The sequence below is a fragment of the Globicephala melas genome, chromosome 5 (assembly GCF_963455315.2).
Source record: "Globicephala melas chromosome 5, mGloMel1.2, whole genome shotgun sequence".
Classification (NCBI taxonomy): domain Eukaryota; kingdom Metazoa; phylum Chordata; class Mammalia; order Artiodactyla; family Delphinidae; genus Globicephala; species Globicephala melas.
Genome location: NC_083318.1, coordinates 79,613,013 through 79,757,191, shown reverse-complemented (window position 1 = coordinate 79,757,191; position 144,179 = coordinate 79,613,013). Strand labels below are relative to the sequence as shown.

Here is a 144,179-nt window from a genome sequence, read left to right as displayed (position 1 = left end):
TGATTTTTTCCTTATCTAGGAATCTCATGAATTGGAAGAGAATAGGTAAATAAGTCAGAAAGGAAGTGGGTCCTTACCAAGTAAGCAATTCCTTTGCAACTTTAATAGAAAGTGAATGTTTGAGAGGAAAATGAGTTTTCAAAACTGTTTTAAGTTTTAATAAGCTTTGCCTGACTGCTTTTGTGAGAATAAAATATAAGACGTTTTGGTAACCTTAGGCTGACCATTAGACTGAAAACATTGTTTTAGTTCAAGAATGAAATATTAATGAACAGAAATTGTTTGATGATAATGATAATAAGATAAACTGTACAGTGCTAAAAGGATAGCTAATATGCAGGATGAAAGAACAGAGTTCAGAAGACTTTAGATAGGTTAAATTGAATGGGATAAAATTTACTATGTATGAATGTATAGCTTTTATATGGGTCTAATAATATAACTATAAAGTAAAGATTTAGGGAGAGCTGATCGACAGAAGTTCGTGTGAATGTATTTTGGGGTTTTGCATTCTTTGGCTCTGTTAGAGCAACAATATTACTAATATTGTCTACCCAAGTTTATTCCACCTTCAATTAAATTAATACTGGTGTGGTCCTTAGATGAAGTGGGAAAATCAATCCTCAAGGACGGGCCCCATTTACACCGCATCTAACCCATTGTATTCAATTCTGAAACGATGCAGTTTACACAAAGGAGACTAAAAAAGACAGTGAGGACACTCCAATTCTTGATATATGAAACGTAGCTGAATTAAATGCACTTGTTTGAGAAATAAAAATTTGAAAATAATGTGAGAGCTGTATTATTACAGCACAATAGTTAGTTTTAAGAGTTGTACAGCCAGGGTCCTTGGATTTGATCCAGTGCCACTGGGCAAGTTACTTAACCTTTGGTAAATTACTTCCATATCCTTTCCCCATTTTTCCCATATCTGTAAAACACCATTAGTAACTGTGTCTACTCTGAAGGATTGTTGTTAGCATTAAAAGATATGTGCAAATCATATAGAACTGTTCCTGGAACATAAATACTCAATAAATATTAGTTATTATTATTATTATTGTTAGTACAGTTACTACTAAATATTTGGAGAGAAGTTCATGTGGAAGGGGAATCAAGAACTCTGGTTTCATAAGGCAGAACTATCAGTGGTGGCTTAAACTTAAAGTGAGGAAGATTAACTCAGTATAAGACTTTGAAAACAAAGCATCATGGTCTTCCTAATGAAATAATGAACTCCTATTCCCAGCTGAACTTAGAAGTAGACATTAGGGACATATAGAAAGTAATACTAGAATGAATGGGAGATTCAAGGAGATAATCTCTATAGTTCATTTCAAAGTCGAAAATCTTGTGTTTCCAAAATGTTTTAGAGAAATATTTTTTGCTTGAGAAAATAAATATTTAAATTATAGGTGAATTATACCTCAATGAAACTGAGAAAAAAGAAATAAAATAAGCTAGAGACTATCATAACTTATAGAAACTAAAATAGTACATATTGTGCCTTAAATATACTTTTCTTTGTTACTAAGCTGATAGTTTTTTTATGTTAAGTAACGTTGCTGTGAAGTCATTCTGGGCCTTGGCCAAAAGTAAAACATAGATGGCATTGATAAAGCAACCTTTCAGATTGTAATTTCAGTGAGGCTGAGTGAAGAGTTTAGTTGACAAAGAAAGGAAATTTCGATTCTCTATTTGTGCGTGCTTTGAGAAATCACATTTCTGAGTATAAAAAACCTCATATGTAAAAGAGATTATCGACTGTCTACTCTTCCAAGTTCTTTGAAAAATTAACAATCATATATACGGTTGCACGTGGTTGACTTTCTTATGTGGGTATTGTCAGATAGTTTCATTCAATGATAAAACTATTCTTCTTCACTTATGTAAATGCACCAACTTGCCCAATGGGGTTATCAAGTCAAAAGATATTAATTTGCATCTATATTTTAAATGAAATATAGCTTAAATTAGAAGGAAGGGTTCCATTTTTATTAAGGAAGTCTTGAGTCTGTAACCATAGCAGAAGAACAAAGTAATGAGTGTATACTGTATATACACTAATTTGTATGTGCAGGTAGTACCATATGTGCTTGCCCTAGCATGCACGAGCACGCTCGTACAACGCATACATGTTATTGCCTATGTGAACCCAGAGAGGACTTCTGAATGCTTTTAATAGACTGCATACATAGTATCTCTTGAAAGTTACTATAAATGGTCTTGTTACTCCTAATTCGAGTTGAATTCAAAGGGATTCATTCATGGAGAATTTTCAGATTCTTTCTAATTTCAAATTGTGTTTTCCTTCCATCTCTAAGGCATAGGAGGCAGCTGTGAGGCACCATTACAATAAAATGAAACAAATAGAAGATTATTTTACCACAAAAACTAAATTTTTATTGTATATAAAAAGCAAAGAATTTAGTAGATGTAGTTGCATTTTGATTTATCTTTTTTGACTTACATGAGATTTTCTCTTTAAAACAATGAAGATGAAACCAGTGGCTTGGAATTACACACATTACAACCAATAAAAAGAAAAAGAGCTAATTCCCTCAAGGGAGCATTACTTTTTTTCTGATTGCTCTCTGTATAGTGCTGTTCTCTGTGGAAATTTTAATAGTGTCACACAGTGAAGCAAGCTAGGGACCATAAAACCCTGCACCTTTCTGTGCTTGAACAGGAACCTAGCATTGGTCTTTCTGTGCTGCTATGCTAACTACAGGTGCAATTATGAGACTGAACCTAATTTAACATGTGGACCTACCAAAGTAGAATGCCAGCCAAAATCAAGTTCATATTCTCCATGCATTCTAAATTAATGCCTTTCACATTTGCATTTGAACAAGTATTTACCATCACACTTTTGAGCTCTATACTGTCATATACAGAAAAATTGCCAAGGCTCATATTAAAATTACTTTCATATTGAATTATCTTTGCATTGTCTCTGTCCTCACAGATACGTGCCTTTTCTTTGAGATGTGTTGCATGTGGGAAGATGTTTAATTTGGAATGATTTCCAGTTGTTTTTTTAAGTCTCATTATCAGAGTGCTCTTCATTTTATAAAAATACACCAGCAGAAATGAAGATGCAATTTGGATAAAAAAGGCTTACTCAAATAATTCTTATTTTGAGGTAGAGGGAAGAATAGATGTTGAAAATACAGTGAAAGCTTACTTAAAGGAAGGTTTTTTTAATATAAGACTTCTTACACTTGATAGCAATTAGTCTTTATTTATATATATAAAAATGGTTTTAATTCCCTAGTAAATTTTAAGTGTTTAGTTTCATACAATTAGACAGGGGGGAAAACACTATTTAAAGGCCAGAAGTAATTTAATTAGGTCAATTACCATAAAACAAAAGAATGTGAAAATTTTATTCAGAAAGAAATTTGGACAACAATATTCTTTAGTAATAATTGAATTATTATAACAATTCAGAAAGCAAAGACTTTGAAAATGGCATTTAAATCGAAAAGATTAGAAAAAGGAAGCACTCAATTTAGTCAAAACAGCCTATCTGTATAAATAAAGAGTGACTACAAAATATTATCAACATGTATGACCTAGATCATGTCCAGTTAATGAAGATGTTACCTTACTGAGGAGAACTGTATTACTTCTCTTCATCATTCAGTTATTCACTTAGTCATTCATTTATTCACTCATCCATTCAACAAGTCTTTATGGGATGGTTAATATATGTAATCTATCACTGTAGTTTGTAGTTTTCAAAAAAATATTGTCACAAAATTTTCCATAGTTTTATCCACACCACTTGCAATATGACTTTGTAACTCTTCCCATTATGTGTTGGAGTCTGTTTCCCCACTTCTTGAATCTGAGCTGGCTTTGTAACTTGCCTTGGACAAGAGAATTGGTAGAAGCAATATTGTACCAGTTCCAAGCACAGGCCTCAAGAGGCCTTACGCACAAGAGCCTCTCTGGGAAACCTGTCCAGCTACCTGCTGCATGATGAATTGCCATGGCCCAGTCTATTCTGTTTCCCCACATTATAGCGAGCCAACCCTCACAAGCATAGCTACCTCATAGGCTACAGAAATGGGCCCAAATGAAATCAAAAGAACTGCCTAGCTGAGCCCAGCCTTAGCTGACCCACAGAACTGTGAACTAAAGATTGTTGTTTTAAGCCACTGAGTTACCAAAAGCTAATTGATAGAGTTAATCTACTGATTTAGATTATGTATATGTGTGTGTATATATATATATATATATAATATATATATATATATAATTAGATAATTTTACTTTTTTGTGGCTAGGTTTTTTTTTTTTTTCGGTACACGGGCCTCTCACTGTTGTGGCCTCTCCAGTCGCGGAGCACAGGCTCCGGACGCGCAGGCCCAGCGGCCATGGCTCACGGGCCCAGCAGCTCCACGGCATGTGGGATCCTCCCGGACCGGGGCACGAACCCACGTCCCCTGCAACGGCAGGCGGACTCTCAACCACTGCGCCACCAGGGAAGCCCATGTGGCTAGGTTTTATACATTGTCCTTACTGAAGTGTTTTCACTTTGTGCAGCTAGGAGTATGGATTTAGAATTTGGCAAATAGGTATTTTAGCTCATTTTCTTCTTTGGATTAAGTTTAATACAGCCAAAGCATTGCTTCCTTCCAAAATTTGTCACTGTTTTCTCACCTCAGGAAGGAGTTTTCCTTATATAGCACGGAGAAAATGCACTATTGTAAACTGTAACTGAGAGCACAGCATGTGCTATTCAACAATTCTGGAATAAAAAACACAGCCATTGTTTTATATTTTGTGAGATCAAGGAATACTTATCATTTTTACATAGTCTCCTACTTTTCTACATTAATTAAAAAGCAGAGTTAAAAATTCTATGCCAACTATTTCTTTCTCAACAATACAAGCATATGTCAAGTTACTACTGTGGCTTATTTACCTTATTCAATGAGATATTGAAAATTCTCTACTGTAGTTCATTTTAAAAACTATTTAATTCAATTTTAAAACTCTGTATATTGGAAAACATCTTTAGTTTATAAGAAAATGAAATTTTAAATAACAAGGCAAAATACTGAGAGATAGATGATCTGTAACGTGTTAAAGTAAATTCACATAATAAATTCTCACAATCAGCCAGTAATTTTAATGGGGATTAAATTCATCAGTATTATTACAAGATTCGTTTATAGGAGAAGATATAAAATTGGCAACTGTGAAGTATGTGAACTTCCTAAATATCTGAAGGGTATAGTTTTCATAAAAAGACTTAGTCTGGACTAGCAATCTAAAATTATGTGTAGTTTATTTCCTTTTATTGTATTTCTTATGATGCATATACTTATTCAATGATATTTATAATATTACCAAAAATATTCAGTTGGTAAAGTTAATTTCTTTGTGAGATGTGCTGGGGTTAATGTAATTTATACCCTATTTTGTTGTTAATGAATTCCTTGAATGTGGATATTTTCAACTGTTGGTATTCTCTGTTGAAATTCTATTAAGGTTATGCTCTCTTAAAAATATCTTTAAAATGATGGTTGTGGAGGGGAATTGGGGATGGTGAAGGTGGTGGTAGTTTCGTGCACAAATGTGGATATGCACATGTATTTATATAACGAAGAAACAGAGCAAATCTAAGTGGAAGTCATGGCCTTTCTCTTTATAGAAGATATAGATGAGATTTATTTCATTTATTGATAGATAAACTAATTATAGTTTTCTAAAGTTTTCTAAATTATAGTTTTCTATAGTTTTTAAAAAAACTTTAAAAAATATCTGAAATAGTCTAAGATTTTAGCTTTTAGCTTTCTATGCAACGTCTTAGTCATCAGATTCATTTGGGATAATTTATAATGTCACATATGTTACATGTATTTAAATAAAAGTAGCAACACAGAAAACAAAAGTTTCTTAATTAGCCTAGTTTAGGAAGACATCTTACCTTCTGATTTGGGTTCAATTTTTATGGATGTTGTGAGTCATATATTTCATATTTATATTTTAAAATCATCAGAAAGATTTGCAAACACATATTACCATCTTGAGTTATTCAGCAGATTTTCAAAGTTTTGAATGGTTTTGAGTTTTAAAAGTTTTCTTCTCGGGGCTTCCCTGGTGGCGCAGTGGTTGAGAGTCCGCCTGCCGATGCAGGGGACACAGGTTCGTGCCCTGGTCCGGGAGGATCCTGCATGCCTCGAAGCGGCTGGGCCCTTGAGCCATGGCCACTGAGCCTGAGTGTCCGGATCCTGTGCTCCACAATGGGAGAGGCCACAACAGTGAGAGGCCCGAAAAAAGTTTTCTTCTCTTGCCAGTTGGAGAAATAGCAAGAATTTAAAGGATATTTTCATGAAAAAAAGGAGACTGTAGAAATAGTGAAAAAATGAACAGCCCTTTCTAGTACATTTTAAAATTAAACAATATATCCAGAGAAAACCATACTTTGAAAAGGTATATGCACCCCAGTGTTCATTGCAGCACTATTTACAATAGTCAAGGCATGGAAGCAACCTAAATGTCTACTGACAGATGAGTGGATAAAGAAGCTGTGGTACATATATAATGGAATATTACTCAGCCATAAAAAAGAATGAAATAATGCCATTTGCAGCAACATGGATGTCTCTAGAGATTATCATACTAAGCGAAGTAAGTCAGAGAGAGAAAGAAAAATATCATATGATATCACTTACATGTGGAATCTAAAAAAATGATACAGATGAACTTATTTACCAAACAGAAACAGATTCACAGATGTAGAAAGGGGAAAGGTGGGGGTAAGGATAAATTAGGAGGTTGGGATTAACATATACACATTACTATATATAAAATAGATAATCAACAAGGACCTACCATATATAGCACAGGGGACTCTGCTCAATACTCTGTAATAACATATATGGGAAAAGAATCTGAAAATGAATAGATATATTTATATGTGTAACTAAATCACTTTGCTCTACCCCTGAAACTAACACAACATTGTAAATCAACTATACTCCAACATAAAATAAAAATTAAAAAAATCAATACTGTCAGTCTTTAAAAAAATTTATTTATTTAGGATGTAAAACCCAAACAAAGTCGTTACTTGGTTTAACAAGGCTTGGAAATTTATGTTTGAGTCTTACTACAAAGCACTAAGCATTATTCTTATTTAATATTTTATAAACAGCAGTTCTGGGGTATTGATTTTTTTTGTTTGAAGAAAATGTAATTTTTTGAAAAGTTTCTCAAAGGCAACTTTTTTTTTTTTAAGGTAAGGAATCTTGAAAAGAAAGGTTGCATGGTGGTCTTGGAATAATGAGGTATCTTCAAAAACAGTTCTCTTAGCTAGAGGTTAAACATAAATTGAAACAAAGTTTTTAACTCCAGGACTAACTTACATTGTCATTTATTTTATAAATAGCTCTATAAACTATTAGACATGACAATCTTTAGTAATATAATCTGCTGATTTAGACACTCAAGAATAACATGTTTTAACACATGTTTACTCCAAAACTATTTTTGTTAGTAACTATAACTTCAAAAAAAACAACAACCACCATTTTATAAAATGCACTATGGAGATTTAAGAAAATTTATAGGTCAAAGTTGGACAATATACATTTAACTCTAGTTAATTGTCTTTCAAGGAAAGATATATCCTTTGTCTTCTTTTTCTTAGTCACCTTTCTTAATTTTTTCAAAGAAGGAAATTTCATTGGATTTTTAAGAAAAAACTGAAGTTGGATATATGTGAAAAATAACCGCTTGGGGCAAAATGACATGAATTCAAAAAACTAATATCTATAGTGCAACGAATATTTACCAGGGACGGTGCCAGCTATTTTGTTATATGTGACATTTATGATGTGCTTCAATGAATGAAAAATAAGAGGTAAAAAGAGATACATAGGGATTTGGGTCACTGATTGATCTCCATTTTAAAATCATATTTCTGATATTTATTTCTTCTTTTGTGTTGATATCCCCAAATCATTTCTGTGGAAGCAAAGCTCTGTTCACAATTAATGACCTTGAAAAAAGGCTAATCATTCAAGTCTGCTTAAATTTCAGATTTGATTATGTTGCAACCCTTTTTTTTAACTGTGTGAATGTAGTGAAAACAACTGGTGGCTTTGGTGAGCACTTTTGTAATGGTAAGATAAATAATAATGTTGACAATAAAGATAATGGTTTAAGGAAGAAAATGTGGTCTTTGGATGCCAAAAAATTGTCAGTAAATCAGTTTTGAAGCAAATCTCTTTGACAGCCTGCTGTTTTTCTGCTTTCTAATATCTATTCCAAAGCCTATTTTGTAATGCCACCTGTACTCGTTTGTAAACATTCAGGCGAAGACCACAGGTTTTGTTGTCACAGACAGGGTAATAGCTTGCACCTGAACCAAAAAAAAAATTCCCTAAGAAGAACTTGCTGGAAAGGAATTCATCCTATGAGGGGGTGGCTTATGTACTTTTCCCCTCATCAGACCTGTTGTTACTTATGCCTCTTTGGGGCAGGAGAGAGAAATTCTCCCTTCACAGTTATCAAGCCAAGACGTAAAGGGTAAAGAAGTTTCATTTTCTGCCTTTTACTGTACCTAGTGGAATTTATCATATTCAGCGCCTTGACAAAAATATACACAGCACACACACACATACGCACACACACACTACCAGTGACAATAAAGGAACAACACGCTTGCTCAATGTAGTTTGACTTAAGAACCAAAGCCTTCAGAAGTATGCGAGCTGAATACAAAACCAAATCAGAAATGTTTCTTTTAATGACTGTGAGTCACAGTTTGTTATTTTTAGTTGTTTTCTCCCTTGCATGTTTCAGAAGGAAAATGCAATTACCCAGGTGATTGGTCTGTGGGAGGAATGTTTTAGGCAGGAATGGGTGTTTGACCAAAAATCTCCAAGGGACTCAAAAGGAGGGGGAGAAAAACAATGTCCGTGATATTTTCACTTCCCAAGTGGTGGAATGTGCTTTTATTATTGCAACTTCTGGAGTCCAATAAGCTGACTAATAATTGTAGTCATCTCTGAATAGCTCAAGTGGGAGCAGTTGTTTCTCACAATTTCCCAAGTAAAATTCTGTAGTTGTGAACTGTTCCATTCTGGGTATACATGAGGAGTTACAAGTGCTGGGTTTTAACAGAGAATTAATTATTCTTATAAGAAACAACGGAGATATAGATGAGAGCTTTCCCAAAGAGGGGATTAAAAAGCAAACTTCCCAGACACCTTTTCTATTTTCTTTTGTTATATAGCTGATTTTGGTACCAGCAATTGGAAAAAAAAATAGTAAAATGAACAAACTTGATTGCATTGACTAACATCTATGCTGGTGGAAAACAGAGGAGTAGAGGGGAAGGAAACAATAAAGAAATATTACTTTATGAAAACATAAAATCAACACATCAGAAAAAATACTTCAATAACCTAGAGGTTAGACATTAACATGCTAGAAATTGCATGAATACTTCTAAAAGTATCACTGTTTATAATGTTGGCTTTGTATTTTATTTGAAAGAGTAATTTTAACACTGGCATTCCTCAATAACATTTGTAGCTGCAGTAAATTATGACAGAACATGGAATAGGATTGATTAATCCATGCTTAAGGGTCTCATTCCGCTTTCTGTGTTGTAGGACCACATGGAGTCTACAGATGGTACAGAATGAAGAAGGCTTCAATTACTGGTTAGAGCTATCAATAGGGAGATCACATCCTCCTAACCTTACATTGCCTATTCTGAACTGAATTCTTTACAAGGTACAGCACTTAGTAAAATAGCACCTAGTGGGATGAGACCAATTTATCATATTCTCCTCTTCCTCAGCATTCAACATTTTCTATTCACCATTTTCTTATATATCCTGCTCAATGCTATAATGAAGTCATTGACATCACTGAACAAATTATATCTTAGAGAGTATATGGTAACATCATCACCCTATTTTAGTAAATCATAGGGATCCGTGGAAGCTTAATATTCATTCTCAGCATAGCACCATAGTAGAAGATGAATTAAATATTTAAATGAATTATCAGACATACTGCGCAACTTAAGCTGTTCATAGCATTATACCAAATATGGGGTATATAGGGAAAGTGTATTATCTTAAATCCAAAATGATAATCAATGAAGTTCTCATAAAATATTCAGATACTTTAATTGTGGAAGCTTCATGTAAGGCATAATCATCTTTCTGAATGGGTTTTCAGGAACCATGGTATTCAAAATGTAAAACTTCAATATAAATTTGATGGATGAGTGGATTAATTCATGGTCAAGTTATCAATTACTGTATCTATAAAATGAGATCAGTACCTATAGAATGTGTAATATATGTTTGTATGTAAATTTATGTTTTATTATAATACTATCAGTGCTCCAAGTTAAGAATAATGGTTAAAAACACCTTGAATAGAGACCTTCAAAATGGTAGAGTGAGACATGCAGATCGCCTTCCTCCCCACAAATACATCAGAAATACATCTACACGGAACAACTCCTACAGAACACCTACTGAATGCTGGCAGAAGACCTCAGACTTCCTAAAAGGCAAGAAACTGCCCACGTACCTGGGTAGGGCAAAAGAAAAAAGAATAAACAGAGACAAAAGAATAGGGGCAGGACCTGCACCAGTGGGAGGGAGCCATGAAGGAGGAAAAGTTTCCACACACTAGGAAGCCCCTTCGTGGGCGGAGACTGCGGGAGGCGGAGCGGGAAGCTTCAGAGCCATGGAGGAGAGCGCAGCAACAGGGGTGCGGAGGGCAAAGTGGAGAGATTCCCGCACAGAGGATCGGTGCCGACCGGCACTCACCAGCCGGAGAGGCTTGTCTGCTCACCCGCCGGGGTGGGCGGGGCTGGGAGCTGAGGCTCGGGCTTCAGAGGTCGGATCCCAGGGAGAGGACTGGGGTTGAAGGCGTGAACACAGCCTGTGGGGGCTAGTGCACCACGGCTAGCCAGGAGGGAGTCCGGGAAAAAGGCTGGACCTACCTAAGAGGCAAGAGACCACTGTTTCAGGGTGCGCGAGGAGAGGGGATTCAGAGCACCACCTAAATGAGCTCCAGAGATGGGCGCAAGCCGCAGCTATCAGCGCGGACTCCAGAGACAGGCATGAAACGCTAAGGGTGCTGCTACAGCCACCAAGAACCCTGTGTGCAAGCACAGGTCACTGTCCACACCTCCCCTCCTGGGAGCCTGTGCAGCCCGCCACTGCCAGGGTCCCATGACCCATAGACAACTTCCTCGGGAGAATGCACGGCGCGCCTCAGGCTGGGGCACCGTCATGTTGGCCTCTGCTGCCGCAGGCTCGACCCGCATTCTGTACCCCTCCCTCCCCATGGCCTGAGTGAGCCAGAGCCCCTGAATCAGCTGCTACTTTAACCCCATCTTGTCTGGGCGGGAACAGACACCCTCAGGCGACCTACATGCAGAGACAGGGCCGAATCCAAAGCTGAACCCTAGTAACTGTGAACAAAGAAGAGAAAGGGAAATCTCTCCTAGCAGCCTCAAGAGCAGTGGATTAAAGCTCCACAATCAACTTGATGTACCCTGCATCTATGGAATACCTGAATAGACAAAGAATCATCCCAAAATTGAGGCAGTGGACTTTGGGAACAAAGATATATATATATTTTTTCCCTCTTTCTCTTTTTGTGAGTGTGTACATGTATGTTTCTTTATGTGATTTTGTCTGTATAACTTTGCTTTTACCATTTGTCCTGGGGTTCTGTCTGTCCATTTTTTCTTCTTTTCTTTTTTTTAGTATAGTTTTTAGCACTTGTTATCATTGATGGATTTGTTTTTTGGTTTGGGTGCTCTCTTCTTTCCTTTTTTTTTTCTGTTTTTTTTATTACTTTTTAATTTTTAATAATTAGTTTTTATTTTAATAACTTTCTTTTATTTATTTTTTCCTTTCTTTCTTTTTTTTTTTTTTCTCCCTTTTCTGCTGAGCCATGTGGCTGACAGGGTCTTTGTGCTCTGGCTGGGTGTCAGGCTTGTGCCTGTGAGGTGGGAGAGCCGAGTTCAGGACATTGGTCCACCAGAGACCTCCCGGCCCCACATAATATCAAACGGTGAAAGCTCTCCCAGAGATCTCCATCTCAATACTAAGACCCCGCTCCACTCAATGACCAGCAAGCTACAGTGCTGGACACCCTATGCCAAACAACTAGCAACACAGGAACACAGCCTCATTAGCAGAGAGGCTGCCCAAAATCTTACAAGGTCACAGACACCCCAAAACACACCACCAGACGTGGTCCTGCCCACAAAAAAGACAAGATCCAGACTCATCCTCCAGAACACAACACAGACACCAGTCCCCTCCACCAGGAAGCCTACACAAATCACTGAACCAACTTCACCCACTGGGGGCAGACAGCAAAAACAACGGGAACTATACACCTGCAGCCTGCAAAATGGAGACCCCAAACACAGTAATTTAAGCAAAATGAGAAGACAGAGAAACACACAGCAGATGAAGGAGCAAGGTAAAAACACACCAGACCAAACAAATGAAGAAGAAATAGGCAGTTTACCTGAAAAAGAATTCAGCATAATGATAGTAAAATTGATCCAAAATATTGGAAATAGAATGGAGAAAATATAAGAAATGTTTAACAAAGACCAAGAAGAAATAAAGAGCAAACAAACAATGATGAAGAACACAATAAATGAAATTAAAAATTCTCTAGAGGGAATCAATAGCAGAATACATGAGGCAGAAGAACGGATAAGTAACCTGGAAGAAAAAATAATGGAAATAACTACAGCAGAGCAGAATAAAGAATGAAAAGCATTGAGGACAGTCTCAGAGACCTCTGGGACAATATTAAATGCACCAACATTCGAATTATAGGGGTCCCAGAACAAGAGAAAAAGAAAGGGACTGAAAAAATATTTGAAGAGATTGTACTTGAAAACTTCCTTAATATGGGAAAGGAAATAGTTAATCAAGTCCAGGAAGCTCAGAGAGTCCCATACAGGATAAATCCAAGGAGAAACACGCCAAGATACATATTAATCAAACTATCAAAAATTAAATACAAAGAAAAATATTAAAAGCAGCAAGAGAAAAAAACAAATAACATACAAGGCAATCCCCATAAGGTTAACAGCTGATCTTTCAGCAGAAACTCTGCAAGCCAGAAGGGACTGGCAGGGCATACTTAAAGTGGTGAAAGGGAAAAACCTACAACCAAGATTACTCTACCAGCAAGGATCTCATTCAGATTCGATGGAGAAATTAAAACCTTTGCAGACAAGCAAAAGCTAAGAGAATTCAGCACCACCAAACCAGCTTTACAACAAATGCTGAAGGAACTTCTCTAGGCAGGAAACACAAGAGAAGGAAAAGACGTACAATAACAAACACAAAAAATATAAGAAAATGGTAATAGGAACATACATATCAATAATTACCTTAAATATAAATGGATTAAATGCTCCAGCCAAAAGTCACAGACTGGCTGAATGGTTACAAAAACAAGATCCATATATATGCTATCTACAAGAGACCCACTTCAGACCTAGGGACACATACAGACTGAGAGTGAGGAGATGGAAACAGATATTCCATGCAAATTGGAAATCAAAAGGAAGCTGGATTAGCAATACTCATATCAGAGAAAATAGACTTTAAAATAAAGACTATACAAGAGACAAAGAAGGACACTATATAATGACCAAGAGATCAATCTAAGAAGATATAACAAATGTAAATACTTATGCACCCAACATGGGAGCACGTCAATATATAAGGAAAATGCTAACTGCCATAAATGGGGAAATTGACAGTAGCACAATCATAGTAGGGGATTTAGCACCCCACTTTCACCAATGGGCAGATCATCCAAATTGAAAATATTAAGGAAACACAAGCTTTAAATGACACATTAAAGAAGATGGACTTAATAGATATTTGTAGGACATTCCATTCAAAAACAACAGAATACACTTTCTTTTCAAGTACTCATGGAATGTTCTCTAGGATAGATGATATGTTTGGTCACAAATCAAGCCTTGGTAAATTTAAGAAAATTGAAATCGTATCAAGTATCTTTTATGACCACATGCTATGAGACTAGACATCAATTACAGGAAAGAGTCTGTAAAAAATACAAATGCATGCAGTCAAAACAATATATTACTTAATAATCAAGAGATCACTGAATAAAACAAAGTGGAAATCAAGAAATACCTAGAAACAGATGACAATGAATACACAACGACCCAAAACCTATTACATGCAGCAAAAGCAGTTCTAAGAGGGAAGTTTATAGCAATACAATCCTATCTCAAGAAACAGAAACATCTAAAGTAAACAACCTAACCTTACACCTAAAGCAATTAGTGAAAGAAGAACAAAAATACCCCCAAAGTTAGCAGAAGGAAAGAAATCATAAAGATCAGATAAGAAATAAATCAAAAAGATGCAAAGGAAACAGTAGCAAAGATAAATAAAACTAAAAGCTGGTTCTTTGAGAAGATAAACAAAATTGATAAACCATTAGCCAGACTCCTCAAGAAAAAAAGGGAGAAGACTCAAATCAGTAGAATTAGAAATGAAAAAGGAGAAGTAACAACTGAAACTGCAGAAATACAAAGAATCATGAGAGATTACTACAAGCAACTATATGCCAATAAAATGGACAACCTGGAAGTAATGGACAAATTCTTAGAAAAGTACAGCCTTCCAAGACTGAACCAGGAAGAAATAGAAAATATAAACAGGCCAATCACGAGCACTGAAATTGAAACTGTGATTAAAAATCTTCCAACAAACAAAAGCCCAGGACCAGATGGCTTCACATGTGACTTCTATCAAACATTTAGAGAAGAGCTAACACCTATCCTTCTCAAATTATTAAAATGTAGCAGAGGGAGGAACACTCCTAAACTCATTCTATGAGGCCACCATCACCCTGATACCAAAACCATACAAAGATGTTATATAAAAAAGAAAACTACAGGCAAATATCACTGATGAACATAGATGCAAATATCCTCAACAGAATACTAGCAAACAGAATCCAACAGCACATTAAAAGGATCATACACCATGATCAAGTGGGGTTTATCCCAGGAATGCAAGGATTCTTCAATATATGCAAATCAATCCATGTGATACACCATATTAACAAATTCAAGGATAAAAAACATATGATCATCTCAATAGATGCAGAAAAAGCTTCTGACAAAATTCAAACCCATTTATGATAGAACTCTCCAGAAAGTAGGCATAGAGGGAACTTACCCTTACATAATAAAGGTCATATATGACAAACCCACAGCCAACATCATTCTCAATGGTGAAAAATTGAAACCATTTCCACTAAGATCAGGAACAAGACAAGGTTGCCCACTCTCACCACTGTTATTCAGCATAGTTTTGGAAGGTTTAGCCACATTAATCAGAGAAGACAAAGAAATAAAAGGAACACAAATCGGAAAAGAAGAAGTAAAGCTGTCACAGTTTGCAGATGACGTGATACTATACATAGAGAATCCTAAAGATGCTACCAGAAAACTACTAGAGCTAATCAATGATTTTGGTAAAGTAGCAGGATACAAAATTAGTGCACAGAAATCCCTTGCATTCCTATACACTAATGATGAAAAATCTGAAAGAGAAATTATGGAAACACTCCCATTTACCACTGTAACAAAAAGAATAAACTTACCTATGGAGACAAAAGACCTGTATGCAGAAAACTTTAAGACACTGATGAAAGAAATTAAAGATGATACAAACAGAAGGAGAGGAATATCATGTTCTTGGATTGGAAGAATTGACATTGTGACAATGACTATACTACCCAAAGCAATCTACAGTTTCAGTGCAATCCCTATCAAATTCCCAATGACATTTTTTACAGAACGAGAAAAAAAAACTTAAAATTTGTATGGAGACAAAAAAGACCCCAAACAGCCAAAGCAGTCTTGAGGGAAAAAAGCGGAGCTGGAGGAATCAGGCTCCCAGACTTCAGACTATACTACAAAGGTACAGCAATCAAGACAGTATGGTACTGGCACAAAAACAGAAATATAGATCAATGGAACAGGATAGAAAACCCAGAGGTAAACCCATGCACATGTGGTCACCTTATTTTTGATAAAGGAGGCAAGAATATACAATAGAGAAAAGACAGCCTCTTCAATAAGTGGTGCTGGGAAAACTGGACAGCTACATGTAAAAGAATGAAATTAGAACCCTCCCTAACACCAGGAACAAAAATAAACTCAAAATGGATTAAGGACCTAAATTTAAGGCCAGACACTATAAAACTCTTAGAGGAAAAGATAGGCAGAACACTCTATGACATAAATCACAGCAAGATCCTTTTAGACCCACCTCCTAGAGAAATGGAAATAAAACCAAAAATAAACAAATGGGACCTAATGAAGCTTAAAAGCTTTTGAACATGAAAGGAAACCATAAACAAAATGAAAAGACATCCCTCAGAATGGGAGGAAATATTTGCAAATGAAGCAACTGACAAAGAATTAATCTCCAAAATATGCAAGCATCACATGCAGCTCAGTATCAAAAAACCAAACAACCCAATCCAGAAATGGGCAGAAGATCTAAACAGACATTTCTCCAAAGAAGATATACAGATTGCCAACAAACACATGAAAGGATGCTTAACATCATTAATCATTAAAGAATGTATATCAAAACTACAATGAGATATCACCTCACACCGGTCAGAATGGCCATCATCAAGAATCTAGAAACAGTAAATTCTGGAAACGGTGTGGAGAAAAGGGAATCTTCTTGCACTGTTGGTGGGAATGTAAATTGATACAGCTACTATGGAGAACAGTATGGAGGTTCCTTAAAAGACTAAAAATAGAACTACCATATGACCCAGCAATCCCACTACTGGGCATATACCCTGAGAAAACCATAATTCAAAAAGAGTCATCTACCAAAATGTTCATTGCAGCTCTATTTACAATAGCCAGGACATGGAAGCAACCTAAGTGTCCATCAACAGATGAATGGATAAAGAAGATGTGGCACATATATACAATGGAATGTTACTCAGCTATAAAAAGAAATGAAATTGATTTATTTGTAGTGAGGTGGATGGACCTAAAGTCTTTCATACAGAGTGAAGTAAGTCAGAAAGAGAAAAACAAATACTGTATGCTACCACGTATATACGGAATCTTAAAAAGAAAAGATTATCAATAACCTAGTGGCAGGACAGGAATAAAGACACAGATGTAGAGAATGGACTTGAGGACATGGGGAAGAGGAAGGGAATTGTGGACGAAGTGAGGGAGTGGCATGGACTAATATATACTACCAAATGTAAAATAGATAGCTAGTGGGAAGCAGCCGCATAGCACAGGGAGATTAGCTCGGTGCTTCATGACCACCTAGAGGGGTGGTGTAGGGAGGGTGGGAGCGAGACGCAAGAGGGAGGAAATGTGAGGATGTATGTATATGTATAGCTGATTCACTTTGTTATAAAGCAGAAACTAACACACCATTGTAAAGCAATTATACTCCAATAAAGATGTTAAAAAAAAAACCCAACACCTTGAATAGTATTTACTCTGGATGTATATATCCACCACTCCCAATTGTAAGATATAAGCCCATTCACATATTATCTGCCTAGAAATATAAATCATTTTAATTTGCAAACTTGCAAAGCACTTGAGTTGTCAAAATATGAAATAGCGCTTCCCTGGTGGCGCAGTGGTTGAGAGTCCGCCTGCCGATGCAGGAGACACAGGTTCGTGCACCGGTCCGGGAGGATCCCACATGTCGCGGAGCGGCTGGGCCCATGAGCCATGGCCGCTGAGCCTGTGCGTCCGTAGCCTGTGCTCCGCAGCGGGAGAGGCCACAACAGTGAGAGGCCCGCGCACCGCAAAAAAAAAAAAAAAGAAACAGACATATTTAAAAAGCAAAATACTACAGCATCATATTCCTCCTTCCCCATTTGTTTATACCTATAGTATTCCTATAGTTTGTAATTTCTGGGGCATCACTATTAGTTTATTTTGCCTGAGAGATACTTTTGAAAATAAAAATATTGGTTGTTTTTCAGCTTAGATGTTCAGTCCATTTCAATCAACCATGTGGCCTAATTAAGTTTTCAAGGACAAAACTCAATTTCAAAACCATGTATATCCTAACAAATCATTGATATTGATACCTGGTAAAATACTTGGGGAGAATTTTAATAATCCCCACTGGATGTCTTAATGGATTTCCAACAGCATGCAGCTGCAGATAAAATGAACACAGCAGGTCTTATTCATTATTCCAGAGTTAGGTACACAGAGGTTTTCCTTAGATCAGTAAGGTATATGGATAATTTTAGATTTCTGTCTATTGACTTATTGGTTGTGTGACTTTGGTCAATTTATGTAACCTCAATAAGCATCAGTGTACTCTTCTAGAAAGAAATTGTTATGAGTATAGATAGTATGTGCAACGTGTGTGACATTTAGGAATCATTTCATGGATTGTGTTTCTTATTATTGGATAATTATATTGGAAAACAATGGCACATAGTCAAAGCAACAAATTAATCAAAGGCTTTGCTGTATTTTTTTCTGGTATGTGTTATGTGTTTGTCTAGTTCTATACATATATTTTTTATTCGTATTTTCCTCTGAGTAATATCACCATTAGTTTACCTTCTCTTAATACATGCCAACAGATGACTGGAAGGTAGTATCTTGAGTGCCAAAGTACTAGTGGACATTATTAAATGATTCCATGGACACTTTGTATCTGGATCATTAAGAATAAATTATATATTCTTGTCAATTCATATTACCAAATGACACCAAGATGGGGTTAAACTGGTCCACTGTAGTCTTACACCACCATCTGCGCCTGTGTTATGCCATTGCTCATCTGCAGTGAACAATAAGATAAACATAAATCTTGGTACTCAGCTCTGCATACAGTGGGTGCTAAATAAATCATGAAAATTATGAAGTAAAGAAGTAAAATGTTAAATCAAAAACTCCATCATTTATCCTATGAGTAGAGTAAATTCCGTACATTCTTCCTCTCATTGTGTTGCTTGTTACACTTAGATGGTTTTACGAGCAACATCAAACCCTATATATGTGTTGGTCATAGGCAAAGAAATGTGACCCACTGTAAATAATTTTGCTCAGTTAAAATGTATGATCCAGTTTAAAACAAAGATTCATTTCTCAGTGTTTTACTGTTTTGAAAAGGACTGCAGAATAGTCTAGATTTGACATGACAACAATATACTCTTACCACAAATGAGAGTGTTTATTGCCTCCTTTCCTCTCCAACCTTGGCACAATGTGTAAAATATAATTATTTCTACATTTATTGCCATCTGTTGTATGGCATTAAGATCAACTGCCCTTTATTTCTGTTTGTGGTGCTTTTTAAGGTTTTTCTTTGGCAGTCAGGTCATACCATCTGATTTTGCGGCTTTGTGCCCGTGGGTGGACATCTGGAATAGTTGGCTTAAATAAGTTTGTGCTTATTGCTAGTTATGGTAGAGACATAGTTCTCAACGGTTATTTCCTCAGATTATCTGCTGGAGTAAATTGGTTTCAGTCCAGTAGAATATCTTCCATTGTACATGTTTTCAAAGCCATCCAGTCCTTGGGTAAGATTTTGGTTTCTTTCCAATTCTTGCAGCTGTAGGCTAGTAGTATGATTACATTTGAGTTGAATATCCTGTTTTGTATCCATGCTTTTAGTTTTTGTAGACTCCTTATAAATAATTTAGGAAATAATTTCTCCTTTACTCTGAACATTATTTGTTCGATGAGTCTATAATATAAAGCGACTTAAGTTCTAGATTGATGTTAACTTGGGATCTGAAGAGTGTTTGGTTTGACATAATTATGAGATTTAGTAAGCTGGTTGGACTTTGTGAATCTTTAACTAAGTTTACTATCTTTGGATTTTCTCTGTAGGTTGCTTGCAAAGCAATAATATCTGATTGCACATGGTTTATTTGTACCTCCTTAAATGCTCTCCTTCTCATTGATGTCAACATAAAGGAAGGATATCCTCCATTTGAGGATTTGAAAATTCATGCCCTAAGAGAGAGTCAATGTAGAAAAAGAAAGGCAGCAGAGTGAGGACAGGCCCTTGTTACCACAGATCCCATAACAGGGAAGTGCTGTTTCAAAAAAGCCAAGAATAAGAAGGGTTTCAAGAAAAAGAGTCAGAGAAAAAATTTGAAATTATTATCGTTAGTTACGTTTCTTTATCTTGTATTTCAATATGTAGAGTAATGGTCATTCTAGAATCTAAATGATCAAAAACTATTATTTTCCGAGTACCCAGAGATGAGATTTTTCTTTTAAAATATACTAGCTACATTTGACCCCATCTGAAATAAAAATGTAAATACTTGGCTCGAAGCAGTGCCTGAATACATGCTGATTTATCAATTGCTCTGCCTTGAATTGCCTGAAACAAAGCTGATTCTGCATAAAAGGAACAGATGCTCTCCTGTTGACATGATAAGCTAACATTGTTGCACAGCTATCATGATTTGCACTCATTATCTTCTATGGAGCTCACATAATGCTAAGTTCTTGAATGTGACTTGTATTTGGTTGGCCAAAAAGTTCGTTTGGGTTTTTCCGTAACAACTTACGGCAAACCTGAATGAACTTTTGGCCAACCCAATAGTATACAATTTCTTCTGCTTCAGTTTACTCTCCACAGGTGAAAGTTCAGTATTCAGTGTTCTTCCTACATTATTATTCTTTTACAAATTAAATAGATGATTTCTATTGTTTACAAAGACTTTTATTTTTCTTCAGGATATACTTCAAAACACAGCAATTCAACCATCCATATAACCACCAGCAAATTCCAGTAACAAGTTAACAATGACCAATTTTATCATATTAAATAAATTATATGTAGATAGCATTAAGTCAGAGTTCTTATAATGATTTCAAGACTTTTTAGGTGTTTTTACTCACTCAACTCAATTATTCAGCAATTATGCATTGCATTGCTATCTTTGCAGATTTAAGTATAGATATAATAACAAAACATTATTTTAAATTTTATTTCATTTTCTACTAATTTATAAGCTAAATTTATGGCTAAATATATATTTGTAACATTCATTATCAAAAGTAAGCAATTTATAAATGGAGAATTCTCAAAGAAAAAATATGTATCTTTTGCCTAATCAGAGCACTGCTTTTCCCCAGATATTTTTTCTTGAAGATATGAAAAAATAAAAATCTCAGAATCTACTAGACAATTCTGATGATAACACCAGCAACCACGTAAGACAGGAAGAGACAGAAACTAATTAGAATTTTATTAGAACAGTAATTCTATGAATGGTTAATTGATTGCTGTTGCAACACCCCCAGGGAATGTTTGATTATTTCAAGAGATGGAATAAAATTCCCAACTTCACCAGGAAATATTAATTTAAATTTAATTAAAAATATATAGCATCAAACCCTACTTTTGAAATCAGACATCTTTAAATCTCAAACTTTGGAAAGATAAATTCAGAATTAAGGAAAAAAAGATAATCTGTAGGAGCCTAGGTACCAAATTGAAAGGAAAAACACTGTTTGCACACTGTTTACTTTCACCTATTGAATTAATTAATAGATGGTGCTTGAGATGAAAACTTTAATTATCAGGAAGATTCCATTACATTGAATCCCATTTTTGAGAGTGTTGGATAATAAATTAGTATTTGTGAATTTGTCATTAGAAAAATAAAGTGCCAAAATAATTTGGTAATTAGAAGGATTAAGTAAAAATTTTTTTAAAAATTTCTAGCTTGTCATATAGGTATAGATGACAAAGGGACAGTTTTCCCAGTCTGTACAAATGATCTAACATATTTGTGTAGGAGAAAAGTTGTGGATTAAAACATCCAGAATTGAAATATTAAGTATTGGAGGTAGTTGCAAGAGGAGTGTCTCATGAACAAAAATAATTTGCTTTAACTCAAATTTTGATAATATTCCAGATATCTGATTTTTAGAAATCTTATTGCTTTTGAGAGTGAATATCAGACATTTTACTTGGCTTATTTTGTAGAATTACCAGCATAGGAAGATTTAAAAAATGCACTTTAGTTCAGGTTTTTACTCAAATTGTGACCCATGTGGGTGATTTTATTTCTCAGAAATGTCTTCCTCATTCTTCTGACCCCACATGCTTTTCCAGAACTGCTGCTTCTACTAATTTATAAGCTAAACTAGTGGGCCCTGCCAAATTCAGTTTGGTGAGCCAAGTTAATATGTTATTTTAAGCTACTACTATTTGGTATAATTTGTTATGTAACTGTTTTTTAAATATGTTTTACTAGTATTTTGGTATGGCCAGTCCAAAAGATCAAAAGAGGACTGCCATTGAAAAAATTGTTATATGCACAGTTCCCAAGAGGAGGTGGCATGCCATGCCACAGAAGGCCACACGGGGAAGCACCAGGATCTGTTAGGGGGAAGTGTGGACAAGAGACTATTGTGCTTCCATAGGAGGGAATGGATGAAGTAAGTGGGCTTAAGGTTGGCTAGTTTGAATAAATGTGATGGGCTGTGGGGCAGAGTGCTGTTCTTAGTTGTGTGAGCTCCAGATTGTTGTATTTTCATTTGAAAGGCACACTCAGGGATGAGTTGTTTACTATCTCTAGGAATTGACTAGCTCTGGGAGGGACCGTCCTTCCAGGGACAGCAAGACCCCATATGTTAAAGCATAAAAATACAGAAAATAAATCATGGTTAATGGAGTAGCAGAATATATATCTATAGATATCTATCTTTATCTATCGTCTATCTATCTATCTATTTTTAACCAGAAGTATGTAAGGAAGCCTCAAACTTAGTCATGTGAATCTAGGACTGTGGTGTAGGCACAAGCTGGAAGAACAAAAGGCAAAAGACTGTTGGCATGTGAGTTGGCTGTTGATAATACCTTAAAGGAAAGGAAGATGTTATTTGAAGCTGGAGACTAGAGAAAACTTGTGTAGTGGTAGAAAGTTTCACAATTGCCTGTAGTAATGTGGAAAATACAAAATATAACTAATGAACTGATGACCTAGTTAAGGAGATTCAGGCAGAGTGATGAAGGTCATTCTTGGTTTTTCTTACGGACTATTATAAAATTCAAGAGGAAAACTATTAGCTAAGAAGGAACTAGTTAATACAAATGAGCAAGTATTTGTTGGGTTTGAAAATAAATTTGTTCCCCATTCCCAACCTCTCCAGTTGGGAACAATACTAAATTTAAGAAATGGCTTTCAGGCAAAGATTGTATCAGTGTATTGTCATAAAAACATGGTTGTAGAAGAGGACAAGGATGTAACTATATATCCCCTTGTTAAGAGCTCAGGAGGATTGGGGCTTCCCTGGTGGCACTGTGGTTGAGAGTCCGCCCGCTGATGCAGGGGACATGGGTTCGTGCTCCGGTCTGAGAAGATCCCACATGCCGCGGAGCGGCTGAGCCCATGAGTCGTGAGCCATGGCCGCTGAGCCTGCACGTCCAGAGCCTGTGCTCCGCAACGGGAGAGGCCACAACAGTGAGAGGCCTGCGTACCGCAAAAAAAAAAAAAAGAGTTCAGGAGGATTTAAGGTAGTACTTTGATTAGACAAAATTCCTTTTAGTATCTCATAGATCCTCTCTTAAAAAATAAGCCTCCTAAGACTATAAGGGATATTGCCCTAAAATACCTTGATCTAAAACCCACAATACACAAAGCCTTATTTCAAGATTTATGATATAATATCAGTGGAAACACTGCCAGCTTGGACTAAAAAACACAGGGGTAGTGTCAAATAAAAAGAGACCTTTGGATCCTCCAACTTCTGTAGGTAGAAAACAGGCTGAAAGAATCATTCATCTGCTAACACCAACAATTTTTTTTTTTTATGGCAAATGAAGAATACTTTAGAGGAAACTGTCAAAAGCCCAGAAAGCAAAGCCAAGAGATAGGGAGAATCATTCCTGTCAACCTGTGTCCAACTGGGATTTAGAATTTCTATGGACCTGTGATTTCTTAATGCCTTAGATTTTTCTCCCTTTAAAATGAAGGATCTATTGCTTGTCTAACCATGGTATGTTGGGATTGTGTGGGTCAGAGAGCTTGTCCTTTTAGTTTACAGCTCTTCAGGTCTACAGGATTGTTCTCTAAAAGTTATACTAGATAAATTGCTCCTGAGGAGCTTAATCTATAATTGGAACTGATTTAGAAGATCCTGGGCCTCAGTCCTGAAACAAAGGCCATGATGGGATAAGACTAGACTCATAAGAGGGATATGAATTATTATGACCAGAGAACAGACGGTGGTAAATTATAGTTTCCAAGAAATAATCTAAGCAGTATTTCCAATCCTACGTGGACTTTCAGAAGCTTGCCTATTGTTGTTGTTGTTTTTTTTTTTTTTTTTTTTTTGGTATGTGGGCCTCTCACTGCTGTGGCCTCTCCCGTTGCGGAGCACAGGCTCTGGACGCGCAGGCTCAGCGGCCATGGCTCACAGGCCCAGCCGCTCTGCGGCACGCGGGATCCTCCTGGACCGGGACACGAACCCGCGTCCCCTGCATCGGCAGGCGGACTCTCAACCACTGCGCCACCAGGGAAGCCCCTATTGTTGTTTTAAGCTACTAAATATGGGATCATTTTTATAGTTTGATGAATTAGAGCAGAATGATCCCTTTAGGGTAAATTAAATAAAAATTTTCGCTCTATCCTTACAACAGTGTGTTAAAATATGTAGATTTTGTAAATATCCTTTTGATTGATAGTTATAGGGTGATTAAGTAATATTTGTAAACTTTCATATCCTGGAGCCAGGATTCAAATCTAGTCAACCTTATTTCAGAGGCTCTTAGTAACAAAGCTATATTGTTTATTTATCATTTATGAAACACCTCTTTTAGATCATGTACTGTACCGTTTGCAACCAAACACAAAGAGCCCTCTTCTCATTTAACAGTTGGAGAAATATTACACAAAGAAGTAAAGTTTCTTGCTCAAAGTCACAGAGCATGAGAATGTCAAAACTAAGTCTTGAACCCAGGGAATCAAACTTTAGAATCCCTGCTTTTAAACAATGTCATATACAGCTGCTGTGGCTAGTAGTTTAGCATTCTTATCTTTTTTCTTTCCAGCAGATCTTAAATTCATTACTTTCTTTTCAGAAAACAGAATGGATAGAAAACTAACGCTGTAGCAGCACAATTTGGATGTCACCAGACCATTTCTCCTAATCATTGACCCTACCCTCAGGTAAGAGATGGTTTACTAAAATGGCCTTTCCCAGGAGGCTCAGTTTTTCTCAAATGTCTGCATTGTTTTAATAACCATTTAGATTGTGCTAAATATAAATAGTCAGATATTCTGGTGATTGTAATAACAGAAAGGTCCTAAATTCAGTGCTTGTCATTTAAAAAAAGATGCATCTTTTCTGAATTGCCATTCAGACTACTTCTTTTTCTTTGCTTCTTTCTCATTTTTCATAATATTAATTATTTTAAAAACACATACCCTGACTGCTCCACTGTTCTGTAAAATCCTTTCAGTAGCCATCCAGAATGTAAAGTTTCAATACAGATTTGATAATGAATGAGTATCAATAAAATGGGGTTAGTACCTCTCTCCCCGACCCTTTTTTAAAAATTAGACCCTGTTCTAATTGCTTTATAAATGTTAACTCATTTTATATCTAAAATAATTCTATGAAGTAAGGGCCATTAATATTCTCATTTTAAAACTGAAGAAACTGATACATAGAAAATCTGTTAAGTAATTTGCTCAAAGTCCCCAGGTAAGGGAACAGGACTTTAAAGCCAGGCAGTCTAGGTTCAGATTCTATGCTCTTAGCCATTACAGTATGATACATATGAAGTGACTCAGTATTGAATCAGCAGGCATTATATAAATATATTAAATTGAACTATATTTCTGATCCTTAAAAATGTCAATTTCACGTTTCAGCCAATAACATTTGAAGGTATACTTTGACCAAGAGAAAAGAGTAAATAGCTTTATTTTCTGTGAATGAGAAGTCACAATGTGAATAGAATAGACATGTTATAGAATAGTATATTCTCTACTGCTCCTATGATGGCTGTGTTTTCAAAAAATGATGGAAAGAGTAACTCTTTAGTGTCTCAACTTTCTAATCAATTTAACAATTGATTAGAAAGAGGAGGCAGCAAGGAGAACAGTGGATACGTAAATACAGCTGCAGTGATTCAATCTAGTGAAGAGTCAAAGACTGCCTTACAATTAGAGACAGATCCATGGTCAACAAGTCTGGGGGCTGACTGATCAATTAAAAGCAAATCCCTAAACAAATAGTTATTTACTTGGTGAGGTACTCTTATTTCAGCAGGAAATAACACAACAGCACAAAAAGCATTCTGCTTTGAACTTTGTAAGCTGATAACACAGTCTTTAGCATTGCTTGAATTTTGACATTAGAGATATGTATTTTTTCAGATGGTAGGCACTGAGCTCCAGCTCTCCATCTCCTTCCCCAGCACTCCCCTCCCCCACCCCACAGATAAATAACTTATCTTGGAAATATATTCTAGCTGAGAGAAAGGTTTGGTGTCGGCACTTCTAGAATCACCTTCACCACCTTTCTTGTGTGTGTGTGGTTTTTTTTTAGCAGTGCAACTTGGGACAAAACTAATTTCTCTATGTGTTAGTGTTCTCAATTAAATTTCTTTACTTGATTTTTCAATTACCATGTAATTGGTAACTGATCAAGTGATTAGGAGATATGTCTTTGGCTATGATATTGTCTCTGCACTCAAGGAAAATTAATAGAGGAAATCAAGACAATCTAAACAGATTATCTGCCTTGAAGTTTCAGAAAATTTTCAAAAACTATATGAAATAACAAATAAGGATTTTTTGGGAAACACACATCGTAATGTCACAGTATTTGAAAACATAAAATACAGGTGTAGTAATGAATAATAATAAACTTATTGAGCACCTACCCTGGGAAAGTCTCTAGGTCTCATCTTGGCTTTAAAGTGACAGTCATCACACATTTCTCTTTCATACTGCAGCATCCAGCCTTTTCCTGTGGACCCAACACTATTTGCCGACGTTCTCAGGGGTGGTACTGCTATAGAACAACAGGCATAGGTGGGATTTAGAATTAGTTACATAGCATACATAATTAATGCTTACTTTGACAATAAGAAAGTAAGAAAATGGATTTTGCATAAGAAATTTAAAGTAAACTTTGCCAGTGAGTGTGATGAGAAAGATGAGTTAGGCAAAATGTATTGATATATACTTACATTACATTAATAGGGTACGTATTTAGGCATTTATACTATGTAGTTGCCTAAAAATGTACCCTATTAATGTATTTCTAGATTAAAATATATTCATAAATTATCTTAGGTGTCTATTTATAACCAAGATATTTAAGACGTATTGTTACACAAGTTCAAATATATTGATTTTACATTTTTTTAATTAAAAAAAAATCAAAGGAAACCAAAGAAAAAATGAAGAATCCTAAAGACAAGCAAGGAAATTAAGCTTGTAAATAGCACGGAGGAAACTATCTGCCAAAGGCATATTGAGGAGTAAAGAAGATTGACTCAGGAAATGAGTCCAATGTTTAAGGAGCATGAAATGAAAAACAATATACAGTGTGCTGTTATAATGTTTTAAAGCACTGTGGGTTTTATGTTGGTGTTTATGGCAACATCCAATCTGCCTTAGAAACTTATTCTGACATTGTCTTGTACTAAGGGTGCATGTCAGAAAGCCTTTTCTCTCTCATGTCTACGGGAATCAGGCTCAGGAATAGATGTCCTATCTTAGTATCCTCAATAGTCATGCTTTATCAGATCTCAAGTATGGTGAAGTTTTTGGAGGATGTATAATAGGAGTTAAATAATAATAAATTTCACTCACCAGAAAGCATAACATAAACATGTTTGTGTGAAATATACCACATATTTGACTGGAATATCTCAGTAGACTTTCTGAGAATTTAGACTGCAGTAAAAGTAAATTAGCAATGACATCAAATACCTTCCTAAGTGAAACATAGTTCTCTATAAGTCTTTTTTAAGAGTAAAAATTATTCATTCATTCATTCATCAACATTTTTGGGGGTAAACTTAACAATAGTCAAGCACTGACTACCATACATCAGTTTCATTTTAAGGGGAAAATGAACAAGAAATCTTGAAAATTCATTCTGGCTATCTTTTGCTGCACTTTAAAAACTGGGGACCAACCAGCTCATTATATGTTGGGTGATGCCTTCACCCAACATCATTGAAACCTAAAAGCTTACTTTGCAGTGTCTGAAAACATAATTTATTTCAGCTTCAGTTTTATGAATTTATCTGTAATAAGAATCAACCAATTAATCATAATATGTGTGATTCAATTTAAAAGTTACTATCAAGCTTTTGCAGCATGATTCTATAGTGAAGCAAATTAATTAATTAATTAATTTAGGCCAAATTAATTACTCTTTGTTTATTCTAAAGATGATTTTGGCAATTATAATCCTAATTATAGAAATATTGAGGAAGAAAAAAGTTTTATCTTTTAAAAATTCATATTATGATCCTTAGTCATATTCAGTAGCTTCTTAGATATTTTATATATAAAAATAAATTATGTAAATATATATTATAATATTAAATTATAAATATTCCAAAATAATAATTTTCTTGTTTACTTGCTTTTGTTTTTATCTATCTTCCTCACTGTAATGTAAACTTGTTACGAATGGAGACCATGTTGATATAGTTCACTTGACTCATAGTTAACTATCAATAATTATTACTGAATGAATGAATTTGTGAATTCCTTCTGTCTTGTGATGTATTCTAAACAAAAACACACCAGAGAAGCTCCCATAGATTTAAAAAATAGCAAGCCATAATTAAAAAGGAATTTTGGACAGCCCAATTAAATTACAGCCCTAATGTCTAGATGACATACTAATAATAGTATAAGTCAAAAATTGCTTTAGTTACAAACAAAATCAACCCAATTCTAATTAGCAAAAAAAAAAAAAAAAGACGTTAATTGTTTATGTAATGAGATAAGCCAAGGGTTCATTTGAATCTGGTATGCTTGGATCCAGGGACTCAAACAACATCCATCAGTGTTCCATTTTCCTTTTCATCTATTGGACATGCTTAATTTCAATGATGGGATAGAGATTCTCTGATTTCCCAGGACTTACACCTGCCAGGTTGGTAATCCCATGAGAAATAAAATACTTTCTTGAATATCTCAGGTTGATTTGCCCAAGGAGAATTTTGATTAACCTGCACTAGTTATATGCCCATTTCGAATAGATAACCTTCCCAAGGGGTACTTCTGTTCCCTGGGTTTTAGGTCATGTTCTCATTTGCAAGGGCAAATTACACAAAATTGATTGACCCTAGAAAGGCAGGAATGCTATTGGATGAAAAATAAAAATGTGCTAGGAAAATTAGTAAATAATGTTTCTTCTACCCACTTCTTGCCAAAAACCAGTGCTAAGTTTCATTTTTAATTAAGGCTTTGCTAAATGAATACTTTAATTCCTTAATGGCTTTGATGAATGTCTTCTAATAGATAACTTTTTGTTATCCCCCTCATATACATTTTGCCTACAATGTTTAAGTCATATAGGCAATGGCTACTCTGTTGACTAGTAAGAATTAACCTTCTTTGTGTTTTATATATGAGACAAATATAAGAATGTTCACATAGAAATTTATCATTTAAAACAATGCATATGATTGGTCCGTAATACTCTTGGAATATCTTCCTATCCAAGGATACCAAGCAAAAATTAAAATTTAACCTTTTTATGTGATTTTGAAGATGAAAAATTTTGAATATAGACATCTGCCTGATTGGAGTGGAATCATTACATCTATTAGTAGCAATGATACAATGACCTTTGATAAACTAGATTTCCCAGAAGTTCATAGATATTAGTGTTTGGTTCTTTAAAAAGTAGCAATGATTAAGAGGCTGATAAAGTAAAAAAGTATGATTTTTTTTTCTATTGTGGTCTGTTGTGTTTTAAAAAAGCATCAAAGTGAGAAATGACAGTTATTAAGAATAGAAATATATATTTTCATTATTTTAGTCCTTCTTGTGAGAATGTGTTAAAGCAGATCTTGCCTAGGGCTCTAACATCCACTGTGTAACAGAGTAATACATTTGAAAACTTTGTATGTTTTTTGATATTTAAAAACGGCCTTTTTGAAATTTTGTTTCTAGGTAGATATTATTTACAGTTTGTGGGACACGATGAATTCAGTCTATAAATCAACCTCCAGGAACACAAATCTTGTTGGCTGCCATGTTAGTAAATCAACTCACCTAAATAATCCTGAGACTCTGATAATGATTCAGGCTGTGGGCTTGGAAATTTAGCTATTGCCTCACTGTGAACTTGATCTTCTGACGTTTTAATGGATTGAGGTCCTATTTCTGATGGTTCAGTTTATACATGCACATAAACTATTTTGAGCACATCAGAGCTGAGAGCTAAGAGCTAATGTTCAGGTTTGGAGTCAAACTGTCTGTCCTTTGAACTAAGTAGGTAGGGGTAAAGTGGACATCTAAGGAGTTTTCATTATAAGTGCAATTACTGCACTAGATAATATAATATATACATGTACAACAGAACAAAACAAAGTAACACTGAAACAATGGATACCCTGGAGGGGATGATATGTTTCCAGGAACTTCCCCATCTCTTCAAGTCAACTAATTTTATTATTTATTTATTGTATATGCTGTGCATGTGTGTATGTGTGTGTATTAAAACAAAATGAATGTTGTTACTCAAAGGCATAAAAGCAACTTCCAAGAACATGGAGTCTGATGTTTGAAGCACTTTAATTCCAATTTTTTCCTTGTGTCTGGAATTGTTCGGCAATAAATCGTGTTCTATACTACTTCAATTACTAGTGTTTTCAGATCTGACTGCACTTAATTGCTAAAGACATGATCTGCTAAAAGCTACATCTGGAAACAATGTCACTCTCTGTGTTTGGCATTTGAAAGTTGGACTTAGGTTAAATGAATACTTTTAACTACAAAGCTTTGGAAAAAAAAAAATTACTGCCGCCATACACTTTCTATGGATTTAACTTAAAACAAATTTTGTATGCTGTTTATTTATTCAGTATTTATTTTCTGAACTGCCTAGGTGTGTTCTACCTTTATCTTATCTTTATCTGTGTATCTAACCATAGTTTCCCAGATAATTGCCTCCCTGGTATTAAGAGCAGATCTGGTCTTTTCTATGCATCAATTTTATACATGAACGTGGTATGCAAAATGGCGAACTTAGCCTTTAGAATGTCAAAGGCAGTGAAGGGTGTTCCCATTCAAGAACAATTTTAATTTTACAAGTAGCACAGGAATTGTTTTGAATTTGTCTTATAGAATTAAAATTCATGCTTCTGTTCAATCCGTAATTATTTGGACTCTTCACAGAATAGCTGGTGAACATGGCTCATACCCCATGGAGCCCATCAGTTGGGCAGATTCTATATTTTGAACCATAGATTTGCTTCACACGGCAAAGATGCCTGGGCTTTAAAAAATTACTGTGGGTAACATTTTTGTCTTGCTTCCTTGAGGGTGAATCAATCCAAAGGTAGGAGTGATGTAAAATTGGCAGTATATTTAGTTTAAAATATATCTTTATAAAGTATGGGTAATCTAGATATTAGTGAAAGAGGACAAAATTTGATGTGAAAATAAAATAATTTCTATTGCCTTTTTCCCCTGATTAATGGCATTATTTCTGATGTGATTAATTTTCAGTGACATAATAAGAGACATGATTGTATTTTCCACTTCACTATGATATTAAATGTTTTGCTTATGGCAAAAAAATCTAGTTTTAGCAGAAATCCCTGGTTTTTTATTCCTTTCCCTAAGTGTTAAGTAATTTGACAAGGCCAGCCTTACGTTACATCTTCTTAAATTGATTGAGGCTAGAAAAACATTAGAATAAGATACCCTACAACCCAATTCATTTCTGACATGTGATTTATAAGCTAGAGTTAAACTTGTTGATTAAAAAACAAAGTAAAATCAGAGAAATCTGAATGACATCATTCACTGCAAGAGAAACAGCTTCCTCAACCATTTATATTCCTGATAGTAAGCTAATAGACAAATAAAGCTTACTAAAGAATCAGTGCTATGTGTCATTTTGGCGTAGTAATTAATGCTATATTTGACAGAAATCAGATGCTTATTGTTCACCACAGAGGATGAGCAGTTTATATCTTCAGAATCTACTAGCTGCATGGCAAGACATTATAGGGTAAATTGTTTATATTGTTAATTATATCAACAGAATATTGCATTATATCAGCCTACCCATTCTGGAATATTTGCTTTGATGGTAATGTATGCATTATACAGTTGAATCAATTTAAAATCAACACTGTGCTTCTGTGCGGATTGTTTAAATCGTATTAGTTTAGTAGAGCGCTTACTGATGGGAGATAAAGATTGAATGGTCAACAGAGGTCTTCTCTTTGAATGTAACACTTCTGAGTATTAATGAAATTATTCGTGGCCGAGAGATGAAAGAACTGATATCCTGATATCTGCATTTCTATTACAATGATGCTGCAATTGAGAAGCATTTTCCCTAAAGCCTGTAAAATTTACCATTAAAGAAAAGCCACTCCTTCAGATAATGTTTTATAGATATTTGAGGTGATTCTCTGAATACATTGAAGTTATTTTCCCAAGTTTTCTGTTAACTCTGATATGTATCTGCAGTACTCTCATGCTGTCATAAAGAAAAGGCTACTGACGTCACACATTTAAAATATCAGAATATCATGTAATAAATCTTTCCTGGACTTATGTGATAATGAGGTAATCAATTATTTTTGATCTGAAAAAGTGATGAGAACTTTAAAACTTCTAAACTTCTTTGTATTTTCTTGCTTCTGGTGAATTAAGAGTAATAGAGACAACCTTACATGTCTGGGTTCAATGACCTGAATCAAGTAAGAGTTGTGCAGAGCACTGGATTTAATACAGACAATTCCTCTAAAACGAGAAGGAAAATGTGATGCCATACAGAAAACTATGGGATATGGAGATATGGACTAGAGAGCGTGCATATAACCTACATATTCTGACTTGCAATTGCTATTCAGATTTAACTGCCTAAGTGCTTTCTGGTCATCTGCGTGCCTTTGACAGAAACAAAGCACAATGAATAAAAGTGAATATGTTTTTATATAACTTGCCATACTGACGTACAATATTGACTACCTTTACTTTTATTTGTAGTGGCTTTAAAGAGGAACAATAAAGAACAGAAAGCATTCAGGTATTTTAAAGAAATTTTCTGAATAATTTGGTATAATAGTAATAATGTTTAGCAAGCAGTTAAAGATATTTGGTAAGCATTTCTCTGTGATGTCTCTGAATGATTTACATTGATAATTTAATTTTTCCACATTGTTACAAGATTGTACCATTGCTAGGGGTGCAAGAAGTTAGAGCCATATTAAACTTGGAGTAAAATATCATGAAGAAACTTCAAAAAATGATGTATCTATACAACATGTTTTCATCAATTTTTTTCATTTCCATTTCTTGTAAATAGAAAGGAAATTTTATTCTGTTTGACTGACAAACCATCTCATACTGTACCTAAAATATTACTCTGTTTACCAGCAAGAAAAGAATCATTAGGCTATATAAACACAAACTTTAACTGTACATTTTATTTTCCTGTATTAGTCAGTACATGCAAATTTTATTTCTTTTTTCATTACTAGCAGTCTCTTCAGATTTCTAGTTTAACTGGCTTAAGAATTTTTTAACATATATTTGAGCTACTCTCAATTTTCATTTTTTTCAATGTCTCTTTACCTTTAGAAGAAATAAGTCTGTTTTCAACATGTTTTCTTCTGCTTTCTGATGGCGAAAAGGGGGATAAACACATCCCATCCTATCTCCTTGTTCCATTACCCAGTTGCCCTTTCGTTTCTCAAGAGGCAACAGTGTCTCTCATAAGGTTATTGCTGCTTTATTTATCTGTAAAACCTTTTATCATCTATCTCAATGCCCTTTGTATTCCCCATTTTATTTTGTGTCTTTACTTTCTGGATCGTTTTCGTGTGTTCCCTAAATCAAACAGGCTGTTTCTGCAAGGTTAATATCCTATGTACATTTTTTTTTTTCGGTCTTTGATCATTTTCACCATCTCCCTGGTCCTTCATATGGTTCATTTACAACTTCACATAAAAGTTCATTTCTTTGAATTCCCTGAAATCAACCCGTGAATACTTTATGTTTTCTCCTCAGCTCTATCTCGCTTACAACTTCGTTATTCAACGTATTTCCTTTAGCAGAACATACATTTATCCCACTGTGTCTTTTTCCTCCTGGGGTTTGTTTGGCCTCTCTTGAAGGACCTTGTGTAGGATTTTTGTTTTGGGACCAACAGATCCAGATACCATTCAGAATGAAAGCTGTTCTGATCTTTTATTTTATTTCAACCTGTTTCTTGTGAGGCAGCAGCAAACATTTCAAAATGGCTTTTACCTCTTCCTCACCACAAAGTAAATAGTCTCGGGCAAGGATGAGATCTCTCATTTTATATATTCTTTTCAGCTTCCTGCCTTGTAAAGGAATACTAGAGAAGCGATGAAAACTGTGTTTTCATCCAGCTGTGCACAGTATATGCAAATAATGCTGATGCTTTTACAAAGTATTGCTCAAATTTTAGGTGCATTACAGAAAACTGGAAAAAAATTCTCCAGGGAATATTGCAGACTGACACATGCTAATAATCTTCTTAGACTAAATGAACTGTGAGGTTGTGTTCAGTTCTCTTTCATTAACAGAAGATGAATTGACTGAATTATAGCTGAAATAGTTTGCAATTAGACTTCCAGAAAACCATATGATTTTAAACATAAGGATGTGAGGCTAAGGGCTGCGTTACACAAAGATATTGGAGAATTACCAACACTGGTGATTTTTAAAAGCAAGGAAGGTAAATTCTTTTGGAAGGTATGGAATGTCTCGATATAGGGGAGTAGACTCTATCTCTTTTGGGAATTCTGTTGTCCCTTCCAGCACTAATTTTTTTGATTTATTTGTATAAAAGTTTTCTTGATGGTGAGCCAGAAATTCTGCGTGTAAATTTTGCTCCTGGGACTATGTTCCAGCTGCAGGATGCTGAGTTTATGCTCCTGTCAAAACACTTAAATTTCTAGAGTAACTTTTGAACTAAGAGAATCTAACCAATGGAGTCATTAGCTTTTCCTCACTTCATTTAACCAGTATCTCTATTTAACTATTTTTCAACCCCAGTAAAAATAGTATGCCTCTTAAAAAATCCATATTGATACTTATTTCCACATTTACCAATATATAAACATATTTGGGGTGAGGAGTTAGATTTTTATATTTTCTTTGATATTTTCTGAGCTAAAAGTTCAAATTTCTTCATTTCCCTTCAACTTATTTACTAACTTAAAAACTTCATAAGCAGTCTGAAATATTGAAAAGACCTGTGTTTCAGTTACATCTGTGAGTTTCTAACATTGCTTTTTGATACAGCCCTAAATAAATGCAGCCTTTTATTTGGTAATTTAGTTTAATAGAAGTGTAGAAGCATTTATGTTTCTAAATGTTATTTTAAAAAAGCAAGTTTAAAATATTGTTTTAGGGCTTCCCTGGTGGCGCAGTGGTTGGGAGTCCGCCTGCCGATGCAGGGGACACGGGTTCGTGCCCCGGTCCGGGAGGATCCCACGTGCCGCGGAGCGGCTGGGCCCGTGAGCCATGGCCGCTGAGCCTGCGCGTCCGGAGCCTGTGCTCCGCGACGGGAGAGGCCACAGAGGTGAGAGGCCCGCGTACCGCAAAAAAAAAATTGTTTTAAATTTCATTCTTTAAATAAAAAGAATACCCCTATATATGATGTATATGCATAGCAAATTTTAACAAACACTTGGAAGTGTTATTAATGACTACTATTTGGGTTATGTGAATACAGTCTCGCGAAGGGAATAGGAAAGAAAGAATGTTTACTTAACATTAAATACACATTTATACTGTATTTTATCAGTACCATGAGTAAGTATTCAGTTTATAATTTTTATGAACTTTTTTTTTTGTTTTTGCTATAAAACACGACGAACTTTAGTCACCATTATGGAAGCAACTAATTTGCAGTAGTTTATAAGAGTCCTTTCCTACCAACTGCAACCAGAGAAAAAGAAAAATTGTTGGAGCATTTGTTTCTCCTTCCTTTACTTTAGGAATATGAATTTTCTAAAAGCAGAATCAAGTCACAGCCATATTTCAAAATCCTTTCTAAATAAGGCATATCAGTAAAACTATTCTATTCCAGCAACTTTTCCTCTCTCTTATAATTTTCTTTCAAAAGAGTTAGCATACAGTACTAACCATGGTGAATGAACAAACCCCTTAGTTATGTTTGTTTATTAAAATTCAGGGCAGAGACAAAGGCAGATGTCAGCTCTGAACTTGATGTACATGCCACATTGGAAAGCAGTTCTGTGTAGTTACTGCTGTCCACCTTTCCTCCAGATCTGCATGTAACTGTTGAACCTAAGAATGGGGAATATCTCTTCTCCCCATCTGTCAGTGAGGTGGGCTGGAGGGGAGGATTTGGGTTCTGAGTATTTGTCAGATAAAATAAGGTGATGATTGGCCTCAGAGAGGGCTGAATATGCTTCAATCTTGTTCAAATTTTAGCTGCAATGACTTCTTTGTTGCAGTAGTAGGGAAGAGGCCACGGAAATCTTGCGATATAACTTATTACCGCTCCTTAGAACTGACTTCCACCTAGACTCCTGGCCCTCATTATAGCTTTGTAACTAAATCCAGTCACATTTTCCTTCACTACAAAGGCCCTTCCTCTTAGTTTGGCCCTGGTTCCCAAATATACCACTCTACTCAGTTTCACTCCTCTAACAAGAATGTGAAACTTACTCTGCTTTAGTCATCACTATAAATGTTGGGGGGTTGTGTCTTGGCTTTAATGCATTATACCAAGGTTGCCTCCTTCCACCATCTTATCAGATGAGACTGGAAGATTTAAATGAAAGTTGAAAACTTCATACTAGTTTCAAGGTTGAATACTTGATTATCTAATCTGCCTTAAGAAAATAAATGTCCATCGACAGATGAATGGATAAAGAAGATATGGTACATACATACCATGGAATATTACTCAGCCATAAAAAGGAATGAAATTGGGTCATTTGCAGAGAAGTGGATGGACTTAGAGTCTATCATACAGAGTGAAGTAAGTCAGAAAGAGAAAAACAAATATATGTTAATGTATATATGTGGAATCTAGAAAAATGGTACAGATGGACCTATTTTCAGGGCAGGAATAGAGATGTAGACATAGAGAACAGACATGTGGACATTGGGAGAAGGGGGGGATGGGATGAATTGTGAGATTAGGATTGACATATATACACTACCATGTGTAAAATAGCTAGCTAGTGGGAACCGGCTGTATAGCACAGGGAGCTCAGCTTGGTGCTCTGTGATGGCCTAGAGTGGGATTGGGGGTGGTGGGAGGGAGGTCCAAGAGGGGGGGATATATGTATACGTATAGCTGATTCCCTTCATTGTACAGCAGAAACGAACACAACATTGTAAAGCAACTATACTCCAATTAAAAAAAAAAGAATAGAAATGAAAAGAAAAAACTAACCTCACAAGAAATTTAAGCTGTTAATTGAGAAAACATCTTAAAAAAATTTCTGGTTTATGCATGGCATCGTATATATGTTTGTATATGAACAAATCATTTTCCTTTTTCTCAAAACCATAAATTACTATTCCTGTGTTTTGAAGACAGAATGATGTCACTATGTTAAACCAATCTTCAGCTTGAGTACTGGATTAAAAAAGCCTTTTTTTCCCATCTTGCATCGAGACCCATTTCCTTCCAAGAACACAATATTTTTTTGCCCTGCAGCTTGCAGGATCTTAGTTCCCAGATGAGGGATTGAACCTGGACTCCCCAGCAGTGAAAGCTCAAAGTCCTAACCACTGGACCACCAGGAAATTCCTACAAGAACACAAATTTCTAACAAAGTAATTTCTATATAAAAGACCCTTTAAAATAATAACTACATTAGTTTAACAGGCATAGTCAGGATTCTGACAGTTTATTTATAAAATACACGAATGTATAAATAAAAATAGGCAGAATATAGTCTTGAACATAGCTTTAAAATATGGATAGATATGGTAACAGTTCCACCTTTGAAGGCTGAGACCAAGTAGGATATCTCTTTCCAGTTGCGATTCACCTATGATTTGCTATCATTTAACTGATTCAGTGTAGCTATATAGAAAGAAAAAATACATTCACCAAAGGAAAGTAGGGTATTGCAGGTTTAAAACGCATGCAAGGAATATAACAGAAATATTCTAGTCTTTGTTTTGTTGAAAAACACACAACAATAGATATATAAACCAACCAAAAAGTGTTCATTTGGGATTTGGCAGGATTAGTGGTATGTTAATCAATGAACTCTTCCAAGGTGGAGAGTAATATAGTCAAGTGCTAAGGATTTAAAGAGTTTGGAAAAGTGTTGCAGCGAAATAAATTTGCACTCCTCCATTTTTTTTCAATCTCTATTGTAACTGAACTTTTTTACTGTTATAATAACCTCCTCATTGACCTTATCGTTTCAGTCTTGCCAGGATATCTTTCATTCTCCAGATCTTTTTAAAAGATCACCTTGCTTTATTAAAGGCTTCTTATTGCATGTAGAATAAACCCAACACTTTTACCATAGGCTGCAACCCTAAAAGGAACTGTACCTACTTATCCCTCCAGTCTTATTGTTGTGCCTCCCTTCCCTTGCCTCCTATGCTGTAGAAATAGCTGCCTGGTAACTGTTTTAATTAACGAATCAATCAATTAATTAATTGAGATATAATTGATATCTAACTTTATATTAGTTTCAGATAATATATTAGTTTCAAGATAATGATTTGATATTTGTATAAATTGTAAAATGATCACCACAGTAAGTCTAGTTAACGCCTGTCATCATATATAGTAACAAATTTTTTTTCTTGTAATGAGCACTTCTAAAGAGCTATTCTCTTAGCAACTTTCAAATATGCAATATAGTATTATTAACTATAGTCACCATGCTGTAATTACATCCCCAGAACTTAATGGTCTTATAACTGGAAATGTGTACGGTTTGACCCCCTTCATCCATTTCTCCCACCCTCCACACCCTGCCTCTGACAACCACCAATCTGTTGTCTATATCTATGAGCTCAGTAAAAAAATATTCCACATATAAGTGAGATCATATAGTATTTGTCCTTCTCCTTCTGACTTATTTTACTTAGCATAATAGCCTCAAGATCCATTCATGTTGTGAAAAATGGCAAAATTTCCTTCTTTTTATGGTTGAATAATATTCCATGTTCATATATCTTTTCGAAGGAGTGTGTTCATTTTCTTCAGATAAATACCAAGAATGGAATTGCTAGATCATATGGTAGTTCTATTTTAATTTTTTGAGAACTGCCGAACTGTTTTCCATAGTGGCTGCACCAATTTACATTCCCATGAACAGTGCACAAGGGTTCCCTTTTCTTCACATTTTTGCCAACACTTTTTATTTTTTGTCTTTTTGATAATAGCTATCCTAACAGGTGGGAAGTGATATCTCATTGTGGTTTTGATTTGCATTTTCCTGATGACTAGTGATGTTGAGCACCTTTTCATGTGCATGTTAGCATATGTCTTCTTTAGAAAAATGTCTATTCGATCCTCTGCCCATTTTTTAATCGATTGTTTTGTTCTTGTTTTTTACTTTTGAGTAGAATAAGTTATTTATATATTTTGGATATTAACCCTTATCAGATATATGATTTGCAAATATTTTCTCCCATTCGGTAGGTTGTCTTTGCATTTTAGGGATGGTTTCCTTTGCTGTGGAGAATCTTTTTAGTTTGATGTAGTCCCACTTATTATTTTTGCTTTTGCTATCAATCCACGAACTATCACCAAGACTGGTATCAGGAAGCATACGGCTTATGTTTTATTCTAAGAGTTTTATGATTTCAGGTCTTACATTCAAGTCTTCAATCCATTTAGAGTTAATTTTTGTGTATAATATAAGACAGTGGTCCAGTTTCATACTTTTGCATGTGGCTGTCCAGTTCTCCCAACACTATTTATTGAAGAAATTGTCCTTTCCCCATTGCATATTCTTGGCTCCTTTGTCATAAATTAATTGACCACATATGTGTGGGTTTTTTATTGGGCTCTCTATTTTGTTCCATTGATCTATGTATCTGTTTTTATGCATATAACTTACTCTTTTGATTACTATAACTTTGTAATACACTATATTTTTAAATAAAGGAGAATGATGACTCTAGCTTTGTTCTTCTTTCTCAAGATTGCTTTGGTTATTTGAAGTCCTTTGTGGTTCCATACCAATTTTAGAATTGTTTTTTCTATTTCTGTGGAAAATCCTGTTGAAATTTTGATAGAAATTTCATTGAACACATATACTGCTTTGGATAGTATGTACATCTTAACAATATTAAGTCTTCCAATTCATAAGCATGGAATAGCTTTCCAGTTATTTGTGTCTTCTTCAATTTCTTTCATCAACATCTTACAATTTTCAGTTTACAGGTCTTTAAACTCCTTGGTTAAAGTTTTTCCTAGGTTCTTATTCTTTTGGTATAATTGTAAATGGGATTGTTTTCTTAATTTCTCTTTCTGATAGTTTGTTATTAGTGTCTAGAAACAAAACAGATTTCTTTATATTGATTTTGCATCTGATTATCGTTTTAAAACCGCTGCTAATTCTGCCTTAGGTTCTTTATGTTAGCTTTCCTGCTATCTGGATTCTAATCTGCAAAAACTCTGCATAGCTGGCATTTTATTTAAGTTTCAGCTTAGATGTCATCTTCTCAGGGAGGCCTACTTTCATCCTCAGACTAACATAGTCCCCCAGCCTCATTCCGTTTCTATCATAATACCTTGTTTTTGTTCTTCAAATTATTATCTGAACTGTTCTTTGCATCATGATTCTGTGTGATTCACTATTCATTGCCTGTCTTCTACAACTAGAACGTAAGAGTGAGTGTAAGCTCTGGGAGGGCAGGACATCTTCTCTGCCACATGTACCATGTCTCCAACATGCCTGACACATATCAAGTGCTCAGTAATTGCTGAATAAATGAAGCTCCACAATGACTCAATATTCCTGCCAAAGGCAGTTTTTCACCATATTTATACTCCATTAATTAAATATTTTCTAAAACATGGGATTCTGAGAAGAAAAGCAATGCATGGTTGTGCTCTCCGGCTGTTCATGATTTTAAGTGGATAAAACAAATACCTACAGATATGAAGAAATGATTTAAGAAAAGGAGATAGAATATTTCTTATAGAAAATAAAAAATATTTATCTCAAAGCATCAAGTTGTACACTTTAAATATACAATTTATTTGTTAATTATACCTCATGAAAGATGGAGGGAAAAAGGAGATTCAACTTTGTATTAGGGTCTAGTAAAAATCAACAAAAATTTATGTGTTAATTGATATGCACTAAAGAAGCAAAATTTGCAGCAAAGTACAAGAGAAGACGCTTAAGTAGAATAGAAAGACTGGGGAACTGTCATGATCCTCGGGTCAAGCAATCCTTAAGTGTGTGTCTGAGGATGAATTGTTAGGAATACCTAAAAATTTAAGCTAAAGTATCAGGTACATTTGAATTAAACAAAAAATTCCAGCATTTAGGGTAGAAAGAAAGAGTCCTCTTATGGATTAATATATAAATGCAAGTTACGGTATTAAAATATCTGTATATTTAAAAATTTCATTATTAGTGGGAAGTATTCTATATGAAAATGGTCACTAATTGTGTTTTTTGGTTGTCTATTTAAGTTTATTCTTGATATTTGCTTGTGCAGTAACTCTCAAGTGACTAGATGAACAGATTAATATTTTTCTTTGGCATGCAGTAATAATAAATAATGTTTTATTATTGAATAAATAATAATTCATTATTACTAAATGAGTAAGAAATGAATCAAAGAACAGCATAAGTGAGACAATACTGGTAGAAGACAAGACTGAGAGTAAGCTGGAATTCAAAAGTTCAGACAGAAGCCATCTGAGGATGTAGCAGTAGGTTTGTCTTGAATTATACTCATTGAGAAAACAGGGGACTACTACGTCATTCACATTGTCTGCACACAGTATTAGAACAAAGTGGAATAAAGTTAATGTCTTAAAGGAAGAGAAATCTTTCATTTTCCTGACTGCAAAACTGTATCCATAACTCTAACAGGACATCTTACAACTTGAAACATATGGCCAACAAGTGCTGGCATATTGCTGAAAGTAATCTGACTGAGCAGGCAACTTTCACCTTTCTAATGAAAGTAACCATAACTCCTGGAGTTGATGTAATTTTGGATTTAGGGGCCAATCTCAATCATACTTGGACATCTTGCTGCTTTTCCAAAAGCACTATGCAAATTGTGCAGTACTCTTTGTTCGGATGTTTTATTCTAATTGTCCTCAAATTGAACATAGCTTAATGTTACTTTTCTTTTTGCCTGCAAGTGATACATTCATATAGGCTTATGCAGGAAAAAAATTGTGGAAGTTTATTACCTTGAAATCCCAGTTCACTTTGAGAGGAAGTAGAGAGGGTGTTGATGATGTATGTAGTCTGTGAGTAATGCATATTAGGAAGATATTATAGAATTGTAAGTCATATCTGAGAAGTCTAATAGTCATTTGTAAGTAGAAAAATAAAATAATATTACTTTTTTGGTACACATTTTTTCATATGGTAGGTGAATGTTTCATTTTTAAGGATTTATGAAAAAGTTTAGAATTAAAATTTACTCAAAAATTGATAACTCTAAGGAATTTTTTTAGTATTACAAAGAAACAGGGCAAGCAAGCTGCCTTGAAAAATGTAGGACTTGGACAACTCATTGACATCTGCAGACTTATCGCCCTCTTATTTTTGTTGTTCTTAATTATTTTCTATTAAACTGTCTATTAAATTTCTATTTAATAGCTATCTATGAAAACATCAAGAAATATTTAGTGGCACATTTTCATCACGTTTTCTTAATTATCTGAGATCGAAGGTTGTGTTGCTCTAGACTTTCATTAACAGCATGTACAATATAAAAATATCTTTATACTTTTTAAAAATTGCATGTGTCATAGCTTTTAAGACCAATTGCCTTGATGGAGCACCCAGAATGAAAGGTGGAAATGATGTTCAGTGGACTGGAAGCCTGAAAGTGTCAAGACTGTTAAAAGGTGGCATTAAAGAAGAAGGAAATGGGATTGCTGTCTTATGAAAGCTCAGATCCAACTAGGAAAGGCAGTTTTGGGGAATTTCAAGCTAAAAACATAAGGTGAGAAACAGTAACAAGTTATAAAAATTCAACATTAGCATAAAAATCTGAGTTTGGGATAATGAAAGATCTGGTGTGGGTAGCAGATTGCGGGAGCCTGGGACATATTTAAGAGAATATTTTGAACAAAGTGTGCAGGTTTTAACAAGTTGCATTTTTTCAACATATAAGACAGCTAGTAAACTAGTACTGAAAGAAATCTATAAATATCTTAATACATATGCTCTTAAGATATTGATATCTCTGGGATAAATGAATGATTACTTCTAGTTTTAAATAAACAGGGGAGAGCTATCCTGCAGGAGCTGGCATCACAGAGGGGGCACAGCTCAGAAGGAGCTCTTCTGAATCAAAGAAGGCCATAATTTGGCCTCCCTGCCTCCCATCCTCCAGTCACCCAACCATCCTTCAGTTGGCTACATTTCCTAGAAGCCAGAGGAAAAAGAGCTGGAGATAGAGTAGAGCATACCATAGCTCTGAGAAGAAACAAGCAAGTAACTGGCCGATGTTATTTTTTGTATTCATTTTCTATTACTGCTGTAACAAATTACCATAAATTTAGTGGCTTAAAATATCATACAGGCATACCTCAGAAATATTGTGGGTTCACTTCCAGAATATCGAAATAAAGTGAGTTACAGGAATTTTTTGATTTCCCAGTGAATATGAAAGTTATGTATACTGTATACATACTCACTATACTGTAGTCTATTGAGTATGTAATAGCATTAAGTCTAAAAAAAACCATAGATACCTTAATTAAAAAATACTTCGTTACTAAATAATGCTAACCATCTTCTGAGCCTTCAGCGAGTTACAATCTTTCTGCTGGTGGAGGGTTTGAAATATAGTAAGAATTACCAAAATGTGACACAGAGAACAAAGTGAGCAAATGCTGTTGGAGAAATGGGGCTGACAGACTTGCTCAATGCAGGGTTGCCACAAACCTACAATTTGTATAAAACAGAATATCTGCAAAGTGCAATAAATTGAAGTACTGTAAAATGAGGTATACCTGTAACTCTATTAGCTTACAGTTCAGTAGTCAGAATCTGAAATGAGTCTTATGGGCTAAAATTAAGGTGCCTGCAGAGGTGAGTTCTCCCGGAGGCTTTAGAGGAAAATATATTCCTTGTCTTGTCCAGCTTCTGGAAGCCATCTACATTCATTGGCTCATGACAGCATCACTCTGACCTCTGATTCCATCCTCATATCTCCTTTTCTAAAACTCTGACCCTCTTGCCTCCCTGTTATAAGAACTCTTGTGATTATTGGGCCTACTTGGGTAATCCAGGATGCTCTCCTTTTTTCAAGGACCTTAACAATCACTGCTGAAAAGTCCTTCTTGACATGTAAGGTAATATGTTCATAGGTTCAAGGTATTAGGACTTTGTGATATCCTTGGGGTGGGGGGACAGTGCTCTGCCTACCATACCTCTTTTCTCAATTTTATAGGTTTTTTTCCCCCGTGTTTACCTATTATTGAGTCATTATATTGTAAGAAATAAGGTATGAACAGATTAATATTTTTCTGATTTTCTGGTATTTAGAAACTTTTGATTTCCAAATATAGGCCATCATTACTTGCTTAGCAGATTTTAAATGTAGAACCTAAGGATAAATAGGTCATCAATATTTATTGAATGAATTCTCTGACATCAACCTGTGATAAATTTCAAAGTAGAGGTTAGAAATATACAAAAACTTAAGTTATAATAATGTGTTAATTTTAGGATATCAAGATATTACCATTAATATATAACATTATACTACCTATTGAAAACTATTACAGAATAATTTAATAACTGAATTTACATGGTAATCATTCAAAACAGTTTTAAAAATGGTCTATAACTTCAACAGAAATCTCATGTACTAAAGAACTTGGCTTATGCTAAAATATGTGATTATCACATATATTTTTATTAAATGATAAATAAATAATATCATCAGGCTCACTTTTCTCAAGGACTGTAAACCCCGAACTCCTTTTATTTAAGATTGACGTGAGAGACTTAGTTTGTGCTATTTTTTAATTTTGTTTCCCCTCCCAACAGTTTTTGGATCTAAACTCTACACTGTTGATTTAAGATCTCCACAGTTAAGACTTACCTTTATGGTTTCAGTGAGTATAGATGAATGCATCTAAGCTCACAAAGCCAAAGGCAATATTAGAAGTTTTCACATTTCTTTCCATGAATACTTCTAGGAGCAGATTTACCCCCATTTCAAGTATAATTGTAGTGTCAGGATGCAGGGGGGTGGTCTGTGGAGCAAGCAGAGGTCCACGTATATCCAGCAGATGTTATTTCATTCAAGAGGTTCCAGAAAAGCAGAAAGGGTAAGGAAAACACCAGCAATGTTGGATGGGAGAAAGTAATGCTACATCATCTGTAACTTGTAACTCAGTTTCTCCACAAAAGGCAGGAAGGATGAATAATGCATCTGTCAACCACTTACTTGAAACTATTTTGTATGATACTATAATGGTGGATAAATGATATCATGCATTTGTCAAAATGCAACCTAAATAGGACACAAAGACTGAATCCTAATGTAGACTATGGATTTTAGCTAATAATAATGTATCAATGTTTGCTAATCAATTGTAGCAAATGTGCCAAACTAATGCATGTTAATAATAATGGAAACTGGGAGGGAGGAGGAATGGTATATTGGAATTCTCTGGGGAAAAAAAGCGCATCGATCTGAGGTCTTGTTAGTTGGAAATAATGTCCTAATCACAGAGTTGACCACTGGACTGACAGATTCTGAATATTACCAAAGGAGTGTGTTTCTAGGTTTTGATTTGGTGGGATATAATCTTGCTATGAAGAATTGTCATGGAGCCTGGTTTCTTGTCTTCGTGGGATATTACTCTCTTTGTTTTTTGCTACTACACTTTGGACACTCTCTTCATAGATTATCTGAAGGAAAATATTTTTATGTCCCTCACTAATCTCTTAAAGCAAGACCATATTCCATGAAATCAAGGCACGCTCTTTTGACTTCCATCTGCTCTCTACCTATGAGGGTATTTTACTAAAGTATTTGAGATACCTTGAATTTGCCGTTTGTAACCCAATTATTGCCATATATATCCCCCTCTTGTGTCAATTTCTTATGGTAACAGTTTTCAGATTACTTAAATTTGTTTTATCTTGGAGACACTACTAGTTCTCTTTAATTCATTTGTGACTTCTCTGCAAGGAGATGAAGTTTCCAGTGTTGATCAAGAGTAACCAATTCACTGTTAGAAAATATGGCTAAATTGCTGAGAGTAGGACATACATCAGTATGTCTAAATATTTGTTAGTCTGTGCTCTCTGGGTTAAATATCCTATAAATGTGAAAAAAAAGTTTTATATAAAAGTTAAATCTGCATTAAGTATGTATATACAACATAAGAAAAACAGACTAAATGTTGTTTCAGTAGGTTTATATCTGTAAATATGACAAAAATTTCTCTTAGGAATTAATTTTTCTTGATTTTTATAGAAAATTAATAGTGTATTTATCTAAAATCAAGATTAATAACATCTTTTCTTTAATCCTGTTCATAAATATTTATAATTAGTTTAAAAATTATAAAATTGTAAATACTGCTTAAAATAAAATTAACAATTCAAAGAAGCATATCGTGAAAAATAAAGATTTCTCTAATAAATCCCCAACTGCCCACTCATACTTCCCAGAGTATTTTCCACATAATAATTTCTAATGTATTTTTCCAGAATTATCTATGCATTTACAGACTTGTATATGTATGTGAGTGTATAATGTATATTTGAGAAAAATATGATGAATTACGTACTATATATAAATATATACATATTTGAGCATCACCATATGTAATGCTCCGTCATTCATGTGTACATGAGTATGAATGCGTGATGTGTGTATATACAAGTATGTTTTTGTAGTTCAGGAATATACTTGCCTTTAATTATTGGAATGTACCTCTAATGATAATCACCTGATATAGAATACAGCTTTGTCTAGAGTCACGTCGCTCATGTCTTGAGAATAGAGGAAAAGTTAATACAAATCACTAAGGTTCAACAATGGATTTCCTGAGCCCATGTCAGTCAGTCTTGGCTTCACAAATTTACTGCAGTCTTGGAGTACCCTGAACAGGATACTTACAACACTTCAAAGTTTACATCTGGCTGTTGGCCAAATTATACAATCTTAGTTTGACTGTCAGTGGAAAATATTCAATTAGACGAATGTACAGTGGAATGAGCTCTCCCTACAGGACTCAAACTCAACAAAACATTGCCATATAATTTCAATATGACTATAGTTCTTATAAAGAAATACCACTCTGAATGTTAAGTGAAATTAAATAGGCTTTATTTTCTGGCAATAGCCTTATGGATAGATTATAAGCTTCCTTCATTCCAAAGATGTCTTATTTTTATTTCAGAAATCCAGAATTAGAAGGCAGAAAATTGTGGTCTTTAATATCCTCAGGAGAGACCTCAGTAAGTAAAACTGTTTGTATTTTTTGGCTACATCATTGGCAGCTCAATACTTACTCAGTAATGTACTCCATTTTTCCAAGTAAGAAACCCTTTGCATATCTGTACAGTTTGGAAAGGGAAAGCAGGTTTAAAGACCAGTTCATGAGTATATATTTATAAGTTGTATTAATACCAATCAAAGTTTATTCACCATACAGGCAAAAGTGTTAACCATAACCATTTACTTTAGAGCCAGTGACTTTTAAAGGCCTTATGATCACCAGAATATTTTTTATTGCATACTGAGTTCTACTCTATGCAATAAATTAAACACACAGACACACACACTCACACACACACCCCTCAAGTGATTAACAAGGAGAACTCAATTTTAGTCAGTTAGCACAAATGAAAACCATTTGTTAAAAAGGAAAATGCATAAAATGTAGACATCATGGGAAGTGAAAGACTAGCGTTTAGTTGCCTGTATACTGTTTAATTTAGGGATGCTTTGAATTTCAGATATAAAACTTTTGCTGGTAGGATCACAACAGGGAAGGGGAACATGAATGAATCATGAGAGAGGCTCTTGGCTGGATGGGAGAGGTTTTTCCCCCCTATTTGCTTTTGTGTGTGAGATTCTTTTCTTAGGTGTATCTTTTGGCTTTTTCAAGCAGCAATTACATTGCTTGATGTTGTTTTATTGTTGAAACTGCTTGCAGAAATGGCTTGTGCTAACTCTGGATATCAGAAAAGAATGCCAGGAATTGGATACTTTATTCTATTAACAGGTACAAAAGCAATATATGAACTTACTTAATTTTAACATTGGTGTAGAAAAATACAGGACAGCTATATCATCTTATTCTTTTGATGTGATCCTCCTAATTCTGGCTTGTCAGAGGTTACTTTAAATGTTGTAGGATACCCAAAATTTTGAATAGTAAGCCTAGCTACCTGCAAAAATTGGGACATAAGCAAATTATTGTCCAAGTTTCTCTTAACCCCACTACACATCTCTTCTTCAGTTCTTTCTTCTTCACTAAGCACTATCCAATATTCTATTTTCCTGCCCTTTTATAAATGGACTTGTTCTGCATACCTTACTTCTTCTTTCTGAGATTATAAAAGTACTTTAAGTATTGACTGGTTAATTTTGCATAATCCATGTTAGAATGGCAGTGAATATCAGAAGACTGGAGAAAATCATCTCCAGAGAACCATTCTTTTCTCATTTTGTCCCCGGCTGTTGGAAAAATATAGGTGTATGTATACACTTAATTGTAGGATATTAAAATATAAAAATGTATAAAGAGGAAGCCTTCACATTTTTTCAGCTCTGAGTGATAACATCTGTTAACAATTTAATGTCTACACTTTGAGTTTTCTACATGAAAATAATAGAAATGAAATCATACTATATATGTTCTCTGTAATCTTTTCAATTATTTTGAACCATTTTAATATATATAAATCTTCTAAATTCCTTTTAACTACTATGTATATAAAGGCATTTACTTTAATTGCGCGATCTTCTATTAGTAGATACTTAGACTATTTTTACTTTGTCAACAAGCATCAGCAAAAGCAACAAAACTACTACAATGACCATATATCTCTTTGCACACTTCTCTGAATATTTTAGTTAAAACACCTACAGTGTGAATTACTGATTCAAGGAAATATAAAATGCTTATTTTGTAAACCATAATGGAAAAGAATCAGAAAAAGAATAAAGATATATACACATATATATATTTGTATACTTTGCTGTATACCTGAAATGAACACAATATTGTAAATCAACTATACCTCAAAAAGTGCTTATTTTGTTACTTATGATCAATTTTTCCTCCAGAAAATTTTCCCCCTGTTTACACTTCTATGTGCAAAAATTTTTTTCTATGGTCTTTTGGACAAAGGTCTTTTTAGAACCCTTTTGGATATTTGACACTAAGTAGTAAAAGCAGTTTACAAGGGTAAACAAAAAAGGTAAGGCAGATATTTTTGGTTGTGCTCTTTCAACTTCTCTTTTCTATTTGGTACATGTGCAGGGAGGTTTGTCATGTTGAAGACAGTGTCCTCCAGCCAAGAAACTTCAAGGCAACAGTGCTAGGTCTATTTTGGCAATTAAGCTTTGAAAGGTTAAATGATCTTTAGTTTTACACACTGCTAACCATTAAAAAGTCCCTGGGTTTGAGGGTGAAACTCAGCAGAGAAAGCCAAACATAGGACTTGTCAGTATACCAAGTGTTAAACGTATTCTTTGACTATGAATGAATTTTACCCATTCAAGTGTAAACTGTGTAAAATGAAAGATGGCAGCTCTTGGGGAATCTCATTATCAAAGTACATTATATCTATACCAAGAAATCCAGAATGTTCAAAATTGTTTCAATGTTATGAACTGGTGAATTATAGTATTTCTGACTGGACTATATTACTTAGAAATATATTAACATTGAGTATTGTGATTTCATTAATAAAAGAAAAAAAGAGAACATTTTAAGATGAGAAAGTTATATCATTTTCTTCAAGGAAGGAAACTAACAAAATCTTGTTACATAGGGTACTTATAATATTCTTTTTTTTTTTTTTTTTTTTTTTTTTTTTTTTTTTTGCGGTACGCGGGCCTCTTACTGTTGTGGTCTCTCCCGTTGCGGAGCACAGGCTCCGGACGCGCAGGCTCAGCGGCCATGGCTTATGGGCCCAGCCGCTCCGCGGCATGTGGGATCTTCCCGGACCGAGGCACAAACCCGTGTCCCCTGCATCGGCAGGCGGACTCTCAACCACTGCGTCACCAGGGAAGCCCTATTCTATTTCTTTTTGTAGGTGATGAGGACTGGAAGTTTTATTAATGGTTTCAAACTTTATTTATTACTTTTGAACTATTTTTTCTCTATGGCATTTCATAATTTTACAAATACTGAAAAATATGCTTCATATCAGAGATTTTGTGTTAAAGTTAAGGATGCAATTTTAATGCAGTTGTATTGCTGTCATTCCTAAGAACTCAGAAATGCCTGAACCATGAATCCTGCCAAATATCTCTCCTTATACTTCATGAGATTCCTACAGAAGCTGCTTAATTAATTAAATTACTTGTTTGGAATCAACTATTCCATAGCTGTGTAATTTCTTAATTCTCTAATGCAGGTTATTGGGGAAAATTTTAAATCATAGCCTTGACGTAGGCCTGAGGGCCAAAATGGGATCTCCTACTCTGCCCCACCTCTACTGCTATCTATAGAAATCTATGAGAAAGACTGAGTCAGAGCTGCCCTAGGAACTAGGCATGTTTTCCCTACAGCCAGGCCATAGTGAGCATAAAGTTCAAGAGGAAATGTGGAGCAGGGCTCTGGTCTTCAAGGCACAGTGGTAAAATGAGTGCCTCAGAGTGCCCAGGTTCTCAGCAATAATACTGATGAAAGTAATGCTTACACAGTGTTTCTCATGCACTCTAAAATACACATGCCGTATAGAGGTAGTTTTCTAAGTTCCTCACATATTGCAACTCATTTAATCCTCATAACAACCCTGCTGGGTAAGTACATAGAAGAAAACTGAGGTCCAATGAGGGTATCTGCTCCCAAATCATATTACAAGCTTGGATTTAAATATAGACAGTCTGATTCCAAAGCCAGTGCTCTTCACCATTTTACTATACTTTTTTGTCCAAAGGAGAATGTGAGGGTGGGACAGATGATGAAGAATTTTGTATAGGCTGACAGAAGGGTATTTAATCTGACATGAGATAATAAGTTTAATCATATCCAAAATTGATTGAGTCCTTATCACATACTCAGTACCTTCATTTAATCCTCACAACAAATGTTTGAGGTATATACTTATTAACCCTATTTTGAAGATGAAAAATCTAAGCAGAAGGAGACTAAGTAACTTGTCCAAGGTCAAAAAGTTGATAACTTGTGAAATTAGGAATCATAGCTATGTTTTCATTCATTATGCTAGATTGCTCTGCTAGGCTATGAGAAGGGGAATGTATTTTTTCCCAATGCTCCCTGATGCCTGTCCTCTCTTAACTCATTAGGATACCCAGAGAGACTATGGTCATCCAGCACGTGGCACCTCCTTTTGGTGGGGAGGAACCGGTAGTCTTTAAAGCGAGTCCTGGGTCCACCTTGGGCTTCTGGCTGAAGCCCACACTCACACACTTGAAAGTACCCAAATGGGTAGTTTTATTGTTCTCAGAAGTTTTTGACATGGATCTTAATAGGACATTAGTTAAAGCAAATTCAAAGAAATTTTGTACATTAGGCTAAAATTTTAACCCATTTGATTTAATATTTCACCTTAAAAACAAAACAAAACTGAAAACTTGCTATCCATCTTGCCCCATCAGAAGATTTGAGAGCCCAGAAAATGAATCCAATTATACTATGTAGGAGGGGCTGTTCACAACATGAACCACACCTCACTATAACATTTTCAGAGAGAAATTATAATACAAATGAAGTTCCCTTCCTGATTGGAGAAATTCAGTTTCAAAGATGTTAAACCCTGAATTCATCCATATATATTAACCCTTTCAGCAATACAGATCTTAATTATATGCTAATATTAGTAGCTTTAGCCCAAGCCTTCTTCCACTCCTAAGGGGAATTATTCTAACCCCAAACTTTTCCTGTTTTTCACTGTTCCAAAATTCCCATGACTGAATAAGAAACGAAACAGTTCTGCATCAGCTCCACACTTCAAAGCTGGGCTTATTGTGAGTTCTTTCTGGTATCTTCTATCTTCACTTGTGAGTAGAGTACTTCACCTTTGTAGCAGGCAGCTCTTCAAGTGATATTGTCGTGATTTCACACAAGCCCAGATGAATGCTCTTATCTGTATTTTTTTCAGCACAAATGGAATCCCCCATTTTTTGCCTTATGCTGTAGGGCCTACTGCTGCTACCTGCTAAGCTAAGGAGGCTTTCTCCTGGTATTCTCACTGGACTAACTAGAGGGCCATTCTTGACAGATCCCTGAATTTAAGGTGCTGTTATTGACATTTCTAAACTTATATGTTCTGTGACTTAGGGAACGAAAGAATACATATTTTTTTGCTGCTCCACAAAGTTGGGCTTCCCGTCAGAGTTTTAATTTGCCAAGCCGTAATATCTTTTATTAGCTATTTCAGAGGCACGAGAAAAACAGTTTACTTCTTTTACTTCTAAAACAAGGGTCCCATTTCCCAAGGCTTCCACTTTTCCCTGGTTTACGCCAATCTGCTTAAAAGTTTTAAGAAGTCCAATCTACTTTTTAACTGTACATATTTCTTTTGTTTTTGATAGAAAGGATACCATATTACTTGTAGAATTTTAAAAAAAGTTTCCATTTTCTTTGTTTCAGGTTTAGACACTTATTCTCTGAGCATACTCTTCTACATTCTGCCTTGTTGGTTTATTTGAAAGCCAACAAATCGTAGGTCTCTCCAAAGCATCTGTTACGTTAAACAGACAAACAAAGTAAACACAACACCTTCTCTTTATCCTCTTCCTGTCTGTGGCATTTACATACAGGAGATAAACTTTTATAATAGTTTTTGACAAATTGGTTCATCTGGCTTCTCCTAATGGGTTTGGTCATTCCTCTGTCTTCACCTTCCCTGAACCTTCACACAGCGCAGAACTGATTCCCCATGTACAATAACGCTATCCCTTTGAAACTACTAAATGGCTTCAGAAGTATTCATCCATGATATTCTAGCTTTCCCTCTTTCAAATATGTTCACCTCTAATGAAATTGATCCATTCATGAAAAATAAGTTCCCCAATTGCTCCAATTACTAACTCTTTTCTATGCTTTCAGAGAGAGCCTCAAAAGTGTCTTCATCTTGTCTCCCTCTTGGGAAGTCAATTCAGCTTACTTTGGAAAACCTTATTATTCTTTTAAATCAACTTGAATCCTGGGCACAAGTTGGATATCTTCACTTTTCTATACTCATCTTTAAAAGGATTTGTAATTGGTATATCACTTTTTCTTTTTCATAACTCTCTAGCTAGGCCTCTAAATCTTAAACTTTCTCCTTAGGAAATTTCTGACTTTTCACAGGTCAATAAGTGTGTCTACCTTCATTTTCCTTTCCCTTTCCCATTTTTCTTATTGAGAATGTTTAACAAATCTCTCTTTTTTTAAAGTATATTTTAGTCAGTATGAAAACAGAAGAAATGTGAAAGACAGAGATTGTTTGTTTTCCCTCTGTTCTAGGCCAGACCAGCTGCTATCTAAATTGGCTATCTAAATCTGGATTGATCTAAATGGTGCACTTAAATAAACTATGTAGTTTGTACTTAGGAGTGCCTATTAGAAGGGTTAATGCCCACTGGTTTACATCCTGACCTCAGCTTCTAGGAGAGTTGATCTCCTTTGATTGCTTTCTTCCTTAGAATTGAGTTTGAGTTATTAGAAATAGAAAAGTATCCATATTGCCCTCTATATCCTCAAATGTTTTGCTTAGTACTACTCTGCCTCCTTGTCATAAATGAAACTCTGAGTACTAATTTCCCCTGTAGTTCTTTTAAGTGAGTGTCTTTTTTTTTTTTTTTTTTATCATATTCCATGAACCTCAGGGCCAAGATTAGGGGTTGGTAGCTCTCTGTTGCTGCTTCCAGGTCATTCTTCCCCTAATTCCCCTGTATTAATTTGCTTCCATAACAAAGTACCACACTGAATGGTTTAAACAACTGAAATTTATGTTCTCACAGTTCTGGAGGCTAGAAGTCCAAGACCAACGGGTCAGCAGAGCTGTTTCTTCTGAGACCTCTTCTTGATGTATAGATGGCTATCTTCTCCCTATATCTTCACATTGTCTTCCCTCTATGGGCATCTGTGACCTAATTGTCTCTTCTTATAAGGGCACCAGGCATATTTGATTAGGGCCCACCCTAATTATCTCATTCAACCTTAATTGCCTTCTTAAAGAACTTATCTCCAAATATACTAACATTCTAAGGTACTAGGGGTTAGGACTTCAACATATAAATTTGGGGGAGCGTGGTAGCAATTCAGCCCATGGCACCCTCCTACTCATTCTTGCGTCTTTGAAAATCAAGCTTCTATTCCCTCTGTGTTGCTAATAATCTCTGATCTGATCATTCTTTCTTATCTAGAAAAAATGTAAGCATCTTATGTATAAACTTTGTCTTCATCTTGAATAATTTCAAAGCCACATCAATGCATCACTCTCCAAAAATCTGTTTCATGCAGTTATTTGACTTCTTCAGTTTCTCTCTTCCACAGTCACACTTTGGACCCTCCCATTATCCATAACTACTCTATCTCCGAAATATCTCACTTAAATGTTACTTTGCTCTCTTCCACCTTGCTTATTCTACAGCTGCCATTTTAATTCTTCCTCAGTACAAGAAAACATTTATAACTCTAATATTTCCCAGTATTTAAGGTTTCTCCTTCCTTCATTTTTCTTTTTATCCAAATTAAAATAATGATTAATAATTTCAATTGTACTCTTACAAATACACCAAACACCCTTGTTTCTCATTTTTTAAAAAATCATGTCTGTGTGAAAACTCCCCAGCCATGGATGAACCTAATTATATCTTGTCTATATCCCAACACTGAAAGAGAAAGTCCAGTGGAAAAAACTTCCACTGTAAATGCATGGTATTTATCTCCACATTGCTTGCCAACCTTATTATATTTCTTTGGGCAATTCATTGATTCAACTATTTAAAACTTTTGTTTTCTTCACAAACTCCAACTTCCTTTATTTCCTGCTCCATCCCTAATGTTATATTCCACTTCACAGAGAAAATAGAAGTGCTCATCTCTTTCAGGTCAGAAATACCAGTGTATTTGGAACACACTGTGTATCCAACTGCCTATGAGATCTTCTTCTTGTAGGTCTTAAAGGAACCTCAAAAATATGATCTTTCCCCAAATGAAACTGCCCCCTTCCAATGTTGCCTGTCTCAGTGAATGGTAGTTCTATCCATATAGTATTGTTCAAGACAGAAATCTTGATAATCTCTTTTCTCTCCCTTCTCTTTTACATTTTTCACAAAGCCTTTGTAACTTATGTCTTCTAAATATATTTATCTATTCTTCTCCATATTCTTCACTTCACTATCCTGATGCTTAATACCATTAAATATATCCCCTTAAAGCACTCTCCTATTTATTCCCTTAACAACTCTAAATCCATTTTCCCACATTGTAACCAGAATAACCTTTTCAAAACACAAATGTAGTAATGGCACTACCTTTCCTCTTCTGCTTAAAAGTCTTGGAAGCTTGCCAGTTTTTCTTAGATTAATCCTAATTAATATATTGAATATAGGACTCAGCATGGTCTCTCCAGGAGCTCCTACTTGCATGATATTTCCTTTGCATTTTCAGTTCTAATTCTCTACCTTTTTAGTTCACTGTACTTGCTGGGTCCCTCTTATCATAGTTGCACATGGTTTTCCCTCTATTATTCTGTTTTCAACCAGTTATGTCCTATTTACCCTAATTCAGTGTGAAACACTCAGAAGATTCTCAATAAATACTTGACAGATTAATAACTAAATGAATGCATGAATGAAGAATGGATCAATATTTGAATTTTTGGAGGGAATAAACTGTATATCAAATTAGTAAACAATTTTAGGTATAAAAATAATAAATATATGTGATGAGTGTTCATGTAGGTGAATGAGTTTTACATATGGTGAATTTGAATCATCATACAGATTCCTCAGTGTCAACTATAATATTCTTTTCACCGACCTCGAAATCAAATCACTTTAGTGCATCTTTTCTAACTCTTTGGATTCACCTCGTGTCAAATTACTTCTCTCCATTTTTATAAACATGGTTTTAGTTCCAGACATTATTCTTTGTCTTATTTCCTGAACGAATCCTCCAATTGGTCTTTCTGCTTCCAGTCTTCTATTTTTCTATAATATTTTCCATTGTTTCAATGAGAATGATCTTTTTAAAATGCAAAACGTATTAAGTTACTTCCCAGCTTATATACCCTCAGTGTCTTCCTATTGTCTACAAGATAGAATTTGAAACCCCTAAGCATGGCTCCTCCTCTGCATCTCCCCTCAGATGCCTCCCTTGATTCATCACCTTATATTGAAATTGCCTGTTTTCTTGTCTGTTTTCCTCTCTAGTTTGTTGGATCTTTATGCTCATCCACCACAGCTAGCTCAGAAATGTGTCACATGGTAGGTGTGTGATAACCATTTATGAAATAAATTAATGATGAATTAATACATTTTAAGATTTTGTCAAAACAGTAAAAAGCATTGTTATGAAGCATTGGGGTTATCCATGTTTCCTTCAATTTTATGATAAATAAAGTTAATTACATTGCTCTTTGCACAGGAAATTGTGTTGTTAGCCTTTATTGGTGACATGTCCAGTACTAGTGAATTAATATTGATCCTGAATTTCTATTATCGGTTGCCCCGAATCTAGACTTTTTCAAATAGGAGGCAATAAGGCATATCCTCTGTGACCTCAAATCAAACTGAAATTAATATGCCTTGACTCTAGAATCCTGAGATTTTAATAACATGTTTTCACATGTTAGTGGAGTGTCTTAGACACAGGAGTTAGTAATTGTGTATTGGATAAATAAAAGTTTTAAATGGAATAAATGAATAAACTAAGTAGATTCTGTCTTAAATTTATATATAAATCATCAGATGATTATTTTAAAGTTTGAAAAGATATGTCTCAAATTCATAATTTTTTGCTTATTTTTGATTTATATATGATTCTTTTTATTTGCTGTTTCTCGTTTGCTACCCATCAGGTAGAATATACCATCAACATTTTATAATTCACAATTTTCCTTTGTCTTTTTAAATACTTCAACTTGAAGAAGAGGGGATAGTCTTTATTTGCTAAATCATTTAAAACTGTTGGCAAGAATTGTACAATTCTGTTAAAGAGTGAAATAGAATTAGTGGTCCTGTATGTGAAGCTGCTAGATTTGAGAAATGGCACTTTTTTTCTGCTTAATAATGTGATGACATTGTTCTTTCTTGGAAAGAAAGCGTAGTCATGTATAAGTCAAGTCAATTTCCTTCTAGCAGTTCCAACTCAAAATAAACTATAAAGAAATGTATATCCCAAAATCTATGCTGACAAATGACTTCAGAAGACATCAGTTTGAAGTGGGTGATTACTTATAACCCTTACCTTGGCCTTTACAAGTTTGCTGAAGTGACCAGATTGCACTTTAAAAATCTAGTGTTAGGAGTTAAAAATCTGCAAAGATTTTCTAATCTTCAAACCTCTTTCCTGGATTGCCATCATCACTTGATTTGAAATCTTGATATGTGTTAAGCAAATATCCAATATTTTAAAAGTATCTTTTATATTGTTAAACATTATTATGGTATAAATGTATCAAGAAATTTGGAAAACAATACAACTTTGAGAGGGCTGAATTCATATTTATGTGTGACTTGAAAATTAATCATATGATAGAATATCCAAATAAAATATATTTACTTTTGCATTTTGAAGTATCACAATGTGAAAGGAAAATTCCCAAGACGAAAACAACTACTATTCTTTAATTTTAAATTTTCATTAGTTGAAAGGATACAAGAGAAAACAGCAATAACTAATTATTTTTATAGGCAAAAATAGTAAAGGTATAGAAATAAGCTCAGACAGAGTCTAGCTCATATGGAAAAATTTTCATTGGTGGCTATGAGAGTTGGTTGGCAGTGTTAAAAGGATATCAGCAGTATGAAACAAAAGGATGATGAACAGATAACAATATATAAAAAAGAATAATATTCAACAAAAAATTAACATGTGAGAAACATTTACAATAATCAGATATCGCTTGACAAAAATACAAAATCATTGATGGAATAAGGAGACGGTAAAATTACTGCTTTATTTTCCGCTAGCCAATTATTTTGGTGCAGCAAAAATGATTTTTGTTCTGTAGCTCTTGAATAAAAAAATATACCGATTTCCCAAACCAGAACGATAGTGAGATGAGGGGATGAGATGGGGAATGCTGGAGGATATAAGAGGGGGCAATTTGCACCATATGCTGTAATTTGGATTTGGACAGCTTTTTGGATATCTTTGGTAATAAACAGGATTTCTGCTTTTTGTCTTCTTGATGTGGGGTTTACATTTGGGGAGAAAAAACCTACTAGTTTAAGGAAACAAATAAAAGACCTTCTGGTTTGAATATTTATTTTAATGAGAAAAAAAGCCCATTTGGATGAAAAAGGTGAAGAAAAAGCAAGTTTATGCTCCCCTATTGTGCTCTATGATCACGTCTGTCTTATCCAGCACTAATTTTCTTTGATTTTAACTCATCTGTATGACCAGACATCTGTGAGTATTTATGCCTTTTTTGGCTATGTGCTGTCCCATTCTGGCTATCCATCAAATCCAGAACAGACTTCCCAGCAATGTTTTGTACAAAATGTAGAGTAGAATGATAACTGATTAGCATTACGTGATAAATGGACATTCTTCAGCTGAAACTGGAAAGTGCAAAACAGCTGAGACAACATATGAGCAGGAAATATAGCGCACAGTCTGTCTTTTGCTTCCTGTTCACACAGCTAATTTTTTTACTGCTACAATTCAAAACTATATACAGCTCAGGCACTGTATATTCTATCCAACAAATTAAAAAATGGGATAATGCCCTTTTGTCTGTACATATTTAGGGGAAAAAATTTCTTTGACATATTACTAGGATGATATGTTTCTTAGTGGCAGATAGGAAAAGGTAATAGACAAGGTTGCTGATTTCATGTCTTCTGCTAGAATTCCTGAAGGACATCACTCTCCCTAGTGAAATGCTCTAGGACCAAGTCTCATGTTATGTTATTCTCTCAACTCAAATTAATCACTTGATGAATCTCTGAAATAGATTAATATTTACAAACCCAAAACCTACCAAGTAAATGAGAAAGTGAGTCTGGGTGGGGACTGAGGTGAGAACTCCTCCTCTCTCAAAGGGCCCCAGCTACCTCCATCCGCCCATTCTTTCTCTGTATTAATGACTGGACCAGTGTTTCAAAACCTTTCCTTTTTTTCTAAAGAAGTTAGAATCCGTATTTTTTAATCATAAGTTTCCTAATTTAAAAAGTTTATTTTTTTTCTTTTAAACAAAGACAGTGAGTACTAAACATCAACTGCTGAAGAGGTTTAACTCATAGACTGTTGGTTTTTTAACCTCTATCTTAGATATTTTTAAAAGGCTTACAGCTACTCTCTCACTTTGTCCCAGCTTACCCTTCCCCCTCCCCGTGTCCTCAAGTCCATTCTTTAATAGGTCTGCATCGTCTTCATTCCCATCCTGCCCCTAGGTTCTTCATGACCTTTTTTTTTTTTTTTTAGATTCCATATATATGTGTTAGCATATGGTATTTGTTTTTCTCTTTCTGACTTACTTCACTCTGTATGACAGACTCTAGGTCCATCCACCTCACTACAAATAACTCAATTGCGTTTCTTTGTGTATATGTAGTTGATTCACTTTGTTATAAAGCAGAAACTAACACACCATTGTAAAGCAATTATACTCCAATAAAGATGTTAAAACAAACAAACAAAAAAAGGCTTACAGCTATATAGTAGTAACAAGAGCTGACAATTAAATATGTACTTGAAAATATGCCAAACAACTCTCAAAGTTTAAGCCTAAGTCTTACATTACATTGTGTTTATTATCAACTGTCTTGACTGATTTATTAAAGCATTTGTGTATGGTAGATTATTAAATCAATTGGTAGTCTAGTACAGTAATTTTTCATTAATTAGTACTTTGTCAGGTCAGCTGGAAAATCCTAATAAAGTCTCTTATTTAATTCCCTCACTGTAGAGATGAGAACAATTAGAGTCAAATATTAGGTGATGAGACCAAAGTATTACAACAAAGTAGTACTAAGCAATGACCTACACCCAGATGTCTCCCTCATGTTTCCTTTCAGTGCCCTTCTCACTACATCAAGCATCTCTAATTGTAATAATGGGAACAAGGGTTAGATTATAATTTACTTAGCACCAACTGTGACATCAAGCTTTCCTGTTTGTAATAATGAGAACACGGGTTAAATTATGGTTTACTTAGGGCCAACAGTGAAGAGATGGCTTTTGAAGCAAATAGCTATATTGTTTGTAGAGTTTTAAAAATAAATATTTATTTTAGGCTGCGTTGGGTCTTCGTTGCTGTGCGCAGTCTTTCTCTAGTTGCAGAGAGCAGGGGCTACTCTTCGTTGCGTTGGGTGGGCTTCTCACTGTGGTGGCTTCTCTTGTTGCAGAGCACAGACTCTAGGCACACGGGCTTCAGTAGTTGTGGCTCGCAGACTCTAGAGCGCAGGCTCAGTAGTTGTGGTGCATGGGCTTAGTTGCTCCGTGGCATGTGGGATCTTCCAGGACCAGGGCATGAACCCATGTCTCCTGCATTGACAGGCAGATTCTTAAGCACTGTGCCAACAGGGAAGCCCTGTTTGTAGATTTTTTGATGATGGCCATTCTGACCAGTGTGAGATGATACCTCATTGTAGTTTTGATTTGCATTTCTCTAATAATTAGTGATGTTAAGCATATTTTTATGTGCTTTTTAGCCATCTGTATGTCTTCTTTGGAGAAAGTCTATTTAGATGTTCCGTCCATTTTTGGATTGGGTTGTTTGTTTTTTTGATATTGAGCTGCCTGAGCTGTTTGTATATTTTGGAGATTAATTCCTTGTTGATTGCTTTGTTTACACATATTTTCTCCCATTTTAAGGGTTGTCTTTTCGTTTTGTTTGTGGTTTCCTTTGCTGTGCAAAAGCTTTTAAGTTTAATTAGGTCCAATTTGTTTATTTTTGTTTTCATTACTCTAGAAGGTTTATCAAAAAAGATCTTGCTGTGATTTATGTCAAAGAGTGTTCTGCCTAGGTTTTCCTCTAAGAGTTCTATAGTATCTGGCTCTACACTTAGGTCTTTAATCCATTTTGAGTTTATTTTTGCGTATGGTGTTAGGGAGTGTTCTAATTTTATTCTTTTACATGTAGCTGTCCAGTCTGTTGTGGAGAAAGGGAACCCTCCTACACTGTTGGTGGGAATGTAAACTGGTACAGCCACTATGGATAACAGTATGGAGATTCCTTAAAAAACTAAAAATAGAATTACCATATGACCCGGCAATCCCACTCCTGGGCTTATACCTGGAGAAAACTATAATTTGAAAAGATACATGCACCCTAATGTTCATTGCAGCACTATTTACAATAACCAGGACATGGAAGCAACCTGAATGTCCATCAACAGAGGAATGTATAAAGAAGATGTGGTACATATATATAATGGAATATTACTCAGCTATAAAAAAGAACAAAATAATGCCATTTACAGCAACATGGATGGACATAGAGATTGTCATACTGAGTGAATTGAGTCAGACACAGAAAGACAAATATCATAGGACATTGCTTATATGTGGAATCTAAAAAAAAGCGTACAAATGAACTTATCTACAAAACAGAAATAGAGTGACAGATGTAGACAGCAAACTTACTGTTACCATAAGGTGGTAAGGGGGGGATAAATTGGGAGATTAGGATTGACATATACATACTACTATGTATAAAATAGATAACTAATAAGGACCGACTGTATAGCACAGAGACCTCTACTCAGTACTCTGTAATGGTCTGTATGGGAAAAGGATCTAAAAAAGAGTGGATATGTATATACGTATAACTGATTCACTTTGCCGTGCACCTGAAACTAACGCAACATTGTAGATCAACTATACCCTAATAAAAATTTTTAAAAAAATTTAAAACTTGACATTGAATTAGACATTTCACCAGAGAAGATCTACAGATGGCCAATAAGCATATAAAACAATGTTTAACATCACTAGTCATAGGAAAATTCATATCAAAACCACAAGATACCACTTCACATGCATTAGAAAGACTATAGTCAACAAGACATATGATAGCAAGCATTGACAAGGATGTGGAGAAATTGGAATTCTCATACATTGCTGATGGGAATGTAAAATGCTATAGATGTTTTGGAAAACAGTTTGTCACTGTCTCAAAAAGTCAAACATAGAGTTGCCATATGACCTAGCAATTCCACTTCAAAGTATATATATTTTCAAAAGAATTGAAAATACCTGCTCCAAAAAAAGTTTAGATGTGAATGTTCATATCAGCATTATTCATAACTAAAAAGTGAAAACAACACAAATGTCCATCAATTGATGAATAGATAAACAAAACATAAACAAAACATGCCAGTCAAATTCCAACTCCATGATAATCAATATTAACAGTCTAGTGTGTATCTTTAATTCTTTCCTTGATTTTCATGCAAGCATATACAGAGATGTTTACCATTCATTTTTTCTTTGTGACTGCTAGGACTCTCATAATCATTCCACAAGCTTCCCACTAAAATATGTCCTCCATTTTTTTTCATTTACATGAATGACTAACCACTTAAGGTATTAATCTCCCAATAATAATTTATTGTTAACAGGCCAAAAAGCTGTAAATTAGAAGTTGAATTCTGATAGCAGAATCACAAGCATACATCAGTGTATAAAAGAGGATTGTGGATAATTGGAGCAAGGGAAGGGGCAATAGGTGTCCTTTCAAAACCTCAGAAATATCTTTGAGTTCTTATCCTTTCTTAAATATAAGACATATGTATGTAAAGTAAACTTTGAGCAATTCTTATTCACCAAGCGTGTATGATCTAGAAGGTTTCAGTTTCCTGACAGATGTTGCCATAACCTCACAGTCACATACATACATAAATATGTACCCAGTTATTCTTTCATCCATTTGCAGAATACACTAGTTCTTGCATGTTACTGAAGAGCAATACATGTTCATCAGTGAAAAGTGTCTTTGTGGTTTATGCCCTGACTTTTTATATGAGGACAAACCAGGAGGAAAATAACATGTAATGTATTAAACAATAAAGATGATTATGAAATAATAGAAAATAATGAGGAAAGAATGAGGTAATACAACAGCAATGTTTAGGTAAATCCGCTCACTCTATCTGCCCCAGGTAATTTGTGGGAGAACAGAATGCAAGGAACATCTAAGCTTTGCTTTTGTCTGTATCTTTGAAGTGCACACCTGCTTAATATAACACTATACCTTTAACTGTATAGCTTAGTTTAAGCAATTACTTATTGGGATTAGAGAAAATATAAACCCTGACTCCACTACATAGAGAACATCAATAGTTTTTCCTGTAAAAACAATCAAGATACCGTGCAAAATATACCATGGTTCTGGAAACAGTAATGAAGACGGTTTAAGCATTAAAATGAAATCTTACCAAATGTCATGGGAACATTGTTTAGAGACTTTCAAGACAGATAATATTAGAAGAGAGATGACTAACATTTCGTACATTCCTCTAGGAATATTTTTACTTACATTTCCCTGGAGAAGTCTCTGAAACCATTTCATGAAATAATAAACTAATTTATTGTGCAAGCATTAAACCAATATAAATCTTTGACGTTAAAGGTAGCTGAGTTCACTTTGGTTATACATGTTTACATTTTAAGTACAGAAGCAGTATTTCAACACTGGAAGCCTATGATTTCACTTTGTGTATTATTTTTCTAAAAATATTGTTGGTTGTTTCATTTTTGCTTCCATTTTCTCATCTTTCTTGCTTAACACAAACCTACTTTGTTTCAAAAAATCTAGTACAAATTGCAGTGAAAGAGGAAAGCTGAAGATGAAGATAAGGAAAACAGTACTAAAACCCAGGTTTGAGAGATAAAGTAAGATCCAAGATATTAAAAGTCTTCATGATAGGAGTGGCTGAGGATTTTAGAAACAATTTGGAACATAGAATATAAGGCAGAATAAGGTAAAGGTTACCAGGTCTATGACAAAAGAGACAAAGGATGGATTTTATTGTTTGGCAGCTAACAGCCCCGGGATGAACCTTCAAGGTTAACATAGCTATAAAACTGGATTTCTATGTTATATTAGAGTACTATTTGTGAATGTCCAAAGCTTACTTGACCTAATATTTTACAGTCATTAGCATATTAAAATGATTTATTATGTAATCTTTGGAAAATGTGGCACAAAATATGTGGTAGAGGTAAAGGTTAGGGCTAGAACATAAATCATACATAAGGTGAGACATCTAAAATGTGGAACCTGGTAAGTCCTGGGGCAGCATAAGGCAATCGATATCTCAAAAGACAAAATGTAAACATGATTACAGTCATCTTTTCTTATGTAAAAATACATGTTTTACTCAATAAATTTTCTTGGATATTTTTAGAACTGAAAATGGGCTTGATGAAAGTCTTACCAGATTACAAAAAGAACTTAGGAAAATAATATTTTAAGAAAACATTAACAAATTTTCAAATATTTTTTAACAAAGATCAAGTGTCAGACATAAGTATATCCTCAAAATTTCAATAGACAATATTGCAAAGGTTTTAAATGCTATTGCAAATTGTTCTCCAAACAAAACAAAAATATGCACAAAATCTAGTATAATCCTACCTGAAATTAGTGAGTGCATGATTTGAAAAATGTATATACTTTAACTAGAAGATACATGTCCACAGCCTGCATGTAGAAAAATACACTAGCATTATGTTTCACAGGAAAAGAATAAAATATATTTCCTGATGGAAGAGATGTAATTATCTAAATTTTAATTTACTCTGATCCATGGGAGGGAAATGAACACCCAGAGGTCGATGGAGAATTACAACAATTAGAAATGTTAAAGCTTTGACACAGTTATTAGATTTTAGACATTAATGAATGGACCACTGTGATGACAAATATGATTTGTCTAATCTTTGAAGCAAAAGAAATATTAATTATACAGATCAATTTTTCAAAGTTGTAAAATATTTCTAGTTTTGATTAGCTAAAAAGGTTAGTCTGTATATTTGAATTTAATTTTTCTTAGGTCTAAAATGTTATTTAAAGAAAATCAGTTGTATAACTTTTAAGAAAAAATAAATTAATGAGAATTGCAGCTTATTAAATTAAAAAAAATGTTTTATCATACTAAAGTACCATCCTGCCACTCAGGATCTGATCACACTAAAATGGCCTAAAATGCTTATAAGTAGTGGCTTCTTTCCTGAGGGTAAACAGGCTCCTCGACATTGCCATAGGCTATTTGCTTTATCTTTTTTTTTTTAATTTTTATTGGAGTATGGTTGATCTACAATGTTGTGTTAGTTTCAGGTATACAGCAAAGTGAATCAGTTATACGTATACATATATCCACTCTTTTTTAGATTCTTTTCCCATATAGGCCATTAAAGAGTACTGAGTAGAGTTCTCTGTGCTATACAGTAGGTTCTTGTTAGTTATGTATTTTATATATAGTAGTGTGTATATATCAATCCCAATCTCCCAACTTATCCCTCCCCCTCCCCTTACCACCTTATGGTAACCGTAAATTTGTTTTCTACACCTGTCACTCTATTTCTGTTTTGTAGATAGGTTCATTTGTACCCTTTTATTAGATTCCACATACAAGTGATAGCATATGATATTTGTCTTTCTATGTCTGAGTTACTTCACTCAGTATGACAATCTCTAGGTCCATCCATGTTGCTGTAAACGGTATTATTTTGTTCTTTTTTATAGCTGAATAATATTCCATTGTATATATGTACCATATCTTCTTTATCCATTCCTCTATTGATGGACATTTAGGTTGTTTCCATGTCCTGGTTATTGTAAATAGTGCTGCAATTAACATTGGGGTGCATGTATCTTTTCAAATTATGGTTTTCTCCAGGTGTATGCCCAGGAGTGAGATTGCTGGATCATATGGTAGTTCTACTTTTAGTTTTTTTTAAGGAACCTCCATACTGTTATCCATAGTGGTTATACCAGTTTACATTCCAACCAACAGTGTAGGAGGGTTCCCTTTTCTCCACATCCTCTCCAGCATTTATTGTTTGTAGATTTTTTGATGATAGCCATTCTGACTGGTGTGAGGGGATACCTCATTTTAGTTTTGATTTGCATTTCTCTAATAGCGATGTTGAGCATCTTTTCATGTGCTGTTTAGCCTTCTGTATGTTTTCTTTGGAGAAATGTCTACTTAGGTCTTCTGCCCATTTTTTGATTGGGTTGTTTGTTTTTATGGTATTGAGCTGCATGAGCTGTTTGTACATTTTGGAGATTAATCCCTTGTCGGTTGCTTTGTTTGCAAGTATTTCCTCCCATTCTAAGGGTTGTCTTTTCATTTTGTTTATGGTTTCATTTGCTGTGCAAAAGCTTTTAAGTTTAATTAAGTCCCATTTGTTTATTTTTGTTTTTATTTTCATTACTTTAGAAAGTGGATTGAAAAAGATCTTGCTCCAATTTATGTCAAAGAGTGTTCTGCCTATATTGAGTTGCAATGGTTCTTTATATATTGTAGATATAAGTCCTTTATCAGATAACTGATTGCACATATGTTCTCTGATTTATTGGGTTCTCATTTCAATTTCTTAGTTCACTTCACTGCAGTTGTTATGATAATAAAAATATATAAACTTATGCACACCATAATTTTACTTACAGGGATAGGCATAAAATCGGAAGGGGATAGTATAATAAAAATAATTATATTATGGTGCTGGAATGATGAGTAATTAAACATTTTTTGTGAATAATAATTTTTTGCTTATGAGTAAAAATAATCAGAGAGGTATATGCATATGAGAAGACTGAATATAAGAAGGAAGCTCAAAAATGTAAAAACTTAAAATATATTGTCCTATTTGTTTTATCTTTTGTTGCTTTTATTTCTGGTGTCATAGATTAGAAACCATTACCTAATAAAAGATCATGAAGATTTACATTTATGTTTTCATCTAATAGTTTTATATTTTTAGCTCTTGTATTTACTTCCATGGTCTGTTTTGAGTTACTTTTGTATAAGATGTGAGGAAGGGATTAAACTTCATTCTTTTACAGATTGATATCCAGTTGTCACTGCGCTATTTGTTGCAAAGACTTGTTTTTCTCCTTTAAATTATATTGGCACCCTTGTTAAAACCAGTTGACCAAAAATATAAGGGTTTATTCTGGATGCTCAGTCTGTTCATTGGTCTATATGTTGGTCTATTCTTATGCCAGTCCACTTGTTCTTAATTATTGTGACTTTGTAGTATGTTTTGAAATCAGGAACAAATTTGTTCCTCTTTTTTCAGTATTGTTTTGGAGATACTGAGTCCTCTGAATTACTCTATGAAATTTTTGGATCAGTTTGTCGATTTCTGCACAAAAGGCAGCTGGAATACTTATTGGAATTATACTGAATCAGCAGATAAATTTTAAGAGTATTGCCAACGGTATTAGTTTCTTGGGATTGCGGTTCAAAGTACCACAGACTGATTGGCATAAACAACAGAGATTTATTTTCTCACAGTTCTGGAAGTCAGAAGTCTGAGAACAAGGTGCCAGCAGAATTGGTTCCTTCTGAAGGCTATGAGTTAAAATCTGTTCCATGCCTCTCTCCTAGCTTTTGGTGGTTTGCTGGCAATCACTGAGGTTCCATGTAGATGGCATTCTTTCTATGCCTTCACATGACTTCTATACACATCTCTTTCTCTTCACATGGCATTCTTTTTATAAGGATACCAGGTTTTATTGGATTAGAAACCCATTCTATTCAAATATAACCTCATCTTATTTTAACTAGTTACATCTGAAAGTACCCTATTTCCAAATAAGATTACATTCCACTGAGGGTTAGGACTTCAACATGGAATTTTTAAGGGGACAAGCCATTACACCAGCTTAACAATATTTGGTCTTCTCATCCATGTACATGGAACATTTTTCCATTTATTTAGGTCTTCTTTATCATCTTTCAATGATATTTTATAGTTTTACAGTGTACAAGTCTTACTTTCCTGTCTTGAATTATTCCTAATTTTTAATTCTTTTGATGTTATTATAAATAGCATTACTTCCTTAATTTCACTTTCAGATTATTCACTGCTAGTGTATAAAAATACAATTTATTTTTTTATATTGATCAAGTATCCTGCAAGATTGCTGTGCTTTTCGATTAGTTCTAACCGTTTTTAAATGTAGATTTAGAATTTTCTTCATACAAGATTATGTTATCTGTGAATAGAGATAATGTTACTTCTTCCTTTTCTGTATGTAGGTCTTTTATTTCTTATTCTTGCACAATTGGCCTTGATGGAACCTCCAATTCAATGCTGAATAGAAATGGTGAGAACAGACGTAATTGTGTTTTCTGATTATAAAGAGAAATTTTTCAGTCTTTCTCCATAAAATATAATGTTAGCTTACAAGATTTTCCTTAGTGCTCCTTTATCAATCAGGTTGAGGAAGTTACCCTTTATTCTTAGTTTGTTCAGTGTTTTTATTGGGAAAGTATGTTGGGTTTTATCAAATACTTTTTTCTGCATCTATTGAGATGATCATGTATTTTTTTGGTTTAGTCATATGGTTTATTACAGTGATTCATTTTGTATGTTGAACAATTCTCACATTCCTGGGATAAATCCTACATGATCATGGTGTAGAATTTTTTTTATGTTGCTGGAATTAGGCTTGCTAGTATTTTGTTGAATATTATTTGCAACCATATTCACAAGGGATATTTTAGGAGATGCTTACTTAACTCTTCCAGAAGTAGCTCCTCAAAACTGACAATTCTTAAGAGCTGCTCAATTTTTTTTAGTCTTAGTTTAGTGAACAAAGTTGACCATATCTGTTATGTCACCAATTTGAACTATACTTATTCTTAACAAAGCAAGAAGTGCATTTCTTATTGAACCAGACAGATTTCTAGTATTTTAGTATGATTCAGAACTATTAGAATTTAGTTTTCTTCTCCATTCCCGAGCAGGTCAAACCTCTTTATCATACTTCTCCTGTATCCCTCTCTGGTTATTTTGTCTGTACTTGGGTTTTCTTTCTCATTTCTGCCAGAATCTCAGAACATGTTTGAATATATCCATATAGATCAGGGCCAACTTATTTTATGTTTATTGGAATAACCTAGCAATATTATTTTACTCAAATTATTACTAAATTATTACTAAACTTGATCCTGCATGCCCTACACGTAGTTTCTAACGTGCTGGTATGTTCAGGGTTTGCTTTTACTGGGAAAAGAAACTGTGCAGGAATTCTGTAATGTTCTTCTGCCTTTTTTACATTTATAACGATGGCCCAAACTGTAATGTGTTCAGTGACAAAATCAAACCCTGCATAATTGTTATTGAAACTAACTTTGAAGTCATAAAGAATCACCTTTTCATAATATCCACTTTGCATAAAGGTACTTTCTAATTGTTCTGAGTCATGTTAAAATACTAGAAATCCCTATTATTCAACAAGAAGTGTAGTCCTTGCTTAGTAAACAGTAAGCCTAGTTCAAGTATGTTAATGTATGATTCTCATTATTTTATACTGTTCCTTCTTACTTAGTTACTGAACACCCAAATGGGACAGGAATGCTTGACTTAGAACTGTGAAAAGCAAAATATGTCTTGGAAAAGGAGAGACTTTTTTTTTTTTTAGTTGGGTAGGTGGGGAGGATGGAGTAGGGAAGTGGTGGAGATTTGTTTGTTCCAAGAGTATCATACATATCCTGGGTATGTGTTCCCAGTGTAGTTGTGAGAAATGGCTTTGCCTGTCTCAATGCAGCTCTGCTGTATGGGCTAAATGTTTCCCAGTGTTCTGTGAAAATATTTCCCATGAATAAATGGATAAAAAATGCCATAGATAGATATTTCAATGGAAATACGGTATATTCCTTCAAGTGAAACAATGGATAAGTCTTCCTGATTACACCATTTCAGTAAAGGGATTAATACAAGGAATCTTGTCAGTGGAAAATAGAAGTTGAAAGAATTGCCAATAATAGCAGTAGTGAATCTCCAGGAGAACAATGAAAGGCTTAAGTCCATGTTACATGTTTTAGTGGGGATTTGCCAACAAGGCCTCTTTCATTTAAAGTATCTACAAGTTACTGGTGGAGGAAATCCTGACAGAACAAGATCGGGATAGGTTGAAAAATGCCTGTTACATACATATTGACCTGCATGTTTTGTGGGTTTTTTTGAATTTTTAAAAAGATTTTGTTTTGAGCAGTTTTATGTTTACGTCAAAATTGAGAGGAAAGTACAGAAATTTCCTATATACCCCCTACCCCCCCACATGCACAGCCTCCCCCATTATCAATATCCCCCAACAGAGTGGTGCATATGTTACAATCAATGAACCTACACTTCCATGTCATTATCACCCAATGTCCCTAGTTTACATCAGGATTCTCTCTTGGTGTTGTACATTCTATGGGTTTGGACGTATGTATAATGACATGAATCCATCATTATAGTATCAAAGTATTTTCACTGCCCTAAAAATCCTCTGTGCTCCACCTATTCATCCCTCCGTGCCTTCCTGCAATCTCTGGCAACCACCGATCTTTTTACTGTCTTCACAGTTTTGCCTTTTCCAGAATGTCATATCGTTGGAATCACAGTATCACACAACTTTTTCAGATTGGCTTCTTTCACTTAGAAATATACATTGAAGTTTCCTCCATGTCTTTTCATGCCTTGATAATTCATTTATTTTTAGTGCTGAATAATAGTCCATTGTCTGGAATGTACCACAGTTTATATCCATTTACCTACTGAAGGAAATTTTGGTTGCTTCCAAGTTTCAGTAATTATGAATGAAGCATACAGTTTTCCTGGCTCCTTTCATTTTTCTAGTTATTTTATTTTATTCCATGGACTTCTTTTTTCCACCATATTCTACTACTGGAAATACTTTTAAGTCAGCAATGACTTAATTGTTCAATCCAGTTCACACTTTCCACTCTCTCTTATTTAATCTCTTTACCACATTTAACACAGTTGATCCCTCTCTTCTTGAAACTCCTTTCCTTGGCTTCCAATCCTTTATTATTTCTCCTCTCTTCCCTCCACATTCACAACTCTTTGTAAGACTCTTTCTGACTTTTCTCCTTCCATGTCCCTTAATTACAGAATACTTAAGAGTACCATCCTTTATCCTCTTCTCTAACTATGAATTTACCTGGCCAATTTAAAGCTGATGACTTCCAAACTATAGCTCCTAACTATGAATTTACCTGGCCAATTTAAAACTGATGAGTTCCAAACTATAGCTCCTAAACTAAACATTTTTTTTTCCTGAGCTCTATACACATATTTCCAATAGTCTTTTTGATTGTTCCTTCTCAATGATAAATGATGTCATATCTAAAATTGAATATATTTCTACGTTCCAAATCCTGCCTCTCTTCCTGTATTTGTTAATATGTTCAATGGAATTACTCTCCAAAATATCTCCCAGACTACAGTCTTAGAAGCTGCTCTAGCCTACTATCTACTACTCATTTACGACCAATCAATCACAAGGTCATGTTTAGTCTATCTTCTTAATACCGCTTGAACCCATTCTCTTCCTTCCTTCACTGCTATGGTTAAAATAAGTTACCTGGTAAATTTTTTTTTACGGAATACAGGGAGTGAGAGTGAGGGAAGGAAAGAGAGACAATCAGTGGACACAATATCTAGCTGGCTGCCACTAAATGTGACTGCTAGACCTTGAAAAACCATCCCTGAGAAGTCCTATAACTTACATTTATGGGAAGGAGAGAGGTTAAGAAAATGTTGGAAGAATTTATTAACTTGTTCCCATCTCCTATTAGTCAAGGATTTGTCCCAGGGCTTTTACAGCCTCACACTTGTGGGTTGCACATAAGTGGTTATCAAATGGGACCACAAAGGTCAACAGGGAAGCCTCAGGACTAGAGGTACAAAGCATATGATCAGACAAGGCCATGTGAGAAAGTGTTGTCAGGCTGTAAATGCAGAGACATCTGAACCTGAGAGGATCTGAAGTGTTTCATCAGAGGTGTCTAACACATTTCCTAACTCCTTCTCCTTTACTTCATCTAGTCTATTTTCGGCAATGCCACCAGCTGGATCTTTTAAATTGCAAATCCTACCAATCCAATCTTAAAGTTCTTATGTAATTTCAAAAAGCTCATATGATAAATTTAAAAATTCTTAATATCAAATACAAGGGATTCATGATCCAATTCTTGCTTATCTTTGCAGTATTTGTGGTACTTATGAACATTTCTTCTAGGAGACAACCACAGGAAATGACCAGTATTTTATGCCTGCTCATTGATTTGTGGTTTGTTCTACTTAGGATGTTCTCTTATTCATTTACAGTGACTCCAATGTCATTTTTTGTATGCGACATTCTCTGCCATCTCCTGACTTAAGTAGGTTTTTTTCCCTGAACTTCTCTAACCTCTGGTTTACACTCAAAGACAGCACACAACAAACTGGTTTAAGAATTAGTTTACATGTAAAAGGTAGGGATTGCTTTTTTTTCATCTTGGTATTTTCTAGGATTAGCAGAAAACCTACAATATATCAAAAGGTACTTGATGAGGTAGGTTATACAAATGAATAAATCTTATATTTCCCTCTGCTAAAGTTTTTTTATCTTGAATTTTAACCTGCACTAATCACCCTTACTCTGATATTTCATACACATTTTTGTGTATTTTTATGGTATCCATAATTTGTTTTCTTTTCATTGATCCATTCATATTCCAATGTTTTGATTCTTCAGCCAGACTTTAAACTTTTTTGGAGATGTTTCTCCTACTTCTTTGTGTTTTCCATAACACTGTGCAGAGATAATAACCTCAACAGTCTCTACTGAATTCATTCAAAAGTGAAAAAAAATTAATATTTCACTTTCATTAACAGTTTTACTTAAAAAATTCCTTTTTAAAAAGAAAATTTCAAAAGTTTGAGGCTGAGTTAATGGAAAATTGCTTTTCAGTTCTTTCTTTTCCCAGTAATTCTGCTTTATTCTATTTGTAAGCTGGTAAAATTAGCTCTAAAATACCATCAGCAGTTTCTTCTGCATTCTATGATGGTTTTAGATATTGTTAACACTACATTAAGAGAACTGCAACAGTGTTGTTACAACCCTGGGGTGAATCCAGAATTTTTAGGGATCTATATAATAACTGGTGAGAATTACTATTATAGAATTGTGGGACTGAGTTATTGTTTGGGAATTTATTGGTTTAATATCTGCATGTCCATGAATAATAATCTCTCAATATTTTTGATATAATGAAGAGAATATCATATTCTCTCTCTGAATCAATTTATACGGAATTTTCATTGTTCTCACTTCAATATGTGAAAAAGTATCTCTAGAAAAACTATCAAATATCTGATATGTGATACAGAAGCAGGGCTAATTTAAGGAATTGGATAGTGCTATATGTATAGTGAGGTCACTGAATATGAATGTGTGTACTTTTTTTCTTTAACTACCAGTAGTAGAAAGTGGCTTATTGTTTAGGTAATTTTCAAGTTACAGGAAATACGATACCTAAAGTGTATGAGCCCTGAGATTAATTAACAACACCATTGTTAGTTGCGTTTTTAAATTTACATGTTAGAAACAGGGAGGGTAATTTTATAAAAGGATAATTGGGCCCTGTCTTACTTCTGTTCTATCTAAAATATACCAAGTTAAAAAAAAAAAACTTTTTCTTCCACTTTTTCCTTCTCTCTTGTTTTCCTCTTATCTTGTCTGAGGATAAGATTGATTTAGGGCAGCTTGGAGAGAATAGGGAATGAAAGGCTGTCAGAAAAAAAAAAATCCTTCTCTTTTAAACTCTGAATTTTTTCCAATATGTCATTTATTTTAGTTCTTTACTAATTATTTCTATTACTAGCTAGTTATTATTAGTCCATTATTGATTTTTTCCCATTTTTTTTCAAATAATACTTTTTTTAATTAATGAATTTTTTTTTTTTTACAGTAGGTCCTTTTTGGTTATCTATTTTAAATATAACAGTGTGTACATGTCAATCCCAAACTCCCAATCTATCCCTCCGCACATCCTTCCCCCCACTGGAAACCAATTTGTTTCAAATTGGTAAGTAATTTACTTTTGAGATTAGTAAAAAAAAAAAGGTGAAGTCCATCACTATTATTAAAAAAAACTCAGCTGACACTAAGATAGGGAGATTAACTCAAATTATCTGAGTAGGCCAAATGTAATCAAATAAGCATTTAAAAGCAGACGGGAAAGGCAGAAGAGTTAGAGAGATGTGTCAGAAAGTGAAATTCAAGAGATGTGAAGCATGAGAGAAAATCAACTGCTAGAGGAGGACCACGAGGAAGACATTAGAAGGAATGTGGGCAGCCTGTAGGAGCAAAGATCAACTCCCAGCTGACAGCCAGCAAAGAAACAGTCACAAGGAAGTGGATTCTACCAAAACCCTGAATAAGTTTGGAAGAGGATTCTTCCCAGACTTTTCCAATGAGCCCAGCTGGCCCACATCTTGATTCCAGTCTTGTGAAACTCGGAGCAGAGAAACCAGCCAAGCCAACCAAGACTTCTGACTTAAAGTAAGATGATAAATTTGCATTATTTTAAGCTGCTAAAAAAAACCAAAAAACAAAACTTTTCTGAGAACTCCATTGTCTGATGCTCTGTGCTGGTAATATATACTGGCCTTTAATAGTTAATCCCCTGCATTTGAAACCTATTGTGTAGGAGTAATTCCAAGTAATGCACACTAGATAATAGATGAAGATAAAATAGAATAATTAGGTCTAAGTATGAATGAGTAGAGGGGCCCATGGTTTGTACTTAAAGTCTAAAATTGTCTGACATTAACTGCTATTAAATCATAAACTTAACCAAGATGTGCCAGATCTTCCTAATCTTGACGCATTAGTGCATGGAGTAGTTTTCTATTTATAGGAAACTTTTCCTGTGAATCGTGGATGCCTCTAATTTTAGTGTGTAAATAATCTTTATATGAGCATAAATGAACCATTATAAGCCACATATATTTTTTTTCGCAATCACAATCATAAATGTGGCTCCAGAGCCAAACAATGGTTGTTATCATTGCACTCTCATTTTGTCTAATTAGAGAAAATGTAATGATATCTGGAGGATAGAAGTCAACCTGATTCTCTTTCTATGGACACTATATTACTTTACTAGCCTTTATCATATTATTTTCAACATTTTCTGTTACAAAAATATGTCTCAATGAATGCCTTTGTGAAGACATTTGTCAGCATCTCTGATTATCATTATCTGCTAAAGACTCCCTAATACATACTTTTAACTCTGCTCTCTCCATTGACAGACTCTTTTATCCAGCCATCATATTGGCATATGCTCTAAAACATAAAACCTACAGTAAATATTTCTTAAGTTTTCTTCCAAAGCTTTTTTTTGCCTCAGTATCCCATCTCAGTAAACAGTAACTGTCTACTTAATTAGTCAAACCATAGGTATTTTTCCTTTTTACTCATTCAATATCCAATCCCTTACTTCAAATATGTGTTCCATATTTATCCACTTATTTCACTTCTGCAGGACTATTTTAGTTTGAACCACTCTCACCTTGATAACCCTAATACTGTTCTTGCTAATCCCCCTAATCACACACTTCCCACCCCCTTCCTCTTCACCACAGCATTCACAGTGACATTTAAAATCAAAATTAGTCATTTTTTTCTTAAAATTCTCCAAATTAACTTCTCACTGGACTTAGAGCAAAGTTCACACTCCTCCTTATGTTGGCCTTTGAGGCTCTACTTGAACTGTTTCCTGAATAAATCTTTCCCTTTTCTCTTTTGCCCTTTGTTGAATTTGGCCACGTTGAACTTCCTGTTCAACTACTAAAACAAATTTGTTATGGTTTGAGTCTATAAATATCAGCTCCTCAGAGATCATCCCTAACTATCATACCTAAAGTAACTTCGTTCTGCATGCATACTTTGAATTGATTTTCATTAAAGTGCTATATTATCTGATTGTGTATATTTATGCATTTTTTTCTGCCTCTGCCCTCTTGAACACAAATTCCATATTAGTTATCTATTTCATTGTCTTTGTTTTCTCCTGCCATGTTCCCAGTGTTTTGTTTTGTTTTTTATTGGAGTATAATTGCTTTACAATGTTGTGAATGTACAATGAAGTGAATTGTACTGTACAATGAAGTGAATCAGCTGGACTAATGGCTAACCCCCATCCCCCATTCATTTTAATTTTATCAGTTTGAAGTCAATAATCATATTATTGTGAGCTTCCAATGTATACAGATTTTTGAGAAAGTGACTTTCTTCTTTTTTAAAAATTTTATTGGAATATGGTTGATTTACAATGTTATGTTAGTTTCAGGTATACAGCAAAGTGATATATACTGTTAGTTATATATATACATATATTCATTCTTTTTTAGATTCTTTTCTCATACAGGTTATCACAGAGTATTGAGTAAAGTCCCCTGTGCTTTACAGTAGGTCCTTGTTGGTTATCTATCTTATTTATAGTAGTGTGTGTTGGTTCATCCCAAGCTCCTGATTTATTCCTCCCCCCACCGACGTTTCCCCCTCGGTAACTGTAAGTTTGTTTTTGATATCTGTAAGTCTATTTCTGTTTCGTAAATAAGTTCATTTGTATCTTTTTTTAAAAATTAGATTCCACATATGAGTGATATCATATTATATTTGTCCTTGTCTGACTTATTTCACTCAGTATGACAATCTTTATGTCCATCCATGTTCCTGCAAATGGCATTATTTCATTCATTTTATGGCTGAGTAATATTCCATTGTGTATATATATATATATATATATATATATATATATATATATATATATATATATACCACATCTTCTTTATCCATTCCTCTGTCGTTGGACATCTAGGTTGCTTCCACGTCTTGGCTATTGTAAATAGTGCTACAGTCAACACTGGGGTGCATATATCTCTTTGGATTATGGCTTTCTCTGGTTATATGCTCAGGAGTGGGATTGCTGGATCATATGGTAGTTCTATTTTTAGTTTTCTAAGGAACCTGCATACTGTTCTCCATAGTGGTTGTATCAATTTACATTCCCCCCAACAGTGTAGGAAGGTTCCCCTTTCTCCACACCCTCTCCAGCATTCATTGTTTGTAGATTTTTTGATGATGGCCATTCTGACCAGTGTGAGGTGGTGCCTCATTGTAGTTTTGATTTACAATTCCCTGATAATGAGTGATGTTGAGCATCTTTTCATGTGCTGCTTAGCCATCTGTATGTTTTCTTTGGAGAAATGTCCATGTAGATCTTCTGCCCATTTTTTGATTGGGTTGTTTGTTTTTTTGACATAGAGCTGCATGAGCTGTTTGTATATTTTGGAGATTAATCCCTTGTCAGTTGCTTTGTTGGCAAATATCTTCTCCCATTCTGTGGCTTGTCTTTTCATTTCTTTTTTTAAGGTTTCCTTTGCTGTTCAAAAGATTTTAAGTTTAATTATGTCCCATTTGTTTATTTTCTTTTTTATTTTCATTACTCTAGGAGGTTGATCAAAAAAGATCTTGCTGCGATTTATGTCAAAGAGTGTTCTGCCTGTTTTCCTCTAAGAGTTTTATAGTGTCTGGGCTTTCATTTAGGTCTTTGATCCATTTTGAGTTTATTTTTGTATATGGCGTTAGAGAATGTCCAGTTTTTCCAGCAACACTTATTGAAGAGACTGTTTTTTCTCCATTGTATATTCTTGCCTCCTTTGTCATAGATTAATTGACCATTGGTGACTGGGCTTATTTCTGGGCTTTCTCTCCTGTTCCATTGATCTATATTTCTGTTTTTGTGCCAGTACTGTACTGTTTCGATGACTGTAGCTTTGTAGTATAGTCTGAAGTCAGGGAGTCTGATTCCTCCAGCTTCTTTTTTCTTTCTCAGGATGTTTCATCTATTCAGGATCTTTTGTGTTTCCATATAAATTTTAAAAAAATTTGTTCAATTTCTGTGAAAAATGCCATTGTAATTTGATAGTGATTACATTGAATCTGTAGATTGGTTTGGGTAGTATAGTCATTTTGACAATATTGAGTATTCCAATTCAAGAACATGATATATCCTTCCATCTGTTTGTTTCATCTTCAATTTCTTTCATCAGTGTGTTAAAGTTTTCAGAGTACAGGTCTTTTGTCTCCTTAGGTTTATTCCTAGGTATTCTTTTCTATGCTATGGTAAATGGGATTGTTTCTTTAATTTCTCTTTCTGATCTTTCATTGCTAGTGTATAGGAATGCAAGAGATTTCTGTGTATTAATTTTGTAGCCTGCAACTTTACCAAATTCATTGATGAGCTCTAGTGGTTTTCTGGTAGCACCTTTAGGATTTTCTATGTATAGTATCATGTCATCTGCAAACAGTGACAGTTTTATTTCTTCTTTTCCAATTTGGATTTCTTTAATTTCTTGTTCTTCTCTGATTGCTGTGGCTAGGACTTCTAAAACTATGTTGAATAAAAGTAATGACAATAGACTTCCTTACCTTGTTCCTGATCTTAAAGGAAATGCTTTCAGCTTTTCATCATTGACAATGATATTAGCTGTAGGTTTGTCAGATATGGCCTTTATTATGTTGAGGTAAGTTCCCTCTATTCCTGTTTTCTGGAGAGCTTTTATCATCCCACTGCTTCTAACACTATCAACCACATAATTACATTTCAATAATATTTGGTAAATAAATGGATGAATATTCTTGGAATGAATTCCTAGAAGTGGAATCCCTGGACCAAATAGTAAAAATTTTATTTCCTGTAACAAACAGCTAAATTTCTTTCATAAAGATTGTCTTATGTTTTAGTTCAATGGATGGGAGTATCTGTTTTCAAACTTCGTCAAATAAAGAGGTATTACATTAAAAAGGAATATAGTCACCTTCTTAGGTAAAAAAATGGTGTCTTATACACTTTGAATTTTCTGTATTATTGAGGTTGAATTATTTATATTTATTTTTGAGGTCTCATTTTTGTTGCCAATTTATTTCTTTTTTTGATCTAGTTTTATGAATGATTCTTAACTTTTGTTGAACATGAAAATCACCTTGTAAGTTATTTAAAACAAAATAGTATCTAAATCCCACTTCTAAAAGTTCTGACTTAATTTGTTCAGAGTGGACCCTAGCATTTAAAAGAAGTACTTCAAGTGTTAATAATCTTTACCCAGGGTTGAGAACCACTGAAATGCATTAATAAATATTTTGTGTTCATATACATGCAGCTTCAGATTTGAGACTTCTTCTATGAAATTGGGAGAATAAGTACTGGTGAAACAACCTATCTGAAGATTTTTATTATTTCTTTACTATCTCTTTATATGTCACAGTTATTAAACTACTGTGTCTTAGCTTCAAACCTACCCTTTTGTACTCTGCTTGGTGATGCTGGGGCTCAGACAGTGCAAATCATATTTTCCCATTAGCTAGCTGTTTCCTGCTAGGTTCTGCCAGTGGGGGCACCACAAGGAGACTTAGAGGGTTGGGGGATAGAAGAGATTTTCTGTTTTGTCAGTGTCTTTTATGCAGCAGTTTTTCACCTAATGGTGGTGGTGGTGAAGCAGTGCATTCCAGGTTCTGGTTTTCTTAGCAATCCTAGAGCCAGCCTCGTTAGAGACATCCTTTTCTGAGTTTTGAATTCTCAGCTCCTTAGGGTCCCTCCTCTGAGTTCCTGAGGCTCCAGAAAATCCAAGCAGTGCTCATTCCCTGCGTAGAGATCCTAGTCCTAGTTCCCCCGAGGCCTCTTCTCCAAGATTCTAAACTTTAAAGACTCCAAACTTTTGTTCTCACAGCCCTGGGTTAGCATCTGCTTCTTGCAGTTACTACTTCATGATACCCCAGTGTTCCTTTTTACCTTTTCAGTTCTCTAATACCTGGTTAACAATTATTAATATTAAATTTTCTCTGTTGACATAACTTGTGGCTTTTATTTCATGGCTGGATTCTGACTAAAACTATAGGACTGAATTATTGGCACTGCTAGTTAAAATGTCTAAGGCACAGACAAGGCTACATTTCAGTTTCTAATAGAGCTTTCAGAGTTATGGAAGAAAAAAGTTAAGTGGCCCTCTGATGTTGATCCTAAAGGTGCAAATTTCAACTCTTTGTTGAAAAGAACCTGTATCTTTATAGTAATTTCATCCCAGCCACATATTTCTATATTCTTGAATTGCCTGGTGAGGTTCTTCATTGCAGACTAGGTGGAGTAATGAGTAGCATATATTATAATAAGAGTACAGTGCAGAAGAAAGCATGATGAAGAGATTAGAGTATGAAAAAAGAAATCAGTAGCGTACACTATTTCTGAACTTATATAAGTATGTTTAATTTCTATTTGTTTCTTCTTCTAAAAGAGTAAATTAGATATTTTTGCCGTATTTACATGAATGTGTGTTTTGACAGAAATAATCCATCTAAAATATTTTGAGAAATAGGAATTGCTACGTTAATAAAAACTAGTTAGATGTATGTCAATAAAAAAAAGAATTTAAATTGTATAAGAAAGGGTCTAGGTGCATTATTAACCTTTTGTTGACGTTCATTTTTTCTTACTTTAAAAGGAAGAATTACAAATACAGTCGTATTTAGCATATCTCCCTATTAAAATGCATATAGACATTTATACCATTTTGAACCATGAGTATAGCATGAATTCTTTTTTTTTTGAGGGGGGGTGCGGTACGCAGGCCTCTCACTGCTGTGGCCTCTCCTGTTGCGGAGCACAGGCTCCGGACGCGCAGGCTCAGTGGCCATGGCTCACGGGCCCAGCCGCTCTGCGGCATGTGGGATCTTCCCGGACCGGGGCACGAACCCGTGTCCCCTGCATCGGCAGGCGGACTCTCAACCACTGTGCCACCAGGGAAGCCCTAGCATGAATTCTTATTTGAAATGCTAGTCTTTGGAAGTCAGGGACTTTGCCTCACATTCCTATTCAATTATCCGTGAATAATACCCTCTACATCATAGGATAAAAAGTGTTTTGTCCTGGTCATGATGATTGAAACCAGGAACTGAGTGGGGGCCTGAGAAATCTATAGCAGTTTCCAGGAAATGACTGAAACAATGTATAATGTTTAGATCCAAAATTAAATACAAAACTAATGAATTTGAAGTACTTCGTAAGGTAATTGGCACATAATAAACACTTTAAAAAACACTTAAAATGTTCGTTTCTAATGTTATTAATATTGTGTTCTCATTTGAAGAAATACTCCCATGACAGTATAGCAGTTTTAATGCTGTGGTCAAGGTTGGGCAGGTGGGACAACAATATAGTGACATCTAAGAACCTAAACCTAAAATGCCAGTTGTCCAATCAAGACCTTACTACTGATTTTGAAAAAAAAGCCTCTTCTGTCTCTCTTAGAAAAATAAATCAAAGATTATAGACTGTCAAATGCTTATATGCCATTCTGAGAGTTTAGGGGACTAAACATTTAGGAGCTGCTTTTGGATATAATTTTACCTCCTTCCTGCTTCTGGTAATTGGCTCTTGCTCTCTGCTGTGCATATCAGCTGTGGCTGCACCAACTGGCACCAAAGAAGGCTCATATGTGGAAATATATAGAAACTTTCCATTTGGAGCACAAATTCTACCTCTTTGCCAGATTTTGTGCCAAGAAAAAAAATATGAATGCAATCTTATCTATGGCACACCACATGTAGGAAAAAATTGTCCTAAGCATAACAGAAAACATTATTTATTGAACTTGTAATAATCCCATGCCTTTCCCAAATCAGCCTTTATAGTCTGAGGGGCATAGTCAGTTGAGAATCAACCCTTCCTGAACAAGAGGTACCAGAGCATGACACCTGACATTCTCGGCCCCTTCCTGCCCGGGACTGTGAAAACACTGCTGCTGCCATCCCCTTGTATGAGCCCTCTTCTGCTTCCATTCTGGAGAGGCCCTGAGAGCAGCAAGCCTCAGTTATTGCAGCTGTCTTGGCATGAACACTCAGCTGTTCTGTTCTCTGGCTGCTCCTCTGACTATTGGCAGACAAAGAATGAACAGGCTGCAGAATCAACCCCATTAGTGTCAACCTAATCCCCTGTAATGGGATCCACACAGGCCAAGATCAGGCACCATTCCCCATCCCCACCCTCATGTAGTATGTCTTAGCCTAGCACAATATCAAGCAGTTAATAGGAGAGATGATAACACTGCGTTTGCCGCCACCTTTTGAGGAAAACCAGAACAAGGCTGTTGGGAGTTTGCAAAGACGGGGGAAATTCTGTGTTTTTACTGTGAAAGGAGATTATTGAGATATGTTCACATATCTATACCTAGATGTACTTGTTTTTAGAACAATGCTATTGGAGCTACTGATATTATACTACCAATATTCAAGAGAAAATATTATAAGGTTTTTGAACAGAATTGTGTATGTGTGTGTAAGAGGGTGAGAGAGACAGAGAGAAAGAATGAGAATGGTGAACACTTAAATCACGTTTTCAACAGGGGGGGGACAGGCAGGAGGAGAAGAACAGGCAGAAATTTAATTAGAGTTTGCTGGGGATAGAGGCTTTGAGATTGACAAGAGGTGGTACATAGTATTACTGATTATTAAAAGTCCTTAGACTCTTCTATTAGGTGAGAAATGCAGTTTTTAGATTAAGGTCTGTTTCAAGAAAAGAGAATGATATTGATGAACTTTTGCAGCCCCTAAACATAGAGTTAAAATTGCCTTTTAGAACCCAGTAGACTTTTTTGCCTACTTTTTCTGCCTTTCTGGTTCTGGTCATTTTGAACATCAGAATACATAAGCATATAGAAACCTGTGTTTTTGGCAACAATACACAGCAGGCAAAGTCTAAATATTAACTGAAAAATAATAAATCACCTTGAATGTTGTTCACCAATGACAATGACCTTGCATTCCCCAAACATAATGAACAAGGGAGACAGAAGTCTAAGATGAACAGGGGACTTCCCTGGTGGTCCAGTGGTAAAGAATCCACCTTGTAATGCAGGGGACTTGGGGTTCGATCCCTGCTCAGGAAATAAGATCCCACATGCCCCCAGGCAACTAAGCTCGTGCCAAAACTACTGAGCTCACACGCCTCATCTAGAGCCCATGTGCCGCAAACTACAGAGCCCATGTGCTCTGGAACCCGTGCACCACAACGACAGAGCCCACATACCCTGGAGCCTGCGCACCACAAATAGAGAAGAGAAAACCCGTGCACCACAACTAGAGAGAAGTCCTTTGCACCACAATGAAAAGCTGGCGTGCCGCAAGGAAAGGCCCCGCATGCCTCAACGAAGATCTCGCATGCTACAACTAAGAGCCGACGCAGCCAAAAATGAATAAATTAAATAAATAAATAAATAAATAATAAAATCGTAAAAAAAAAAAAAAAGAAGATGAACAGCTTGCCCCTGGAATCTTCAGCAATGACAACAAGACTATTGGACTACTGACAGTCATAAGCCCTCGGAATTTCCACGGTCTGTTTATGGAGCTATAATCCTTACTGATACACTCTAGTAAACCCTGGACCCACTTGTGGTTCAGCTGCTCCTAGATGCAGCACCTGTGTGTGTACCTGTGGGCCTAAAAATATCAACAGCCAAAACTACATGGAAATCAAAAGCAAATCCTGTTGTATTCACAGTTTGTGTTTGCATCTAGCTCCTTGTAAGGACACCCACTTAACACACTTTCCCAGATTTTATAGGCAGCTGCAGTATTGGATTCTTATTTCTTCCCATGTGAGCTTTTTTTTGTTTTCCTTTAAGAATTTAAAGTTTTAGAGAGCTGAGTCATATTTGCCTAAATTTTCAGGATTATGTGGGTCTCTCTGGAAGCTTTACATAATAAAGGTTTTTAACTGAAAGATACAAGGAATGGTGGAAAGACCAAAGTTACTGTAATTAAAATTAAGTGAGATCCTCAGACACTTCTGAGCTCAGTGGGAAGAGCCACAGGACATACATGACAAGATCTCCATCTACGTTCCGACTTCTATCTATAGTTACTAAAACTGGGAAGAGTAAGAGAATTCTTGATTTTAGTGAGGAATATGCTCAGTTTAGACCCTTAGGAAAAGTCCAAAGACCCTGTTTGTTAACTTTTGTCCCTCAAGTTTGAGCATGGTTACATGGTTATGAAAGGGCTGAGCACAGAAATAAGACTTCACTAAGATTTTTATTTCCAACTTCAGCAGTCATTTCCTTCTGTAAAAATGTCACATTGTCCATCTGGAATTAAGTTTTGTGATAAGAACTATGCCAAAGAATCACAAGCTCATGAGCCAAGAAGATTACATCTCCCTTTTTTCCTACCAAAAAAAAAAAAAGTCAACCCAAATATGAATTGTGGTGAAATGAATTAAATAGTACCATATACCTCAGCAAGGAAGCCCCACATTTCCAAACTCAACACTGAACTCTTGATTCTTCTTGGGGCTCCTCCATCCAGCTTTTCCCTGCCTTCCTCTCTATTAATTACCCTCTGTGTTTGCACCTAGAAGTGCAGAACAACACAGATATCTCTTGGGTCATCCCCTAAATGACGTTCAGGAAGCACAGTTGGTATCATACACCACAGAAGCCTGGCAAGGATTGTCATACTAGAGAAAGCAACTAAACTACATGTAACTCTACCCTTCTCTTAGGTAGTTCAGTACTTTCTATGACATCATGACTGCAGAGATGAGAAACACTGTACTCAGAATAATCTGATCTGAACGAACATTAAAAAATACTCCATAGCTATCTTCTGCCTCTCCTGTGCAGATCTGTAATTAAGGGGAATTTAGACCATGGACATTTCTGACTTCTTATCACATATATTATTCAATAGTCGTAATAGTTCATTCCTTCTTATCATATTTATTGTTTAACCACAATGATAGCTCATTCCTTTTTGTGTTTAACATAATATTTTAGATATTTTTCTGTTGACAGAATCAGTAGTTCATTTTATAAATTGCTTATAATATATACATATACGACCTGCATTGTCCATTGTTGGACATTTGGGTAGTTTCTGATTGTTATAAATAGGGCAACTATAAACATTTTTGCACAACTCTTTCTGTGTACATATGTCTTCATTTCCCTTGAGTAAATAATTAAGAGTAGAATTATCAGGGCATAGTAAAGGTGATGAAATACCTAGTTTTCCAAGTAGTACCATCTTATACTTAAACAGAAATTTGAGTACTTAATTTTGATAAAGCCCAATTTATCTTTTTTTTTTTTTGTGGCTATAACTTTCAGTATCCTCCTAAGGAAATTTTTGCCTCCTAAGGAAATTTTTGTCAGGAAGTTATTCTCATATGGGTTCCCCAAGAAGTTTATATTTTTACTTTTCATGGTTAAGTTTGTGATCAATTTCAAATTAATTTTTGTATATAGTGTGATGTAGCTCTTACAGTTTATCTTGTTTCATATATTTATCTGGTCGTTCCAACATCATTTGTTGATTTCCCTGCTCCCTAAATTTCATTGCGCCTCTGATGAAAATCAAGTTTCTGCAAGTTCTATTTCTGAACTCTCTATTTGGGTCTACTGAATTATTTTTCTCTCCTTGTGCCAATACTTTACTGTGTGATTACAGTACCTTTTCAAAAATTCTGGAAATCAGGCAATGAAAATTCTCCAAATATATATTAAAAAAAAAGTTTCTCCGGTCATTAGAGGAATACTTTCTGGGGATGTTATGTGCAGCATGATGATTATAGTTAGTAATACTGTATTATATATTTGAAAGTCTCGAAGAGAGTGGATTTTAAAGTTTTCAACACACACACATACAAATTGTAACTGTATGAGATGATGGATGTGTAAACTAACCTTATTGTTGTAATCATTTTGCATTGTATATATACATCAACTCATATTGTATACTTTAAACATACACAATGCACAATGTTATATGTCATTTATATCTCAGTAAAGCTGGAGAAAGTGTTTTAAAGGTAGCTTTGTTTATGCTATATCTTTGCATTTTTATGTAAACTTTGAATTCACTTCTAAATTGCTACCAAAATTTGTGTTGGGCTTTTGATCGGGACTATATTAAAATGTTTGGATCAATTTGTGGAAACTGATATCTCAACAATATTGAGTCTTACAATCCATGAACATGGTATATTTCTCTATTTATTTAGATTCCCTTTAATTTCTCTTAACAGTGTTTTCATTGTAGATGTTGTGCTTGTCATTCATCAAATCCATTCCTAAGTGTTTTTATGTGAGCTTGTAATTTTTCTTTCTCTCAAGGATCAGGACCTTGAGCTGCCTCTTTTCTAATGTATGAAAAGTTACCACATCTATTTTGTCTAGTGTTTTGTTTATTCCAGTAGGGTAAGTCTGACACCAGTTACTTTCTCATGACCAGAAATGAAATTGCTAGAGCATCTTTTTGTAAGAGAAAACATTTGATATTTCTCTCTGTTCAAAACCTTGCGTGGATCCCCATTTCAATTACAGTGAAAAGTCTTACAAGTCCTCTAAGGTCCTGCACAATTCACATACTATCTTTTTCTAGCCAACTCGTTACTTTTCCTCCCACTGTTGCCATTGGTTCAGTTACATTAGCCTTACTGTTGTTCCTTAAACTTTCCAGGCAAAATCCAATGGGTCCTTTGCTCAAACGTTCCTTCTACGTATAATAATCCTACACAGATGTCTGTTTGGTTGATTCTCCCTCCTCCTTCAAGTCTTTGCATATGTCTCACCCTCTCAGTGAGATCTTCCCTTATCTCCCTATTTACATACTGGAAACTGGCATTTCCTCTGCCTTGAAATACCAATCTCTCTTACCTTATTCTATTTATTTTCTTTTTGCCAATAACATTGGTCACCTTCTAACATACTTGTAACTTACTTTTCTGTAATGTTTGTTCTTTATTGCCTTTCTTAGTATAGCCTATCTGTCAGTATCCTACCTATACCTAGGAGACCTTTTACTGTATTCCTACTCATACCCAGATGCCAGTTTCTGCATCTCTGGGATTTATGACTTTGCTCTGGATCTGTAGAAGGCTATTCAATGTGTGGCAAACTACATGTGTAGAGAAACAAGCACCCCCAAAGCAGCTCTCCACCAACTCACATGAGTTAGTTCATGAATATGTGAGTGTTCTCAGTCCTATTTTGGATAATTCCCAAACCTATCTTTTGCACTCTTTCCCAGACGTTCTGTAAAAGACTAGGTGACAATCTCCCATCATAATAATTGACATAAAAATTCATCATTAATTGGTTGCTTTTCTATTGCTAATTCAATTACCCACTACCATATCTTCCAGTTCATCTACTCCTAAACAAATTGTTTGCACTCAAATATCTTATTCACAATCTGCTTCTGAGGGAACCCAAACTAAGACATGAACTATAGTGTAAGTTTCATGAAGACAGGGATTTTTCTCTTTTATTATTATTAGTAGTAGTAGTAGTGTTTTTAATTGCCATATCTCAAATGCCTACAACAGCATCAGGTGCAGAGTACATGTGCAGACATTTATGGAATGAATTAATAAACTTAGAATATACTTTCCAGAAATGTTCTCTAGTAGTGATACTGACAAAAATGTCAGAGTTTTCATTACTTATGTTTAGAATTCTGAGTGCCAATATTAGAGGTATAGAAGTAAACCTCATTGCTGTGAACATTTTAAAATTTCTTTAATAATTAGTAATTTTTTATTTTAAAGTTTCTTGTGGGTGTTCATATTTATTTTGTGAATTGGCTAGTTCTTTGTAATTTTTCTTTTGGGGATGTAAAATATTTTTAAGATTTACTTCTTGCAAGTGTTTTTACTTATTTATTTTTATTTTTCAATATATTTTATGTCTAGAAATTTTATAGTTATGTAGTTAGAGCAATTGATCTTTTTTTGTGACTCTTCCTATACCTATACTCAAAATATTAACTTGTGTTTTCTTCTAGTGTTTAGCATATTTTTAAGTTAATGTTTATTCTTTATTTTACTCAGAATCTATTTTTATTTGAGATTTTTCCCTTTGATATAGACAACCAAGTACCACAGCACTGTTTCCTGAATATATTGAACTATATGTTGAAGAATGAATAGGGGTTAACTATGTAGACAAGGAAGGGAAGGGATTTTCCGCAAATGCAATCACATGGTGGAAGACAAAAGCACAATTAAGAAAATAGTGGGATCTTGGACCTATAGATAATTTAACACATAAGTGGAAAAATTGGTTCGGAGCTCTATACTTAGTTCTGGACCCCGTTTCTATTATACTACTATGTCTTTTAAAGGAACAGATGGTGCCTGTAGCAGAGAGAATAATGTTCATCCAGTAGTCCATGTGCTCACCTACATATCCTAGCCTCCTTTGCAATTAGTGTGTTAAAACCATATAATTCGTTTTGTACAAAAAACTGAGAGGAAACGATGCCTGTCCTGCCTGGGCTGATGCAGTAAAAAGCATATGGCTACTCCATTCCTATTTTCTCCTTCTGTGGACTCTTCAGAGGCCCTGTTTCAGATGTTAGGTAAAAGAAAGCATCCTGGGACTGTATACACAGAGTACCCAGACAATCTGTGTGGGACATTTAATGAGTGTGAAAAATAAACCTTCATTGGATTTGATTTCTAAAATATATACAGCCTAGCTTACCCTATTTTAACTAAAACTGTATCTAAAACCACGAAATTAAGACAGAACTCATTATCCTTCACTCCAGATCTACTCCTCCATTAAATTTTCTAATTTCTGTTAATGACATGCTAGTTCCTTAGCTTTGTAGGAATGGTCTCAGGGTTAAATAAATGAATACATCTGGGGCACTTAGAAACCTCTCAGAAAGTGTTTGGTATTATAGTTTTTATTGTTGTTAGTTACCTGGATACAGAATCTTGGACTTGCTTTGGCTTCAGCTTTACTCTCATTTAATTAGTTACCGATATATTAATTTTACCTCTAAATTTAGCATTAAATCAAGCTTGCTTCCATTTCCCTCCCTGCCATCTTAGTAGTCTTATAACTGGTGTGCCTTTAATTGTAAGATTAGTTTTCCCATTATACAGGCAGCCATACTCCTCTCAAAGTTAAATTGTTGAATGCTTACCTATTGCATATTAGGGCAAAATTTTCATTTCAGGTTCTCTGTGATCAAAGCCCAACTTACACTTAAGCTTGATCTTACACCATTCCATTTGGATATTTTCTTCTTTCCTTACTATATTAATATTCTTAAATACATTCCATTCTTTTTTTTTACTTATGTGCTTTATTGGGATACAAGCTTTAGTCATTATATCAAATATTCCAAATCTAATTTAAATTACAACTCAAATGTCATCTCTTCCTAAAAGTCTTCCATGATTTTCCTAGTTAGAAGAAACTTCTGCTGACTTCTTAAGGCACATTGCATCTTCCTGTATCACCATACATATCTATAAGATGCTATATATTTAATATAGGAACACATCTTTGGCTTTTATTATCACTTAAAATAGCATTCTAAATCTTCTGGGTAAACAATATATGTTTCTTGAATACAGACATGGGTGAAAGCCAAGAAATGATAAGTTAGAAACTTTGCAAGCTGAGTTCTGAAAGTCTTTGTTTGTTTTGCAGAACTTAGTTGTTATTTATTTATTTGTTTATTTGTGGCCTATTTTGAAATTCAACTCATTGAATTGAGTTCAGTACATTTTATTAGTTACAAAATAAAACATTTAAGTTATCTGCCTTTACTTTCCTACAAGGTGACATTCATGCCATTACTGTCTTAACAGAAAGTCAATGACAGAGTTAAATTTCCTTTGTAGAACAGCCTACATTAAGAAAATACACTTACAAAGGCAATATGGAATAGCATAAATTAGAAAAAATAATTAGGGGCATTAAAGATAAATACTGCTACACTTTGAGAAGAAGAGGGATGTATGGAAGGTCCTTTAAAGGAGCTGCAATTAAAAATGTCAATAAGAATTCATGAAAGAACAAGAACTGTAAATGAGTCTTTTAAGAGGTAGAGAAATATGATAAATTGTGGTACTCTGGATAATCACAATTGGCAAAATGGAGAATAATTAAAGAAACCAAATTAGACCACATATAGTGATAAATGAGGTTAGACTTGTTAAAGAACTGTGTCATTAGCAGGTTCTTTTCTGGTGAGGAAAAGAATAAGGAAAGAGAATTTTTCTGTGAAACTAAAAGAGGAGTGTTCATGCCCTAATACACTTGGTGGTCTAACAGTGAGACATCTACAGAGATGAGAATCTGCAAATAAGCAAATGCCCCTGAACCCTCAGCAGTGCAGCCTCTGTCTGATGTCTGCCACTCAAGCAAGTATTTGGAAGATTCAGGTCACTAAAGACTAACCTTTTTATGATAGTGTTTTTCTTTACCAAGTATGACTCTGAATTATACAGCAGGGAAGGGGTTTGTCTGTGCTTATTAAAGACACTCAAGGTTGATCACATATGGTTTCCAACACCTAAGGCTAACTATAGTAACTCTTTTGAATATTCCTAAGGACATAGTGTCCTGTAACATTAATAATCCTTAAACATATGCCCACAATGGTATAAATTATTACAGGCAATCCTAGATTTTTCAAAAACAATAGGAGAATTGACTATTGGCCTAGGAAATGTGGCCTAAACCCAAACCCCAAGATTTGTGTTGTGCACCTCTGAAAGTATGGAACTATCAGGCCTATGCCTGGAGCTCTCCAAAAGTGAGCTTATCAGTGCAATCTGTGTAGAAGTGGGTGTACTGACTTGTCTTATCCAGTTCTTCCTATTCAGGTTAAGTTAGAGCCAGAGACTTAACTAAGAAGTCACACTTATGTGCCAAGTGGCACAACTGCTAACAAGCCAAAAGTTATTGACCTTTAGACACTGATTTTCCCTAATGCCTATTGATTTTAGTGGCTGCTTACCTGTTAGAATTGCTTTGGTGTGGGAAAAACATTGTTCAGAAAATATATACAGGTTCCAAAGACAAAAAATTCATTATATCTATGCTGCTCACAGGTACTAAAAATTATTGATTTCTGATTATTACCAGATTACAGAAATCTGCTCTTAGCCCAAGCCAAGCTGCCATTTTATTAATTTCCTGGAGACTATCCAAGCCTTGTTCAAATATCTGATACCATTTTCATGCCTTTTGTGAGTAGATACATCTATATATACTTGCACTTTTTTCCTTCAACATGTATTGAGAGTCTCCTCTGAGACATACACTATTTTAGGCCTTAGGTATAAAAAATTCGATAAGATAGACAAGGTTCTGTCTAAAGATTTTATTTAACAGAGAAAGGCAGACAATACACAAATAGCTGAATATAAAACGATTAGTAGTATATGTTGAATATAAAAACAAGATGATGTGCTAGACGTTAAGTGGACAGGAGATACATTTCAACTGATTCCTGAATTTTGAGGAATCAGCCATTCAAATATACTAGGACAAGCCCCTAATATACGAATTATGTTGATATATTTAATGAACAGGAAGAAGGTAGAATTGCTAGAGTGTCCTGAACAAGGGACAGAGAAGTGGCAGATGTTGTCAGAAGTCAACAGGGGATAGATACTGAGGTCTACTGTATGTACATATACCATATTCTAAGTGTAAAAGGAAAGTTTTGGATGATTTTAATCAAAGGAACCATACAATTTGATTTATATTTTGAAAAAAATACTTCTAGTTCCTCTGTTGAGAATTGATTGGAAGATCACAAGAGTAGATGCAGAGAGATTAGGAGGTTTTTGCAATAATCTAGATGAGAGATGATGGTTTCAGTAAAACCTGTAAAGGTGATAAGAGGTTAAGTTCATCAGAATTGCTGGAGAGTGGGGCTGGAAGAGGGTAAAAACTGTTTTTCCTTAAACACGTTAATTTTGAGATGTCTGTTAGAATCCCATATGGATATATCAAGTAAACATTTGGGTATATGAGTCTGCAGTTCAGGTAATACCTCAAGTCTAAATGTGTGCATTTGAAGCTCAAAGGCATATCAGTGTATTTAAAGCTATTAGATAGATGAGATTGTCAAGGAAGATATGGAAAAAAGAATGGGTTCTAGATCATATCCATGAACACTGAGAAGTCTAGTAGAATTAAAGCTGGCACAGGAGATTGAGAAGGAGTAGCCCATAAAGAAGGAAGAGAACAAGGGAAAAGGTATCCTGGATGTCTAGAGAGAAAAAAGATTACAAGAGAAAAAAAAAAAAAAGGATGGCCAGCAGTGTCAAATATTGCTGAGTGGCCAAATCATATAGACACAGAGAAGTGATGCTAGGAGCAACAGGGAGGAAAATGGGGTAATGGTTATAGAGGACACGGGGTCTAGGGAGGGTTTATTTTATTCAAGGGTGTTTGCATGTGGATTGACTATGTTCCCATAGAGATAAATTGCTGATGCAGAAAAGAGAATCATTACAGAGTTTAAATTTTATAGAGTACATCTAATCCCAGATACTTGCTTTCTTTTGGCTGAGTTGATAATTTTAAGCTTGTACACTGTAAAATTAAGAACAAAACTCAGAGTTGCCCAGCACAGCATTAATCCCATAGCAACTAACCTCAAAAAGCAAGCCAGTGTGATTCACTACATTTCTACAATAGTAGGCAAGGTGAATGTGGTTGGCATGGATTAATTTATTATCCTACAGAGTGCTAATTTTGTGGGATAAAATTAATAGTCAAAGTTGTGCTTATTTTATATTATTTAATTAAGAAGAGTAATATAGTAAGGAGAGAACTTTTGGGTTTTAATATAACTTAGGGAACATCCAGTTCTATTTTCTTGCGTTATAATAGGTAGAAACTTGGCTGTAAATTGCTCAAAGCCACATGAAGCAGTCAGAACTGGTAGAGAGGTTATGGAAACATGATCATCATTTAAAAGGAATACGTTGATTCACATCTGTGAGTCTTCTAAATCTCCAAATACATCTTTGAAAAACATACTTGTGGTTTACTGTAAAAAATGAGTATTTTATACACACACACACAGAACTTAGATTTTTTTTATCCTCTTTCAGTGTTTTTGTAATATATTTTCAGAAATGTAAATAATTGTTTCAAAGTGGTAGCAACATCTAATGACTGTCCTTTTAAGTAGTATCTTTACTCAGCAATCTTGTTTTTTGGAGCAGCCATTTATTGAGCACTTTGACTGCTACTGTGTCCACATGACCTTGAAACTTGACAGTGGTCAGCTAGGTTAAGTATTATTTCACAGTTTTACAGATTGAGGAAATAGAAATCTAGGGGGTTGAAATAACTTTCCTAAGCTCATGTACATTGTTGGCCGCTGAATTTTTTTCTCTTATACCATCATTATCAATGACTGAATTTCCCACTGCAAAAGATTATGTAGCTGTACATAAATGCCCTTAGATTTGGAACATTTAAAGATAATTTTTATTCTGAGAGAAAATGATATAAAGGAGGAAAAAATTTTAAAATTCTGGCATCTTAGAAATATTATAACATTCATCTGTTGGAAAGTGGTGTAATAGGACAAAATGTCAGATCTGGGTTTGTGTCCTTGCTTAGCAACTTAACATGTGTGTAATTTGGGGCAAATTACTTTAACTCTTTGAATCTGAGTTCCTCATCAGCAAAAGTTTGTTATAATAACTACTTGAGAGTTTGTGAAGTTTAAATTACATATACTTTGACAGTGCATAAGGACATAATATGCTATTCCTCAAAGTCTGAGGATAAGGTTACATCTGAAGATAAAATTATGAACCATATACATGGAAGTAAGATTCATCAAAGGAAATGAAAGGGGGCATATAAGAATAATTTAATGGTGGCTGGAGCATACTGGACTATTCTAATACCAATCAAGTTGTAGACTCTCCAGTTTGTAGACATTCTTTAAAAGAAAAAAAATGTGAGGGAAAGCATCCACAGAATGATTCAACCATTGAAATAAGAAAAATTTAGTCTCACACTTTTTCAGGTTAGTCTATAAAAATGGATTTAAATATTCTAGGCATTGAGTATGTATATATTTTTGAGAAGTGGGGATAGGTAACCAGGCTGCACTATATCTTGAATAAAATAGCTAAGTTTTTCAGGGTTATTTTATTTTATTGCAAGTTAAGAGATGTATAATGAGTAAGTTCATACTAGAAAAACAACATATTGTACAGCTATTTCTTTTTCTTAACAGCTATATTGAATTTTAACTGACATACTAAAAACTACAATATTTAAAGTATACACCTTGGTATGTTTTGACATATATATACACCCAGAAAACCATCATTACAATCAATAAAGTGAACATATCTATCACCCCCCAAAGTTGCCCCATGCTCACTTATAATCCCTCTCTTCTGTCCTTCTTTTCTACCCCCCCAATCCTCAAACATTCCTCTCTTTTCTTTCACTATAAATTAGTTAGCATTTCCTACAATTTTACATAAATGTGAAATTTACATTTTAATTCATTTTAACCTGGCTTTAAAAAATTTATCATAATTAGTTTTAGATTATCCGTGTTGCATGTATAGGTACTTCATTATTTTTATAGCAGAGTAATATTCTATTGTGCAGATTTACCAAAATGTTTTTATCCATTTTCCTATTGGTGGATATTTGTGTTGTTTTCAGTTTTGACTCTTATAAATAGAGCCATTGTGAAGATTTAGGTACAAGTCTTTATATGCTTTTATTTTTCTTGTTTAATGCCTAGGAAAATATTGCGTTAAGAGATGGGTATGTATTTAATTTTTAAAAATACTTCCAAAACGTTTTTCAAAGGGTTAGTAACATTTTACATTCTCGTCAACAACATAGGAGAGTTCCAGTTGTCCATATCCTCACCAAAACTTGGTTATGGTCAATATTTTAAATTTATCTATTCAAATAGATGAGTAGTGACATGTCATTGTCATTTTAATTTGCATTTCCTTAGTGTCTAATTGTGTAGAGCATCTTTTCATGAGCTTATTTGATTTGACATCCCTATGTTGTCTTTGCTGAAATGTCTGTTCAAATCTTTTGCCCATTTCTTGAATTGGATTGTTTATAGTTATATTGAACTTTTAGAATTATTTATACATTCTGGATAAAAGTCCTTTATCAAATGTGTGTTAAGCAAATATTTTCTCCTAATAGTGTCTGTCTTTTCATTCACTTAACAGAATATTTGAGAGAGCAGAAGTTTTTAATTTTATGAAGTCCAATTTATCAGTTTTTTGTGAATTGTGCTTTTGATACTATAAATAGCTTGGATAAATGCCTAATACAAGTTGAAGACTACTATGATTTTTCTAGAAATTTGATTTTTTTACTATGAAAATTTCAAACATACACAAAAGAAAAAATGGTAATGAACTGCCATGTATTCATCATCCCTCTTCAACAGTTATCAACTCATAGCCAATCTTGTTTCACCTGTATTCCTTCCTACTTCCACATACTCCCAAGTTATTAATATTTTTAACACATATTATTGATGTACACACAGAAATCTACAAATCATAAGTGTCTACCTGAATAAATTTTCACAAAGTGAAAACATTTCATTGTATCTTTTATTGTATGTATGTTGATATATTCAGAATCTCAGTCAAAAATTTAAATAGTACCAGCTCCCCAGAAGATGTCTAATGTCCTCAAAGGAATCTCTATCCTTACAATACCATTCATGAAGTTTGCTGGTGGTTAACCATTTATAATGGATTCATACAATGTGTCCTACCTTATGTTTTAATTCTTTGGTTCACTCTGTGTTTATGAATTTTTCCATGGTGTTTCATATGGCAAATCTGATTCACCTGATTGCTGTTTGGTATTCCATTGTATGAACATACCACAATTTATTTTTCAATTCTGGTATTGATGGACATTTAGATTGTTTTCAGTTGTTGACTTTTCACATAGTATTGCTCTGGATATTCTTGTACATTTTGTTGTTGCTAGTGATCATATACAGAGATTTTTGTTGGGTACATAGCTAAAGATGAAATTGCTGGATGACCAAATCTTTATCTATACCTATATCTATATATCTACATCTATGAGATTTTAGTAGACACTGACAGTTTTTATAAGTAGTTATACCAATACTGTATGAAAGAATATTGCATAAATACATACCATATAATATTCTGGGTAATAAGTTTTTAATCCCCTAATTGCCTTGTTAGAGTATTCCTGCACCGGTAGCCACTGGAAAAAATACTGTTGTAGTCTATTACTCATTTATCTGCCATTTGCCCTTGTTTTTCATGAGTAATTTCTGTGAACTTATTCAATTCTTCGATTCAACAATTGAATTTCTGGAGCTGCAAAGTTGAAGGCTAGATTCTTAAATGAGGAAACCAACCAAAGTCCCTCTACTTTCTGTTGTTTTAACAGAGTGTTATTTAGTCTCCCTAGATATTATTTTTTGATTGATTTCGTTATAACTGCAACAGTTTTTTAAAAAATAAAACAAAACAAAATACTATCCTAAAGCCTGGTACCTAGATGTACAATAAATGTGATTCTCTTTCCTCCTATTACAGTAATCTTTTTACAGTTTCCTTTAGCCTTTTCATTATTGTTAACATCTAGCCTTTTACAGAAAGTGCCTCCATGGCTACAGTTTTAGTACCATCTAGACAAAAAGTAGAAATCCACTGCCATGTAAGCCTTCAAGCTTCAAAGACAAATCAATACCACATCTCTATGAAACAAGTATATCTTAACAGTTTTTTCACAAAGGACCTGACCTACCCCATCTTTATGTAAGTTTGGGACTAATCTAAAATCAGTATAGATCTGAGTAAAATGTTCCCATGTCAAGAAATGCTATTGAAGGCTTTGAAATAAGCTGATAATGATAAGAAATAAAATAGTCATTGTGAAAATTTGAAACCTCACTTTTGCTCTTGGAAATAAACCAGTTACTGATTCATGATTTTCAGTATAGTGAACAAAATTATTTGAATTGCACATCTAGAATTATCCTATGCTTAATTAGTTATTATTTTAAAACCATTGCATTTTTGTGTGTTCATGCCTGTCTAGATTTGATATTTACTCCAGTGAACTGAGAGAAGGCTAGAGAATTCAGTGAACACAGGAGTATAGTGTACTGTAGTATTCTGTATGACTTTGCTAATTATTGCCACTTGTGAATAAATATTTTCACATTGGGTAATGAAAGGCTAAATTGATTGTAGGTTATAAACCAATTTTGTGGCACTGAAGTGATTGAAGAACACAAGATTAAAGTTGAAATAAATATGAAGTCTGATTTGCACATAGATAATGTAACCAAAGAGATTATTATTATCAGTAAAGTAAAACCACTTACCCTTTTTCTCAGGAAACTCACTAATTTATGTGTAGTCCTCTACTCAAGCCTATTGTAAAAGGAAAAGGCAAATGATGGAACTTTGTCCTTTGATATTTATTGATCCCAAGTAAGTACTAATTATTGTTGGAGCCTCTATTAGAGGAGATAAAAGTCCTCTAAGAGTTTATACTTCGATTGATCATATGTAGTATGTATTTATTATAGAAGAAAATTAAAGAAAACATGCAAAACAATCAAGCATTTCTGAACTGCTGAGTCTAACATTCATTTTATTGAATTTTTAATGAGATAGATGAGATGTGTTCTGTTTAGAATTTAACCTATTTTTTAAAATCTTCTGATTTAGTCTGTGCTATAAGGACGATCCCCATTTCCCATTTTTGTATGTTATTAGGTCTGTTCAGTAGTCTAGTTAGTCAGTAACTGTAGAATAATTACCCTGCCTATATAGCAGAATCATCTGTGTAACTATAAAATACAGATTCCTTAGTTCTATAGCTGGATATTTAGATCAAGAAGGTTTAGGAGAGTGGTTCAGGTATTTACATTAAAAAAGAAAACTCCATAAAAAATTCTGATTCCAAGAGCTAGTTAACCATTCAGTTCACTCATTTTGTGTGTGTGTGTGTGTGTGTGTGTGTGTGTGTGTGTGTGTATAAGAGAGGGGGAATAAATTCTAGCAGCTACACACCAGAATCACTGTTCTTTTCTTCCAGACAGATTGCATTTCTCAGTCTCCTTTATAGTTAGGTGTAGCCATGTGGCTGAATTCTGGCCAATATGGTATGAACAGAAGTGATTTGTGATTTCAACAAAGAAGATCTTTCTATTAAGGCTTTTCCATGGCCTTCCCTTTCTGTCAGTTGTATGTTTTTTCCATGACCAACCTTTATTACCATTTGAAGATTCCAGCTTCTTCTTCCATCCATGTTCGTAAATCAATGTGTAGAGCAGAGCCTCCCTGGTGAGGTAGAAATTCCTTGTGAGCAAAAACCAAACACCTACTGTGTTTAAACCATTATTTAAATTTAGGACAATTTGTTATAATTAACCAGATCTAATTATTATAGTACCAACAATCTACTTGGTACTAAAATGTGCAGGAGAAGGCATTGGTTCTGTCATTTAAGAATACCAAAGTTTAAGAGTAGACTAAATAGAAGTACAAATAATGAGGATAAAATGTGAAAAGCCTTTTAATAGGGTGAAAAATGCAGAAAAGCAATCAACTTTCTGAGAGAGTGAGGGTAGGTCATCAAGAGAGTCAGGGAGCCATATGGAGAGGAGATGTATTTGGGATGGGGACTAAAAAATGATAGGTCCTTCCCAACTAGACAGGGTACTTTAGACAAAATTTTCAGGCACAGAGTTATAAACACATGGTCTAAGTGAACAGGAGTGGGACATAGCAACATAACACTAGGAAAAGATCAGACTATGACCTTTGTACCATGCTATGAAGTTTGGAATTTAATCTAAAGTCAATCAGTAGACACCAGTTTTGAAAGAAGTAACATATCACATTCATGGAAGAAGAGAGAATACAGACAGAGAGCATGATTAGGACGTTTTAGAAAAATCTTCTGGCAGTAACTGATGGAATTATGGCATTAACAAAAGGATAAAAAGAAGACATCAGTAAGAAATCTTTAAAAGTAGAAGAGGAAGTATTTAGTAAAGAATTGAGTATCTGGGCAGTGATAAAGTTGGTAGAATTACTTCAAGGTCTCAGCTTGGGTAAATGTGCAGATATTGATGGTCTTCACTGAGAAAGGGAAGTTTACAATAAGAACAATAAAAATGAAGATAGTTCTCTTTTATCAGGCACTTAACATGTACTGTGCAAAGCAATTTATATGTATTAACCTATTAAAACATCACACCTATTTTATGAAGTTAATGCTATTCTTTCTGCCCTTTGCAGATATAGTAACTGAGGCCCAGAGAAGTTCAAAGCTTGTTCAAGGTGATAATAAACTAGTAGATGGTGGGACAGCTTGGGAGAGTGTAGTTCTAGGACCAAGTTCTTAATCAATCACCACATTGTAATGCTTCTCAAAAGAAAAGATGGAAAATTTACTTTGGATTTAATGTGTTGGAGATGTCTGTGAATCATTTGGCTAAGAACTTGTAGGCAGTTTAAATACAGCCATGTGTTTCATGAAAGATCCTTAAGCATAACTATGATAGTTGAATATGCAGAGGTAAATGAAATTTCACAGTGAGAAAATTTATAAAGATGAAAGAAGGGGATTGAAGATACGTATAAGTGAATACAAATATTTATGGACATGGCAAGGAAAACAAATCAGTGGGAGTGATAAGTATCAGCACATCAGGAATCAAAAAAATTAAAAGGAGAATCAAAAGGGCAGAATTTGATGTCATGAACATTTAGGAAAGGAGAATTCTTACAGGATAAGATGATAAAAATTCCAGATATAGCAGATACTACAAGTAATATGAGAGTAGAAAGAAATCAGTGATGATGGTGGTCAGATTAATTTTAATATATGGGAATTGAAGTGGAAAGAACTGAAAATTCCTTTGGGGAGGGGTGAGAAAATGAAGGCAACAAAAGTCTTTCAAGACTTTTGGGGAGATGGAAGTCTCCAGGGAAGGCATTTTCAAGATGAACACAACTTGAGCCTATTTTTAAGATGTATTTTCATAATTACAGAAAACTATCAATCTTCCAACATCCTACATATCTTCAGAATTTTGACTCTATAGTATCAATTGCTCATAAAATCTGTTTTGTCATATAGCTCTAAAGGATCGTTCTTTCAGTTATTTTACTTAAATCTCTCCCTCTGCAGTTTTACTCTTATTGTTTTATCTTATATGAGAGAATGGTTGGCTACTGTCCCTAATAATTTACCACGTCTGGGAACATTGTGAATTTCTACTAATTTAAATCAACTTCCAGAGCTAAGAGAATGCTAACTGGAAAGAGTTTAAACCTAGTGGTCCATTACACAGTTTTAATTTAAAAACAGACACCAGGGGTTTAAAACAACTTGAAACAATGGGAAAAGAGGTAAATAGAAATTAAGGCTAAATGGATTAAAATAAATTCTTGAAAGAGTAAAGCTTTATTAATTTGTATAAAGATTATCATAAATAATTAGTATATTGACAACCAAACCAGTAAAAACTTCTCTCCCTTAAACTGCTGAAATTTACCTCTCTGGTTTAATATATGATTAGATTGCGCAAATACAATTATGTATACATGAAAACTCTAGGAGTTTTATATGAAGAAAAATCATATACAAGATATCCTTGGAAGTTGACTTTTGCTTTTGGTTTATATTTTGGTGTGTAAGAGTGTGTGAAAAAGGAAATAGTACTCAGGAAATTGCCACTTTCGTTTTCTTTATCATTAATTCAACACTTTATATATTTATTGATCTGTTAGGCCACAGAAATAAAAATGAAAAACCTTTTTTGTCTTCAAGAAAATCATACAGTAATGGTGATGACAAACAGGTTAAAAAAAGGAAGAGATTTAATATACACCATGACACATGGCATATGAAGGAAAGGATAGTGATAAATTAGTTCTGGAATAAATAGTTCTTCTCCAATACATTCTGTTGTAGCCTCAATGGACAAATTGTAAAGGAAAACAGTAACTTCCATAGATAATTATATTAGAATCTAAAAGAAAGTTGGGGAGGGAGATAGCACTGAGACACAAACACAAGTGAGGTGCTGGCCAACTTTCTTTCCAAGCAAGAGAGTCTAAAATTCTTAGGTACAACATTTGTGTACCTTTCCTAGCTCTTGAGCTTTTTCTAAATATCTGAATATTTAGGAACAGTAAGGAGAGAGTAAACAGCAATTCCTGGGAAATTATTAAGCAATTAAGAGAACTCAGCAAGGATTTAAGTGAAAAACCATGAAAGTGAGGGCTAGTGGTGGAAGTTTAAAGAAAAAGAAGACTTGAAAAACAAACAAAAAAAACACCAGAGAAAGCAAGATGTCAGAGGAGTAGGAGGACATAGAGTTCATCTGTCTCCACAAATGCATCAAGAATACATCTACAGGGTGGTGTTAAGATGGCAGAGGAGTAAGAGGATGTGGAGTTCATCTCTCTCCACAGATGCATAAGGAATACATCTATGGATGCAAGAATTGTCACAGAACACTAGATGAACACTAGCAGAAGACCTTGGACACTGGAAAGGACTATAAACATCCCTGAATAACTGGGTAGGATGAAAAAAAAGAAGGGAGAAGGAGGTAGAGATGAAGTGGGATGGGGCCTGCACCCCAGGGCAGGGGAGCTAAAGCAGAGGAGAGATTTCGGAATTCAGGGAAAGCCCTTCTCCAACAGGGAAATTGATTCGGACAGAAGGGAAGCATTTAAGGCTCTCAGTATAGCATGAAGTGGCCAATTTGTGACAGACGGGACAGAGTGAGACATACATAGGTGGTCTGTACCACGGCCCTATGTGCCCTGGACTGGGACATGCGTTCACAGGTGTGCAAGGGGGCTGGGAGCCGGAGCGTAGGGATTGGAGAACAGGCCCAGAGTAAGAACTGCTGTTGGCTGTGGGGAGACAGACTGAGGGAACAGGAGGGAGGAAATCTGCAGCAGGGAATGCCTACAGAGGAAGACCAGACTGCCGTGGGAGCAGGGCGCTACTGCTGAGTCACACGCAGGGGGAGGAGCCACTATTCTAGCCTCTCTCTCCCCACATGCCAGCGCAAAAAAAAAAAATACTCTAGAAGGAATCAATTGCAGAATAACTAAGGCAGAAGAACGGATAAGTGAGCTAGAAGATAGGGTGGTAAAAAGAACTGCCACAGAGCAGAATAAAGAAAAAAGAATGTAAAGAAGGGAGGACAGTCTCAGAGACCTCTGGGACAACATTAAGTGCACCAACATTTGAATTATAGGCATCCCAGAAGAAGAACAAAAGAAAGGGTCTTTGAAAATATTTGAAGAGATTATAGTTGAAAACTTCCCCAACATGGGAAAGGAAATGGTCAATCAAGGCCAGGAAGCGCAGAGTCCCATACACGATAAACCCAAGGAGGAACACGCAAAGACACATATTAATCAAACTAACAAAAATTAAACACAAAGAAAAAATATTAAAAGCAGCAAGGGAAAAGCAACAAATAACATACAAGGGAATCCCCATAAGGTTAACAGCTGATCTCTCAGCAGAAACTCCAGAGGCGAGAAGGGAGTGGCAAGGTATATTTAAAGTGATGAAAGGGAAAAACCTACAACCAAGATTACTCTACCCAACAAGGATCTCATTCAGATTTGACAGAGAAATTAAAACCTTTACAGGCAAGCAAAAACAAAGAGAATTCATCACCACCAAACCAGCTTTACAACAAATGCTAAAGGAACCTCTCTAGGCAGGAAACACAAGAGAAGGAAAAGACCTACAATAACAAACCAAAAACAATTAAGAAAATGGTAATAGGAACATACATATCAATAATTACCTTAAATATAAATGGATTAAATGCTCTGGACAAAAGTCAACACTGGCTGAATGGATACAAAAAGAAGAGCCATATATATGCTGTCTAAAAGAGACCCACTTCAGACCTAGGGAAACATACAGACTGAAAATGAGGGGATGGAAAAAGATATTCCATGCAAATGGAAATCAAAAGAAAGCTGGAGTAGCAATACTCATATCAGACAAAATAGACTTTAAAATAAAGACTTATTACAAGAGACAAAGAAGGACACTACGTAATGATCAAGGGATCAATCCAGGAACAGGACATAACAACTGTAAATATTTAGGTACCCAACATAGGAGCACCTCAATACATAAGGCAAATGCCAACAGCCATAAAAGGGGAAATCGACAGTAACACATTCATAGTAGGGGACTTTAACACCCCACTTTCACTGATGGACAGATCATCCAAAATGAAAATAAATAAGGAAACACGAACTTCATGACACATTAAACAAAATGGACTTAATTGATATTTATAGGACATTCCATCCCAAAACAACAGAATACACAGTTTTCTCAAGTGCTCATGGAACATTCTCCAGTATAGATCATATCCTGGGTCACAAATCAAGCCTTGGTAAATTAAGAAAATTGAAATCGTATCAAGCAACTTTGCTGACCACAATGCTATGAAACTACATATCAATTACAGGAAAAAATCTGTAAAAAATATAAATGAAAAAGGAGAAGTAACAACTGACACTGCAGAAATACAAAGGATCATGAGAGATTACTACAAGCAACTATATGCCAATAAAATGGACAACCTGGAAGAAATGGACAAATTCTTAGAAAAGTACAACCTTCCAAGACTGAACCAGGAAGAAATAGAAAATATGAACTGACCTATCACAGGCAGTGAAATTGAAACTGTGACTTAAAATCTTCCAACAAACAAAAGCCCAGGGATAGATGGCTTCACTGGCGAATTCTATTAAACATTTATGGAAGAGCTAACACCTATCTTTCTCAAACTCTTCCAAAATATAGTAGAGGGTGGAAAAATCCCAAACTCATTCTACGAGGCCACCATCACCCTGATACCAAAACCAGACAATGATGTCACATAAATGAACATTAGAGGCCAATATCACTGATGAAGTTAGATGCAGAGATCCTCAACAAAATACTAGCAAACAGAATCCAACAGTACATAAAAATGATCATACACCATAATCAAGTGGGGTTTATCCCAGGAACACAAGGATTCTTCAATATATGCAAATCAATCAATGTGATACACCATATTAACAAATTGAAGAATTAAAAACCATATGATAATCTCAATAGAAGCAGAAAAACTTTTGACAAAATGCAACAACCATTTATGATAAAAACTCTCCAGAAAGTGGGCATAGAGGAAAAGTACCTCAACATAATAAAAGCCATGTATGAAAATCCTAGAGGAAACATCATTCTCAATGGTGAAAAACTGAAAGCATTTCCTCTAAGATCAGGAATAAGACAAGGGTGCCCACTCTCACCACTATTATTCAACATAGTTTTGGAAGTTTTAGCCATGGCAATCAGAGAAGAAAAATAAATAAAAGGAATGCAAATTAGAAAAGAAGAAGTAAAACTGTCACTTTTAAAACTGTTTGCAGATGACATGATACTATACACAGAGAATCCTAAAGATGCTACCAGAAAACTACTAGAGCTAATCAATGAATTTGGTAAAGTAGCAGGATACAAAATTAATGCACAGAAATCTCTTGCATTCCTGTACACTAACAATGAAAGCTCAGAAAGAGAAATTAAGGGAACAATCCCATTTACTATTGCAAAAAAAAGAATAAAATACATAGGTATAAACCAACCAAAGGAGGCAAAAGACCTGTATGCAGAAAACTTTAAGACACTGATGAAGGAAATAAATGATGATACAAACAGATGAAGAGATATACCACGTTCTTGGATTGAAAGAATCAAAATTGTGAAAATGACTCTACTACCCAAAGCAATCTACAGATTCAATGCAACCCCTATCAAATTGCCAACTGCATTTTTCACAGAACCAGAACAAGAAATTTTACAATTTGTATGGAAACACAAAAGACCCTGAATAACCAAAGAAATATTGAGAAAGAAAAACAGAGCTCGAGGAATCAGTCTCCCTGACTTCAGACTATACTACAGATCTACAGTATTCAAGAGAGTATGGAACTGGCACAAAGCAGAAAAATAGATCAGTGGAATAGGATAGAAAGCCCAGAAGTAAACCCACACACATATGGTCACCTTATCTTTGACAAAGGAGGCAAGAATATACAATGCAGAAAAGACAGCCTCTTTAATAAGTGGTGCTGGGAAAACAGGACAGCTGAATGTAAAAGAATGAAGTTAGAACACTTCCTAACACCATACACAGAAATAAACTCAAAATGGATTAAAGATCTAAATGTAAGGCCAGACACTATAAAAGTCTTAGAGGAAAACATAGGCAGAACACTCTATGACATAAATCACAGCAAAGTCCTTTTTGACCACCTCCTAGAATAATGAAAATATAGACAAAAATAAACAAATGTGACCTAATTAAACTTAAAAGATTTGCACAACAAAGGAAACCATAAACAAGACAAAAAGACAACCCTCAGAATGGGAGAAAATATTTGCAAATGAAGCAACTGACAAGGGATTAATATCCAAAATATACAAACAGCTTATGCAACTCAATATCAAAAAAGCAAACAATCAAATGAAAAAATGGGCGTAAGAACTAAATAGACATTTCTGCAAGAAGACATACAGATGGCCAACAAACACATGAAAAAATGGGCAACATCACTAATCATTAAAGAGATGCAAATCAAAACTACAGTGAAGTATCACCTCACAGCAATCAGAATGGCCATCATCAAAAAAAATCTACAAACAATAAATACTGGAGAGGATGTGGGGAAAAGGGAACCCTCCTGCACTGTTGGTGGGATATAAATTTGTACACACGATGGAGAACAGTATGGAGGTGCCCCAAAAAACTAAAAATAGAACTACCATATGATCCAGCAATCCCACTCCTGTGCATATTCCTGGAGAGGACCGTGATTCAAAATATACATGCACCCCAGTATTTATTGCAGCACTATTTACCATAGCCAGGACATGGGAGCAACCTAAGTGTCCATCAACAGAGGAATGGATAAAGAAGATGTGGTACATATATACAATGGAATATTACTCAGCCATAAAAGGAACAAAATAGTGCCACTTGCAGAGACATGGATAGACTGAGAGACTGCCATACAGAGTGTCGTGAGTCAGAAAAAAAAAAAGAAATATCGTATAATGTCATGGAATGTAGAAAAAGTGCACAGATGAATTTATTTGCAAAACAGAAATAGAGACACAGATGTAGAGAACAAACTTATTGATACCATGGGGGGAAGTGGAGGTGGGATAAATTGGGAGATTGGGATTGACATATATACACTACTATGTATAAAATAGATAGCTGATGAGAACCTAATGTATAGCACAGGGAACTCTACTCAGTGCTCTGTGGTGACCTAAATGTGAAGGAAATCTTAATAAATGGAGGTATATGTATACATATAACTGATTCACTTTGCTGTACAGCAGAAACTAACACAACATTGTAAAGCAACTACACTCCAATAAAAATTAATAAAAAAGGAAAAAATACCCACTATATATATCAATAGTAGTAGTTTACAGATAAAATTAATTTGTTGAGGAAGAGTGAGATGTTCAGGAACTCCCAAATTCCTGTCTTGGGTAGTATTAGAAGCCAAGGGATAGATGAGTTTGGAGAAGGTACTTTGAGTTGGAGGTGCCTGTGTGTAATCTGAATGCCTACTGTCCTTTTCCATTTGGACTGCTATAACACAAATGCTATGGACTGGGTAGCTTAAACAGCAGTTTATTTCTCACAGTTCTTCAGTCAGGGAACTCTAAGATCAACACGCCGGCTGACTCAGTGCCTGGTGAGAGCTCACTTCCCTGTTCACAGGCAGCCATTTTCTCACTAAAACCTCATGTAAAGGAAAGGGTAGGGAGCACGCTGGTGTCTCTAATAAGGCACTAAACCCATTCATAAGGGCTTCACCCTCATGATCTAACACTTCTGAAAGACCCCATGTCCTAATAACATCACAGTGGTGGTTATTTTCAACATATGAATTTAGAGTGGGACACAAACTTACAGTCTAATAACACTGACCTAAGATAGGTAGTAGGTATTAAAATGTGAGTTACACAGTTGCTGATGGAGCTCTTGATATCTACCAATAGTAAACAAACTAGACCTTAATTTATGAATAAGAACAAAGAAAAACAAATGAAAAAAAAAGAGCAATCTAAACAAGACTTCCATTGAGACAAAAGAGAAAAGAATTAAAAATAATTATAGTATTTATTCTCAGGAATATTTGACTCATAAACTGATATCAGAAAAATAATTTCAGCATCTATGGTGAATTGTTTTAAAAAATATAAAATATATTTTGTGAATTGGAAAGTGACATTAATAGGGAATAGTCAAATAAATAATCCTAAAGAGTGAAGAAATTTAACAAGGAAGAAATAGTAGAATTCTACTTGAAAGATAAAAGAAAAAGAAATTTTAAAAGAAAAGAAAAAACATGGAATTTAGAACCAGATGATTTGTTATTTATGTACTTTGAAGAAAGGAAGAATGAATGAAGTGGAAGACAGACCATAATCAAAGATATAAGAGAAGAAAACATTACACAATAGCAAAAAAAAAGAATAAATAAAGGACTTGCTCTTTACTTGCTGGGCAAGATTAACAATAAAAATAGCTATACTAGACATTTCCTAATGTCATGTCTTTATTTTTTAGATAAATAGTTCTTTCAGATAAATTAAGAAAAAATTTCTACAAAATCCCATTCAGTAAACAAACAAACAAGAAACAAATATAAAAGAACCTGAGATTCAGACTGACTTCAGGTATCTGATATGGTAACAAAAGTTTAGATGGTGTGGAGCAATAATTATTGACTTTTGGGTTTATTGATTTCTATACCCAGAATATCTATCTTCCATTTGTGAAGCTGATTTTAAAAGAATATACAGTTCATCCTCATTTGTGGAGTTTATATCTGTGAGTTTGCCTAATCACTAGAATTTATTTGTAACACTGAAATCAGTATTCATGATTCTCTCATAATTATTCAGGGATAGGCACATGTACAGAAAAGCAAAAAAAAAAAAAAAAAAAATTGAGGCACCCAATGCAAACATTCTCATCTCAAGTCGAACAAGGAGGCTTCAGCCTTTAGGTTTCAGCTCTAATACTGCAAACAAGTATGATTTTCACAGTCTATTTAGTGCCGTGTTTTCTACATTTTTGTGCTTTTTGTTGATGATTTTGCTGTTTAAAATAATTCCCAAGTGTAGTATTGACGTGCTGTCTATTTTTCCTAAGTGAAAGAAGGCTGTGGTGTGCTTTAACAGAAAATGAATGTTAGGTAAGCTTTATTTAGGAGTGAGTTATAGTACTATTTCTGTTAAACTCAATGTTATTAAATCAAAAAAATATATTAAATAAGGTGTCTTTAAACTGAAACACACATAAAACAAGGTTATGCATTTATTGAGTAATAAAAATGTGATCTGAGGCTCATAGGAATCTAATTCTGTATTTCCTTTGAGGTAATAATTCAGTATTTGCTAGTTCTGTATTTGCCACAACTTTATAAAGCAAATGCTGTGAATAATAAGAATTGTTTGTACTTGTGGAATAGAAGGATTAGCCATTTCTAAGAAGATATCTAGAGAATGAACAATGAACAATCTTCAACAAGAAACAATGCTGATGAATCTCACAAACATAATATTAGATAAAAGAAGCCAGACACAAAGTAATACATTCAGTGTGAATCCAGTTATATAATGTTCAAAATCAAGTATGTAACAGTACACTGTAGTGGTAGAAGTCAGGATAGTGATTGCTATTGTGGAGGGCATGTGACCAGAGAAGCCACAAGTGCTTCTTGGATGTGGTAAAGTTCTGATATTAATCAGGTGCTTGTTACATAGATATGTTCAGTTCTGGGAAATTCATTGAGATGTACAATCATGATTTGTGTCCTTTTCAGTGTATATTAAAGATAAATTTTAAAAGTTGATAAAATTGAATATGATGCAGAAGTGAAAAGAGTGAACTAGAGCTGCATATATCAATATAAGTGAATGTCACAAACGAAATATTAAGCCAATAAACAAAAGTGATTGCAGTGTGTAATACCATTTATATAAATTTTAAAAAATAGCCAAAATGCTATATATTGTTAAAAGATAAATATGCATAAGTTAAAATTTTGAAAGAAAGCATGTAAAGGATAAACATTATATTCAGGAGAGTAGATATTTTGGGGAGGAGAAGAGAAAATTAAGCAAAAGTATTTAGGAGCTTTCAATTATATTATGATGTGACACTATTTCTTTAGATGGATGGTAGGTAGACAGATGATTTGTCTAGCCATATCTTGCAATCATTTCATATTTCAGATGAAATGTTTCATCATATTAAAAAGGTACACCTTAAAATAAATTTTACAGAAAATTCCTGATTATTTCACCAAATGTAGGCAGCTCAAATATACAAAAGCAAAGTGTTTAGAAGCTAGTTTTTACTTCTGTATGACACTAAGGGATGGCATTAAAAGTAGGGGTTAGATACAGTTTCAAATTAAAAAAAAAACGTTTAAAATTCAGCTTTGCCAAATGAGTTAATGAATGCTCAGGTAGCAGTAAGTGGTCACCTCAAGAAATTTTCAGCCGCACAAAGCATACATTGCCACTTAGTGGGCATTTAGTCATCATATGATTACTAATAGAATCTTGAAACTTTATGATATAGCACAAATAAACCTCCCAGAGTATTATTTACATGTAAAGATTATTCTGAGTCTGTTTCAATCGCAACGTATTCATTTATAAAACTGGTATTGAAAAGCATTTACCACATGAACAGGTAATGAGGATTAAGCAACAAAGAACAAAAATACTAGAGTCTAAAAATGCCACATGAATTCTAAAGATTGATTTTATTTTATTTTATTTATTTACTTTTTGTTGGGTTAATTTTTTTAAACATCTTTATTGGAGTATAATTGCTTTACATTGTTGTGTTAGTTTCTGCTGTATAACAAAGTGAATCAGCTATACATATACATATATCCCCATATCCCCTTCTCTTGCGTCTCCCTCCCACCCTCCCTATCTCACCCCTCTAAGTAGTCACAAAGCACCTGAGCTGATCTCCCTGTGTCATGTGACTGCTTCCCACTAGCTATCTATTTTACATTTGATAGTGTATATATGTCAATGCCACTCTCTCCCTTCATCCCAGCTTACCCTCCCCCCTCCCTGTGTCCTTAAGTCCATTCTCTATGTCTGTGTCTTTATTCCTGTCCTGCCCCTAGGTTCTTCAGAACCACGTTTTTTTTTTTTTAGATTCCATATGTATGTGTTAGCATACTGTATTTGTTTTTCTCTTTCTGACTTACTTCACTCTGTATGACAGATCCTAGGTCCATCCACCTCACTACAAATAACTCGATTTTGTTTCTTTTTTATGGCTGAGTAATATTCCATTTTATATATGTGCCACATCTTCTTTATCCATTCATAAAGATTGATTTTAAATGTTTGTTAACTATAGGAGTTTCTTATATTTGTTGAACATTATGTAACGAACATTATGAAGTAATCTGTAGACAGACCTGGGATAAGCACAAATCTTATTCATAAAGTCATCTTGCCAATTATCCTTCCTTTGGTGGTTTAGCTAGTTATTCATCATGCAACTCTCTGCCACTGCCGACTACTTAATACTACATGTTAACTTTTGTAGCATTATAGATGCCACCCACAGAGAAAAAATAAAATATATGTCATGAGGAATCTGCAAATAAAGTAAAAGGGTTTTTAAAAACTTTAAAAAGTTGGCCTAACATGCTTTATATTCCGCATTTGCTTTTGGCTATTGTTACACAGAACAGCAGGCTAAATAAGACAGATTTTCAAGGAGCTGAGCTATAAATTTTTTGCTATATTATTTGATGAAGGTATATAGTGTCATTTTCTACTTTATTAACTTCATGTGATATGAACTCTGATCTTAAAAAAATTATTATTTTGGAAGAGAGGAAAGAGCTTGTTGAGAATTCCCTCTATCCATAATTTATTGGGCCTCCTACTACTGTTATGCATCTCAAAAGCTGATCTGTTTATATTATCTAATACTTGGCTAACGGGATACATTTTGGTTTTTCTTTATCTACAGATGTGACATAACAACACTAAGAGACGTCTTATTGAAAGGCAATGGGATTTATGAATAATCAAACAGGTAAATCACTTCTTTCTTTTATTGTTTTTTTTTTGGCAACAATCCATTTCTATTTAAAAGATTGTCATTATCATAGTTCTGTCATTGCTTTTTTCTTATTGTAATTTCCATCATTTCCAAGCAATATGTGTGAATTTGACATTGACATCGTTAATGCTGGATGTGCTTTGTTATAACATTATCTTCATTTCCTTCCAAACAGCCTCAGTAAGTAGATTGTGTTTAACTAGGCAACAGAATAATTTTCAGCTTATATTCATTTAAGCCTAAGCAGTCGATGTGCCTCTTAAGTCCTTGAGAATTATTAAACAGGATGCCCACTAATATTAGTGACACTATGCAACAATTTTCCTTAATAAGGATGCTGAGTGTATATTTTCAATAAGGAGGGATATTTCTCTAGATCAGTTGTCCTCACCATTTATTATTTTCTGCAGAAACACACATGAAAGATGATGCTCTTGTAACCAGCACGATCCCATGGATTTATGCTGGAGAGCTCTCAATCCCCCATATGAGTTTACTGTTTTCCACTTGTTCAGAAATGTTCAACTAAATGGCAGTTAGCTACTATTCTAGGAATAACTACAACCAACTTTAAGCGTTTTTTGGCAAATTAAATTATTTGGGAAAAGCAATATTTTAAATATGATCAGCAACAAATCTTTTAACATGCCTTTCTCTCACCAGCAAGGCATATCAATATCTTGGTTGAGGATTGCTGTTCTAGATGATCTCTAAGACTGTAGGCCTGAACTTGACACTGAAAACTCAGAGATTGGTAAATGGCTATCTTTGCATACCTCATTTATAGAATATGCTCATATGACATTGGTAACGATTCATGTTAGGAGGATGGGTAAACATCCAATTCCTAGACTTCTTGATAACCCCACTAAAGAAATGAAAGAATATTAACACTTATTATGATTTTGTTTTTTCTTATACTAAGACTTCCAACACTCAAAATAAAAGAATGAGGATCTTATCAACCTGGAGTGGTCTAAGGGTGGAATGGGCTTGATCACTAAAAACAAACAAAGGCAACACAAAATTGAGTTTCCTCATTACGATGAAATCCTGATTACTGAAGGAATTATCTGCCTGAAATGATATCTCAGGCAAAGAATGCTTTTAAGTATTTGCTGAATTACTAGGTGCTGTGTTTGACTAAAGTTCTCTGACAGCCTCTACTATGTCATTTAACAGTGAGTTAGACACAAAAGCCATTTAAAGCCAATTTGTGCATTCTATTAGATGCACAAAACAAGTGAGAGCCAGAGAGACAGCAAATCTAAAAAGAAGAGAAGGGATTCTAACTCTCAGGTCTCAGTGATTTCATAAGCCCTGAAAATGTGTGCAAAATCATCTGTACATGCACATTTTTAACAAGAAAAGAGTATATAACCTTTATTGGTTTCTTAAATGGGGTTCATGATCTATTTAAAAACATCACTTTAGTATTAACATTTTATAAGGGACCGAGATGAACAATTTTGGTAGACTGGGGAATGCAAAGGCCGTAGTTGTCAATATAGATCACTTTCTGGCCAATCTGACTAAATCCACCTCAATAGTGTTTTCTTTTTAGTTGAAGGAAGTTGGACACCACACGCAAAATCACAAAACTTTTCATAATATCAAATAAAAATAATTCTAGGGCTAATCATCTTGTGAGTATTGTTCTGTTGCATCTCTCCATTCAGTCGAACCAAGGATAAGCAAACTATGCCCCATGGACCAAGTCTGGCCTACAGTCTGCTTTCATACTGTCTGCCAGCCAAGAAACTTTTATATTTTTAAAGAATTTGCAACAGGAACCATATGTGGCCTATAAAGCTTAAAATATATACATTTAGCACTTTATAGAAAAAGTTCACCATTGCCAATCTGTGAATTAGACAACTCATTAAGTCTTTTGGATGGTATCTAAAATTTATTGATGGCTACCAACTGCCTAGTTAGGACCCGGAGTTGGTTACACATTTGTAAGCAAAAATGATCCAAATTACTTGCTTTCATGAATCTCACATCTGTTTAGAAGACACAAAAATAAAAGAAGTAAGTGAATAAATTGAATAAATTATATAATATGTCAGAAAGTAATAAATGATGTGGAGAAAAACAGAGCAAGGTATGGAAATTTGGGAGTGTTGAGGGGCAGGTGAGATGTGCTCTTGAATAGGGTAGTTAGAGTTGACCACGCCGAGAAGGCGATATTAGTGTCCATTTGGAAGAGATAAGGTAATGAGGCCTTGGAGGAAGGGTGCAGCAAATAGCCAGTGCAAAGGCCCTGTGGTGGGATCTTGTGTTCAAGGAAGATGGAGGAGAATTAAGAACTGACTTTGTATATCAATAAGACTTGTTTTAACTCTCTCTTAGATATGGTTGATCTTAAACGTGTTTACTTTAAATTTTACCACACGTATATCTAACCTTATGTTATTAAAATTCACCCAAGCTTAATAAGACATTTGGATTTCCAATTTAAAATGTTATACACAAGTATTCTGATCTGGTAATTTTGCTGAACTGCTCAGTTCCTAAAGGGGTATCAGTATGATAAGGCATAGATGTGATTTTTAAGCTGACATTAATTCTTGTGTTTAGGGTAATACAATATGAAATAATAAATAAATAACTGCTGCAGAATATCTAATTGCATAAATATGATTAAGCACACAAAAGATTTTTATTTGCCTTAAGACTCATGCCTGAATGAGTTGCTGAGAACTTGTATGGATGTCTTTTAACTCTGCACTGTCCAATTTAGTACTAGCCATATGTGACCATTTAAATTTAAAACAAAATTAATGAAAAGTAATGCTAAATATTTAGTTTCTTAGTTGCACTAGCCACCTTTCAAGTGCTCAATAGTCACATGTTGGCTAGTGGTTACTGTACCAGTATTGCTATAACATTTCCATCATCACAGAAAGTTCTATTGGAGAGTGCTGCTCTAACAAATACTAAATATGAGTACAATTCATAGAACTTTAATGGAGAATTGGGGCAGAGAACTTATAAAAATTAAGATGTATCTAAGAACAAATATCCACCTACGGGAATAATATACGGAGGAAAATTAGTCAATCAACTATTTATTTATTTATTTTTAAACACCTTTATTAGAGTATAATTGCTTTACAATGGTGTGTCAGTTTCTGCTTTATAACAAAGTGAATCAGTTATACATACACATATGTCCCCATAACTCTTCCCTCTTGCATCTGCCTCCCTCCCACCCTCCCTATCCCACCCCTCAAGGTGGTCACAAAGCACCGAGCTGATCTCCCTGTGCTATGCGCCTGCTTCCCACTAGCTATCTATTTTATGTTTGGAAGTGTATATATGTCCCTGCCACTCCCTCACTTTGTCCCAGCTTACCCTTCCTCCTTACCGTATTTTCAAGTCCATTCTCTAGTAGGTCTGCATCTTTATTCCCATCTTGCCCCTAGGTTTTCCTGATCATTTTTTTAAGATTCCATATATATGTGTTAGCATACAGTATTTGTTTTTCTCTTTCTGACATATTTCACTCTGTATAACAGTCTCTAGGTCTATCCACCTCACTACAAATAACTCAGTTTCATTCCTTTTTACAGCTGAGTAATATTCCATTGTATATATGTGTCACATCTTCTTTATCCATTCATCTGTTGATGGACAGATAAGATTAGGTTGCTTCCATGTCCTGGTTATTGTAAATAGAGCTGCAATGAACATTTTGGTACATGACTCTTTTTGAATTATGGTTTTCTCAGGGTATATGCCCAGTAGTGGGATTGCTGGGTCATATGGTAGTTCTATTTGTAGTTTTTTAAGGAACCTCCATAATGTTCTCCACAGTGGCTGTATCAATTTACATTCCCACCAACAGTGCAAGAGGGTTCCCTTTTCTCCACACCTTCTCCAGCATTTATTGTTTGTAGATTTTTTGATGATGGCCATTCTGACCAGTGTGAGGTGATATCTCATTGTAGTTTTGATTTTCATTTCTCTAATGATTAATGATGTTGAACATTCTTTCATGTGTTTGTTGGTGATCTGTATATCTTCTTTGGAGAAATGTCTGTTTAGATCTTCTGCCCATTTTTGGATTGGGTTGTTTGTTTTTTTGATATTGAGCTGCATGAGTTGCTTATAAATTTTGGAGATTAATCCTTTGTCAGTTGCTTCATTTGCAAATATTTTCTCCCATTCTGAGGGTTGTCTTTTCGTCTTGTTTATGGTTTCCTTTGCTGTGCAAAAGCTTTTAAATTTCATTAGGTCCCTTTTGTTTATTTTTGTTTTTATTTCCATTTCTCCAGGAAGTGGGTCATAAAGGATCTTGCTGTGATTTATGTCATAGAGTATTCTGCCTATGTTTTCCTCTAAGAGTTTGGTGGTGTCTGGCCTTACATTTAGGTCTTTAATCCATTTTGAGTTTATTTTTGTGTATGGTGCTAGGTAGTGTTATAATTTCATTCTTTTATGTGTAGCTGTACAGTTTTCCCAGCACCACTTATTGAAGAGGCTGTTTTTTCTCCACTGTATATTCTTGCCTCCTTTATCAAAAATAACGTGATCATATGTGGGTGTGTTTATCTCTCGTCTTTCTATCCTGTTCCATTGATCTATATTTCTGTTTTTGTGCCAGTATCATACTGTCTTGATTACTGTAGCTTTGTAGTATAGTCTGAAGTCAGGGAGCCTGATTCCTCCAGTTCCGTTTTTCTTTCTCAAGATTGCTTTGGCTATTCGGGCTCTTTTGTGTTTCCATACAAATTGTGAAATTTTTTGTTCTAGTTCTGTGAAAAATGCCAGTGGTAGTTTGATAGGGATTGCATTGAATCTATAGATTGCTTTGGGTAGTAAAGTCATTTTCACAATGTTGATTCTTCCAATCCAGGAACATGGTATATCTCTCCATCTATTTGTATCATCTTTAATTTCTTTCATCAAAGTCTTATAATTTTCTGCATACAGGTCTTTTGTCTCCTTAGGTAGGTTTATTCCTACATATTTTATTCTTTTTGTTGCAGTGGTAAATGGGAGTGTTTACTTAGTTTCACTTTCAGATTTTTCATCATTAGTGTATAGGAATGCAAGAGAATCAACCATTTAAATCTAGGTAATGCTTTAGATTAATGAACGACATCTAAATGAGAAACAATTTTGCATTATCACCAAATTATCCTAATAACTTTCTTGAAAGCTACTCTAGCATTATCCTCTTTTTCCAGAAAAAACATCACTTTCAATAAATTTAAGTAAATTGAGTATTGCCATTAGGACTTGTTTATTGACTCTATCCTCTTTTGAATCTGTAGTCTGCATCTTTCTAATTAGACAGTTTCTAGATACTTACATGTGCTATTTATATATGAAGTAGGTAGAAATAAATTATATTCCAAAAATCCAGCCAGAACACATGTAAAAACAGAATATTTTATATTTATCTGAAGATGTAAATTGAACTGGAATGTTCAGTGCTCCAAGACATCACTGATTTCCTTAATTAAGAGAGGATAATTTTCTAGCACTATAATTGAGGCCAGCACTGGAGCAGGAAGTCATTTTGGCTCTGGATTAAAGCAATATTAAATTCTTACCCCCTGGGGATTCAAAGGACAAGTAGAAAAAAGATACACTTCAAAGTACCATTCCCTGGATTGTGATGGTCTTTGAAGAAATCTAGACATAAGAATAATGGCTTCACCCTAGACATTACAAAGTTCTTCAGCTACTGAAAAATTTAAGGTGAATAAGGGAAAGATAATGCGATAGGTTTTCATGTAAGGAGCAATTAAATGTTAAAGCCCTGTGATTTGTATATTTAATACAGGCATATAATAGCATTTATAAAGTAGTACATACCACACTGTGGCTCACATTCAGACCATAACTCAGTGTACCAAGAGACATGGCCACATACTGATTAACAAACGGCCAGAACCCTGATGATTTGATGTGGGAAGATATTTTCATATTAAAATGTACACTTGACAAATGGAAATGTTAACAATAGGATTGTAGGTAACCTGTCATAAGTTTCACACAATGAGCACTTAGTTAATTTTATAAACAGAGGAGAGTACAGGACTGAACATATTATAATTGAAAGCTCAAAACTCATTTTCTAATGTAATTTTTTTTCTTCTTAGCTTAATAGAAATATCTGGAAAAATAAAAAAGGGCACAGAACTTGACATTTCTGTCAGGTTGTACCACAATAGGGAAGTGGATGCTGCTATGTGACTGAACATACCTTTCAAGGTGTACCTGAAATGTTTATATTATTAATATGTCCAAAGCTTCCCAGATGAGTAGACTTTGAAACATAAACTACCAGATTTCCAGTAAAAGCTTAAAACAGAACAAAAAGATGAAACAAAATATTTTAGCTAATGAATATTTTCTCCCCAAACCTTGTGTCTCACCCTTTAGTTGGTCAATAAAACGTAGCTAGAAAAAATGAACTTCCTAATACTTTCACTGAAATATGCTACATTTATGCCCTGGTTTTCAAATGATGGGGCAGGGGGAGAAGTAGACCATCAGGAAAAATTATGAAAACACACACACAAACAACAACAAGTAATTCCTAGGCAGCCTTGCACACTATAGATTTAAGATGAAATTGCTACAAAATGCTTTTGTTGTACTACAGAAGATGGTGGGAGAAAATACAGTCTTAATTCAGGTCCCATAATCATTTTCTGTTACATGTTTAGAAGTCCTGCTTTCTTCCACTGCACAACAATTACACAGCAGAGCATAATTATTTTACAGTCAATTGAGTACATCAAATGGACATATTTGTGAAACCTGATTTATACTTCATACTTGCAGCACTATAATGAAGCACAACTTTACCTCCCACCAGACTTGCAGCCAGTAAAACGGTCAGAAGGACTCTTTGCTTTGGCTCCAAAGCAAAACAATTGAAGTTTGAGCAGTTCTTTTGAAGTGAAGGTATTGCACTTAGCTTTTTCCTATCAAGTGCACTGCAGAGAGTGAGGCAAAGAAAGCAGTGTGGTATCTGTGGAGAAGCTCCATAAAAGTTTTATGGCTTTAGTTCATACCCTGATTCTTGCTGTGGTGAGCAAGTACATTTTTCATTAGCCTATCCCACAAAGCAATGAGATGGTCTACATTTAAGTTATGACCTTCTCCATATAAACTCAAACTTGTTTTCCTTGTACTTCAATAACCAATAATTATTTATGAAGGTTTGCATAATTACCCAAGATAGTACAGGAGCTTGGTCACATTATGACCTTCATAAGAACTTCTGTGAACATGTTATTCCAAGTTTCTGAAGACATACCCAACTTCTATGTCTTTCTCACACATTTGTACAGTTTGCAAGGCTTCATCTATTTGCAGAGATGGCTTCTTAGTGCCATCAGTGACTTTGACATGGCCTCCATAAAACATGTAAATCAGGTATTTCTCTTTTAGATGAAAAACAGTTCTAGGATGGGGCTTCCCTGGTGGCGCAGTGGTTGAGAGTCCGCCCGCCGATATAGGGGAAACGGGTTCTTGCCCCGGTCTGGGAAGATCCCACATGCTGCGGAGCGGCTGGGCCCGTGAGCCATGGCCGCTGAGTCTGCACGTCCGGAGCCTGTGCTCCGCAATGGGAGAGGCCACAACAGTGAGAGGCCCGTGTACCGCAAAACAAAAACAAAAACAACCCCAAAAAACAGTTCTAGGATGATGTTCTGAGGCAGTTTCAGAACAAGTCACAGAATTAAATAATAGGTGATATTGTTGAATTTGCTAATTAGCTACATGCAGTGTATATGTTTTCTTTATTAATTGCTTCATTTTAGCCAAATGGACAAGAATATAAAGTCTTCTGATTTCACTCAGGACTAAAGGAAGGGAAATAGGTATTTAGAATTAATGAGAGCACTGTGTGGTCCCTGGTTTTTTCTGTAATTCCTTACCTTCAGGGTCTGAGCACGGGACTAATATGGGGACTATAAAACAAGATTCCTTTATCTACTGTTGACTTCCAAATGAAAAAAGATTATTCATTCCTTTCATAATACCTGTGCACAGCAGCTCATGTTGATAGCCTCCAAGCACACTAAACTAACACATTAGGGTAAACAGATGTTTTCTCTATTAACAGTATCAACCATCTGGCTGCAGGCCAGATCAAGTCTTGGGAGTGATTTCAACTGGTCAGCCTGTTAATGCGAAAACTGTCTAAACAGTCTCTCCTGCTAATCTTCCCAGTTCTACAGATGAAGTTTCTTCCAGTGTATGATTCAGCAAGAACAGGAAGGAGAGAGATTTTTTCAAAGATTTAATTAATTCTTGCTTGCAATTTTATTCAGTTACCTGTTTAAAATATAAAATGTACAAGCTTTCAAGATGCTAAGATCTAAACTGAATGTGATGAGGAGAATTAGAGAAAACCTAGAAATAATTTCTTTTAAATACTGGAGTCAGCTGTGGTATCTAATTTAATCTTTATTTAAAGAACCCCAGTCCCTGAGAGACCATGAAACTAGGTTGCAGACTGCCTACTAAAAAATAAAAGAAGAAAAGTAACCTTTGCTAAAAAAATGGGTAGAAACATGACCATCTCACATATTACTTACTTTTAGTCATTAAATATTGTTTTCTCATATATAATTGCCTTAGTTCATTTTACTCTTTCCTTTAATGATTCTTGAATTATATAAACAAAATATTACTACAGACTTTGCATTCCTTGTCTAACCTAAAACAAAGAAAAATTATAATTCATAATAGCATTATTTTCATAGATGTAAGATCCTCAAACAAGATTTATTAAAAATTAGTTTCTTTAATTTATTCTTTGACACTTGTGGTAAATACTCAATTTTGGACAATTTCCTTTTGTTCTTGCTTTTTAGTCAATTCTTTGCCTCCCAAATCGTTTTAGTTTTATTACCAGATCAACTATGCACAGTCAGAAATTATAACCCAAGAAGACACATTTTTATAAATGGATGATTCTTTGGGGCTAGAAATTATTTAACTGATATCAACCCACAAAAATGACATCGTCCTGTGGCTAATACCTAATATAAATATTTCTTATCCTGTGTTTGAGAAACTACAGCCTGGAGGAATGATTAGAAATTGTGTTTTAAGACTTTTAGCTTCAAGTTTATTTTTAATGGTTTTCTACAGGTTCCATGTGATTTCTTGCATGAATCAACTAACACAGAGGTGCAGTGCAATGAATGCACCAACAAAGCATGTGTCATAGTGTGCAGAGAACTTGAAGTGAGTGGATATAGATGTAAATCCTGAGTTAGGCACTTACAAGTTGTCCATTCATTGAACAAATGCATAACAAAACTCCTAAAAAAATTCATTAAAATGCTTATTATGTGCTGGGTACTGGATTCAGTCCTTGATATACCATAATGAAAAAGACTGACATTAGTCTTGACCTCACTATCTAGTCTACTAGAGAAAACAGACACAAGCTGGCAACCAATAAGATAAGTATAAATAAACATTGAGATCCATGCTATGAAGGAGAGTGATGTGACAGAAAGTAATGGGAATGCAAGAGATTTCTGTGCATTAATTTTGTATTCTGTTACTTTACCAAATTCATTGATTAGCTCTAGTAGTTTTCTGGTGGCATCTTTAGGATTCTCTATGTATAGTATCATGTAATCTGCAAACAGTGACAGCTTTACTTCTTTTCTGATTTGGATTCCTTTTATTTCTGTTTCTTCTCTGATTGCCATGGCTAGGACTTCCAAAACTAGGTTGAATAATAGTGGTGAGAGTGAGCAACCTTGTCTTTTTCCTGATCTTAGCAGAAATAGTTTCAGTTTTTCACCACTGAGGACGATGTTGGCTGTGGTTTTGTCATATATGGCCTTTATTATGTTGAGGTAAGTTCCCTCTATGCCTACTTTCTGGAGGGTTTTTATCATAAATGGGTGTTGAATTTTGTTGAAAGCTTTTTCTGCATCTATTGAGATGATCATATGGTTTTTATCCTTCAGTTTGTTAATATGGTGTATCACATTGATTGATTTGCATATATTGAAGAATCTTTGCATTCCTGGGACAAACCCTACTTGATCATGGGAGCAACCTAAATGGCCACTGACAGATGACTAGATAAAGAAGATGTGACACATATATACTTGGAATATTACTCAGCCATAAAAAGAAATGAAATTGGGTTATTTATAGTGAGGTGGATGGACCCAGAGTCTGTCATACAGAGTGAAGTAAGTCAGAAAGAGAAAAGCAAATACCATATGCTAACACATGTATGTGGAATCTAAAAAAAAAGAAAAAAAGTGGTTCTGAAGAACCTAGGGGCAGGACAGGAATAAAGATGCAGATGTAGAGAATGGACTTGAGGGCATGGGGAGTGGGGAAGGGGAAGCTGGGACAAAGGGAGAGAGTGGCATGGACATATATACACTACCAAATGTAAAATAGATAGCTAGTGGGAAGGAGCCACATAGCACAGGGAGATCAGCTCGGTGCTTTGTGACCACCTAGAGGAGTGGGATAGGAAGGGTGGGAGGGAGATGCAAGAGGGAGGAGAGAGATATGAGGATATACGTATACATATAGCTGATTCACTTTGTTATAGTGTAGAAACTAACACACCATTGTAAAGCAATTAGAGTCCAATAAAGATGTAAAAAAAATTTGTTTTTAATAAAAAAAAAAGAAAGTAATGGGACTTGGGGTTTTTAGCTCAGTTGGTATCGGTGGATCAGACAGTGCTTCTCTAAAGAAGGGTCATTAAACTAAGGCTCTGAGAAATAATGGAGGCAGCCATTTGGAAAGTGGTAGAGTGACTGAGACAATGGGAGTGAAATCTGTAAGCCCCATGAGAAGAAACAGCTGAGCATGTTAGAAAATTGAATAAAAGAAAGATACCACCTTTTAGGCAAGATTTTAAATCTCCCACAAACTTCACTGAGAATGTGTAAAAATAGGTCTAATGTGATCTACCCTATATATTTCTTTTTTTTTTCCTTAGAAGCCCCATTACAAGTTATTTTTTTAACATCTTTATTGGAGTATAATTGCTTTACAATGGTGTGTTAATTTCTGCTTTATAACAAAGTGAATAAGCTATATGTATACATATATCCCCATATCTCCTCCCTCTTGTGTCTCCCTCCCACCCTCCCTATCCCACCCCTCTAGGTGGTCACAAAGCACCAAGCTGATCTCCCTGTGCTATGTGGCTGCTTCCCACTAGCTATCTATTTTATATTTGGTAGTATATATAAGTCCATGTCACTCTCTCACTTTGTCCCAGCTTCCCCTTCCCCTTCCCCTTCCCTGTGTCCTCAAGTCCATTGCCTATGTCTGTGTCTATTCCTGTCCTGCCCCTAGATTCTTCAGAACCAATTTTTTTTTAGATTCTATATATATGTGTTAGCATACAGTATTTGTTTTTCTATTTATGACTTACTTCACTCTGTATGACAGACTCTAGGTTCATCCACTTTACTACAAATAACTCAATTTCGTTTCTTGTTATGGCTGAGTAATATTCCATTGTATATATGGGCCACATCTTCTTTATCCATTCATCTGTCGATGGACACTTAGGTTGCTTCCATGTCCTGGCTATTGTAAATAGAGCTGCAATGAACATTGTGGTACATGACTCTTTTTAAATTATGATTTTCTCAGGGTACATGCCCAGAAGTGGGATTGCTTGGTCATATGGTAGTTCTATTTTTAGTTTTTGAAGGAACTTCCATACTGTTCTCCATAGTGGCTGTATCAATTTACATTCCCACCAACAGTGCAAGAGGGTTCCCTTTTCTCCACACCCTCTCCAGCATTTATTGTTTGTAGATTTTTTGATGTTGGCCATTCTGACTGGTGTGAGGTGATACCTCATTGTAGTTTTGATCTGCATTTCCCTAATAATTGGCAATGTTGAGTATCTTTTCATGTGCTTTTTGGCCATCTGTATGTCTTCTTTGAAGAAATGTCTATTTAGATCTTCTGCCCATTTTTTGATTGACAAGGGATTAATCTTCAAAATATACAAAAAGCTCATGCAACTCTATGTCAAAAAAACAAACAACCCAGAAACTGCTTTGGGAATACTGATACCTAATGTACATTGAGAAATCTTATTTACCATGTATTATTTTTAAGTATTTGATCTGAATTTACTCATTTAGATCTTATAAATAAGATACCCTTCTCTCTCTCTCTCTCGATGAGCAACTGAGATTTCTGTTTACTTACATAGTTAGTAAGTGAATGGCACAACTAAGTTCAAATCCAGCAATCTGACTAAAGAGATCATCCTCTTAGCAACAGCACTGCATTCCTGAAATGCCATAATGTAGAAAAAGTGTCTAAACATATCAAATTTGCTCTCATAAATGTAGAAATTGTTATTATCATTATCAATGCTTTACATGACACATAAATATCTCAGCCTGGCCCAGCACTGACCTCTCCTACACGTATATTTTTACAGTTTATCTTTCAATAATTTTGAGAGTGAAAGTGTTTAATTACAGAACTTGGGGACCACAGGCGTAAACTAACACTGTCTTGGTCAAACAGTGACAGATGGTTGGCATATATAAAATGTGAATTTGCCATCATTGGCCTGATGTTGTTCTTTTAGTGGATACAGCAGCAGTGTTACTACTTCATGAATTTCTTAAGTTGGAAGGGAATTTAGAGGTCATAAAATCCAAATTTCTTATTTATTGTTAAGACCCAGAGAGATGAAATTACTTGCCCAAGATAAAATATGGTTAGTACTATAGCTACACTAGAAACCCAGTGATTTTTTAGGTATTCAAGGCAGCTTTAAGGCAAATGTGTATTTCTTGAGCTGGAATTAAGTGGAATGGATAGAACCTTAGTTATTCCATCTCATACTTATTCCATCACATACTGGCAGGGATGTTTTTCTTTTCTCTTTTAAATTAGTGACCTCTGTGATAGAGCTGACTAGGACTCACAGGCAGTCCTAGGAATATTTTAGAAAGAGACCATGGGCAGTTTCATGGGTTGTGGAATCAGCATGCCTTAGACAAAGGTTGTTAGCTTTGACCTCATCATTGTTTAATTTAATGGTCTTAGGTCAGTCATTTTCTCTTTAAAGCTTCAATTTCCTCACATAGAGACAGAGGAAGTGAAAAAAAATATTTAAAGTCCTTTTTTGCTTTAAATTTTATGAGAACAATAGTCTGAGTTTCAGAAAGAAGACAGAGGAAGTGAAAAAAAATATTTAAAGTCCTTTTTTGCCTTAAATTTTATGAGAACAATAGTCTGAGTTTCAGAAAGAAGACAGAGGAAGTGAAAAAAAATATTTAAAGTCCTTTTTTGCTTTAAATTTTATGAGAACAATAGTCTGAGTTTCAGAAAGAAGAGTTGGTAAACAGAGAAGTGAAGACACCACAGATTTCAATTTTGCCAAGGGCTAGTCTTGAGTCTGGTGCATCTTGAACTGGATTAGTGAGTAGGTAGATAGAGATATTGATTAGGACACTAGTGATTATCCAGTAAATTATGCATGGCTGAGTTTAAGTAGACCAACAGGATACTTTTGGACTGTTTCCCACAAGACAGACTAATACTGACTGCTCATTTTCCAGAATCATGTGGGGCAACTCAGGGCTTTACATATGGGTAACAATGGGAATTTTAAAATTTAGATTCTAAAATAAAAGACAACTAAGGTACTGGAAAGTGAGTTCTCATATTTTGGGATTTTTTTTAAGTTATTAAGATCCTGAGACATCCATTTGTTACTATATTTTATATATAATATTGAAGCAACTGCTAAATGTTTGTGCTGTTCAATATTTGGTAATGATAGTAAAAGAAATACAGGTAAATTTTAGGTACATAGTTCTGGAGTCAAATAGGGTTAAAGAGTTGATTGCCTGAGTTAGTAGATTGTGGTGAGAATCAAGTGGGAAGATGTGTATAGAGTGCATACTCACCCTCATTGTGCTTCAGCTCCATTGGCTTTTTTCAATTTTTTGATCGCATTACATTTTGTCCAGCCACAGACATTGTGGACAATATTGTAGATTGGCTCATTCAACCCCAGATGTCCCTCTTATAGCCTACATTCCTGTAAACCAGAGGCTAAAAAGCTAAAACTGCATTTCATAGTGAGCTTCAAGATGGCGGAAGAGTAAGATGTGGAGATCACCTTCCTCCCCACAAACACATCAGAAATACATCTACACGTGGAACTGCTCCTACAGAACACTCACTGAATGCTGGCAGAACACCTCAAACCTCCCAAAAGGCAAGAAACTCCCCACGTACCTGGGAGGGCAAAAGAAAAAAAAAAAAAACAGAGACAAAAGATTAGGGACGGAACCTGCCCTACTGGGAGGGAGCTGTGAAGGAGGAAAGGTTTCCACACACTGGGAAGCCCCTTCGCGGACAGAGACTGTGGGTAGTGGAGGGGGGAAGCTTCGGAGCCACGGAGGAGAGCGCAGCAACAGGGGTGAGGAGGGCAAAGTGGAGAGATTCCCGCACAGAGGATCGGTTGTCTGCTCACCTGCCGGGGCAGGCGGTGCTAGGCGCTGAGTCTCCGGCTTCGGAGGTCGGATAGCAGGGAGAGGACTGGGGTTGGCTGCGTGAACACAGCCTGAAGGGGCTAGTGCACCATGGCTAGCCGGGAGGGAGCCTGGGAAAAAGTCTGGACCTGCTGAAGAGGCAAGAGACTTCTTCTTGCCTCTTTGTTTCCTGGTACGCGAGGGGAGGGGATTAAGAGCGCCATTTAAAGGAGCTCCAGAGACGGGCGTGAGCCGCGGCTATCAGTGCGGACACCAGAGACGGGCATGAGATGCTAAGGCTCCTGCTGCTGCCACCAAGAAGCCTGTGAGCAAGCACAGGTCGCTCTCCACAGCTCCCCTCCCAGGAGCCTGTGCAGCCCGCCACTGTCAGGGTCCCGTGATCCAGGGACAACTTCCCCGGGAGAACGCATGGCGTGCCTCAGGCTGGTGCAACATTGCCCCGCATCCATACCCCTCCCTCCCCCTGGCCTGAGTGAGCCAGAGCCCCCGAATCAGCTGCTCCTTTAACCCTGTCCTGTCTGAGCAAAGAACAGATGCCCTCAGGTGACCTACACACAGAGGCGGGTCCACATCTAAAGCTGAACCCCAGGAGCTGTGCGAACAAAGAAGAGAAAGGGAAATCTCTCCCAGCAGCCTCAGGAGCAGCGGATTAAATCTCCACAATCAATTTGATGTACCGTTCATCTGTGGAATACCGGAATAGACAACGAATCACATGAATGAATGCTCAACATCATTAATCATTAGAGAAATGCAAATCAAAACTACAATGAGATATCATCTCACACCAGTCAGAATGCCCATCATGAAAAAATCTACAAACAATAAATGCTGGAGAGGCTGTGGAGAAAAGGCAACCCTGTTGCACTGTTGGTGGCAATGTAAATTATCTCCACTATGGAGAACAGTATTGAGGTTCCTTAAAAATCTAAAAATAGAACTACCATACGACCCAGCAATTCCGCTAATGGGCATATGCGCTGAGAAAATCATAATTCAAAAAGAGTCATGGGGCTTCCCTGGTGGTGCAGTGGTTGAGAGTCTGCCTGCCGATGCAGGGGACACGGGTTCGTGCCCCGGTCCGGGAAGATCCCACATGCCGCAGAGCGGCTGGGCCCGTGAGCCATGGCCGCTGAGCCTGCATGTCCGGAGCCTGTGCTTCGCAACGGAAGAGGCCACAACAGTGAGAGGCCCGCGTACTGGGGAAAAAAAAAAAAAAGAGTCATGTACCAAAATGTTCATTGCAGCTCTTTTTACAATAGCCAGGACGTGGAAGCCACTTTAGTGTCCATCAACAGATGAATAGATAAAGAAGATGTGGCACATATATACAATGGAATATTACTCAGCCATAGAAAGAAACGAAAGTGAGTTATTTGTAGTGAGGTGGATGGACGTAGAGTCTGTCATACAGAGTGAAGTAAGTCAGAAAGAGAAAAACAAATACCGTATGCTAACACATATATATGGAATCTAAAAAAAAAAGAAAATGGTCAGAAGAACCTAGGCCCAAGATGGGAATAAAGATGCAGACCTACTAGAGAATGGTCTTAAGGATACGGGGAGGGGGAAGGGTAAGCTGGGACAAAGTGAGAGAGTGGCATGGACATATATACACTCCCAAATGTAAAATAGATAGCTAGTGGGAAGCAGCCGCATAGCACAGATAGATCAGCTCGGTGCTTTGTGACCACCTAGAGGGGTGGGATAGGGAGGGTGGGAGGGAGGAAGTCGCAAGAGGGAAGAGTTATGGGGACATATGTATATGTATAACTGATTCCCTTTGTTAAAGAGCAGAAACTAACACACCATTGTAAAGCAATTATACTCCAATAAAGATGTTTAAAAATAAAATTAAATTAAACTGCATTTTTTAGAGATCAGTGCATCAGAATTCCAATGAGACTTTTTTCCACCAAATAGACACACATATATGAGACTAGGAAGGCAAAAATAAATACTGGTGGGGAAGCCTACTTGTTTCTTTTCATGAACATAGTCTGGGAGTCCTTTTATTTCTACAACATCTGTTAAGAGTATTCTTATGTTTGAATATATGAACCTTTGCTTTTCATGCCGTTGAACAGCCGATGGTAAATCAACACCATTTCGGATGGTAACATTGAATATATCTTCTGGTTGGGTTAGCATCAAGTTTAGCTCCCTGGACTTCCTCCAATTCTATGAGTTAATAATAGGTGTTAATAAGGGCTCTTCTGCTTAAACTAGCTAGAATGGACTCTGTTGTCTGCAGCTAGGAATCCTAAAGTAATATAGTAACTTTGAACATTGAAAGAAGGGTGCCTCATTAAAGTTTATTAATATAAGATAATCTTTTTCATATATGTATCCATTAAAGGTAATTATTGAGCATAAGATACTGGGTTAGATGCTGCACATAAACTGGTGAATTAAAACAGGTAACCCTAGATGTGGAAGTTAAAATTTATTGGGGGAGATATAATTAACAAGTAAAGAAACAAATAAATATATGCTCAAATAATAATTAGTGCTAAGAAGAAAATCAGTGAGATGAAGCGATATAATAAAGACACCTATTTAGATCAGAACTGGTTTATGAAAAGAAACCAGCTAGCAAGAATGTGGGCAGTACATATCTATAGGTCTGAAGGTGAAAAATGAGTTTGGTGCCCTCAGAAATTCTGGTGAATTTTCCATTCATCAGTAATATAACAGATAGTTAAAAAAAAAAGAGTGGTTAAATAAGTAAAACCTATAATTTGTCAGAAATTGATGGATAATAAGTCAATTAAAGAAATGTAATTCTGATGCCATAGCAAAACCAGCAATAATAATTTATTTCTGATGACTGACTACCTATGTAATGATTGTAACCAAATACCATAAAGAACCTCTTTTTTCTTTTTCTTAAAGAAAAGGGGATGGTGATGATCTCTTAGATGACTAGATTCTCTGAAAAATATGACTCAAGTGAATGTCATACTTTCATGAGAAATTGTGTGACATATTATGGGGGTGGAATTCCTATAATCTCATAAGGTGAGGGACTAATATAATTATAGATAGCAAAATGAGCAAGCTAAAGAATGTAGAATATAGAATGATTGCTTTGAACATGATCATTTAGCCACTATCAAGAAGACTGTTATTCTTCTACAACACTATTAATTTTACATATTAATATTTCTTTTATAATATAAATTTTCCTTTTATAAGGTCTTACTGCTCTTAAAGTCTAAGCAGTGTGCTGAAGAGTCAGCAGTTAGTTCCTGCAGTTTTAATGAAAGAGACCTATTATTAACACATTGGGGAACAAACTGAATCTTCAAGCTTTTGAAGGCTATTGATTATGGTGATCAAATGGTGTGAAATGTTTTCAGTGTTCACAGTTCAGATGTGATATTTTCTAGGATCAGGCACATTTTCTTAGTTTAGCGTATTCATTTGCATGTGAAGCAAATTCCCTTTCTAACCCCTCCTTGTATGTACCTTTGTCCAGCTAAACCTGGCAAAGCATCTTGGGCACGCTGCCATAATGGCAGATGGAGCTGGGCAAGCACGTTCAAGGGCCAAAATGTATGTCGTATTTGACTAAGAAAGGCACATTGACAAGAGTGTGTAGTGAAACAGCCTTTGGTGTACAACCTTGCCCTCTATGGTTGAGAAGATATGACCTACCACTCTAGCTGAGCAATGAATTAACTTCATAAATCTCAAACATTTAAGCTTCATCAATACAGATCTATTGTGTAGGAAATTAAGGCTAGAATTCAGGGCTTGTTGGAGGAGAGAAAAATGTTAAGCTTTGCCCTCAAGATGTTGTTTGAAGGAAATATTGGATGTAGATGTTTCTTCCAAATAAGTATCATCATCAACTACAAAAATCATACTGAACATTTATTCTATCCATGCTACTTGTAAGGTAGTACATCTTATAAACAATTTTTCAGAGAAAAGATTTATGATTTTCCTCTTCACATAAGCATAAGTACATTATCTGAGCAGTAGAAATTTTATGTCTCTTTCATCTTTATATAACCTATTAATATATTCAAGCTATTCTTTTCTATTTCTTCAGTTTTACCTTTTCTCTCCAACTGCACTATTGTAATTTACATTCCACTTCATCGGGAATGAATGTTCTAGAAACATATTTTAAATCATTATCCACCTCATCTCCATCCTCTTAATCCTGTTCTTGTGATCTCTGCCAATGATGTTACAATTACTCTGGTTAAAAACATTAAGTTCGTCTTAATTAATTATCTTTTTTTAAATTAAGATAATTATCTTAATTATCTTTTATTTCTATATTTATTTATTCTTCAAAATTTGCCAGTGATGTCACCAATTTACTTGTTTAATCAATCCTCTGCTATCTATACACATTTCTGTTACTTTAATTCTTAGCCTCATTGTATCTCACCTGGACCAGGAAAGCACTCCCTTAAGTATTTAGCATAATGGCTTCAAAGTCAGACAGCCCAGGTCATAAATCCTGGCACAGCCATTTAATGTCTGTTGGATCCTAAAGAATCTCCTAAACAGTACTTATCTCTAAAGAATGTGAGAAGGAATAAAATGACATTATATATACAAATATAAATGTATAGATATTTCCTGTAAAAAATAGTTACTATATAGTATCTTTATAAGCATCATTATTGTTTTCTGACTGCCCACCTATCTGTGACAAAATTCATTACTCAGATGCCATATCTAGCCATAAAATGACCAAACACTACTCCCACCCCACTTCAAATTTCTCTGAGTTATTCCCCTATTTTCACAAAATAAAACCTAAATATCTTAACATGTACTGCAAGAGATAGTGAAGTTTTGATTTCTAGAAGACTGGATTTAGATCTAAGCATGACCACGTAGTCAACAAATATTTATTGGTGACCTAGTGCATACCTGGCGCTTCGAAGGCTGAGGATAGAACAAACAGATGCAACCTTCCCTTATTATAGCTATCTAATGTTGATTGACTTAGTCACTCTGAGCTCTAATTTCTTCATTTATAAGATAGGGATAATGGTACCTAGATTTTGGGCTTGTTTGAAAGTTTCAGTGTGATAGCAGATGGATTATTGTAATTTTGTAAAAATATTCCCAGTGATAATTAAGAGTAATCAGATTGAAGTCAGGAACAAAAGTTAAGATTCATAATGTTGAGAGAGTGTTCTAAATGGAAGAAAATAACAAAACTGAGCATTTTGTTTATGCCCATAGGTGTAAAAGTAGTCTTCTTATTCTTTGGATACATACACAACATCAGTTTCTGTTCATTTGTTTATTTGTTTTTTTTTTTAAGGCAACCATCCCTAATATATGTGTATTTGTTTTCCACTTATATAATGTACTGTTTTCATTCAACATTTTAGTATTAGTAAACTAACATATTCTTATTATTATATATCAATAAAATGTAAATATAATTATAATGTTTTCTTTCGATCAATGGATCATTTTTCTCCTAACCTTTTTGGAGAATAATGGCCTAAAGCATACTGTCCTTTGAAAGTTGGAAGGGATTGGTTTCAGGATATTTCTGGGTTACAAAGAGCAAAGAGGAGAAAAGAAGAGAATTAAAGGGAGAAATGAGGTCATCAGAAAAGAGTGGAAGGAAAGAGGAGTTCATGTAAGTAAAAAAAAGGAAGAGCATTTTTTCACATCTATGACATGGTAGGAAAATAGCCCTTTATTTAGTGGTTTTCTTTTTAATTTCTAGATATAATTTCAATATTTTATTTCACATTCTCTCACTGTGGAAATATTATCCTGAAATTTCTAGAAAGAAACAAGAACAAAAAACTAATTAATTCTTCAAAGTCAATTAATTGGAAGACCTAGGGTAGAACTTTATACCTCTACCACTCTGAGCAAATCTGTTTGAGGTAAACAAGGTATACTATGAGGAAGTTATAAATAGTTGTAATTTGCATGTATGCATGTGATTTGGTTCATTAACATGTATTTTTCTCACTAGATTGTCAGTAGATCAGGGCTTGAGAAATTTTGGTCACTATAGTATTCCTATCTTCTGCCACAGCTCCTGAAACTAAGTAGTCAATTCTTAGAATTAAAATCCAAATTTCTTATCATATCCTAGAAGATTAATATAATCTCACTTGGCAAAAACTTTGACTATGCCTCCTACTACTTCTTTCTCTCTCTGAAGCTATAATTATACTTTGCTCTTTGCTAGATTCCTAGAAAACACCAAGCACACACGTGTCTCATTCCTTTTGTATTGCCGTTCTCTCTCCCTGGAACTCTCATCCCCTAGATATCTGAACGGCTTTGTCCATTACTTGATTCAAGTCTCTGCACATATTTAGAGAGGCCTTCACTGACTCTCCTGTCTAAGATATCACTTCCCGTCACTCTATATTTAACTGCTTTATATTTCTTCCTAAGTTTTATAGTTATTTTATTCAGTGTATGTTTATGGAGAATCTACTTTATAGCAGATACTTATCTAAACACAGGGATATGGCATATACAAACATACAAAACCCACTGTTCTTGTGGAACTAGAATTCTGGCCCAAAGATATATAAGATAAAAAGTTTAAACTAAAATATATAATATTTTTGTTAGTGATAAATACTCTATAAAAATAAATGAAGAAGGGGCTTAGAAAATGTTGGGTAGCCAGGGAGGCCTTCATTTTCAGGTGATGTTTGAGTTAAGACAAAAAATGTGAGGGAGCAAGCCCTGCAGTGATCTGACACATGAGCTTTTTAGGAAGAGGACACATAAAAAGGCCCTCAGTTGAGGGCCAAGCAAATTTAATCCACGTTCACAGAAGAGGCCACTATAGCTAGAGCAGTGATATTAAGAGAATATTAAGAAATGAAGTAAGAAAAAAGCGGGTTAGAATAAAAAGAGAGTCTCCTGGGCTTGGGAGACCATGACTTGTTACTCTGAGATGGTGGGTTTTAAACAGAGAAGTAGTATGATTGAACTTGGGTTTTAACTAAATATCTTAAGTTGGTGGTGCAGTGGTTAAGAATCTGCCTGCCAATGCAGGGGACATGGGTTTGATCCCTGGTCCAGGAAGATCTCACATGCCACTTAGCAACTAATCCCGTGCACCAAAACTACTGAAGTCCACGCACCACAACTACTGAAGCCCGCGTGCCTAGAGCCCGTGCTCCTCAACAAGAGAAGTCACTGTGATGAGAAGCCCACGCACCACAATGAAGAGTAGCCCCTGCTTGCCACAACTAGAGAAAGCCCATGTGCAGCAATGAAGAACCAATGCAGCCAAAAATAAAATAAAATTTAAAAAAATATATGGCACAGGGATATTGGCTCGGTGCTTTGTGACAGCCTGGAGGGGTGGGATAGGGAGGGTGGGAGGGAGGGAGACGCAAGAGGGAAGACATATGGGAACATATGTTTATGTATGACTGATTCACTTTGTTATAAAGCAGAAACTAACACACCATTGTAAAGCAATTATACCCCAATAAAGATGTTAAAAAATATATATATATATATATAGAATGAAGTGGGGCATAGAAGTAGCATAAAGAGCACAGGAAGCTCCTTCAGTAATCCACCAGGTGATGGTGTAACAGTGGAAATAGTAAGAAATAGTGATATTCTGGTTATATTTTGAAGGTAGAACCAATAGATTTGTTGATGGATAGGCAGCGGGATTTGAGAAAAATGTGAGAGCTAAAGGATGACTTCAAGTAACCAAAAGTAAGGAAGTGCCATGGTTAGACTGTGACAGGAGCAGACTGTGGACAGTGAAGTGGATGCAAGTACATGCCTCGAGTAATGGTGAAAGAACAACACACAAAAGCAAGAGGTTATCTAGAGTCATTCAATTTATGATCTACTGAGGGAAACAGACAGCAGATAAATGGAGTGTATTAGAAGGAGATGAGGGGCTTTCTATTGTACATAGGATGATGTCTCGCTTGAAGTATATAGTAGATTTTGTAGCAGATAAACATCAGTGACTTATACAAATAGAAGTTTCTTTTTCATATATAAGTATAAATGGTGGTAGTGACAGTGGGGTGCTCTGCTCTTTGAAGTCATTCTCTACCCTCCACTATCTTCAAAGTGTGGCTCCTGATATCACCTGGAACATCAACATCTAGATGGTTGGTAACAGGAGAAAGTGTAGAGATCTCACAGGAGAGTTTATAGGGTCAGCATAAATGTGATGGACTTTACTTCCTCCCTCACTGATTTCACTGAGTGTTATACAACCACATGGTCCCATTAGATGAAAGCGTACTTGGAAAGTGTGGTCCATGTCTGGGTAGCCACTTACCAGCAACAGCTCTACACCACAAAAGAGGAAATCCATCTTTGGTGGAGAGCTAGGTCTCTTTGTTGCAGGCAATCAAGACATTTTTGACCAAATGGTTAACATTTGAGCAGAGACTTGAAGGAAATGGTAAAGTCAACCACATAGCTCTCTAAATGAAGACATTTTAGGCAGAGGAAATAGCAAATGTAAAGATCCTGAGCAGGCAAGAGGGAATGTACTTTCAGAGTAATGGCAAGAAGGTCAGTGTAGTTGGTGTGCAGTGGCCAAAGGGAGAGTCAAAGAAGCAAAAGTCAGAGATGACCAGGGCAAATGCTAGATCCTTTTTAGTTATGGTCAAAATTTTGACTATGACAGAGATAAGAAGCCATTGAAAAAACTTTTAAACATTGGATGATGTGATACAGTTTTGAGGAGAATTATTATTGCTGCTATTGAGAAGAGATTATGGAGACATATAAGCAGAAGAGAAGAGTTATGAGACTACTTTGATAGCTTAGGCAAGAGAAGAGAGTGGCTAAGAACAAGCAGGAAGGGTCGGTTGGAGATGGTAAGAAGTGGTTAGATTCTGGAAAAAAATTGTGTATTTTAGAATCAGCATTTCTCCAAACTTTATATTCTAACATTTTAAACCTATAAAAAATTGAAATACTAGTAAAATGAACAACCAAATATCTTTCACCTAGATTCACCTATTATTATTTTGCTATACTTGCTTTACATCCCTCTATTTATGTGTATATGTAAGTATGTGGGTATATACACATTCAATTTTTTTTTAGCTGAACTCATTTAAAGGTATTTTATAGAAAAATCATGACATGTCATTTCTTAACTTCAGTGTACAGCACTAAGAATAAGAACAGTAGCTTACATAACAATAGTATGGAAATATTTTGAAGACAGAACTGAGAGTATTTCCTGATGGATTATTTGTGGGATGTAAGAGAAGAGTCAATGAAGTTTCCAAAGATTTTGGTGGAAGCAACAGGAAGTATGGAGATACCATTTACATAGATGAGGAAACCTGCAAGAGAAACAGGTTTGGGATCATAGAGATTTAATTTCCCACCATTCTTATCTAGATATTAGTTGGGACAGGGCATAATCTAAAAGTTTGGGGTGTGGAAATTTTCTTGAAATCAAGGAAACCTTGTTTGTGGCAGGATGAAATAGCAAAACCCAGGTGCCAGTATATTTTTAGTTAAATAATTTTACAGGAATCCCAAATGAAGAATGGAGCCATTCCATTTAGCATGCTTTGGCTTTCTGCAGCAGACTACCTCACAGAGACTGCTGTAGAGTTAATAAAATGTATAAAGTTCAATATGAAGAAGTACAGAGAAAGGTAGTCTACAGAGTTAGTTAATGGCTAGACTGTGACCAAAACCCAAGTTCTTTTTACATCTCTGTTCTGTCATTCTAATTGTAGACTTCACTTTGATACTGGCTCCCATCGTATTCTTAAAATAGCTGATAGGAATACCTAAGGTAATTTTTATTTGTTCATGTCCTGTGGAAGAGCAACAGAGAAGGCTCTAACCTAAACATAGATTGTAATTCCATCTTTTAAGCATGTTAGGTCCACTTGAGTTGCCATTTCAACAATTACAGTCATCAGGATCCCTCTCTGGAACTAGGGATGAGATAGATAACTATGAATGAATGAATGAAAAAATAAATTAATTAAATTAAAACTAAAAGATTTTATTAGGGAGAAGAAAGGGTAGGCAAACAACAGAATGCATCATCCAGAAAGTTCTCTTACCTCTCCAAATGCAATCAATTCCCTAAGACAAATATTCTGAATTGTTTCACCATAAATTATTTTTCCTGTTCAAGAAATTCACATAAATTGAACCATACAGTATGTACTCATTTGGGTATGGCTTCTTTGATTCTGCATAATGTCTGTGAGATTTATTTATGTTGGGTATGTATGTACTGGTTCTTTTTATTGTTGAGTTGTACTCCATTGTATGAATGTATCACATGGACATTGGGTTGTATACAGTTTTGATAACTTTGAGTAAAGCTGCTATGATTATCTTAACAAGTCTTTGGTGAAGGGAGATATACATATATTTATTTCTCTTGGGAAAATATCTAGAAGTAGAATTGCTGTGTTATAGGACATGTTTAATTTTATAGAAACTACCAAACTTTTCTTTAAAGTAGCTGTGCATACACAGTCCTAAATATAGTAGAGACAGAAATAAGGTCTATAGCATTATCATTTATGGTTATAGATTTGTAAAATACAATTTTTAAAAAAATTTTATTGAAATATAGTTGATTTACAATATTGCATTAGTTTCAGGTGTACAGCAAAGTGATTCAGTTATACATATATTTATATCTAACCTTTTTTAGATTTTTTTCCATTACAGGTTATTACAAGATATTGAGTATGGTTCCCCTCTCTGAATTACAGACCAATAGGCATACAGACAGAGTTAGTGGCTTCAATTCTAAAATTTCAACCATGGGTCAAGAGTAAAATACAATTTAAATGATTATGAACTTTTAGTTTTTCATTTCCAAATTACAGTGGGAAGAGAGAGGTGAGAGATATGTCTTATATACTGAGAAGGTACACTAAATCTGTCCAGGGTTGATGAACATTAAACTGCTGGCATGTGATATTTGAAGCTCAGAAAAGAAAGTGTGTATGTATCTTCCTGTTTGAGTGAGTACTCAATACTCTCTTACAGATTCAGAGATGGAGTCTTCAGGAACACTCAGTCACTAGAGTAAAGGAAGGGCCAGGACACAGGACTGAAAACAATTCTTCATTTTTAAATAACATGAAACTCCAAGAAAAGTTATGTCCACTGTATGACATGTGTTTTCACTTAGGAAGAGCCTGGTTCCTTGTTAAATTATGGCAATAATCAGTTTTACCTCCACCCTGTGAACAGTCAGGCTATGAACCATCACAGCCTCTCACTCGCCTGTACAGTCCTTCACTAGAAACTGACCAATAACTTCATGTCTATTTATGTGACACCATTTGCTAGGTACTGAACGTTTGTGTCATCCCAAAATTCATATGTTGAAATCCTAACTCCAGCACAATGGTATTAGGAGGCAGGGCCTTTTGGAGGTGATTAATTAGGTCATGAGGGTGGAGCACTCATGAGAGGGGTTAGTGCCCTTGTAAAAAGAGACTCCAGAGAGCTCTCTCACCCCTTCTTCCACATAGGACACAACAGCAGACAGCTGTCTGTGAACCAGAAAGTGGGCTGTCACCAAGCACGGTATCTGCTAGTGCCTTGACCTGGGACTTTCCAGTCTCCAAAACTGTGAGCAATAAATGCTGTTGTTTAAGTCACCCAGTCAATGGTATTTTTGTTATAGTAACCCAAAAAGACTAAGACACCATCCATGTGGGTGGGGTATGGGTGAAGTCTAAGACATGCATTTCTAATACAAATATATAGAGTTCAGTCTATTTGTTATGGCCTGATAGTTCTACTTATTATCTTGTCCTACATTTTATCTCCCTAAAAGTCCTGAAAAATAGACATTTGCATATAATAAACTCTTTCCTTTCTCTCCTCTTTTTAAAAAAAAATTTCTTTTTTTTTTTTTACTAACTTTATTTAAGCTGTGTTTTCATCTATATCTTCTTGTGTTCATGAACTTGTAAACATAACACTGTGTCCTTCTCCCTTCATTTGTCTTCTAGATAAAAACTGGTCTGTATGACTATTTTTTTTCTAATGTACCTAAAAAGTTTCATCCTCAACTCAAAAGTATATTCTCATTACTTCATTTATGCATGCACTCATGGGCATCCTGGTCACTAAATGAAAGCTGATGCACAGCCAGATTTTAAAAGTGTCAACTCTGTCTAAAATTTGTTTCCTTTCCTTAATGTACATGATACTTCTATTTGTTATTGGCAGACAAAGCTAAACAATTACAGGCCTAATGCAATATTTTTTTCTACTCTGTTTTGAATAAAACCATTGGATTGAGGTCATTGTTTTGATTAGAGAAAAGATGATAATGTGATTATCATATTTCTAGTTTGGGATCTGGGTCTGTGTTTTGATGCAGTGAATAGTTTGGGGGTCATCTGCTCTGGCTCTTTCTATAGTTACTCGTGGCAGTAGGGGGAGGCGGGAGGCTGGACATCATCCTTTGTAGCCCCTTTACTAAAATAATTTAAATTCCTTTAAAAAGAAGCACTCTCTCTTTTTTTTTCTTTATCTTTTTCTCTCTCTCCTTTCCTTCTACCTTCCCTTCCTCCTTCCCCCACTCTTTCTTTCCTTTTTTCTATATCTTTCTTGGTCTAACTTTCTAGGGTCACATCACTTTCAGGAGGCTTGCAATCCTCTTCTAAAAGACACTGCATCTGGCTTCACCATTTGAGCTCATTCTTATCACCACTCTAAGCTCCTACAACTGCCATCATGTCAGACCCAGCCAATTTGATCCTTCCCTTCATTTTCCTAAATCACCGCTCACACGAGGTTATTGTGTAGAATGGACACTTACCAAAGAGGTAGCAAAGAGTAATTAGAGCCCAAGGAAGAACAAAATTCAAATTCAAATAGAAGCCACTGTCCTAAATTTTATCATCTCTTCCATGCCCTAGGAATTTCTTGATGGCTATATTCTTCATTAGAGCTCAGCTTATCACCAACTCCCTGGGCCTCTTTCTCTACCTGATACCCTTGCTACTTGCACTAGGCCACCAAACTCCAAACCTCAACATTGTTCTTACTTTCCCATGAAGAACAATTTTATCTCCTTGTCTTTCTCTCACTCATGCTCAGACAGACCATGAGACCCTCAACTTTCCTAACGTTGTGGACTCAGCAGATTTCTATTAAGTGTTTAACATACTAAAAGCCATGAAAATCATTTTTTTAAAAAAGCAGTACTTGATCCTGCTACATTTCTAGTTAAATCTTTACCTTTTTTCCCTACCTATTGAGATTGCTTATCCATTTCCTCATTCCAGTTATAATTTGAATCAGAGCTCTGAACTTAATGATCTGAATCATTTTTGAATAATCTTAGTAAAAAAAGAAACAGTGAACATGAACCACATTGCATTCAGATTAAATTTTCCTTCAGATGGCTCAAAGTAGTTTCTCCTTCATATTTAAATATTAAATTGGGCGTACAAGAAGAGAGTGCCAAGCGGGATAAAACAAATATTAACAAAATAGTGCATCATAGTGAATTGAAAGACCAATTTTGTACTATTTTTCCTAGCTTTGTAAGGGGCAAGGTTAACTGATAGCCTTAATGATGTGAACCAAGGGCGCTATTTTCATCCAGCTACACCATATGTTTGCCTCTTCATTTCTAAAGTCCATCATGGAAAAGTAGACTGACAGCTATACTGGCTTCCACCACTTTTACATGACTCGAATATCTGGGAAAGTAAGGTTCTTTCCCAGTCTGCTGAGCAAATTGGAAAGAGACAGCTACTCATGGCCCCATGTCTGCAGAATATTTAGAAAAACCCTGGAAAGTGCTTAAATAATGTTGGCTATCATTATGAATGAGAGGAAACAGAGTATAGGAGTTAAGAGATGAGGCTCTGGAATGAGACAGCCTGGATTGAATCCTGACATACTGCTTACTTGTTGTGATCTTAGACAGTTAGCATCAATTTTCTGGGACTCAGTTTCCTCATCTGTGATAAAAATGTCAATAATGATGACAACCATATTAGGAGGTTGCTCAGAGGTTTAAATTACTTGATACATGTAAAATGCTTAGGATGGTGCTGATGCATTTAAGTACTTAATAAGAGTCCCCTTCCTTTGTTTTTGCTTTCTCCAGTGGTGGCCTGGACTCCCTTCCTCTGTACTTAATGGCTTTGATCTTTAAGAGGTTGGTGAAAAATACGGAACATGGGAAAGAGCTGCTGTTAAAAGCATTGCCGCTACTACAGATTAGGTATGGGTCCGTCGAAAAACTTTAGAAAGGGGTCCAACTGGGGAATCTGAAGTATGTGTGTAACTAATGATACTAGTGGAGATTGGCAGTGTATACCTAATGTCCAAATCGAAAAAAGGAAAAGAGTCCAGGCCTGAATAAAATCAAGTGTCTTTCATCTGGGGATCTATGGATAGTGCCAACTTGAAACAACTCATTATAGAAAGAAAAAAATGTAAATCGTGCCATGCCAACCATCTCTCCTACTTTTTCTTTAATGCTCACATTTGGAAATTTTGCTCATCTAAATGTGTATAATCCATCACATTTATTCATCATGCTCATGTTTTGGCAAGTGGGAGTCATGAGGATGTATTAGGGTTTTCTAAATGGGTTGTGGGAAGCCTCTTTATTCCATTCTGTCTGTGTTTCCCCCGGCTTCTGGCCCTTGTTAGTGATGTTTATACCTGGAATGTGTCAGGTGAACCTTGGTAACGGTTAGGATATCTCACTGGGAACTTATTTTGGTTGTATCCAATTCTATGAGTCTCTCATTCTTCAGTTTCCGGAATTTGTGTCTGGAATGCATTGGCTCTGTTTGGCAGAATGCAGGTTCCGATTTGTGATGGACGGCTGGGGAAATATTCATACATCTGCTGGGCGGTAGAAATTGAGCCAGGGCAACTGCTGAAAGCATTTGACTTTTGACAACACAGAACAGTTGTGTTCCACATATGCGGCTCTGCAAACAAAGCCAGAGAAAGGAGGAGTGAGTGGTATGTGGCCTCTTATTTACCAGGAAGGGACTCTGCATTTTACTTGCATCTCCAAAATTCTAGCTGTGTGACTCTGTGGTTATATGCATGAAAGTGGGTATAAAACTAAGCAAATGGGTAACAATGAACAAAAATCACAGAATTTTCAGATCTTGGCTGAAATAAATAAAGTGGCCTCTGTATGAAACAAAACAAAAAATAGATTCAAAAGAGGAAGAAAGCTCAGGTGATACAAATCCACAAAACCCAAACAGAATGTCTGATTTTTTATCATACTGCTCTAATATTTTAAAAGCAATGAGCATCATAGAAGTGTTATCGGCAGGGTTTTATCCAAAGGAAACTTTTCCTTTACATTATCTTGCAATCAAGTTACATGTTTTAATTGAAATCAGACTTTCAACCTTAATATATGCAGATTTACATTCTTAAATGAAAATTCCAGGATAATTTTTTGATTGTGTCAGGCAGGGTACTATGTGAATTACTCATTAGTTCATTTCACTGATGGTAAGGAATAGATTTACTTCAGCCCAAGAAAAGAATGTAATTGGTGGAAATTTAAGTGTTTAATGTTGGGAATAGAAATGGCTTTAGAATCTATTCCTTTGGTTGTTTTTAAGAAGGTGAAAATTGAGATACGCAGTTCGATTAATAATCCATCAGCATGACTCCTCAGTGACAGGCACTTCACTGGCTCTAAAGTTACTACTGCGTATGGCTTGTTGGCCTGGAGAGTATCACAAACTAAGGGAAAATGAACACTCAACAAGTAATCATGATAAAACAGAATTATTCAGTCTCTGACACAGGCATCAAATATGTATTACACACTGTCAGATGGTTGGGGTTCGACTCCAGCTTCCAATGCTTACAAATGCTTTGATCTTTGGTTGGTTATTCACCTCTCTGAGCCTCAATTTTGTATCTCTCAAATGGAGATAAAATTAGTACCTGACTCTTAGAGTTATTGCGAATATCAAATAAATCAATCCCAAATAAATCAATATGTAGCAGTGCCCAGCACATAATAAGTCCTTAATATATATTTTATTAGTAGTAGTTTGATAATCTCAGAAATTGGAAACATATTACAAATATCTAGCTTTTCCATAATATCCAATACATAATAATCTCACCCATGCATTTATCTCATTGGTTGATTTAAGAAATGTGATAATGATGACTGTATGCATTCTAAATATTCATCCATTCCATGCCTTTGAATAGTATCTATGTGCTATTTGTAACTACAGGCTATACATATAACTCATATCTAATGTGAATGACCACAACTCCTCTTATATCTAATTAAAATACTCAACATTTTTACTTGAAGGTTTCTTTAGGTAGGATTAGTTTGGCTACATGAGACAAAAATCACACAAATAACAGTGCATAAATAAGATAGAGTTCATTTTTTCCTCAAGTAAGAAAAGTCTGGAGGTAGGATATCCAGAGCTGGTTATGATCAGGGACCCAATCCCATTCTAACTCTCCTTAAAGTGTAGGTCTTTTCTGCTGGCTCCAAGAGGTCTGCTCAAGCACCTGCCATCATGTCTGCATCACAACAATCAGGAAGAATAAAGAGATAAAAAAGAAGGATCAAAGGCACCCTCTAGATATCTGGTGAGGAAGTTTCTCTTTTAGCTTCCTTAGAACAATTCTTCTTACATCTTTTTGGCCATAACTTAAGGACATGACCACAACTAGCCCCAAGAGAGGCTGGACAGTATGGTCTTTATCTGAAGTATCCATGTGTCTTGCTAAGGGTGGGAGTCTAATATTAAGAGGGCAAAAGAAAAAAAGATAGTGGAGAAGAATGCATTCATCAACCAGGCAGTTTAGACCCAACTGAAGCACCTCTGCTCCAGAGTTGACTGCTACCTACTGGTTAGGTGACTTTGGGTAAGATGCTCCATTTCTTTATGATTTAATTTACTCATCAGGAACATAGGTATGTTTCAGGAACAAATAGGTTAGCGCATGTCAGCAGTTAGAACAGTGCACGTGAAACATGCTTTTTTCAATGTATGGGAAGCCACTGAGTAGGACTGAGTAGTAGCCACTGAGTAGTAGCTGCCACTGAGTAGACTGAGTAGGAGAATGCTCCCATCTGTCCAAAGTGTTAAAATGATCACTCTGGGAAATTATATAGAAGGAAGAGAAGTTTAGATATAGGGAAAATAGTTAGAAGACCACTGCTATAGGAGCAGCGATAAGGGAACAGGATGGTGCCAGCGGAGTTGTGAGAAGTAGTTGTATTTAGATTTATTTTGATGGTGAACAAATCAGATTTACTTATGGGGACTGGGAGACAGTTAAAATGACTATTTATCCTTTTATCCTTTTTATCACCATTGTAGTATAACTGTTATCTCCCTCACTCATGTTAAGTACCACTGCGATGTCTTGCACATGATAAGGGCTACATAAATGCTTTAAGCCAATTCAGTTGGAAAGTTAGCTGCCCCTAGTTATTTTGGGTATCTCACATTCATTCTCAGACACATATTGATTTATACAATGATCATAAAGTTATAATATTATAATGAAAGGTGCTGTGATTAATATGTAAAGAAATTATATAATTTAAGTGAATTGAATTTTAAATAATTATCTAAATCCTACTAAAAACTTAAAACCACTGTTCTAGTTTTTGCTGCTTTACCATACTTTTAATACAAAGACATCAAAAATAGATAACGTTACTCTTAATTTTAGAGTCAATATGGTGGAGTGAAAA

General features: G+C 35.1%; 1 long non-coding RNA gene across 1 annotated transcript; it reads left to right on the top strand.

The window, feature by feature from the left end:
* The first annotated feature begins 25,164 nt into the window (after positions 1 to 25,164).
* LOC132597315 (uncharacterized) lies at positions 25,165 to 111,932 on the top strand. The gene is made up of 3 exons (XR_009563860.1): positions 25,165 to 25,254; positions 47,879 to 47,936; positions 111,867 to 111,932. It is a non-coding gene; the product is annotated as an uncharacterized lncRNA (long non-coding RNA).
* Positions 111,933 to 144,179: the final 32,247 nt, after the last annotated feature.